This window comes from Scyliorhinus torazame, chromosome 16 (assembly GCF_047496885.1).
Source record: "Scyliorhinus torazame isolate Kashiwa2021f chromosome 16, sScyTor2.1, whole genome shotgun sequence".
NCBI lineage: Eukaryota > Metazoa > Chordata > Chondrichthyes > Carcharhiniformes > Scyliorhinidae > Scyliorhinus > Scyliorhinus torazame.
This window is the reverse complement of record NC_092722.1, coordinates 89,084,483-89,228,661: the sequence shown is the minus strand read 5'-3', so window position 1 is coordinate 89,228,661 and position 144,179 is coordinate 89,084,483. Positions and strand designations below refer to the sequence as shown.

The 144,179-nt window shown below is 50.8% G+C and overlaps 1 protein-coding gene across 4 annotated transcripts; it reads right to left on the bottom strand.

Moving 5' to 3' along the window:
* Positions 1 to 30,121: 30,121 nt before the first annotated feature.
* On the bottom strand, positions 30,122 to 137,301 carry LOC140392937 (C-type lectin domain family 4 member E-like). Of its 4 annotated transcripts, none has more exons than XM_072478719.1 (7): positions 137,163 to 137,301; positions 133,652 to 134,027; positions 132,575 to 132,685; positions 55,071 to 55,235; positions 54,103 to 54,254; positions 52,605 to 52,717; positions 30,122 to 30,976 (listed from the first exon to the last, which is right to left on the bottom strand). In XM_072478719.1, exons 2-7 carry the CDS (start codon positions 133,821 to 133,823, stop codon positions 30,793 to 30,795), a joined length of 897 nt encoding a protein of 298 aa, XP_072334820.1. In that variant the 5' UTR covers positions 133,824 to 134,027; positions 137,163 to 137,301; the 3' UTR covers positions 30,122 to 30,792. The 4 variants fall into 4 exon arrangements, with proteins under 4 accessions (XP_072334820.1, XP_072334819.1, XP_072334821.1 ...); XM_072478718.1 differs by having other exon boundaries at positions 137,169 to 137,262; XM_072478720.1 differs by lacking the exon at positions 137,163 to 137,301 and adding an exon at positions 135,463 to 135,762.
* Between the last annotated feature and the right edge of the window lie 6,878 nt (positions 137,302 to 144,179).

The window sequence follows — 144,179 nt, the reverse complement described above, 5'->3', positions numbered from 1 at the left end:
CCTGTGTCTCTGCCTCTCTCCTCCCGCTCCGTCACCCTGTGTCTCTGCCACTCTCCTCCCGTCCTTCACCCTGTGTCTCTGCCACTCTCCTCCCCCTCTTTCACCCTGTGTCTCTGCCATTCTCCTCATGCTCCGTCACCCTGTGTCTCTGCCACTCTCCTCCCGCTCCGTCACCCTGTTTCTCTGCCACTCTCGTCCCGCTCCATCACCCTGTGTCTCTGCCTCTCTCCTCCCGCTCCGTCTCCCTGTGTCTCTGCCACTCTCCTCCTGCTCCGTCACCCTTTGTCTCTGCCACTCTCCTCCCGCTCCATCACCCTGTGTCTCTGCCACTCTCCACCCGCTCCGTCACCCTGTGTCTCTGCCACTCTCCTCCTGCTCCGTCACCCTGTGTGACTGCCACTCTCCTCCCCCTCTTTCACCCTGTGTCTCTGCCATTCTCCTCCTGCTCCGTCACCCTGTGTCTCTGCCACTCTCCTCCCGCTCCGTCACCCTGTGTCTCTGCCACTCTCCTCCCGCTCCGTCACCCTGTGTCTCTGCCTCTCTCCTCCCGCTCCGTCTCCCTGTGTCTCTGCCACTCTCCTCCTGCTCCGTCACCCTTTGTCTCTGCCACTCTCCTCCCGCTCCATCACCCTGTGTCTCTGCCTCTCTCCTCCCGCTCCGTCACCCTGTGCCTCTGCCACTCTCCTCCTGCTCCGTCACACTGTGTCTCTGCCACTCTCCTCCCGCTCCGTCAACCTGTGTCTCTGCCGCTCTCCTCCCGCTCCGTCACCCTGTGTCACTGCCAATCTCCTCCCGCTCCGTCACCCTGTGTCTCTGCCATTCTCCTCCCGCTCACTCACCCTGTGTCTCTGCCAATCTCCTCCCGCTCCGTCACCCTGTGTCTCTGCCACTCTCCTCCCGCTCCATCACCCTGTGTCTCTGCCACTCTCCTCCCGCTCCGTCACCCTGTGTCTCTGCCACTCTCCTCCTGCTCCGTCACCCTGTGTCTCTGCCACTCTCCTCCCGCTCCGTCACCCAGTGTCTCTGCCACTCTCCTCCCGCTCCGTCACCCTATGTCTCTGCCTCTCTCCTCCCGCTCCGTCACCCTGTGTCTCTGCCACTCTCCTCCCGTCCTTCACCCTGTGTCTCTGCCACTCTCCTCCCGCTCCTTCACCCTGTGTCTCTGCCACTCCACTCCCGCTCCGTCACCCTGTGTCTCTGCCACTCTCCTCCTGCTCTTTCACCCTGTGTCTCTGCCACTCTCCTCCCGCTCCGTCACCCTGTGTCTCTGCCACTCTCCTCCCTCTCCTTCACCCTGTGTCTCTGCCATTCTCCTCCCGCTCCGTCACCCTGTGTCTCTGCCACTCTCCTCCCGCTCCTTCACCCTGTGTCTCTGCCATTCTCCTCCCGCTCCGTCACGCTGTGTCTCTGCCACTCTCCTCCTGCTCCGTCACCATGTGTCTCTGCCACTCTCCTCCCGCTCCGTCCCCCTGTGTCTCTGCCACTCTCCTCCCGCTCTGCCCCCTGTGTCTCTGCCAATCTCCTCCTCCTCCGTCGCTCTGTGTCTCTGCCACTCTCCTCCCGCTCCGTCACCCAGTGTCTCTGCCACTCTCCTCCCGCTCCGTCACCCTGTGGCCCTGCCACTCCACTCCCGCTCCGTCACCCTGTGTCTCTGCCACTCTCCTCCTGCTCCGTCACCCTGTGGCCCTGCCACTCCACTCGCGCTCTGTCACCCTGTGTCTCTGCCACTCTCCTCCCGCTCCTTCACCCTGTGTCCCTGCCACTCTCCTCCTCCTCCGTCGCTCTGTGTCTCTGCCACTCTCCTCCCGCTCCGTCACCCTGTGTCTCTGCCACTCTCCTCCTTCTCCGTCACCCTGTGTCTCTGCCACTCTCCTCCCGCTCCGTCACCCTGTGGCCCTGCCACTCCACTCCCGCTCTTTCACCCTGTGGCTGTGCCATTCTCCTCCCACTCCGTCAGCCTGTGTCTCTGCCACTCTCCTCCTGCTCCGTCACCCTGTGTCTCTGCCACTCTCCTCCCGCTCCGTCACCCTGTGTCTCTGCCATTCTCCTCCCGTTCCGTCACCCTGTGCCTCTGCCACTCTCCTCCCACTCCGTCACCCTGTGTCTCTGCCACTGTCCTACCGCTCCGTCACGCTGTGTCTCTGCCACTCTCCTCCCGCTCTTTCACCCTGTGTCTCTGCCACTCTCCTCCTGCTCCGTCACCCTGTGTCTCTGCCACTCTCCTCCCGCTCCGTCACCCTGTGTCTCTGCCACTCTCCTCCTGCTCTGTCATCGTGTGTCTCTGCCACTCTCCTCCCGCTCCATCACCCTGTGCCTCTGCCACTCTCCTCCCGCTCTTTCACCCTGTGTCTCTGCCACTCTCCTCCTGCTCCGTCACCCTGTGTCTCTGCCACTCTCCTCCCGCTCCGTCACCCTGTGTCTCTGCCACTCTCCTCCTGCTCTGTCATCGTGTGTCTCTGCCACTCTCCTCCTGCTCTGTCCCCCTGTGTCTCTGCCCTTCTCCTCCCGCTCCGTCGCTCTGTGTCTCTGCCACTCTCCTCCCGCTCCGTCACCCTGTGCCTCTGCCACTCTCCTCCTGCTCCGTCCCCCTGTGTCTCTGCCCCTCTCCTCCCGCTCCGTCACCCTGTGTCTCTGCCCCTCTCCTCCCGCTCCGTCACCCTGTGTCTCTGCCACTCTCCTCCCGCTCCGTCGCTCTGTGTCTCTGCCACTCTCCTCCCGCTCCGTCACCCTGTGTCTCTGCCCCTCTCCAACCGCTCCGTCACCCTGTGTCTCTGCCATTCTCCTCCCGCACCGTCACCCTGTGTCTCTGCCACTCTCCTCCTGCTCCGTCACCCTGTGTCTCTGCCATTCTCCTCCTGCTCCGTCCCCCTGTGTCTCTGCCCCTCTCCTCCCGCTCCATCACCCTGTGTCTCTGCCACTCTCCTCCCGCTCCGTCACCCTGTGTCTCTGCCACTCTCCACCCGCTCCGTCACCCTGTGTCTCTGCCACTCTCCTCCTGCTCCGTCACCCTGTGTCTCTGCCACTCTCCTCCCCCTCTTTCACCCTGTGTCTCTGCCATTCTCCTCCTGCTCCGTCACCCTGCGTCTCTGCCACTCTCCTCCTGCTCCGTCACCCTTTGTCTCTGCCACTCTCCTCCCGCTCCATCACCCTGTGTCTCTGCCACTCTCCACCCGCTCCGTCACCCTGTGTCTCTGCCACTCTCCTCCAGCTCCGTCACCCTGTGTCCCTGCCACTCTCCTCCCCCTCTTTCACCCTGTGTCTCTGCCACTCGCCTCCCGCTCCGTCACCCTGTGTCTCTGCCACTCTCCTCCCGCTCCATCACCCTGTGTCTCTGCCACTCTCCTCCTGCTCCGTCACCCTGTGCCTCTGCCACTCTCCTCCCGCTCCGTCACCCTGTGTCTCTGCCACTCTCCTCCCGCTCCGTCACCCTGTGTCTCTGCCATTCTCCTCCTGCTCCGTCACCCTGTGCCTCTGCCACTCTCCTCCCGCTCCATCACCCTGTTTCTCTGCCACTCTCCTCCCGCTCCATCACCCTGTGTCTCTGCCACTCTCCTCCTGCTCCGTCACCCTGTGCCTCTGCCACTCTCCTCCCGCTCCGTCACCCTGTGTCTCTGCCACTCTCCTCCCGCTCCATCACCCTGTGCCTCTGCCACTCTCCTCCCGCTCCGTCACCCTGTGTCTCTGCCACTCTCCTCCCGCTCCGTCATCCTGTGTCTCTGCCACTCTCCTCCTGCTCCGTCACCCTGTGTCACTGCCAATCTCCTCCCGCTCCGTCACCCTGTGTCTCTGCCATTCTCCTCCTGCTCCGTCAACCTGTGTCACTGCCAATCTCCTCCCGCTCCGTCACCCTGTGTCTCTGCCACTCTCCTCCCGCTCCGTCACCCTGTGTCTCTGCCACAATCCTCCTGCTCCGTCACCCTGTGTCTCTGCCGTTCTCCTCCCACTCCGTCACCCTGTGTCTCTGCCTCTCTCCTCCTGCTCCGTCACCCAGTGTCTCTGCCACTCTCCTCCCACTCCGTCACCCTGTGTCTCTGCCTCTCTCCTCCCGCTCCGTCACCCTGTGTCTCTGCCACTCTCCTCCCGTCCTTCACCCTGTGTCTCTGCCACTCTCCTCCCCCTCTTTCACCCTGTGTCTCTGCCATTCTCCTCATGCTCCGTCACCCTGTGTCTCTGCCACTCTCCTCCCGCTCCGTCACCCTGTTTCTCTGCCACTCTCGTCCCGCTCCATCACCCTGTGTCTCTGCCTCTCTCCTCCCGCTCCGTCTCCCTGTGTCTCTGCCACTCTCCTCCTGCTCCGTCACCCTTTGTCTCTGCCACTCTCCTCCCGCTCCATCACCCTGTGTCTCTGCCACTCTCCACCCGCTCCGTCACCCTGTGTCTCTGCCACTCTCCTCCTGCTCCGTCACCCTGTGTGACTGCCACTCTCCTCCCCCTCTTTCACCCTGTGTCTCTGCCATTCTCCTCCTGCTCCGTCACCCTGTGTCTCTGCCACTCTCCTCCCGCTCCGTCACCCTGTGTCTCTGCCACTCTCCTCCCGCTCCGTCACCCTGTGTCTCTGCCTCTCTCCTCCCGCTCCGTCTCCCTGTGTCTCTGCCACTCTCCTCCTGCTCCGTCACCCTTTGTCTCTGCCACTCTCCTCCCGCTCCATCACCCTGTGTCTCTGCCTCTCTCCTCCCGCTCCGTCACCCTGTGCCTCTGCCACTCTCCTCCTGCTCCGTCACACTGTGTCTCTGCCACTCTCCTCCCGCTCCGTCAACCTGTGTCTCTGCCGCTCTCCTCCCGCTCCGTCACCCTGTGTCACTGCCAATCTCCTCCCGCTCCGTCACCCTGTGTCTCTGCCATTCTCCTCCCGCTCACTCACCCTGTGTCTCTGCCAATCTCCTCCCGCTCCGTCACCCTGTGTCTCTGCCACTCTCCTCCCGCTCCATCACCCTGTGTCTCTGCCACTCTCCTCCCGCTCCGTCACCCTGTGTCTCTGCCACTCTCCTCCTGCTCCGTCACCCTGTGTCTCTGCCACTCTCCTCCCGCTCCGTCACCCAGTGTCTCTGCCACTCTCCTCCCGCTCCGTCACCCTATGTCTCTGCCTCTCTCCTCCCGCTCCGTCACCCTGTGTCTCTGCCACTCTCCTCCCGTCCTTCACCCTGTGTCTCTGCCACTCTCCTCCCGCTCCTTCACCCTGTGTCTCTGCCACTCCACTCCCGCTCCGTCACCCTGTGTCTCTGCCACTCTCCTCCTGCTCTTTCACCCTGTGTCTCTGCCACTCTCCTCCCGCTCCGTCACCCTGTGTCTCTGCCACTCTCCTCCCTCTCCTTCACCCTGTGTCTCTGCCATTCTCCTCCCGCTCCGTCACCCTGTGTCTCTGCCACTCTCCTCCCGCTCCTTCACCCTGTGTCTCTGCCATTCTCCTCCCGCTCCGTCACGCTGTGTCTCTGCCACTCTCCTCCTGCTCCGTCACCATGTGTCTCTGCCACTCTCCTCCCGCTCCGTCCCCCTGTGTCTCTGCCACTCTCCTCCCGCTCTGCCCCCTGTGTCTCTGCCAATCTCCTCCTCCTCCGTCGCTCTGTGTCTCTGCCACTCTCCTCCCGCTCCGTCACCCAGTGTCTCTGCCACTCTCCTCCCGCTCCGTCACCCTGTGGCCCTGCCACTCCACTCCCGCTCCGTCACCCTGTGTCTCTGCCACTCTCCTCCTGCTCCGTCACCCTGTGGCCCTGCCACTCCACTCGCGCTCTGTCACCCTGTGTCTCTGCCACTCTCCTCCCGCTCCTTCACCCTGTGTCCCTGCCACTCTCCTCCTCCTCCGTCGCTCTGTGTCTCTGCCACTCTCCTCCCGCTCCGTCACCCTGTGTCTCTGCCACTCTCCTCCTTCTCCGTCACCCTGTGTCTCTGCCACTCTCCTCCCGCTCCGTCACCCTGTGGCCCTGCCACTCCACTCCCGCTCTGTCACCCTGTGTTTCTGCCACTCTCCTCCCGCTCCTTCACCCTGTGTCCCTGCCACACTCCTCCTCCTCCATCGCTCTGTGTCTCTGCCACTCTCCTCCCGCTCCGTCACCCAGTGTCTCTGCCACTCTCCTCCCGCTCCGTCACCCTGTGTCTCTGCCACTCCACTCCCGCTCCGTCACCCTGTGTCTCTGCCACTCTCCTCCTACTCCGTCACCCTGTGTCTCAACCACTCTCCTCCCGCTCTGTCACCCAGTGTCTCTACCACTCTCCTCCCGCTCCTTCACCCTGTGTCTCTGCCACTCTCTTCCCGCTCCGTCACCCTGTGGCCCTGCCACTCTCCTCCCGCTCCTTCACCCTGTGTCTCTGCCACTCTCCTCCCGCTCCTTCACCCTGTGTCTCTTCCACTCTCCTCCCGCTCCGTCACCCTGTGGCCCTGCCACTCCACTCCCGCTCCGTCACCCTGTGTCTCTGCCACTCTCCTCCCGCTCCGTCACCCTGTGTCTCTGCCACTCTCCTACCGCTCCGTCACCCTGTGTCTCTGCCACTCTCCTCCCGCTCCTTCACCCTGTGTCTATGCCACTCTCCTCCCGCTCCGTCACCCTGTGTCTCTGCCACTCGCCTCCCGCTCCATCACCCTGTGTCTCTGCCACTCTCCTCCCGCTCCGTCACCCTGTGTCTCTGCCACTCTCCTCCCGCTCCTTCACCCTGTGTCTCTGCCATTCTCCTCCCGCTCCGTCACCCTGTGTCTCTACCACTCTCCTCCTGCTCCGTCACCCTGTGTCTCTGCCATTCTCCTCCCGCTCCGTCACCCTGTGTCTCTACCACTCTCCTCCTGCTCCTTCACCCTGTGTCTCTGCCACTCTCCTCCCGCTCCTTCACCCTGTGTCTCTTCCACTCTCCTCCCGCTCCGTCACCCTGTGGCCCTGCCACTCCACTCCCGCTCCGTCACCCTGTGTCTCTGCCACTCTCCTCCCGCTCCGTCACCCTGTGTCTCTGCCACTCTCCTACCGCTCCGTCACCCTGTGTCTCTGCCACTCTCCTCCCGCTCCTTCACCCTGTGTCTATGCCACTCTCCTCCCGCTCCGTCACCCTGTGTCTCTGCCACTCGCCTCCCGCTCCGTCACCCTGTGTCTCTGCCACTCTCCTCCCGCTCCGTCACCCTGTGTCTCTGCCACTCTCCTCCCGCTCCTTCACCCTGTGTCTCTGCCATTCTCCTCCCGCTCCGTCACCCTGTGTCTCTACCACTCTCCTCCTGCTCCGTCACCCTGTGTCTCTGCCACTCTCCTCCCGCTCCGTCACCCTGTGTCTCTGCCACTCTCCTCCTGCTCTGTCATCGTGTGTCTCTGCCACTCTCCTCCCGCTCCGTCACCCTGTCCCTCTGCCACTCTCCTCCTGCTCTGTCCCCCTGTGTCTCTGCCATTCTCCTCCCGCTCCGTCACCCTGTGTCTCTGCCACTCTCCTCCCGCTCCGTCACCCTGTCCCTCTGCCACTCTCCTCCTGCTCTGTCCCCCTGTGTCTCTGCCATTCTCCTCCCGCTCCGTCACCCTGTGTCTCTGCCACTCTCCTCCTGCTCCGTCCCCCTGTGTCTCTGCCCCTCTCCTCCCGCTCCGTCACCCTGTGTCTCTGCCCCTCTCCTCCCGCTCCGTCACCCTGTGTCTCTGCCACTCTCCTCCCGCTCCGTCGCTCTGTGTCTCTGCCACTCTCCTCCCGCTCCGTCACCCTGTGCCTCTGCCACTCTCCTCCTGCTCCGTCCCCCTGTGTCTCTGCCCCTCTCCTCCCGCTCCGTCACCCTGTGTCTCTGCCCCTCTCCTCCCGCTCCGTCACCCTGTGCCTCTGCCACTCTCCTCCTGCTCCGTCCCCCTGTGTCTCTGCCCCTCTCCTCCCGCTCCGTCACCCAGTGTCTCTGCCACTCTCCTCCCGCTCCGTCACCCTGTGTGTCTGCCCCTCTCCAACCGCTCCGTCACCCTGTGTCTCTGCCACTCTCCTCCCGCACCGTCACCCTGTGTCTCTGCCACTCTCCTCCTGCTCCGTCTCCCTGAGTCTCTGCCATTCTCCTCCTGCTCCGTCCCCCTGTGTCTCTGCCCCTCCCCTCCCGCTCCGTCACCTTGTGTCTCTGCCCCTCTCCTCCCGCTCCGTCACCCTGTGTCTCTGCCACTCTCCTCCCGCTCCGTCACCCTGTCTCTCTGCCACTCTCCACCCGCTCCGTCACCCTGTGTCTCTGCCACTCTCCTACTGCTCCGTCACCCTGTGTCTCTGCCACTCTCCTCCCCCTCTTTCACCCTGTGTCTCTGCCATTCTCCTCCTGCTCCGTCACCCTGTGTCTCTGCCACTCTCCTCCTGCTCCGTCACCCTTTGTCTCTGCCACTCTCCTCCCGCTCCATCACCCTGTGTCTCTGCCACTCTCCACCCGCTCCGTCACCCTGTGTCTCTGCCACTCTCCTCCTGCTCCGTCACCCTGTGTCTCTGCAACTCTCCTCCCGCTCCGTCACCCTGTGTCTCTGCCGCTCTCCTCCTGCTCCGTCACCCTGTGTCTCTGCCACTCTCCTCCCGCTCCATCACCCTGTGTCTCTGCCACTCTCCTCCTGCTCCGTCACCCTGTGCCTCTGCCACTCTCCTCCCGCTCCGTCACCCTGTGTCTCTGCCACTCTCGTCCCGCTCCGTCACCCTGTGTCTCTGCCATTCTCCTCCTGCTCCGTCACCCTGTGTCTCTGCCACTCGCCTCCCGCTCCGTCACCCTGTGTCTCTGCCACTCTCCTCCCGCTCCATCACCCTGTGTCTCTGCCACTCTCCTCCTGCTCCGTCACCCTGTGCCCCTGCCACTCTCCTCCCGCTCCGTCACCCTGTGTCTCTGCCACTCTCCTCCCGCTCCGTCACCCTGTGTCTCTGCCATTCTCCTCCTGCTCCGTCACCCTGTGTCTCTGCCACTCTCCTCCCGCTCCGTCACCCTGTGTCTCTGCCATTCTCCTCCTGCTCCGTCACCCTGTGTCTCTGCCATTCTCCTCCTGCTCCGTCACCGTTTGTCTCTGCCACTCTCCTCCCGCTCCGTCACCCTGTGTCACTGCCAATCTCCTCCCGCTCCGTCACCCTGTGTCTCTGCCACTCTCCTCCCGCTCCATCACCCTGTGTCTCTGCCACTCTCCTTCCGCTCCGTCACCCTGTGTCTCTGCCACCCTCCTCCTGCTCCGTCCCCCTGTGTCTCTGCCACTCTCCTCCTGCTCCGTCACCCAGTGTCTCTGCCACTCTCCTCCCACTCCGTCACCCTGTGTCTCTGCCTCTCTCCTCCCGCTCCGTCACCCTGTGTCTCTGCCACTCTCCTCCCGTCCTTCACCCTGTGTCTCTGCCACTCTCCTCCCCCTCTTTCACCCTGTGTCTCTGCCATTCTCCTCATGCTCCGTCACTCTGTGTCTCTGCCACTCTCCTCCCGCTCCGTCACCCTGTTTCTCTGCCACTCTCCTCCCGCACCATCACCCTGTGTCTCTGCCTCTGTCCTCCCGCTCCGTCTCCCTGTGTCTCTGCCACTCTCCTCCTGCTCCGTCACCCTTTGTCTCTGCCACTCTCCTCCCGCTCCATCACCCTGTGTCTCTGCCACTCTCCACCCGCTCCGTCACCCTGTGTCTCTGCCACTCTCCTCCTGCTCCGTCACCCTGTGTCACTGCCACTCTCCTCCCCCTCTTTCACCCTGTGTCTCTGCCATTCTCCTCCTGCTCCGTCACCCTGTGTCTCTGCCACTCTCCTCCCGCTCCGTCACCCTGTGTCTCTGCCACTCTCCTCCCGCTCCATCACCCTGTGTCTCTGCCTCTCTCCTCCCGCTCCGTCTCCCTGTGTCTCTGCCACTCTCCTCCTGCTCCGTCACCCTTTGACTCTGCCACTCTCCTCCCGCTCCATCACCCTGTGTCTCTGCCTCTCTCCTCCCGCTCCGTCACCCTGTGCCTCTGCCACTCTCCTCCCGCTCCGTCAGACTGTGTCTCTGCCACTCTCCTCCCGCTCCGTCAACCTGTGTCTCTGCCGCTCTCCTCCCGCTCCGTCACCCTGTGTCACTGCCAATCTCCTCCCGCTCCGTCACCCTGTGTCTCTGCCATTCTCCTCCCGCTCCGTCACCCTGTGTCTCTGCCAATCTCCTCCCGCTCCGTCACCCTGTGTCTCTGCCACTCTTCTCCCGCTCCATCACCCTCTGTCTCAGCCAATCTCCTCCCGCTCCGTCACCCTGTGTCTCTGCCACTCTCCTCCTGCTCCGTCACCCAGTGTCTCTGCCACTCTCCTCCCGCTCCGTCACCCTATGTCTCTGCCTCTCTCCTCCCGCTCCGTCACCCTGTGTCTCTGCCACTCTCCTCCCGTCCTTCACCCTGTGTCTCTGCCACTCTGCTCCCGCTCCTTCACCCTGTGTCTCTGCCACTCCACTCCCGCTCCGTCACCCTGTGTCTCTGCCACTCTCCTCCTGCTCTTTCACCCTGTGTCTCTGCCACTCTCCTCCCGCTCCGTCACCCTGTGTCTCTGCCACTCTCCTCCCGCTCCTTCACCCTGTGTCTCTGCCATTCTCCTCCCGCTCCGTCACCCTGTGTCTCTGCCACTCTCCTCCCGCTCCTTCACCCTGTGTCTCTGCCATTCTCCTCCCGCTCCGTCACCCTGTGTCTCTGCCACTCTCCTCCTGCTCCGTCACCATGTGTCTCTGCCACTCTCCTCCTGCTCCGTCCCCCTGTGTCTCTGCCACTCTCCTCCCGCTCTGCCCCCTGTGTCTCTGCCACTCTCCTCCTCCTCCGTCGCTCTGTGTCTCTGCCACTCTCCTCCCGCTCCGTCACCCAGTGTCTCTGCCACTCTCCTCCCGCTCCGTCACCCTGTGGCCCTGCCACTCCACTCCCGCTCCGTCACCCTGTGTCTCTGCCACTCTCCTCCTGCTCCGTCACCCTGTGGCTCTGCCACTCCACTCCCGCTCTGTCACCCTGTGTCACTGCCACTCTCCTCCCGCTCCTTCACCCTGTGTCTCTGCCACTCTCCTCCCGCTCCTTCACCCTGTGTCTCTGCCACTCTCCTCCTGCTCCGTCACCCTGTGTCCCTGCCACTCTCCTCCTCCTCTGTCGCTCTGTGTCTCTGCCACTCTCCTCCCGCTCCGTCACCCTGTGTCTCTGCCACTCTCCTCCTTCTCCGTCACCCTCTGTCTCTGCCACTCTCCTCCCGCTCCGTCACCCTGTGGCCCTGCCACTCCACTCCCGCTCTGTCACCCTGTGTCTCTGCGACTCTCCTCCCGCTCCTTCACCCTGTGTCCCTGCCACACTCCTCCTCCTCCGTCGCTCTGTGTCTCTGCCACTCTCCTCCCGCTCCGTCACCCAGTGTCTCTGCCACTCTCCTCCCGCTCCGTCACCCTGTGTCTCTGCCACTCCACTCCCGCTCCGTCACCCTGTGTCTCTGCCACTCTCCTACTACTCCGTCACCCTGTGTCTCAACCACTCTCCTCCCGCTCTGTCACCCAGTGTCTCTACCACTCTCCTCCCGCTCCTTCACCCTGTGTCTCTGCCACTCTCTTCCCGCTCCGTCACCCTGTGGCCCTGCCACTCTCCTCCCGCTCCTTCACCCTGTGTCTCTGCCACTCTCCTCCCGCTCCTTCACCCTGTGTCTCTTCCACTCTCCTCCCGCTCCGTCACCCTGTGGCCCTGCCACTCCACTCCCGCTCCGTCACCCTGTGTCTCTGCCACTCTCCTCCCGCTCCGTCACCCTGTGTCTCTGCCACTCTCCTCCCGCTCCGTCACCCTGTGTCTCTGCCACTCTCCTCCCGCTCCTTCACCCTGTGTCTATGCCACTCTCCTCCCGCTCCGTCACCCTGTGTCTCTGCCACTCTTCTCCCGCTCCGTCACCCTGTGTCTCTGCCACTCTCCTCCCGCTCCGTCACCCTGTGTCTCTGCCACTCTCCTCCCGCTCCTTCACCCTTGGTCTCTGCCATTCTCCTCCCGCTCCGTCACCCTGTGTCGCTACCACTCTCCTCCCGCTCCGTCACCCTGGGTCAGCGCCACTCTCCTCCCGCTCCTTCACCCTGTGTCTCTGCCACTCTCCTCCCGCTCCTTCACCCTGTGTCTCTGCCATTCTCCTCCCGCTCCGTCACCCTGTGTCTCTGCCACTCTCCTCCTGCTCCGTCACCCTGTGTCTCTGCCACTCTCCTCCCGCTCCGTCACCCTGTGTCTCTGCCACTCTCCTCCTGCTCCGTCACCCTGTGTCTCTGCCACTCTCCTCCCGCTCCGTCACCCTGTGTCTCTGCCACTCTCCTCCTGCTCCGTCACCCTGTGTCTCTGCCACTCTCCTCCTGCTCCGTCACCCTGTGTCTCTGCCACTCTCCTCCTGCTCCGTCACCCTGTGTCCCTGCCACTCTCCTCCTCCTCCATCGCTCTGTGTCTCTGCCACTCTCCTCCCGCTCCATCACCCAGTGTCTCTGCCACTCTTCTCCTGCTCCGTCACCCTGTGTCTCCGCCACTCTCCTCCCGCTCCTTCACCCTGTGTCTCTGCCACTCTCCTCCCGCTCTGTCACCCAGTGTCTCTGCCACTCCACTCCCGCTCCTTCACCCTGTGTCTCTGCCACTCCACTCCCGCTCCGTCTCCCTGTGTCTCTGCTACTCTCCTCCCGCTCTGTCACCCAGTGTCTCTGCCACTCTCCTCCTGCTCCGTCACCCTGTGTCTCCGCCACTCTCCTCCCGCTCCTTCACCCTGTGTCTCTGCCACTCTCCTCCCGCTCTGTCACCCAGTTTCTCTGCCACTCCACTCCCGCTCCTTCACCCTGTGTCTCTGCCACTCCACTCCCGCTCCGTCTCCCTGTGTCTCTGCCACTCTCCTCCCGCTCCGTCACTCTGTGTCTCTGCCACTCTCCTCCCGCTCCGTCACTCTGTGTCTCTGCCACTCTCCTCCCGCTCCGTCACCCTGTGTCTCTGCCACTCTCCTCCTGCTCCGTCACCCTGTGTCTCTGCCACTCTCCTCCCGCTCCGTCACTCCGTGTCTCTGCCACTCTCCTCCCGCTCCGTCACTCTGTGTCTCTGCCACTCTCCTCCCGCTCCGTCACCCTGTGTCTTTGCCACTTTCCTCCTGCTCCGTCACCCTGTGTCTCTGCCACTCTCCTCCTGCTCCGTCACCCTGTGTCTCTGCCACTCTCCTCCCGCTCCGTCACTCTGTGTCTCTGCCACTCTCCTCCCGCTCTGTCACCCAGTGTCTCTGCCACTTATCTCCTGCTCCGTCACCCTGTGTCTCCGCCACTCTCACCCCGCTCCGTCACACTGTGTCTCTGCCACTCTCCTCCCGCTCCGTCACCCTGTGTCTCTGCCACTCTCCTCCCGCTCTGTCAGACTGTGTCTCTACCCCTCTCCTCCCGCTCCGTCACCCTGTGTCTCTGCCACTCTCCTCCCGCTCCGTCACCCTGTGTCTCCGCCACTCTCCTCCCGCTCCTTCACCCTGTGTCTCTGCCACTCTCCTCCCGCTCCGTCACTCTGTGTCTCTGCCACTCTCCTCCTGCTCCATCACCCTGTGTCTCTGCCACTCTCCTCCTGCTCCGTCACCCTGTGTCTCCGCCACTCTCCTCCCGCTCCTTCACCCTGTGTCTCCGCCACTCTCCTCCCGCTCCGTCCCCCTGTGTCTCTGCCACTCTCCTCCCGCTCTGTCCCCCTGTGTCTCTGCCACTCTCCTCCTGCTCCGTCACCCTGTGTCCCTGCCACTCTCCTCCTCCTCCGTCGCTCTGTGTCTCTGCCACTCTCCTCCCGCTCCGTCACCCAGTGTCTCTGCCACTCTCCTCCCGCTCCATCACCCTGTGTCTCTGCCACTCCACTCCCGCTCCGTCACCCTGTGTCTCTGCCACTCTCCTCCCGCTCGGTCACCCTGTGGCCCTGCCACTCTCCTCCTCCTCCGTCGCTCTGTGTCTCTGCCACTCTCCTCCCGCTCCGTCACCCAGTGTCTCTGCCACTCTCCTCCCGCTCCGTCACCCTGTGTCTCTGCCACTCTCCTCCCGCTCCGTCACCCTGTGTCTCCGCCACTCTCCTCCCGCTCCGTCACCCTGTGGCCCTGCCACTCTCCTCCTCCTCCGTCGCTCTGTGTCTCTGCCACTCTCCTCCCGCTCCGTCACCCAGTGTCTCTGCCACTCTCTTCCCGCTCCGTCATCCTGTGTCTCTGCCATTCTCCTCCCGCTCCGTCACCCTGTGTCTCTGCCACTCCACTCCCGCTCCGTCACCCTGTGTCTCTACCACTCTCCTCTCGCTCCGTCACCCTGGGTCTCCGCCACTTTCCTCCCGCTCCGTCACCCAGTGTCTCTGCCACTCTCCTCCCGCTCCATCACCCTGTGTCTCTGCCACTCCACTCCCGCTCCGTCACCCTGTGTCTCTGCCACTCTCCTCCCGCTCCGTCACCCTGTGGCCCTGCCACTCTCCTCCTCCTCCGTCGCTCTGTGTCTCTGCCACTCTCCTCCCGCTCCGTCACCCAGTGTCTCTGCCACTCTCCTCCCGCTCCGTCACCCTGTGTCTCTGCCACTCTCCTCCCGCTCCGTCACCCTGTGTCTCCGCCACTCTCCTCCCGCTCCGTCACCCTGTGGCCCTGCCACTCTCCTCCTCCTCCGTCGCTCTGTGTCTCTGCCACTCTCCTCCAGCTCCGTCACCCAGTGTCTCTGCCACTCTCTTCCCGCTCCGTCACCCTGTGTCTCTGCCATTCTCCTCCCGCTCCGTCACCCTGTGTCTCTGCCACTCCACTCCCGCTCCGTCACCCTGTGTCTCTACCACTCTCCTCTCGCTCCGTCACCCTGGGTCTCCGCCACTTTCCTCCCGCTCCTTCACCCTGTGTCTCCGCCACTCTCCTCCCGCTCCGTCACCCTGTGTCTCTGCCACTCTCCTCCCGCTCTGTCACTCAGTGTCTCTGCCACTCCACTCCCGCTCCTTCACCCTGTGTCTCTGCCACTCCACTCCCGCTCCGTCACCCTGTGTCTCTGCCACTCTCCTCCCGCTCCGTCACTCTGTGTCTCTGCCACTCTCCTCCCGCTCCGTCACCCTGTGGCCCTGCCACTCCACTCCCGCTCCGTCACCCTGTGTCTCTGCCACTCTCCTCCCGCTCCGTCACCCTGTGTCTCTGCCACTCCACTCCCGCTCCTTCAGCCTGTGTCTCTGCCACTCCACTCCCGCTCCGTCACCCTGTGTCTCTGCCACTCTCCTCCCGCTCCGTCACTCTGTGTCTCTGCCACTCTCCTCCCGCTCCGACACCCTGTGGCCCTGCCACTCCACTCCCGCTCCATCACCCTGTGTCTCTGCCACTCTCCTCCCGCTCCGTCACCCTGTGTCTCTGCCACTCTCCTCCCGCTCCGTCACCCTGTGTCTCTGCCACTCCACTCCCGCTCCGTCACCCTGTGTCTCTGCCACTCCACTCCCGCTCCGTCACCCTGTGTCTCTGCCACTCCACTCCCGCTCTTTCACCTCACTCTAACATTCTGTTGCAGTGAGAGATGTGGAGTATTAATCTTTCCTTTCTCGAATCAAGGTTGTAATGAGGTAAGGAGCAGAGTGAGCCTGACAGAAGTCAAACTGAGCCTCAGTGAGCAGCTGATTGCTGATTAAGTGCCGCTGGATCGCACTGTTGATCAGCTCTTTCATCACTTTGCTGATGATCGAGAGTAGACTGAAGGGGCAGTAATTGCCCGGGCAGGATTTGTCCTGCTTTTTTGTGTACGGGATATGCCAGGGCCATTATCCACAGTAGATGCCAGTATTGCAGAATAGAATCTCCAACTGCCCGGCACTCACAATGCACATTATCCAAGAGTCTGCGCTCAGTCAGTGGTTCCCTCAGTTCTCATCCTCAGTACTGACCCTCCGACGTTGCGAGGCTCCCTCAGTACTGGCCCTCCGGCAGTGCAGCACTTCCTCAGTACTGACCCTCCGACAGTGCAGCACTCCCTCAGTACTGACCCTCCATCAGTGGTGCGCTCCCTCAGTACTGACCCTCCGACAGTGCAGCGCTACCCCAGTACTGAACCTCCGATAGTGCAGCGCTACCCCAGTACTGAACCTCCGACAGTGCAGCGCTCCCCAGCACTTACCCTCCGACAGTGCAGCACTCCCTCAGTACTGACCCTCCGACAGTGCAGCGCTACCCCAGTACTGATCGTCCGACAGTGCAGCGCTCCCTCAGTACTGACCCTCCGACAGTGCAGCGCTACCCCAGTACTGACCCTCCCACAGTGCAGCGCTCCCCAGCACTTACCCTCCGACAGTGCAGCACTCCCTCAGTACTGACCCTCCGACAGTGCAGCGCTACCCCAGTACTGACCCTCCCACAGTGCAGCTCTACCCCAGTACTGACCCTCCGACAGTGCAGCGCTACCCCAGTACTGACCCTCCCACAGTGCAGCGCTCCCCAGTACTGACCCTCCGACAGGGCAGCTCTCCCTCAGTACTGACCCTCCGACATTGCAGCTCTCCCTCAGTACTGACCCTCCGACAGTGCGAGGCTCTCTCAGTACTGACCCTCCGACAGTGCAGCACTCCCTCAGTACTGACCCTCCGACAGTGCAGCGCTCCCCCAGTACTGACCCTCCGACAGGGCAGCTCTCCCTCAGTACTGATCCTCCGACAGTGCAGCGCTATCCCAGTACTGACCCTCTGACAGTGCAGCACTCCCTCAGTACTGACCCTCCGACAGTGCAGCGCTCCCTAGTACTGACTCTCCGACAGTGCAGCGCTCCCTCAGTGCTGACCGTCCGACAGTGCATCACTCTCTCAGTACCGACCCTCCAACAGTGCAGCACTCCCAGTACTGACCCTCCAACAGTGCAGCACTCCCTCAATACTGACCCTCCATCAGTGGTGCGGTCCCTCAATACTGACCCTCCGACAGTGCAGCGCTACCCCAGTACTGACCCTCCGACAGTGCAGCACTCCCTCAGTACTGACCCTCCATCAGTGGTGCGCTCGCTCAATACTGACCCCCCGACAGTGCTGCATTTCCTTAGTACTGACCCTCCGACAGCCTGGCGCTCCCTCTGTACTGGCACTTTGACAGTGGTGCATTCCCTCAGTACTCAACCCCTGACAGTACTGCACTCCTTCAGCACTGACCCTCAGACAACGTGTTGCTCTCTCTGTACTGGCACTCTGACAGTGCTGCACTCACTCAGTATTGACCCACCAACAGTACTGCACTCCCTGAGTACTGACCCTCCAACAGTACGGCACTCCCTGAGTACTGACCCTCCGACAGTACGGCGCTCCCTGAGTACTGACACTCCAACAATACGGCGCTCCCTCAGTATTGACTCTCCGACAGTAAGGCGCTCCCTCAGTACTGACCCTCTGACAGTACGGCGCTCCCTCAGCACTGACCCTCTGACAGTACGCCGCTCCCTGAGCACTGACCCTCTGACAGTACGCCGCTCCCTGAGCACTGGTCCTCCGACAGTGCAGCCCTCCCTCAGTAATAATTATCGCTTATTGTCACAAGTAGGTGTCATGTGAGAATATATTTAAGACATGGATGTTTAAGCAATGTACCTTTAAGAAAACAGTGATGTCAGAGAGTGGGTGGAGCTGAGGTCAGGACAGCCATTTTGCAGTTTGGTTTTGCAGGTTTTTAGTTTCAATTTAAAAAGTGCCTTGCTGGTTTTGCTGAGAGCAGTTTTAAAGTAGAAAGCCAGTTTGAGACAGCAGCTTGAGAAGTTCTGTTTTGCTGTGATCTGTTTGAAGGGAGAAAGCCAGGTTTGAGAAAGCAGCATGTGCGTGTCTGTGGGTTTCCAGAGAGCTGCATAAAGAAAGCAAGGTGCTGGAGCTGAAGTCACCCAAGCTAATATATCTCTGCCATTCTACAGAAATTATATATATCCTTTAACCTGATGTGATACTGTTTAAAGGTGTTAAGTCTCTTGGAAGTTTGAAGGAACATTTTATGGAATTATTTACTATTGCAATATTTTCCCTGAGTTATCTTTGAAGTAAGGAGTGTTAAGAGATCCAATGTTTATTTAAGATATTAAATTGAGTTCATGGAATAAACAGTGTTTTGTGTTTAAAAACCCACGTGTCCATAATCGTAATCCCACACCTAGGGAAAAACAGCATGCTCGGAAACGCAACAGGGAGAGGTTGGTTGAACTCCATGATACATTTTGGGGTTCTGAAAAGGCCTCGCCCATTACAATTGGGGGCTCGTCTGGGATTAAAATCTATCTATTGGATTGGCTTTTGTGAACTTAAAGACAGTGAAGGATTGTTGCTTTTGCGGTTTGGTATTTTAGTTTAAGCGGGGAGAGTGTTGTGAACAATGGCTCTTTCAGAGGCTCAGAAGTTTTTGGGGGTGGAGAATGTCACACGTAGTACTTTACGGACAAAAACGAAAAGCAGGCTGTTAGATTTAGCAAGAACATTGCAATTAACAACACCTGACAAAATGCGAAAAGATGAGGTAATTATGGCGGTGGTTAAGCATTTAAAGTTGCCTGAGATACAGTTTGACTCATTGGAAATGGCAAAAATTCAGTTGCAAATTAAACAAATGGAACATGAGAAAGAATTAAAGTGGCTTGAAGACGAGAGTGAGAGAGAGGAAATAGAAAGAGAAAGAGGGGGAGAGTAAAAAGAAAAGGAGATAGAAGAAAGGAGAAAAGAACATAAGAACATAAGAACTAGGAACAGGAGTAGGCCATCTGGCCCCTCGAGCCTGCTCCGCCATTTAATGAGATCATGGCTGATCTTTGTGGACTCAGCTCCACTCTCCGGCCCGTACACCATATCCCCGAATCCCTTCATTCTTTAGAAAGGTATCTATCTTTTTCTTAAAAACGTTTAAAGAAGGAGCCTCAACTGCTTCACTGGGCAAGGAATTCCAGAGATTCACAACACTTTGGGTGAAGAAGTTCCTCCTAAACTCGGTCTTAAATCTACTTCCCCTTATTTTGAGGCTATGCCCCCTTGTTCTTCTTTCCCCGACCAGTGGAAACAACCTGCCCGCATCTATCCTATCTATTCCCTTCATAATCTTATATGTTTCAATAAGATCCCCCAGCATTCTTCTAAATTCCAACGAGTACAGTCCCAGTCGACTCAACCTCTCGTCATAATCTAATCCCCTCAACTCTAGCCTTGGCAGAACAAAAAGAAAAAGAAAGGGAGATACAGATCAGGGAAAAAGATAAAGAGAGGGAGTTTGAACTTCAGAAAATGGCCATGAAACTTGATAATCAGTTAAGATTGGCAGAAGTAAAGGGAAACGTACAGTTGGATGATAGTGATGAGGATAGTGAGAAAGAGCGTCATAATCGAAGGCTTGGTGGGAATCTATTTAAATATGTCCAAGCCTTGCCAAGGTTAGACGAGAAGGAAGTGGAAGCCTTTTTCATTTCATTTGAGAAGGTACCTAAACAAATGAAAAGGCCACAGGACATGTGGGTGTTACTGATTCAAACAAAACTGGTAGGTAGAGCCAGTGAAATGTTTGCATCACTACCGGAGGAGGTATCTGGAACGTATGAGGAGGTGAAGAAATCCATCTTCTGTGCATATGAGCTAGTGCCTGAAGCTTACAGACAAAGGTTTAGAAATTTAAGGAAAGAATTTGGTCAAACATACATGGAGTTTGAAAGGCTCAGAGTAATTTTGATAGGTGGATAAGGGCTTTGAAAATAGGCCAAACGTATGAAGCTTTCAGAGAAATTATACTTTTGGAGGAGTTTAAAAATTCAGTTCCTGATGTAGTGAGAACTCATGTGGAAGAACAGAGGGTTAAAACTGCTAGATTAGCAGCGGAAATGGCAGATGATAAATGATTTGGAGGAAAATGTAACTGGTCTGATTAGTAAGTTTGGTGGAATTGCGGATAGCGATGAGGACTGTCAGAGGATACAGCAGGATTTAGATTGTTTGGAGACTTGGGCGGAGAGATGGCAGATGGAGTTTAATCCGGACAAATGTGAGGTAATGCATTTTGGAAGGTCTAATGCAGGTAGGGAATATACAGTGAATGGTAGAACCCTCAAGAGTATTGAAAGTAAAAGAGATCTAGGAGTACAGGTCCACAGGTCATTGAAAGGGGCAACACAGGTGGAGAAGGTAGTCAAGAAGGCATACGGCATGCTTGTCTTCATTGGCCGGGGCATTGAGTATAAGAATTGGCAAGTCATGTTGCAGCTGTATAGAACCTTAGTTAGGCCACACTTGGAGTATAGTGTTCAATTCTGGTCGCCACACTACCAGAAGGATGTGGAGGCTTTAGAGAGGGTGCAGAAGAGATTTACCAGAATGTTGCCTGGTATGGAGGGCATTAGCTATGAGGAGCGGTTGAATAAACTCGGTTTGTTCTCACTGGAACAAAGGAGGTTGAGGGGAGACCTGATAGAGGTCTACAAAATTATGAGGGGCATAGACAGAGTGGATAGTCAGAGGCTTTTCCCCAGGGTAGAGGGGTCAATTACTAGGGGGCATAGGTTTAAGGTGAGAGGGGCAAGGTTTAGAGTAGATGTACGAGGCAAGTTTTTTACGCAGAGGGTAGTGGGTGCCTGGAACTCGCTACCGGAGGAGGTGGTGGAAGCAGGGACGATCGTGACATTTAAGGGGCATCTTGACAAATACATGAATAGGATGGGAATAGAGGGATACGGACCCAGGAAGTGTAGAAGATTGTAGTTTAGTCGGGCAGCATGGTCGGCACGGGCTTGGAGAGCCGAAGGGCCTGTTCCTGTGCTGTACATTTCTTTGTTCTTTTTGTTCTATGATTATGAATTAAGTCATAAATCAAAGATTGGTTTCCGATATCAGTTTCAGCCGGTGAGGGATAGAAACTGGGGACATGAGAAATACTCAAGTGGTAAAGGTAAAGGTGACCTGATGGGAGACAATAAAGAGAGTGTACCTCAGATTAAAAAAGAAATCCAGGAGGTTGGAAAAGAAATGAAAATTTTCAAATGTTTTCACTGTAATAAACGTGTTAGTGGTTGAAGAAAAGCACTGGAAAGGCTGATGTGGTAAAACAGGATAAAACAGTGGGGTTTGTTAGAGTGGTAAAGGAAAGCCCAAGGGAAGCGAAGGAGGTGCAAACGATTGTACAGCCTGTTCAAGAAGTAATTGTTCAGAAGGTGCCAGATGTCTTTAAAGAATTTACTTGTGTGGGTAAAGTTTACTCATGTGTATCAGGAGGAGCAGGTAAAGAAGTCACAATTTTAAGAGATACAGGGGCTAGTCAATCTTTAATGGTAAGAGATGAGCAATTATGTAGTTTGGGAAGAATGTTGCCAGAAAAGGTGGTGATATGTGGAATTCAGGGTGAGAGGAGTAGCGTTCCATTATACAAGGTAAAGTTGGAAAGTCCAGTGAAGAGTGGTGAAGTGGTAGTTGGAGTAATAGATAAACTATCTTGTCCAGGAATACAGTTTATCTTGGGTAATGATATAGCTGGATCGCAGGTGGGAGTGATGCCTACTGTGGTTGATAAGCCAATGGAAAATCAGTCAACTGAAGTGTTGAAAGACGAATATCCTGGGATTTTTCCGGATTGTGTCGTAACAAGGTCGCAAAGTCACAGGTTAAGACAAGAGGACAAATCAAAGAGTGAAGATGAAGTTGAAGTGCAATTATCAGAAACGATTTTTGATCAGATGGTTATAAAAGAACAAGAACAGGTGGAGGATGAGGCAGATATTTTTAGTTCAGGAAAATTGGCGGAGTTACAACAGAAAGATGTAGAAATAAAACAGATATATCAGAAAGCATATACAGAAGAGGAATCTGAGAGTATACCAGAGTGTTATTACCGCAAAAATGATGTCTTGATGAGAAAATGGAGACCTGTACATATGCAGGCAGATGAAAATGGGCAGAAGTTCATCAAGTAGTATTGCCGGTATGGTATAGAAAGGAGGTGTTGCGAGTTGCACATGAGGTACCAGTGGGAGGTCATTTGGGGATAAGGAAAACTCAAGCTAAAATCCAGAAACATTTTTATTGGCCTGGACTACATAAAGATGTAGTTAAATTTTGTCAATCATGTCACACATGTCAAGTGATAGGGAAACTTCAAGCAGTGATAAAACCAGCGCCCTTAATACCCATTCCAGCATTTGAGGAACCTTTTACAAGGGTCCTAATTGATTGTGTAGGACCGCTTCCTAAAACAAAAAGTGGGAATCAATATCTTTTGACTGTAATGGATGTGTCTTAGGTTTCCAGAGGCCATTCTGGTACTTAATAGAACATAGAACATAGAAAAATACAGCAGAGAACAGGCCCTTCGGCCCACGATGTTGTGCCGAACCTTTGTCCTAGATTAATCGTAGATTATCATTGAATTTACAGTGGAGAAGGAGGCCATTCGGCCCATTGTGTCTGCACCAGCTCTTGGAAAGAGCACCCCACCCAAGGTCAACACCTCCACCCAACACTAGGGGTAATTTTGGACACTAAGGGCAATTTATCATAGCCAATCCACGTAACCTGCACATCTTTGGACCATGGGAGGAAACCGGAGCACCCAGGGGAAACCCACGCACACAAGGGGAGGATGTGCAGATGCCGCACAGGCAGTGACCCAAGCCGGAATCGAACCTGGGACCCTGGAGCTGTGAAGCAATTGTGCTATCCACAATGCTACCGTGCTGCCCTTAAGAACAAATTAATCCACACTATATCATTCTACCATAATCCACGTACCTATCCAATAGCTGCTTGAAGGTCCCTAATGTTTCCGACTCAACTACTTCCACAGGCAGTGCATTCCATGCCCCCACTACTCTCTGGGTAAAGAACCTACCTCTGACATCCCCCCTATATCTTCCACCATTCACCTTAAATTTATGTCCCCTTGTAATGGTTTGTTCCACCTGGGGAAAAAGTCTCTGACTGTCTACTCTATCTATTCCCCTGATCATCTTATAAACCTCTATCAAGTCGCCCCTCATCCTTCTCCGTTCTAATGAGAAAAGGCCTAGCACCCTCAACCTTTCCTCATCAGACCTACTCTCCATCCAGGCAACATCCTGGTAAATCTCCTTTGCACCTTTTCCAAAGCTTCCACATCCTTTCTAAAATGAGGCGACCAGAACTGTACACAGTATTCCAAATGTGGCCTTACCAAAGTTTTGTACAGCTGCATCATCACCTCATGGCTCTTAAATTCAATCCCTCTGTTAATGAACGTTAGCACACCATAGGCCTTCTTCACAGCTCTATCCACTTGAGTGGCAACTTTCAAAGATGTATGAACATAGACCCCAAGATCTCTCTGCTCCTCCACATTGCCAAGAACTCTACCGTTAACCCTGTATTCCGCATTCATATTTGTCCTTCCAAAATGTAATATTACAGCTAAAAGGATTGTGGAGGAGTTACTTAAATTCTTTACTAGGTATGGACTACCACAGAAATTCAATCGGATCAAGGATCAAATTTTACTTCAAAGCTATTCAAAGAAGTTATGGACAGCTTAGGAATAAAACACTTTAAATCAACTGCGTAACATCCAGAATCTCAGGGCGCATTAGAAAGGTGGCATCAGACATTAAAGACAATGTTGAGGGTGTATTGTCAAGATTATCCAGAGGATTGGGATAAAGGAATCCCATTCGTATTGTTTGCAATTAGGGATGCACCTAATGAGTCTACCAAATTTAGTCCTTTTGAACTAATTTTTGGTCATGAGGTAAGAGGACCACTTAAATTGATTAAGGAAAAATTGGTGGGTGAGAAATTGGAAATTACACTATTGGATATGTGTCAAATTTTAGGGAACGATTAAATAGAGCAGGTGAATTGGCTAGACAACATTTGAAAGTTGCACAAAATGTGATGAAACGGGTAGCGGACAAGAAATCCAAAGTTCGTAGTTTTGCCAGTGGGGATAAAGTTTTAGTGTTGTTACCAGTGGTAGGTGAGCCTTTAAAAGCTAGGTTTTGTGGACCGTATCAGATTGAAAGGAAATTAAGTGAGGTGAATTATGTGGTAGAAACACCAGATAGAAGGAAGACTCACCGACTGTGTCATGTGAATATGCTTAAAAGGTACTTTGAAAGGGAAGGAGAGAAAAAGGAGGTTTCAGTGATTCTAAATCAAAGTGACGAACCAAATCCAGATGACTGTGAATTTGACATACCACAAATTAAATTGGAAAATGAGGATGAATTGTTAAGTTACCTTCCAGAGGAAAAACGAACTGACCTGAAAGAGTTATTAACATCACATGGGCAAGTTTGTAGAGATAAATTGGGAAGTACTAAAATGGCGATACATGATGTAGATGTGGGAAATGCTGTTCCTATCAAACAACATCCAGATAGACTTAATCCTTTAAAAATGGCACAGGTTAACTGTGATTGATTGAGAGTATGAAGAGAGATTGAGAGTATGCTGAAGAATGGCATAATTGAAGTGGGTTGCAGTCAATGGAGCTCACCCATAGTGATGGTACCTAAACCAGACGGTACCCAACGGTTGTGTGTGGACTATCGAAAGGTGAATGCAGATACAAGAACGGACTCTTATCCTGTCCCACCATTGAAGGATTGCATGGAGAAAGTGGGACAATCTGCTTCTATTTTCAACTTCCAGACATGGAAAGAACATTTTAAACATCGTATGGAGTTCTTCGATCAACTTCAGGCGGCGGGTTTGGTGATGAACTTTGCCGAAAGTGAAATTGGAGAAGCCCGAATCACTTTCCGATACCCTCAAGACGAAGGGAAATAATGCAATTTCTTAGCATGAGTGGATTTGATCGAACATTTGTGCAAATGTTTTGTGGCGTGATTACTCCACTGATGGCCATGCTAAAGAAACGTCAAAAATTTCAAGGGACAGCAGACTTTCAACAGGCATTTGACTGCCTAAAGCTGTGGTAACCAATGTTCCTGTATTGGAGAATTGCAAGGGGCTCTGTGGTCAGATTGAACTAAAGTATCTGATTAAAGAGAAATGCCGAGGAGTAGCGAATGGATGGATCGTGCAGAGACTTTGTTCAAAGAGACTGTCAATTGAGAAGGATTTTGGTTGGAGGAAGAAGAGCAAAGAAAAATGGACTATTATTAGACCTGTTTGAGTGTGTTGTTTTCTTTAAATGGAAATGTATATTTACTGTGTGCATTTCTTAGTGGATGGTGCAAAAGTGAAAAATGAAACCATCTTGAAGTTGATGGTTTTTTTTCTTTTCTTTGGGGGAGGTGTCATGTGAGAATAGCTTTAAGACATGGATGTTTAAGCAATGTACCTTTAAGAAAACAGTGATGTCAGGGGGTGGGTGGAGCTGAAGTCAGGTCAGCCATTTTGCAGTTTAGTTTTGCAGGTTTTTAGTTTCAGTTTAAAAAGTGCCTGGCTGGTTTTGCTGAGAGCAGTTTGAAAGTAGAAAGCCAGTTTGAGACAGCAGCTTGAGAAGTTCTGTTTTGCTGTGATCTGCTTGAAGGGAGAAAGCCAGGTTTGAGAAAGCAGCGTGGGTGTGTCTGTGGGTTTCCAGAAAGCTGCATGAAGAAAGCAAGGTCCTGGAACTGAAGTCACCCAAGCTAATATATCTCTGCCATTCTACAGAAAATATATATATCCTTTAACCTTATGTGATACTTTTTAAAGGTGTTAAGTCTCTTGGAAGTTTGAAGGGACATTTTAAGGAATTATTTACTGTTGCAATATTTTCTGATGTGGAGATGCCGCCGTTGGACTGGGGTGAGCACAGTACGAAGTCTTACAACACCAGGTTAAAGTCCAACAGGTCACTAGCTTTCGGAGCGCTGCTCCTTCCTCAGGTGAATGAAGAGGTATGTTCCAGAAACATATATGTAGACAAATTCAAAGATGCCAGACAATGCTTGGAATGCGGCCATTAGCAGGTGATTAAATCTTTACAGATCCAGAGATGGGGTAACCCCAGGTTAAAGAGGTGTGAATTGTGTCAAGCCAGGACAGTTGGTAGGATTTTGCAGGCCAGATGGTGGGGGATGAATGTAATGCGACATGAATCCCAGGTCCCGGTTGAGGCCGCACTCATGTGTGTGGAACTTGGCTATAAGTTTCTGCTCGGCGATTCTGCGTTGTCGCGCGCCCTGAAGGCCGCCTTGGAGAACGCTTACCCGGAGATCAGAGGCTGAATGCCCTTGACTGCTGAAGTGTTCCCCGACTGGAAGGGAACATTCCTGCCTGGTGATTGTCGCGCGGTGTCCGTTCATTCGTTGTCGCAGCGTCTGCATGGTCTCGCCAATGTACCACGCTTCGGGACATCCTTTCCTGCAGCGTATGAGGTAGATATCTTCTGAGTTATCTTTGAAGTCAGGGTGTGAAGAGATCCAATGTTTATTTAAGATGTTGAGTTCATGGAATAAACATTGTTTTGTGTTTAAAAACCCACGTGTCCATAATTGTAATCCCACACCGAGGGAAAAAGCCGCGTGCTCGGAAAAGCAACAAATCCATTAAAGGGAGAGGTTGGTTGAACTCCATGATTCATTTTGGGGTTCTAAAAAGGCCTCGCCCATAACATAGGCTTCAATGAAGTTACTGTGAAAAGCCCCTAGTCGCCACATTCCGGCGCCATTTCGGGGAGGCCGGTACGGGAATTGAACCGTGCTGCTGGCATTGTTCTGCAATACAAGCCAGCTGTTTAGCCACCTGTGCTAAACTAGCCCCAGTACTGACCCTCTGACAGTACGGCGTTCCCTCAGTACTTACCCTCCGACAGTGCTGTGCTCCCTCAGTACTGACCCTCCGACAGTGCAGCTCTCCCTCAGTACTTACTCTCCGACAGTGCTGTGCTCCCTCAGTACTGACCCTCTGAAAGTGCCTCAGTACTGACCCTCCGACAGTGCAGCTCTCCCTCAGTACTTACTCTCGGTTACAATAGTAACAGAGATGTGGAGGAACAGATTGGGAAACAGATTTTGGAAAGGTGCAGAAGTCATGGGGTAGTAGTCATGGGCGACTTTAACTTCCCAAATATTGAGTGGAAACTCTTTAGATCAAATAGTTTGGATGGGGTGGTGTTTGTGCAGTGTGTCCAGGAAGCTTTTCTAACACAGTATGTAGATTGTCCGACCAGAGGAGGGGCAATATTGGATTTAGTACTGGGTAATGAACCAGGGCACGTGATAGATTTGTTAGTGGGGGAGCATTTTGGAGATAGTGACCACAATTCTGTGACTTTCACTTTAGTAATGGAGAGGGATAGGTACGTGCAACAGGGCAAGGTTTACAATTGGGGGAAGGGTAAATACGATGTTGTCAGACAAGAATTGAAGTGCATAAGTTGGGAACATAGGCTGGCAGGGAAGGACACAAGTGAAATGTGGAACTTGTTCAAGGAACAGGTGCTACGTGTCCTTGATATGTATGTCCCTGTCAGGCAGGGAAGAGATGGTCGAGTGAGGGAACCATGGTTGACAAGAGAGGTTGAATGTCTTGTTAAGAGGAAAAAGGTGACTTATGTAAGGCTGAGGAAACAAGGTTCAGACAGGGCATTGGAGGGATACAAGATAGCCAGGAGGGAACTGAAGAAAGGGATTAGGAGAGCTAAGAGAGGGCATGAACAATCTTTGGCGGGTAGGATCAAGGAAAACCCCAAGGCCTTTTACACATATGTGAGAAATATGAGAATGACTAGAGCGAGGGTAGGTCCGATCAAGGACAGTAGCGGGAGATTGTGTATTGAGTCTGAAGAGATAGGAGAGGTCTTGAATGAGTATTTTTCTTCTGTATTTACAAATGAGAGGGGCAATATTGTTGGAGAGGACAGTGTGAAACAGATTGGTAAGCTCGAGGAAATACTTGTCAGGAAGGAAGATGTGTTGGGCATTTTGAAAAACTTGAGGATAGACAAGCCCTCCGGGCCTGACGGGATATATCCAAGGATTCTATGGGAAGCAAGAGATGAAATTGCAGAGCCGTTGGCAATGATCTTTTCGTCCTCACTGTCAACAGGGGTGGTACCAGGGGATTGGAGAGTGGCGAATGTCGTGCCCCTGTTCAAAAAAGGAACTAGGGATAACCCTGGGAATTACAGGCCAGTTAGTCTTACTTCGGTGGTAGGCAAAGTAATGGAAAGGGTACTGAAGGATAGGATTTCTGAGCATCTGGAAAGACACTGCTTGATTAGGGATAGTCAGCACGGATTTGTGAGGGGTAGGTCTTGCCTTACAAATCTTATTGAATTCTTTGAGGAGGTGACCAAGCATGTGGATGAAGGTAAAGCAGTGGATGTAGTGTACATGGATTTTAGTAAGGCATTTGATAAAGTTCCCCATGGTAGGCTTATGCAGAAAGTAAGAAGGCATGGGATAGTGGGAAATTTGGCCAGTTGGATAACGAACTGGCTACCCGATAGAAGTCAAAGAGTGGTGGTGGATGGCAAATATTTAGCCTGGATCCCAGTTACCAGTGGCGTACCGCAGGGATCAGTTCTGGGTCCTCTGCTGTTTGTGATTTTCATTAATGACTTGGATGAGGGAGTTGAAGGGTGGGTCAGTAAATTTGCAGACGATACGAAGATTGGTGGAGTTGTGGATAGTAAGGAGGGCTGTTGTCGGCTGCAAAGAGACATAGATAGGATGCAGAGCTGGGCTGAGAAGTGGCAGATGGAGTTTAACCCTGAAAAGTGTGAGGTTGTCCATTTTGGAAGGACAAATATGAATGCGGAATATAGGGTTAACGGTAGAGTTCTTGGCAATGTGGAGGAGCAGAGAGATCTTGGGGTCTATGTTCATACATCTTTGAAAGTTGCCACTCAGGTGGATGGAGCTGTGAAGAAGGCCTATGGTGTGCTCGCGTTCATTAACAGAGGGATTGAATTTAAGAGCTGTGAGGTGATGATGCAGCTGTACAAAACTTTGGTAAGGCCACATTTGGAGTACTGTGTACAGTTCTGGTCGCCTCATTTTAGGAAGGATGTGGAAGCTCTGGAAAAGGTGCAAAGAAGATTTACCAGGATGTTGCCTGGAATGGAGAGTAGGTCTTACGAGGAAAGGTTGAGGGTGCTAGGCCTTTTCTCATTAGAGCGGAGAAGGATGAGGGGTGACTTGATAGAGGTTTATAAGATGATCAGGGGAATAGATAGAGTAGACAGTCAGAGACTTTTTCCCCGGGTGGAACACACCATTACAAGGGGACATAAATTTAAGGTGAAAGGTGGAAGATATAGGAGGGATATCAGAGGTAGGTTCTTTACCCAGAGAGTAGTGGGGGCATGGAATGCACTGCCTGTGGAAGTAGTTGAGTCGGAAACATTAGGGACCTTCAAGCAGCTATTGGATAGGTACATGGATGACGGTAAAATGATATAGTGTAGATTTATTTGTTCTTAAGGGCAGCATGGTAGCATTGTGGATAACGCAATTGCTTCACGGCTCCATGGTCCCAGGTTCGATTCCGGCTTGGGTCATTGTCTGTGCGGAGTCTGCACGTCCTCCCCGTGTCTGCGTGGGTTTCCTCTGGGTGCTCCGGTTTCCTCCCACAGTCCAAAGATGTGCGGGTTAGGTGAATTGGCCAATGATAAATTGCCCTTAATGTCCAAATTGCCCTTGGTGTTGGGTGGAGGTGTTGAGTTTGGGTATGGTGCTCTTTCCAAGAGCCGGTGCAGACTCAAAGGGCCGAATGGCCTCCTTCTGCACTGTAAATTCAATGATAATCTATGATTAATCTAGGACAAAGGTTCGGCACAACATCGTGGGCTGAAGGGCCTGTTCTGTGCTGTATTTTCTATGTTCTATGTTCTCCGACAGTGCTGTGCTCCCTCAGTACTGAACCTCTGAAAGTGCCTCAGTAGTGATCCTCTGACAGTGTGATGTTCCGTCAGTATTGACCCTCTGACAGTGCAGCATCCTCTCAGTACTGACAGTGCGGCGCTCTCTCAGTTAGACCTTCCGACAGTCCGGAGCTCCCTCAGTACTGATCCTCTGACAGTGCAGCATTCTCTCAGTACTGACCCTCCGACAGCCCAGAGCTCCCTGAGTACTGGCGCTCCAACAGTGTGGCGCTCTCTGTTAGACCCTCTGAGAGTCCGGAGTTCCCTCAGTATTTACCCTCCGCAGTGTAGCACTCCCTGAGTACTGGCCCTCCGCAGTGTGGCGCTCCCTGAGTACTGGCCCTCCAACAGCGTGGCGCTCTCTGTTAGACCCTCCGAGAGTCCGGAGATCCCTGAGTACTGACCCTCCGCAGTGTGGTGGCTGCCTGAGTACTGGCCCTCCAACAGTGCGGTGCTCCCTCAGTGAGATAGGAAAAGCGAGACACTCGGATGGAATTAAGGAGGCATTTTTATTGAAACCAAGTAACACGTGAACAACATGCCCGGCATTCCGCAGGGGCACTACTTCAGTTAAACATTGTGATGAAAGAACTGCCCCAATGAAACTCAGAGTAGAATCTAAACCATGTGATTGGGTTTGCACGCTAAACAGAGCGGTGGGGCAGCAGTGGCAGTATCAAAGTGCTGGCAAATGTCTCTTGCCTCATGGTCTGACCATCCCCTGGGGAGTGGAGACCAGAGTCCGCTCTTCCCTCACGCCCATGAATTGTATGGTCACTAAGCACGTACAAATAGGGGATGGCTGGGGCACTGGGTTAAGCGGGAGAGGTTTCGGAGACTAAACAAGCTCCGTCGGTGAGGAAAACCTCTTGATACTTGATGCGGCAAAGCCGGCCCAGATCCGATTGAGAAAACAAGTTTGTCCCGAACAATCGCCCTGGTCCCCGAGGCAACCGGACTTTGTCCGTCACTCCTCTGTGCGCTTCAGGGAAACCATCTCCTCACCTCCCAGCTGTTGAAAATAAGCTAAATGGATGCAACCACTGGCCAGACGAGATTCCCATCCCCCTCCCCACGCCGCAGCCCCCCTGCTCCATCCCACACACATACATCAACATCAACAGTAGGGGCAGCTGAGCGGACAGCCAACCCTACGTTCCCTTAACGGAGCCGCATCATTCGCTGGAAGATCAGGTGGAGCCGTATGGCGTTCTTCTCGCAGACGGCCGGGTACTTGGCGTCGCAGGCTTCGTCGAACCACTGCCGCTGCCGCATGAGCCCACAGTTCTCTGGCGTCCTGTACGTCCGATTCCAGGCATTGTCCGGCTGTCCCGGTCCCCAGAACCTTCCGAGTGGAAAAACCAGTCCAGGAGACAGAAAAAGAGAGAAGACGGTCAATCCCCGACACCGGGATTGCGACACTGTTGAGTTATCGGTGCACCCCCCCCCACCACACCACCACCCACCCGAACACCCCCACCACCCCTACCCCAAGACCAACCACCACCCCCCTCCACCCCACCACCACCTACCCCACCCCACCACCACCCACCCGAACACCCCCACCACCTCCACCCCCCCACCCCACACCCCACCACCATCACCCCTACCCCAAGACCACCCACCAACCACCATCCCCCTCCACCCCACCACCACCCATCCCACCACCCCACCACCCACCCCACCACCACAGCCCCACCCCAAGACCACCCACCCACCACCCCACACCACCTCACCCCTCCCCACCTCACCTCACCCCTCCCCACCTCACCACCACCCACCCCACACTACGACCACCCACCCCACCGCCCACCCCATCACCACCCACCACCCCCACAACACCCCACCACCCCCCACCCCACCACCACCACCACCCACCCCACCATCACCACCCCCCCACAACCCCCCCCACCCCACCGCCACCCCCCCCACACCCCACCACCACCACCCCTACCCCAAGACAACCCACCAACCACCATCCCCCCACCCCACCACTAACCCCCCCACCCCACCACCAACCCCCCCACCCCACCACCAACCCCCCACCACCACCCACCATCATCCACCACCACCACCCACCCCCCACCATCACCACCCCCCCACAAACCCCCCCACCCCACTGCCAGCCCCCCACACCCCACCACCACCACCCCTACCCCAAGACCACCCACCAACCACCATCCCCCACCCCACCACTAACCCCCCTACCCCACCACCAACCCCCCCACCCCACCACCACACCAGCACCCACCACAGCACCACACCAGCACCCACAGCACCACCCACCGCACCCCACCACCACCCACCCCACCACCCATCCCACACCACAGCACCACCCACCGCACCCCACCACCACCACTCCTACCCCAAGACCACCCACCAACCACCATCCCCCACACCCCTCCACCACCCACCCCCCCCACCCCACCGCCAACACCCCACACCCCACCACCACCCACCCTACCCCAAGACCACCCACCAACCACCATCACCCCACCCCACCACTAACCCCCCCACCCCACCACCACCACCCACCCCACCATCACCACCCCCCACAACCCCCCCACCTCACCAATACCCCCCCACCCCAGGACCACCCACCCACCCACCACCATCCCCTCCACCACCCACCCCACCCCACCACCACCACCCACCCCACCACCACCTACCCCACCCCAACATCACCCCACCGCACCCCACCACCCACCCACCGCACCCCACCACCCACCACCACCCACCCCACTCCACCCCACCATCACCACCACCCCACCCAACCCAACCCCGTCCCACCCCACCACCCCACGTCACCCCACCACCACCCCCCACCACCCCCACCCCACCCCCCACCACCCCCACCCCACCACCACCAACCCCACCCCACCCCCACCACCCACCCCAACCCACCCCCACCACCCACCCCACCACCACCACCCTCCCCAACCGCACCCCACCCACAATGCACTCCACCCCACCCCACCCCCAACCCCCACCCCACCACCACCACCTACCCCACCCCACCCCTACCACCCACCCCACCCCACCACCTCCACCACCCACCCGACCCCACCACCCACACCCCACCACCACCCACCACCACCACACCCCACCACCCGACCACCCCCACCTCACCACCACCCACCCCACGACCACCCGCCCCACCACCCACACCACCATCACCACTCCCCCACAACCCCCCCCACCCCAGCCCGCCCCAAGACCACCCACCCACCGCCATCCCCCCCACCCCACCACCACACCACCACCACTCACCCACCCACCACCCACCCCACCTCCCACCACCCACCGCACCCCACCAGCACCTACCCCACCCCACCCCACCACCACCCCAGCACCATCACCACCCACCCACCGCACCCCACCAGCACCCACCCCACCCCACACCACCACCACCAGCCCACCACCATCACCACCCACCCCGCCCCACCACCACCCACCCCAACCCACCCCACCCCACCAACCACCACCACCACACCCACCCCACCCCACCACCCACCGCACCCCCACCACCCACTCCACCCCCACCACCCACCTCACCCCCACCCCACCCCACCACCACCCCCACCCCACTTCACCACTCGACCACCCCACCCCACCACTCGACCACCCCTACCCTACCACCCCCACCCCAACCCACCACCACCACCCCACCCCACCACCCACCCACCCCCCCACCACCCCCACCCCCACCACCACCACCCACCGAACCACCACTCACCCCACCCCACCATAACCACCCCCCCACCCCACCGCCAGCCCCCCACAACGCACCACCACCACCGCTACCCCAAGACCAACTACCATCCCCCACCCCACCACCAACCCCCCACCACCACCCACCATCATCCACCACCACCACCCACCCCCCACCCACCCCACCCCACCACCACACCACCACCACCCACCCCACCATCACCACCCCCCCCACAAACCCACCCCCACACCCCACCACCACCACCCCTACCCCAAGATCACCCACCAACCACCATCCCCCCACCCCACCACCAACCCCCCACAACCACCCACCATCATCCCCCCCACCCCACCACCACACAGCACACCAGCACCCACCGCAGCACCACCCACCGCACCCCACCACCACCCCACCACCACCACTCACCACCCCCACCACCCACCCGAACACCCCCACCCCACCACCACCCCACCACTCACCCCACCCCACCACCCACCCGAACACCCCCACCCCACCACCACCCCACCACTCACCCCACCCCACCACCCACCCAAACACCCCCACCCCACTACACCCCACCACCCACCCCACCCCCACCGAACAACCACTCACCCCACTCCACCACCACACCACCACCACCCACCCCACCATCACCACCCCCCCACAACCCCCCCACCCTCCCACACCCCGCCACCATCACCCCTACCCCAAGATCACCCACGAACCACCATCCCCCCACCCCACCCCTAACCCCTCCCCACCACCAACCCCCCACCACCACCCACCATCATCCCCCCCACCCCACCACCACCCACCCCACCACCACACCAGCACCCACCGCAGCACCACCCACCGCACCCCACCACCCACCCCCCCGCCACCCCCCCACACCCCACCACCACCACCCCTACCCCAAGACCACCCACCAACCACCATCCCCCCACCCCACCACCACCCACCCCCCCACCCCACCGCCACCCCCCCCACACCCCACCACCACCACCCCTACCCCAAGACCACCCACCAACCACCATCACCCCACCCCGCCACTAACCCCCCCACCCCATCACCAACCCCCCCACCCCATCACCAACCCCCCACCACCACCCTCCATCATTCCCCCCCACCCCACCATCACCCCACCCCACCACCACCCACTCCACCACCAACCCCCCACCACCACCCACCATCATCCCCCCCACCCCACCAACACACACCACACCAGCACCCACCGCAGCACCACCCACCGCACCCCACCGGTTCTGGGGGAGGTGGAACCTGTACAAATCGGACGGTCTGCATCTGGGTGGGACCGGAACCAATGTTCTCGGGGGTGTGTTTGCTAGTGCAGTTGGGGAGGGTTTAAACTAATGTGGCAGGGGGATGGGAACCGATGTAGGAAGTCAGTGGGGACAGAAACAAAAGGCAGGAAGGGAGAGTGTGTAAAGCATGACCTGAGAAAGCAGGGCAGAGAGCAAGGAAGGTGTACATTAAACTGCATTTATTTCAATGCAAGGGGCCTGACGGGCAAAGCGGATGAACTCAGGGCATGGACGGGCACATGGGACTGGGATATTATAGCTATGACTGAAACATGGCTAAGGGAGGGGCAGGACTGGCAGCTCAATGTTCCGGGGTACAGATGCTATAGAAAGGATAGAACAGGAGGTAAGAGAGGAGGGGGAGTGGCGTTTTTGATTAGGGAGAACATCACGGCAGTACTTAGAGGGGATATATCCGAGGGTTCGCCCACTGAGTCTATATGGGTGGAACTGAAAAATAAGAAGGGAGAGATCACCTTGGTAGGACTGTACTACAGGCCCCCAAATAGTCAGCGGGAAATTGAGGAGCAAATATGTAAGGAGATTACAGATAGCTGCAAGAATAATAGGGTGGTAGTAGTAGGGGACTTTAACTTTCCCAACATTGACTGGGACAGCCAGAGCATTCGGGGCTTGGATGGAGGGAAATTTGTTGAGTGTATTCAGGAGGAATTTCTCATTCAGTATGTGGATGGACCGACTAGAGAGGGGGCAAAACTTGACCTCGTCTTGGGAAATAAGGAAGGGCAAGTGACAGAAGTGCTAGTGAGAGATCACTTTGGGACAAGTGACCATAACTCCATTAGTTTTAAGATAGCTATGGAGAATGATAGGTCTGGCCCAAGAGTTAAAATTCTTAATTGGGGCAAGGCCAATTTTGATGGTATCAGACAGGAACTTTCAGAGGTAGATTGGGGGAGACTGTTGGCAGGCAAAGGGACGGCTGGTAAATGGGAGGCTTTTAAAAATGTGTTAACCAGGGTGCAGGGTAAGCACATTCCCTTTAGAGTGAAGGGTAAGGCTGGTAGAAGTAGGGAACCCTGGATGACTCGAGATATTGAGACTCTGGTCAAAAAGAAGAAGGAGGCATATGACGTACATAAGCAACTGGGATCAAGTGGATCCCTTGAAGAGTATAGAGATTGTCGAAATAGAGTTAAGAGGGAAATCAGGAGGGCAAAAAGGGGACATGAAATTGCTTTGGCAAATAATGCAAGGGAGAATCCAAAGAGATTCTACAAATACATAAAGGGGAAAAGAGTAACTAGGGACAGAGTAGGGCCTCTTAAGGATCAACAAGGGCATCTATGTGCAGAGCCACAAGAGTTGGGTGAGATCCTGAATGAATATTTCTCATCGGTATTCACGGTGGAGAAAGGCATGGATGTTAGGAAACTAGGGGAAATAAATAGTGATGTCTTGAGAAGTGTGCATATTACAGAGGAGGAGGTGCTGGAAGTCTTAAAGCGCATCAAGGTAGATAAATCCCCGGGACCTGATGAAATGTATCCCAGGGTGTTGTGGGAGGCTAGGGAGGAAATTGCGGGTCCCCTAACAGAGATATTTGAATCATCGGCAGCCACAGGTGAGGTGCCTGAAGATTGGAGAGTGGCGAATGTTGTGCCCTTGTTTAAGAAGGGCAGCAGGGAAAAGCCTGGGAACTACAGACTGGTGAGCCTAACGTCTGTAGTAGGTAAGTTGCGAGAAGTTATTCTGAGAGACAGGATCTACAAGCATTTAGAGAGGCAAGGACTGATTCGGGGCAGTCAGCATAGCTTTGTGCGTGGAAAATCATGTCTCACAAATTTGATTGAGTTTTTTGAGGGGGTGACCAAGAAGGTAGATGAGGGCAGTGCAGTAGACGTTGTCTACATGGACTTTAGCAAAGCCTTTGACAAGGTACCGCATGGTAGGTTGTTGCAGAAGGTTAAAGCTCACGGGATCCAGGGTGAGGTTGCCAATTGGATTCAAAATTGGCTGGACGACAGAAGGTGGTTGTAGAGGGTTGTTTTTCAAACTGGAGGCCTGTGACCAGTGGTGTGCCTCAGGGATCGGTGCTGGGTCCACTGTTATTTGTGATTTATATTAATGATTTGGATGAGAATTTAGGAGGCATGGTTAGTAAGTTTGCAGATGACACCAAGATTGGTGGCACAGTGGATAGTGAAGAAGGTTATCTAGGATTGCAACGGGATCTTGATCAATTAGGCCAGTGGGCCGACGAATGGCAGATGGAGTTTAATTTAGATAAATGTGAGGTGATGCATTTTGGCAGATCGAATCAGGCCAGGACCTACTCAGTTAATGGTATGGCGTTGGGGAGAGTTATAGAACAAAGAGATCTAGTGGTACAGGTTCATAGCTCCTTGAAGGTGGAGTTGCAGGTGGACAGGGTGGTGAAGAAGGCATTCGGCATGCTTGGTTTCATTGGTCAGAACATTGAATACAGGAGTTGGGACGTCTTGTTGAAGTTGTACAAGACACTGGTACGGCCACACTTGGAATACTGTGTGCAGTTCTGGTCACCCTATTATAGGAAGGATATTATTAAACTGGAAAGAGTGCAGAAAAGATTTACTAGGATGTTGCCGGGACTTGATGGTTTGAGTTATAAGGAGAGGCTGGATAGACTGGGACTTTTTTCCTTGGAGCGTAGGAGACTTAGGGGTGAGCTTATAGAGGTCTATAAAATAATGAGGGGCATAGATAAGGTAGATAGTCAACATCTTTTCCCAAAGGTAGGGGAGTCTAAAACTAGAGGGCATAGGTTTAAGGTGAGAGGGGAGAGATTCAGAAGGGCCCAGAGGGGCAATTTCTTCACTCAGAGGGTAGTGAGTGTCTGGAATGGGCTGCCAGAGGTAGTAGTAGAGGCGGGTACAATTGTGTCTTTTAAAAAACATTTAGATAGTTACATGGGTAAGATGGGTATCGAGGGTTATGGGCCAAGTGCGGGCAACTGGGACTAGCTTAATGGTAAAAACTGGGCGGCATGGACTGGTTGGGCCGAAGGGCCTGTTTCCATGCTGTAAACTTCTATGATTCTATGATTCACCACCACCCACGCCACCCCACCCCACCACCACCAACCCCCCACCACCACCCACCACCATCCCCCCTCCACCCCACCACCACCCACACCCCACCCACCCCAGCCCACCACCACCCATCCTACCCCACCCCACCACCCACCCCACCACCCACCCCACCACCACCCCACCCCACCACCACCCCACCCCACCACCAACCACCCCCACCCCCACCCCACCCCACCCCATCACCACCCCACCACCATCACCACCACCCCACCTCACCAATACCCCCCACCCCAGGACCACCCACCCCACCACCACCACCCACCCCACCATCACTACCCCCCCACAACCCCACCCACCACCACCCCCCCTCCCCAAGACCACCCACCCACCACCATCCCCCCCCACCCCACCACCACCCCCCCTCCCCCCACCCCACCACCACCACCCACACCCCACCCCACCACCCACACCACCACCAACCACCCCACCACCACCACCTACCCCCCCACCACCTCCACCACCCCCACCCCACCCCACCACACGACCACCCCCACCCCACCCCACCACCACCCACCACAACCGCCCCCACAACACCCCACCACCCCCACCCCACCACCACCACCCACCGAACCATCACTCACCCCACCCCACCACCCCCACCCCACCCCACCGCCCCCCACGACACACCCCACCAGCACCCATCCCAGCACCACCTACCGCACCCCACCACCACCCACCGCACCCCACCACCACCCACCCCACCCCACCACCACCACCCACCCCACCCCACCCCACCACCACCCACCCCGGCACCAACCACCCCACCCCACCACCACCCACCCCACCATCACCACCCACCCCACCGCCCAACCCACCCCACCACCACCACCACCCACCCCACCACCCACCCCACCCACTCCACCACCACTCGACCCCACCACCACCCGACCCCACCACCACCCCACCCCACCACCACCCCATCCCACCACCCCAACCCCACCCCACCCCACCACCAACCACCCCCACCCCACCCCACCACCACCCACCCCAACACCCACCTCCACCCCACCACCACCACCCCCACCCCACCCCCACCCCACCACCCACCCAGCTCCACCACCTCCATCCCACCACCCCCACCCCACCCTATCACCACCCCACCCCACCACCACCCCATCCCACCACCCCAACCCCACCCCACCCCACCACCAACCACCCCCACCCCACCCCACCACCCCCACCCCACCCCACCCCACCCCACCACCAACCACCCCCACCCCACCACCCACCCAGCTCCACCACCTCCATCCCACCACCCCCACCCCACCCTATCACCACCCCGCCCCACCACCACCCCACCCTATCACCACCCCACCCCACCACCACCCCACCCCACCACCACCCCATCCCACCACCACCCCATCCCACCACCCCAGCCCCACCCCACCCAACCACCAACCACCCCCACCCCACCCCACCACCCCCACCCCACCCCACCCCACCCCACCACCAACCACCCCCACCCCACCACCCACCCAGCTCCACCTACTCCATCCCACCACCCCCACCCCACCCGATCACCAACCCGCCCCACCACCACCCCACCAAGACCCCCCCACCCCAGGACCACCCACCCACCACCATCCCCTCCCACCCCAAGACCACCCACCCACCGCCATCCCCCCCACCCCACCACCACCCAACACCACCCCCCCCACCCCACCACCACCCCCACCCCCCTACCCCCCTACCCACCACCACCCCACCCCACCCCGCCACTCACCCACCACCATCCCCCCCACACCAAGACCCCCCCCACCACCACCATCCCCCACCCCACCACCCACCACCACCCCGCCACCCACACCACCACCACCCACCCCACCACCCCCCCACCACTAACCCACCCACCCCACCACGACACACCCCACCAGCACCCATCCCAGCACCACCCACCGCACCCCACCACCACCCACTGCACCCCACCACCACCCACCCCACCCCACCACCACCACCCACCCCACCCCACCCAACCACCACCCACCCCGGCACCAACCACCCCACCCCACCACCACCCACCCCGGCACCAACCACCCCACCCCACCACCACCCACCCCACCATCACCACCCACCCCACTGCCCAACCCACCCCACCACCACCAACACCCACCCCACCACCCACCCCACCCACTCCACCACCACCCCACCCCACCACCACCCCATCCCACCACCCCAACCCCACCCCACCACCACCCACTCCACCACCACCCCCCACCCCACCACCACACACCCCACCAGCACCCACCCCAGCACCACCCACCGCACCCCACCACCATCCACCCCACCACCATCCACCCCACCACCACCCACTCCACCCCCCCCACCCCACCACCACCCTACTACACCATCCCACCCCACCATCACCCCCACCCCAACACCACCCCCACCCCAGCCCACCACCAACCACCCCCCACAACACCCCCACCCCACCACCACCCCCCCACCCCAAGACCACCCACCCACCACCATCCCCACCACCCACTCCACCACCACCACCCACCCCACCATTACCACTCCCCCACAACCCCCCCACCCCACCACCAACCCCCCACCCCAAGACCACCACCATCCCCCCCACACCAAGACCCCCCCACCACCACCATCCCCCACCCCACCACCCACCACCACCCCACCACCCACCACCACCCCACCACTACCCAACCCACCCCCACCACCCACACAACTCCACCACCTCCACCCCACCACCCCCACTCCCACCCCACCACCAACCACCCCCACCCCAACCCACCACCACCCACCCCACCCCCACCACCCACCCAACTCCACCACCTCCACCCCGCCACCCCCCCCACCACCACCACCCCCCCCCTCAACCCCCCCACCCCACCAATACCCCCCCACCCCAGGACCACCCACCCACCACCATCCCCCCCACCCCAAGACCACCCACCCACCGCCATCCCCCACACCCCACCACTACCCACCATCATCCCCCCCACCCACCCCACCCCATCACCACCACCACCACCCACCCCACCCCACCATCACCACCCACCCCACCACCACCACCCACCCCACCATCACCACGCCCCCACAACACCCCTACCCCACCACCACCCCCCCACCCCAGGACCACCCACCCACCACCATCCCCCCCACCCCAAGACCACCCACCCACCGCCATCCCCCATACCCCACCACTACCCACCACCATCCCCCCCACCCACCCCACCCCATCACCACCACCACCACCCACCCCACCCCACCATCACCACCCACCCCACCATCACCACCCACCACACCACCACCACCCACCCCACCATCGCCACTCCCCCACAAACCCCTCACCCCACCACCACCCCCCCACCCCAAGACCACCCACCCACCGCCATCCCCCCACCGCACCATCACCCCCCCCACCCACCACCACCCCACCTCCACCCCCCCAACGCACGACCCACCCCACCCCAGCACCACCCCACCACCCCATCACCACCCACCCCACTACCACCCCAACCCCACCCCACCTCACCCCCACCCAACTACCACCCCAACCCCACCCCACCACCACCGCACCCCACCACCACCGCACCCCGCCTCCACCGCGTCCCGCCTCCACCGCGTCCCGCCTCCACCGCACCCCGCCTCCACCGCACCCCGCCTCCACCGCACCCCGCCTCCACCGCACCCCGCCTCCACCGCACCCCGCCTCCACCGCACCCCGCCTCCACCGCACCCCGCCTCCACCGCACCCCGCCTCCAGCGCAGCCCGCCTCCAGCGCAGCCCACCTCCAGCGCAGCCCACCTCCACCGCAACCCACCTCCACCGCACCCCACCTCCACCAGACCCCACCACCACCGCACCCCACCACCACCCACCCCTCCACCACCCACCCACCACCCACCCCACCACCACCCACCCAGCACCCACCCCACCACCACCCACCCCTCCACCACCCACCCACCACCCACCCCACCACCACCCACCCCACCACCACCCCACCACCACCCACCCCATCACTACCAACCCCACCACCACCCACCCAACCCACCCCATCACCACCCACCCCATCACCACCGCACCCCACCACCACCACCTCACCACCACCCACTGTACCCCAAAGAATACAGTACTCTGTAAGTAACCTTTAATCTTTCCTTGCAACATCCATAAGACATCATTTTTACAGAAAGACATCAGGTTCAATTTCTCTACTGAAACAGGTCTTAATTTTAAATCACCAAATAATCTGGAGACAGTCTTTAGAGTGCAGAGAGACTAATACACCTTCTTGCTGTGACTGCAACTATCCAGCTCAAAACGAAACCAAACACACCCTGTAGCTGCCTGCTCAAAAACGAAAGTGAAAGACAGCCAGCCCAGCTCCACTACACTTTGACATCACTGCAGCCGTCCGATAACCATTTCTCAAAGGTACACCCATTACATCTATCTATTCATTTCTTGAAGGTACTCTCACATGACACCTCCCCCCAAGAAAATAAAATCAACTTCAAGATGGTTTCATATTTCACCTTTTTCACTTTCCTTTAAGATATATTGAAAGTGAACATAAGTTTCTTTTTTACCAAACAAAACATGCAAACATTTTTAATAACATAGTCCATTTTAGTTCTTCTTCCTCCAACTGGAATCCTTCTTGATTGAGTCTCTTAGAACAAGAATGGTCTCCACTATGGCGGAGGCGTATGAGGCCCCTCCACTGCGCATGCGCGGGGATGCCGTGAGCGGCCGCTGACGCTCCCGCGCATGTGCCTCCCGGCAAAGTCATTTCCACGCCGGCTGGCGGGGCGCCAAAGGCCTTTCCCGCCAGCTGGCGGGGCGGAAATCAGTCCGGCGCGGGCCTAGCCCCTCAAGTAAGGGCTCAGCCCCTCAAGATGTAGAGAATTCCGCACCTTTGGGGCGGCGCGATGCCGGACTGATTCGCGCCGTTTTTGGCGCCGGTCGCCGGACATCGCGCCGATTACGGAGAATCCCGCCCCAGATCTTCGATGTATACCACACAATTGGGAAATCCTGAAACAACTTTGTTAGTTAACCGTTGAAATGTGGCTGGGGCGTTTTTGATGCCAAATGGCATAACTTTGAATTGGTATATACCATCTGCAGTCACAAAAGCTGAGATCTCCTTCGCCCTTTCGGAAAAAGGTACCTGCCAGTAACCTTTAAGTAAATCCAGTTTGGAAATAAAAGCTGATTGGCCCACCTTCTCAATGCAATCCTCCAAACGTAGGATAGGATAAGAGATCATTCTTGTAACTGCATTAATCTTTCTGTCGTCCACACACAACCGTTGGGTACTGTCCGATTTTGGTACTATCACTATGGGTGAGTTCCATTGGCTGCAATCCACTTCAATTATGCCATTTTTAAGCATACTTTCAATCTCTTTGTTAACCTGTGCCAATTTTAAAGGGTTAAGTCTATATGGATGTTGTTTGATTGGAACAGCATTTCCCACATCTACATCATGTATAGCTATTTTAGTGCTTCTCAACGTATCTCCACAAACTTGCCCATGTGATATCAATAACTCTTTCAGGTCAGTCTGTTTTTCGTCTGGAAAGTAACTCAACAATTTATCCCAATTTTTTAGAACATCCTCTTTTTCCAATTTAATTTGAGGTCTGTCAAATTCAAAGTCATCTGGATTTGGTTCGTCACTTTGACTTAGAATCATTAAAACCTCCTCCACTTGCTCTCCTTCTCTTTCAAAGTACCTTTTAAGCATATTCACATGACACACTCGGTGAGTCTTCCTTCTATCTGGCGTTTTTAACAACATAATTCACCTCACTGAATTTCCTTTCAATTTCTTAAGGTCCACAAAACCTTGCTTTTAAAGGTTCACCTACCACTGGTAACAATAACAAAACTTTATCTCCACTGGCAAAACTACGAACTTTGGATTTCTTGTCCACTACCCGTTTCATCGCATTTTGTGCAACTTTTAAATGTTGTCTAGCCAATTCACCTGCTCTATTTAATTGTTCCCTAAAATTTGACACGGAATCCAATAATGTAAGTTCCGACTGCTCACTTACAAATTTTTCCTTAATCAATTTAAGTAGTCCCCTTACCTCATGACCAAAAATTAGTTCAAAAGGACTGAATTTGGTTGAGTCATTAGGTGCAACCTAATTGCAAACAGTATGAATGGAATTCCTTTATCCCAATCCTCTGGATAATCGTGTGAATAAGCCCTCAACATTGTCTTTAATGTCTGATGCCATCTTTCTAATGCTACCTGCGATTCTGGATGGTACATTTACATTGTTTTATTCCCAAGCTGGTTTAGTTCAGGGCTAAATCGCTGGCTTTTAAAGCAGACCAAGGCAGACCAGCAGCACGGTTCAATTCCTGTATCAGCCTCCCCGGACAGGCGCCGGAATGTGGCGACTAGGGGCTTTTCACAGTAACTTCATTTGAAGCCTACTTGTGACAATAAGCGATTTTCACTTCATTTCATTTCATAACTTCTTTGAATAACTTTTGAGGTAAAATGTGATCCTTGATCCGATTGTATTTCTGTGGGTAGTCCATATCTAGTAAAGAATTTAAGTAACTCCTCCACAGTCTTTTTATCTGTAATATTGCGCACTGGAATGGCCTCTGGAAGCCTGGTAGACACATCCATTATAGTCAAAAGATATTGATTCCCACTTTTCGTTTTAGGAAGCGGTGTTGCCCAATCAATTAAGACCCTTGTAAAAGGTTCCTCAAATGCTGGAATGGATATTAAGGGCGCTGGTTTTATCACTGCTTGAGGTTTCCCTATCACTTGACATGTGTGACATGATTGACAAAATTTAACTACATCTTTATATAGTCCAGGCCAATAAAAATGTTTTTGGATTTTAGCTTGAGTTTATCCTTACTCCCAAATGACCTCATGTCATGTGCCTCATGTGCCACTTGCAACACCTCCTTTCTATACCCTATCGGCAATACTACTTGCTGACCTTCTGCCCACTTTTCATCTGCCTACACATGTAAAGGTCTCCATTTTCTCATCAAGATATCATTTTTACGGTAATAACGCTCCGGTATACACTCATATTCCTCTTCCGTATATGCTTTCCGATACATCCATTTTATTTCTATATGTTTCTGTTGTAACAATTTTCCTGAACTAAAAATATCCACCTCATCCCCCATCTGTTCTTGTTCTTTTCCAACCATCTGATCAAAAATCGTTTCTGATACATGAACTTCAACTTTATCTTCACTCTTTGATTTCTTCTCTTGTCTTAACCTGTGACTTTGCGACCTTGTTACTACACAATCCGAAAAAATCCCAGGATATTCGTCCTTCAACACTTCAGTTGATGAACTGAAAGCTGGACCCACGTGATCGCTTGGAACTGGACCCACAGGCAGCCGACGCTACAGAAACATTTGAACACTGGCTAAGCTGCTTCACGGCGTACCTTGCATCCTTGAACGAAGACCTCACAGACCTCCAGGAAATCCACCTCCGGAGTCTCGCTCCTGTCCTGGCTGGCAGTCCCAGGGCCCGTCCTCCTCAGGAAGCATGCGAGGAGCCATCAGTCAGATCCTCTCTTCAAGACGGTCCTGCTCCTCCATGCCAATCCACAATATGCCTACGTGGCTCACCAGGACGGGCGACAGGACACAGTCTCCCTTCGGGATTTGGTACCAGCAGGCTCCTTAGACCATCACCACCACCACCCCCGACCCTACACCGTCTTTCCCCACCCCTGCCCACCTACCTCATGAACTAGTACCTGCAGGCCCGCCGGGGACCATTACCACCACCTCCGCCCACACATCGCCCCCCCCCCTTCACCGACTCAACAACTGGGTGAAGAATAGGCCAACACGCTCCCGGACACGCAGGTCTCTCACCGATGCCCACACCACAGCCGGGACTGAGACTATCATGGCGGAAGGTCAAGGCCCCCGACAGACTTTACTTTTCAGACCACTTCACCCCCGCCGGACTCTTTTTTTAAACAGGGGGTGAATGTGGTAAACCGCTGTGTTGCATTGTTGTGGTGAATGTATTCACCTAATGCATGAGCTGTCTGTATAATGCTGTGACCTATGACCTGGAAGTGATGATACAGCCTACTTCCAGGTACTGTACTGGAACCCCGGTGGGCTCCGCCTCTGGCCCCGCCCTCACCAGCACCATATATAGACCGGCCAGCGACTGTGGCAAAAAGGGACACTTCACCAGTATGTCTGGGCCGACCTAAAGCCCAGAAATCGAAAACTCACCAGGCCCGACCAATGGACTCACAGGCCCGCAGACCCCTCAATGTGGCTACGTGCCTGCCCGGAACGCCCCCTTCAGACCCGTCATCAGACTCGTGAGGGCCGCCATCTTGGCCGTCGGCTCCGTCACCGACTGACACGTGCAACCGACGGGGGCGGCCATCTTGGTCGCCATCTTTGACCCAGCCCAACACGTGCGACTCATGGGGGCCGCCATTTTGTGACCCCAATACTACCGTCCACGCTGGCAACGCGCAGCTTGGCTCAGTCACTCTCGACCAGTCGCAGCCAAAGCACCTGAAAAACTCAATGATGGTCGTCCGGGTCAACGGGCACGAGACCCCCTGTCTTTTCGACTGCGGGAGCACGAAAAGCTTTGTCCACCCTGACACGGTAAGGTGCTGCTCCCTTCACATCTACCCCACATCCCAAACAATCTCCCTTGCCTCCGGATCCCATTCGGTTCAGATCCGGGGGTACTGTATCGCTAATCTCGTGATGCATGGCGCCGAGTACGCTCGTTTTAAGCTGTACGTCCTCCCTCACCTCTGCGCCCCCTACTGCTCGGATTAGACTTCCAATGCAGTCACCGAAGCATGACCCTACAGTTTGGCGGACCCTTGCCCCCCCCTCACGGTATGCAGTCTTGCGACCCTCAAGGTCTCCCCCCCCCTTCGCTCTTTGCGAACTTCACTCCCGACTGTAAGCCCATCGCCACCAGGAGCAGGTGGTACAGTTCCCAAGACATGATTTTTATCAAGTCGGAGGTCCAGCAACTGTTGAGGGAAGGGATCTTCGAGGCCAGCAACAGCCCCTGGAGTGCACAAGTGGTGGTCGTCCGGACCGGGGAAAAGAATCGGATGGTTGTGGACTACAGCCAGACCATTAACCGGTTCACGCAACTGGATGCGTACCCCCTCCCCCACATATCGGAGATGGTCAACCAGATCGTACAGTACCGGGTGTTCTCAACGGTCGATCTGAAGTCGGCCTACCACCAGCTCCCGATCCGCCTGGCAGAGCGCCACTACACTGCCTTTGAAGCAGTCGGCCGATTTCCACTTCCTCAGGGTCCCCTACAACGTCACTAACGGGGTCTTGGTCTTTCAGAGAACGATGGACCGAATGTTGGACCAGTACGGCTTGCGGGCTACATACCCGTACTTGGACAATGTGACCATCTGCGGCCATGATCAGCAGGACCATGACGCCAACCTTCAGAGGTTCCTCCAGGCGGCCCAATCCCTCAACCTCACATATAACAAAGAGAAGTGCATTTTCCGCACTACCCGACTGGCCATCCTCGGCTACGTCGTGGAGAACGGAGTTCGTCAGGGAACTCACTCCTCCCCACAGCTTCAAGGCCCTCAAACGATGCCTGGGGCTGTTCTCCTACTACGTCCAGTGGGTCCCCAACTATGCAGACAAAGCCCGCCCACTGATTCAAACCACCACATTTCCCCTGACGGCTGAAACCCGCTCGGCCTTCAGCCGCATCAAGGCCGACATCACGAGTCCATCCCCTTTCTGGTAGAGAGCGGTGCGCCAGACGTCCCACTGCCCGCCACATTCAACCAGGGGGGTAGGCCAGAAGCATTCTTCTCTAGAACCCTCCACGCTTCCGAAATCCGACACTCCTCGGTCGAGAAGGAAGCACAAGCCATAGTGGAAGCCGTGCGGCACTGGAGGCACTACCTAACCAGTAGGAGGTTCACCCTCGTCTCCGACCAGCAATCGGTCGCCTTTATGTTTGACAATGCACAACGGGGCAAAATAAAAAATGACAAAATCTTGAGATGGAGGATCGAACTCTCCACCTACAATTACGATATCAAGTATCGTCCTGGGAAGCTCAATGAGCCCCCAGATGCCCTGTCCCGTGGCACATGCGCCAGCGCGCAAGATGATCGACTTCGGACTATCCAGATGACCTCTGTCACCCGGTGGTCACCCGGTTTACCCACTTTATTAAGGTCCGCAATCTGCCTTTCTCCACTGAGGAGGTCAAGGCCATGACCAGGGACTGCCAGGTCTGCGCAGAGTGCAAACCGCACTTCTACCGGCCAGACAAGGCCCGCCTGGTAAAGGCCTCCCAGCCCTTTGAACGCCTAAGTATTGACTTCAAAGGGCCCCTCCCCTCCACCAACCGTAAAATATACTTTCTAATTGTCGTCGTTAAGTATTCCCGCTTCCCCTTCTCTGTCCCCTGCCCCGACATGACCTCGGCCACTGTGATAAAGGCACTGCACAGCATCTTCACACTGTTCGGTTTCGCTGCGTACGTCCACAGCGACCGGGGCACATCGTTCATGAGCGATGAGCTGCGTCAGTACCTGCTCAGCAAAGGCATCGCCTCGAGCAGGACTACGAGCTGTAACCCGCAGCTGGTTCCCCTGCGAAAGTGCCCCCCTCCCCGCTGCCTACTGCCACCCCCAGCGCCCCTGGGTCTCCTGTATTGTCCCGCGCTAGCACTGCTTCCACCCACCACCCCCCTGCCTACTCCCACCCCCCCCCCCCTGCGAACCGTCTCTGACACGCCGGACTGAGGCTCAAACTCCAGACACAACGCCCCCGGAGTCACCACCTGCAACAACCGTGCCCGCCGCATCACCAGAGCTGAGGAGGTCTAAAAGAACGATCCGGCCTCCAGAGAGACTGAACATTTAGTGACCCCCACGTCACCCCCGCTGGACTTGATTTTTTTAACAAGGGGTGAATGCGGTGAATGTATTCACCTAATGCATGAGCTGTCTGTATAATACTGTGACCTATGACCTGGAAGTGATGATACGGTCTACTTCCAGGTACTGTACTGGAACCCCGGTGGGCTCCGCCTTCACCGGGGCCATACATAGATCGGCCACCTGTAGGTGGCACTCATTTGTACAGCAGATACTGGCAGGCAAGTTCATGGATAATAAAGCCTAATGTTCACTCGTTCTCACGGTCTCACAGTGAATTGACGGTATAACAATTGTGTTGTGTTGTACATGCCTGGGCTTGTCTCGGCTGGCTCCGCCTGTGGCTCCTCCCCTTGGGCTTATGTATAAAGGTGGCTAGCCTCCGTCTCCGCCCCAGTTCGGCACCAGAGGCCAGGAGGCTAGCTATTTAGTGTATTAAAGCCTCAGTTACATTCATCGCTCGTCGTGTGCTTATTGAAGGCATATAACCCTGACTCTTAGTCTAACCCCCAACCCTCCGGAAACCCTGACCCTCTGCCTAACCCCTGACCCTCCGTCTAAACACTGACCCACTGACCCTTCCTGTGAGGAAGAAGGATGAATACGGCAATTTGCGGGAACCTTGGATGACGAGAGATATTGTAGGCCTCGTCAAAAAGAAAAAGGAGGCATTTGCCAGGGCTAAAAGGCTGGGAACAGACGAAGCCTGTGTGGAATATAAGGAAAGTAGGAAGGAACTTAAGCAAGGAGCCAGGAGGGCGAGAAGGGGTCACGAAAAGTCATTGGCAAATAGGGTTAAGGAAAATCCCAAGGCTTTTTACACGTACATAAAAAGCAAGAGGGTAGCCAGGGAAAGGGTTGGCCCACTAAAGGATAGGCAAGGGAATCTATGTGTGGAGCAAGAGGAAATGGGCGAGGTACTAAATTAATACTTTGCATCAGTATTCACCAAAGAAAAGAAATTGGTAGATTTTGAGTCTGGAGAAGGGTGTGTAGATAGCCTGGGTCACATTGAGATCCAAAAAGACGAGGTGTTGGGTGTCTCAAAAATTATTAAGGTAGATAAGTTCCCAGGGCCTGATGGGATCTACCCCAGAATACTGAAGGAGGCCGGAGAGGACATTGCTGAGGCCTTGATCGAAATCTTTGGATCCTCACTGTCTTCAGGTGATGTCCCGGAGGACTGGAGAATAGCCAATGTTGTTCCTCTGTTTAAGAAGGGTAGGAAGGATAATCCAGGGAACTACAGGCCGGTGAGCCTTACTTCAGTGGTAGGGAAATTACTGGAGAGAATTCTTCGAGACAGGATCTACTCCCATTTGGAAGCAAATGGACGTATTAGTGAGAGGCAGCATGGTTTTGTGAAGGGGAGGTCGTGTCTCACTAACTTGATAGAGTTTTTCAAGGAGGTCACTAAGATGATTGATGCAGGTAGGGCAGTGGATGTTGTCTATATGGACTTCAGTAAGGCCTTTGACAAGGTCCCTCATGGTAGACTAGTACAAAAGGTGAAGTCACACGGGATCAGGGGTGAGCTGGCAAGGTGGATACAGAACTGGAAGGTCATAGAAGGCAGAGAGTAGCAATGGAAGGATGCTTTTCTAATTGGAGGGCTGTGACCAGTGGTGTTCCACAGGGATCAGTGCTGGGACCTTTGCTGTTTGTAGTATATATAAATGATTTGGAGGAAAATGTAACTGGTCTGATTAGTAAGTTTGCAGACGACACAAAGGTTGGTGGAATTGCGGATAGCGATGAGGACTGTCAGAGGATACAGCAGGATTTAGATTGTTTGGAGACTTGGGCGGAGAGATGGCAGATGGAGTTTAATCCGGACAAATGTGAGGTAATGCATTTTGGAAGGTCTAATGCAGGTAGGGAATATACAGTGAATGGTAGAACCCTCAAGAGTATTGAAAGTCAAAGAGATCTAGGAGTACAGGTCCACAGGTCACTGAAAGGGGCAACACAGGTGGAGAAGGTAGTCAAGAAGGCATACGGCATGCTTGCCTTCATTGGCCGGGGCATTGAGTATAAGAATTGGCAAGTCATGTTGCAGCTGTATAGAACCTTAGTTAGGCCACACTTGGAGTATACTGTTCAATTCTGGACGCCACACTACCAGAAGGATGTGGAGGCTTTAGAGAGGGTGCAGAAGAGATTTACCAGAATGTTGCCTGGTATGGAGGGCATTAGCTATGAGGAGCGGTTGAATAAACTCGGTTTGTTCTCACTGGAACGAAGGAGGTTGAGGGGCGACCTGATAGAGGTCTACAAAATTATGAGGGGCATAGACAGAGTGGATAGTCAGAGGCTTTTCCCTGGGGTAGAGGGGTCAATTACTAGGGGGCATAGGTTTAAGGTGAGAGGGGCAAGGTTTAGAGTAGATGTACGAGGCAAATTTTTTACGCAGAGGGTAGTGGGTGCCTGGAACTTGCTACCGGAGGAAGTGGTGGAAGCAGGGACGATAGTGACATTTAAGGGGCATCTTGACAAATACATGAATAGGATGGGAATGGAGGGATACAGACCCAGGAAGTGTAGAAGATTGTAGTTTAGTCGGGCAGCATGGTCGGAACGGGCTTGGAGGGCCGAAGGGCCTGTTCCTGTGCTGTACATTTCTTTTTTCTTTGTTCTTTATTCTAACCTTGACAGTCTGCCAAACCCCTGACCCTTTGCGTAATCCCTGACTCTCCGCCTAACCTCTGACCCTCTGCCTACCTCCCTCACCCTCTGCCTAATCCCCTCATCCTCTGGTTAACCACCTCACTCTCTGCCTACCTCCCTCACCCTCTGCCTAACCCCTCACCCTCTGCCTAACCCCTGACTCTCAGCCTAACCCCTGACCCACCAGAACCCCTGACCCTCTGCCTAACCCCTGACACTCCGTCTAAACCCTGACCCTCCGTCTAACCCTGACCCTCCGCCTAACCCCTGACCCTCTGCCTACCTTCCTCACCCTCTGCGTAATCCCCTCATCCTCTGCTTAACCCCCTCACCCTAACACCTCACCCTCTGCCTACAGCCCTCATCATCTGCCTAACCCCTCACTCTCTGCCTACCCCCCTCACCCTCTGCCTATCCCCTCACACTCTGCTTAACCGCTCACCCTCTGCCTAACCCCTCACCCTCACCCTGACCCTCCGTCTAACCCTGACCCTCCGCCTAACCCCTGACCCTCTGCCTACCTCCCTCACCCTCTGCGTAATCCCCTCATCCTCTGCTTAACCCCCTCACCCTAACACCTCACCGTCTGCCTACCTCCCTCATCATCTGCCTAACCCCTCACCCTCTGCCTAACCCCTCACCCTCTGCTTACCCTCTGCCTAACCCCTCACCCTCTGCCTAACCCCTCACCCTCTGCCTACCCCCTCACCCTCTGCCTACCCCCTCACCCTCTGCCTAACCCCTCACCCTCTGGCTAACCCCTCACCCTCTGCGTAACCTCCTCACCCTCTGCCTAACCCCTCACCCTCTGCTTAACCCCTCACCCTCTGGCTAACCCCTCACCCTCTGCGTAACCTCCTCACCCTCTGTGTAACCTCCTCACCCTCTGCCTAACCCCCTCACCCTCCGCCTAACCCCTCACCCTCTGCCTAACCCCTCATCCTCCGCCTAACTCCTCACCCTCTGCCTAACCCCTCACCCTCTGCCTAACCCTTCACCCTCTGCCTAACCCCTCACTCTCTGCCTAACCCCATCACCCTCTGCCGAACGCCTCACTCTCTGCCAAACCCCTCACCCTCTGCGTAACCCCCTCACCCTCTGGCTAACCCCTCACCCTCTTTGTCTAACTCTTGAAACTCTCCCTGACCCCATACCTCCAACTAAAACCAACCCCCTCATCCAGCTGCCTAAGCCCCTCACCCAACTGTCTAAGGCACTGACCCACGTGTGCGTATCCTGCCACCCTGACACCCCGAGACAGTTGTTACTCACGTTATCCCATCCTTGACCTTCGACCCATCCATCCAGATCCAGTTCCCTTCAGTCAGCGAGTCAGTCATTCCTATCCAATAGGCCATTTCCTTGGCTTGCTCGAAGAGAAAATTCTGCCGAGGAATAACGGTCTCATTAGTGAGGAAGCAGGGTAAAGGGTGGGGAGGGGGCAACGCGGTCGAGAGCTTTAGCGAGGAAAGGAAGGCTGGAAATGGCACAGTCGTTTGCAAGGATGGCAGGGGGGTGGGAGGGTTTCAAAAGAACGAAGAACAATACAGAACATGAACAGGCCATTCGGCCCTCCAAGCCTGTACTGGTCATGATACCACCCTGGGCCAAAACCCTCAGCACTTCTGAGGGCCATATCCTTCGATACCCAACCTATCCATGTATTTGTCGATGCAGCAGATTTTAAGGAAAGTGGGACAACGCCTGAAGGGAGAGAACTGTTCATGCCATTGGCTAGAATCCAGGGACCAGGAGGAGATTACGTTCACCCGTGTGTGTTTTGAGGGTACAAACCCAATATTTTACATGGGTAGTGCCTTTAAGAACTAGGATCTTAGTGCTGGTTTTGATGGGGGAACAAAAGGCTGGTTGCCAGTGAATGATCATGCAACCAGGTTGCCTGGGAGATAAAAAAGGATTAATAAGTTAATTGTCAGGTGGACGAGGATGTTGGGGTAGTTCTCGGCTCAAGCAGTTTAGTTTGAAGGTTATGAACAAGCTAGAGTGAAGAAAACATCTCTCTCTCGCTCTTGCTGCACAAATCGGTTAAAATTCTGGGCGCTTCCAAAGGGAGCTAATACTTGTTAATTGAAGGACTCTAGTAATCGTGAGTTAGATTTCTGGTATAGCCAAGCCGAGAAGAGATGGAGACTGAGAGTGAGAGAGAAATTGAGAGAGAGCGAGAGAGAGATGCAGACAGACAGACAGAGAGTAAAAAGAATATTAGGACAACGAGAACACTACCCTGAGATGGTTACGCTTAGGACACCAGAGATGTCCGTGTTCAATGGGGAGTTTGCAACCTCCGGGAGCTCTCAAAAGGCATTGGAAGCTGAGCCTTTGGATATATTTAAGGTAGATATAGATAGATTCTTGATTGACAAAGGGGCAAAAGGTTATGGGGTGGGGGCGGATAGGCAGGGGTATGGGGCTGTGGTTACAATCAGATACCATGATCTCAACGAATGGCGGAGGGGGCCGAGTGGCCTACTCCTGCCCCTAACTCGAGGAGATGTGAAGTAACCACCTCAGCGGACGTAAATGTATGACGTCAGCCAGTATATGAAGCTCTGGGAGGGTGTGGAGGGGTGGTACGAGAGAAAAATGTGAGTTTTGTGGCTCTGACAAGCTGGGTAGGGGGATGTTTGTCCAGGTGGGCTAGAGGGAGGGAGAAGGGACATGGGAGAGGCAGCTGATTGGAAAGTCTGGATCTTAGGGATGAAAGGATGCATTGGAAGCAAGGGCGGACCACAGAGGGAGAAATCCGTACCTGCACCTGATCATGGTTGGCAATGGCCAGGTATCCTTGCTTACTCAAGCACAAATCCTTGCTCTGCTCCCAGCTGAGCTTGGTATTGGTTAACAGGAAGCAGCTTCGTGAGAACAGGAGCCAGCCGGGATCGCAAATCCGTGAGGGACATTCTGCACCAAGAGCGAGAGAGAGGAAGTGGAAAGATTCAGAAAGGCGTACTGAGATAACAATGCTATTTGTGCTCTCTAAACTGTGGGACTCCACACCCACCCCATAAAAAAGGGGCTTTATGGGTCTCCTGTTTCCGTGTAACAGGCTCAAAAGCGGGCTGAACGGCCTCCTCCTGCTCCTGAGTGCCCCTCCCTTAGCTCTTCACCCTACTCCTGCACATTGTTTCCACTGAAATAATCATCTAATGTGTTCTGGAGTACCCCAATTGGACCTGCCTCCGCCACACCTCCAGTCAGTGCATTCAAGACCCAACTTGCTGTGTGAATTTATTTTTCTCACATCAAATTTGCTTCTTTTTCAAATCACTTTAAATATGTGCCGTCTCGTTTTTGATCTTTTTAATAGTGGGATTTTGAACATCTCTATCAAATCTTCTCTCCAAGGAGAACAGTCCTCAACCTCTCCAATCTATCCTCATAACTGAGGTTCTCACCCCCGGAACCTCTTTAGCACTCTCTCCAATGTGTTCACAACCTTCCTGTAGTGTGGTACCCAGAACTGTGCACAGTATTCCACCTAAGGTCTAACTAGTGACTTGTATAAGTTCAACATAACATTCTGCTCTTGTACTCTATGCCCCTATCAGTAAAGCCCATGTGCCTCCTCTTGACCCTGTGCAACAGGCTCGAGATATGGGCAGGGAGGAGGTGGGGGGAGGGGGGCGGTGTGTGGGGGGGTTGGAATTGCAAGGGAGCTGAACAAGCCTCATCCTCTCCGCACCCTCCTCGTAAGAAGTGACTTGGTCAGGCGCTCACCGTACTTCTCGCAGAACAGGTGCAACCAGTGCTCGGTGGTGTTTTTGAAACGTGTACAATCCAACTGCTCTCGCTGCTTGGCTTGCTGCTGGAGTTTCAGGTAGCTCTCAGTCGTGTTCTGCAGGCTATCCCGGGCGACTTGCAAATCCTCCGATGCACCTATGTCTTGCAGAGACGAAGAGAAAGACAGAGAGAGAGAGTTGGAGAGAGAAGAGAGAGAGAGGGTGATGCACGATCAATGACCACTAAAGCGAGGTTGTAGTCCAACTGAAGGCTTTAATAAGCTAGATGTTTCCTCCAGCAGCTCAGGTACAGAATGAAGGCTGCTGGGGCGGCACGGGCTCTTACACCCCGCCTAGCAGGGCAGAGCTACCATACAGCTTGACCAATAGGAAGCATACAATATCTACCAATGGTGTTCCAGCATTACCAGGTACCGTAATACCTCTACATAGACTACCACATTCACCCCCTGTTAAAAAAGAGTCCGGCAGGGGTGGTGGCCTGATACTACAAACATGGCAACGTGGTAGAATTAGTTATGGAGGTACCGTAATACCTCCGTACAGCATTTTGTAACTATTTACAATTCTTTTTTTTAAAAAAATATATTTGATTGAAGTTTTCAAACACAATTTTTCCCCCTTACAAAGCAACAAAAACGGTAACGTGATAACTGATATATAACATTGTTTAACTAATATAGTAAACTAACCAAATAACACGAAATAATGCTCCCCCGCCCCCTCACCCCATCTAGAACATAGAACATAGAAAATACAGCACAGAACAGGCCCTTCGGCCCACGATGTTGTGCCGAACCTTTGTCCTAGATTAATCATAGATTATCATTGAATTTACAGTGCAGAAGGAGGCCATTCGGCCCCCCCGAGTCTGCACCGGCCCCCGGAAAGAGCACCCCACCCAAACTCAACACCTCCACCCAACACCAAGGGCAATTTGGACATTAAGGGCAATTTATCATTGGCCAATTCACCTAACCCGCACATCTTTGGATTGTGGGAGGAAACCGGAGCACCCGGAGGAAACCCACGCAGACACAGGGAGGACGTGCAGACTCCGCACAGACAGTGACCCAAGCCGGAATCGAACCTGGGACCCTGGAGCTGTGAAGCAATTGTGCTATCCACAATGCTACCGTGCTGCCCTTGAGAACAAATAAATCTACACTATATCATTTTACCGTAATCCATGTACCTATCCAATAGCTGCTTGAAGGTCCCTAATGTTTCCGACTCAACTACTTCCACAGGCAGTGCATTCCATGCCCCCACTACTCTCTGGGTAAAGAACCTACCTCTGATATCCCTCCTATATCTTCCACCTTTCACCTTAAATTTATGTCCCCTTGTAATGGTTTGTTCCACCCGGGGAAAAAGTCTCTGACTGTCTACTCTATCTATTCCCCTGATCATCTTATAAACCTCTATCAAGTCGCCCCTCATCCTTCTCCGTTCTATTGAGAAAAGGCCTAGCACCCTCAACCTTTCCTCGTAAGACCTACTCTCCATTCCAGGCAACATCCTGGTAAATCTTCTTTGCACCTTTTCCAAAGCTTCCACATCCTTCCTAAAATGAGGCGACCAGAACTGTACACAGTACTCCAAATGTGGCCTTACCAAAGTTTTGTACAGCTGCATCATCACCTCACGGCTCTTAAATTCAATCCCTCTGTTAATGAACGCGAGCACACCATAGGCCTTCTTCACAGCTCTATCCACTTGAGTGGCAGCTTTCAAAGATGTATGAACATAGACCCCAAGATCTCTCTGCTCCTCCATATTGCCAAGAACTCTACCGTTAACCCTGTATTCCGCATTCATATTTGTCCTTCCAAAATGGACAACCTCACACTTTTCAGGGTTAAACTCCATCTGCCACTTCTCAGCCCAGCTCTGCATCCTATCTATGTCTCTTTGCAGCCGACAACAGCCCCCCTTACTATCCACAACTCCACCAATCTTCGTATAGTCTGCAAATTTACTGACCCACCCTTCAACTCCCTCATCCAATTCATTAATGAAAATCACAAACAGCAGAGGACCCAGAACTGATCCCTGCGGTACGCCACTGGTAACTGGGATCCAGGCTGAATATTTGCCATCCACCACCACTCTCTGACTTCTATCGGTTAGCCAGTTCGTTATCCAACTGGCCAAATTTCCCACGATCCCATGCCTCCTTACTTTCTGCATAAGCCTACCATGGGGAACTTTATCAAATGCCTTACTAAAATCCATGTACACTACATCCACTGCTTTACCTTCATCCACATGCTTGGTCACCTCCTCAAAGAATTCAATAAGATTTGTAAGGCAAGACCTACCCCTCACAAATCCGTGCTGACTATCCCTAATCAAGCAGTGTCTTTCCAGATGCTCAGAAATCCTATCCTTCAGTCCCCTTTCCATTACTTTGCCTACCACCGAAGTAAGACTAACTGGCCTGTAATTCCCAGGGTTATCCCTAGTCCCTTTTTTGAACAGGGGCACGACATTCGCCACTCTCCAATCCCCTGGTACCACCCCTGTTGACAGTGAGGACGAAAAGATCATTGCCAACGGCTCTGCAATTTCATCTCTTGCTTCCCATAGAATCCTTGGATATATCCCGTCAGGCCCGGGGGACTTGTCTATCCTCAAGTTTTTCAAAATGCCCAACACATCTTCCTTCCTAACAAGTATTTCCTCGAGCTTACCAATCTGTTTCACACTGTCCTCTCCAACAATATCGCCCCTCTCATTTGTAAATACAGAAGAAAAGTACTCGTTCAAGACCTCTCCTATCTCTTCAGACTCAATACACAATCTCCCGCTACTGTCCTTGATCGGACCTACCGTCGCTCTAGTCATTCTCATATTTCTCACATATGTGTAAAAGGCCTTGGGGTTTTCCTTGATCCTACCCGCCAAAGATTGTTCATGCCCTCTCTGAGCTCTCCTAATCCCTTTCTTCAGTTCCCACCTGGCTATCTTGTATCCCTCCAATGCCCTGTCTGAACCTTGTTTCCTCAGCCTTACATAAGTCACCTTTTTCCTCTTAACAAGACATTCAACCTCTCGTCAACCATGGTTCCCTCACTCGACCATCTCTTCCCTGCCTGACAGGGACATACATATCAAGGACACGTAGCACCTGTTCCTTGAACAAGTTCCACATTTCACTTGTGTCCTTCCCTGCCAGCCTATGTTCCCAACTTATGCACTTCAATTCTTGTCCGACAACATCGTATTTACCCTTCCCCCAATTGTAAACCTTGCCCTGTTGCACGTACCTATCCCTCTCCATTACTAAAGTGAAAGTCACAGAATTGTGGTCACTATCTCCAAAATGCTCCCCCACTAACAAATCTATCACTTGCCCTGGCTCATTACCCAGTACTAAATCCAATATTGCCCCTTCTCTGGTCGGACAATCTACATACTGCGTTAGAAAAGCTTCCTGGACACACTGCACAAACACCACCCCATCCAAACTATTTGATCTAAAGAGTTTCCACTCAATATTTGGGAAGTTAAAGTCGCCCATGACTACTACCCTATGACTTCTGCACCTTTCCAAAATCTGTTTCCCAATCTGTTCCTCCACATCTCTGCTACTATTGGGGGGCCGATAGAAAACTCCTAACAAGGTGACTGCTCCTTTCCTATTTCTGACTTCAACCCATACTACCTCAGTAGGCTGATACTCCTCGAACTGCCTTTCTGCAGCTGTTATACTATCTCTAATTAATAATGCCACCCCCCCCACCTCTTTTACCACCCTCCCTAATCTTATTGAAACATCTATAACCAGGGACCTCCAACAACCATTTCTGCCCCTCTTCTATCCAAGTTTCCGTGATGGCCACCACATCGTAGTCCCAAGTACCGATCCATGCCTTAAGTTCACCCACCTTATTCCTGATGTTTCTTGCGTTGAAGTATACACACTTCAACCCCTCTCCGTGCCTGCAAGTACTCTCCTTTGTCAGTGTTCCCTTCCCCACTGCCTAATTACACGCTTTGGCGTCCTGAATATCGGCTACCTTAGTTGCTGGACTACAAATCCGGTTCCCATTCCCCTGCCAAATTAGTTTAAACCCTCCCGAAGAGTACTAGAAAACCTCCCTCCCAGGATATTGGTGCCCCTCTGGTTCAGATGCAACCCGTCCTGCTTGTACAGGTCCCACCTTCCCCAGAATGCACTCCAATTATCCAAATACCTGAAGCCCTCCCTCCTACACCATTCCTGCAGCCACGTGTTCAACTGCACTCTCTCCCTATTCCTAGCCTCGCTATCACGTGGCACCGGCAACAAACCAGAGATGACAACTCTGTCTGTCCTGGCTTTTAACTTCCAGCCTAACTCCCTAAACTTGTTTATTACCTCCACACCCCTTTTCCTACCTATGTCGTTGGTACCAATGTGCACCACGACTTCTGGCTGCTCCCCCTCCCCCTTAAGGATCCTGAAGACACGATCCGAGACATCCCTGGCCCTGGCACCCGGGAGGCAACATACCTTCCGGGAGTCTCGCTCGCGACCACAGAATCTCCTATCTATTCCCCTAACCATTGAATCTCCTACAACTATTGCTTTTCTATTCTCCCCCCTTCCCTTCTGAGCCCCAGAGCCAGACTCAGTGCCAGAGACCTGGCCGCTAGGGCCTTCCCCCGGTAGGTCATCCCCCCCAACAGCATCCAAAACGGTATACTTGTTTTGAAGGGGAACGGCCACGAGGGATCCCTGCACTTTCTGCCTGTTTGTTTTTTTCCCCCTGACTGTAACCCAGCTATTCTTGTCCTGTACCTTGGGTGTGGTTACCTCCTTGTAACTCTTCTCAATCACCCCCTCAACACAAACAATTTACCCCCCCCCCCCCGGGTTGCTGCTGCTGGCTATCTATTTCCCCCTAACGTTCCGCTAGGTAGTCGAGGAACGGTTGCCACCGCCTGGTGAACCCTTGAGCCGATCCTCTCAGCGCAAACTTCATCCGCTCCAGTTTTATGAACCCCGCCATATCGTTTATCCAGGCCTCCACGCTGGGGGATTTTGCTTCCTTCCACATGAGTAAAATCCTACGCCGGGCTACTAGGGACGCAAAGGCCACAATATCGGCCTCTTTCGCCTCCTGTACCCCCGGCTCATCCGCTACCCCAAATATAGCCAACCCCCAGCTTGGCTTGACCCAGACCTTCACCACCTTCGAGATCACTCCCGCCACTCCCCTCCAATGCCGGACACAACCAAAACATGTGTGTGTGGTTCGCCGGGCTTCCCCCCGCACCTCCCGCATTTGTCCTCCACTCCGAAGAACCTGCTCAACCTCGCTCCCGTTATGTGTGCTCTATGTAGCACCTTAAATTGGACCAGGCTAAGTCTGGCACACGAGGAAGAGGAATTTACCCTACTTAGGGCATCAGCCCACAAACCCTTCTCAATCTCCTCCCCGAGCTCTTCTTCCCATTTTCCCTTCAGTTCTTCCACCAGCTCCTCCCCTTCTTCTCTCATCTCCCGGTACACTTCGGACACTTTGCCCTCCCCGACCCACCCCCCCGAAAGCACCCTGTCCTGGATCCCTTGTGTCGGGAGCAGCGGAAATTCCCTCACCAGTTGTCTCGTGAACGCTCTCACCTGCATATACCGAAAGATATTTCCCCGGGGCAGCTCATACTTTTCCTCTAGCGCTCGCAAACGTCCCATCTATAAATAAGTCTCCCACTCTCCTAATTCCTGCCCGGTGCCAGCTCTGGAACCCTCCGTCCAACCTCCCTGGGGCAAACCTATGGTTGTTCCTGATCGGGGACCACACCGAGGCTCCCAGCACACCCCTCTGTCGCCTCCATTGCCCCCAGATACTTAATGTTGCCGCCACCACTGGGTTCGTGGTAAACTTTTTCGGGGAGAGCGGTAGTGGCGCCGTCACCAGCGCTTTTAAGCTCGTTCCTTTGCAGGACGCCATCTCCAGCCTTTTCCACGCCGCCCCCTCCCCCTCTATCATCCATTTACGGATCATCACCACGTTGGCGGCCCAGTAGTAGTCGCCCAAATTCGGCAACGCCAGTCCCCCTCTGTCTCTGTTACGTTGTAGGAACCCCCTCCTTACCCTCGGGGCCGTCCCTACCCACACGAAGCTCATGATGCTCCTATCTATTTTTTTGAAAAAGGCCTTAGTGATCAATATGGGGAGACATTGGAACACAAATAGGAACCTCGGGAGGACCATCATCTTAATCGCCTGCACTCTGCCCGCCAGTGACAGCGGCTGCATATCCCACCTTTTGAAATCCTCTTCCATTTGTTCCACCAGCCGAGTCAGATTGAGTCTGTGTAGGGTTTCCCAGCTCCTGGCTATCTGAATCCCTAGGTATCGGAAGTTTCTTTCCACTCTCCTTAGCGGCAGGCCATCTATCCCTCTACTCTGGTCCCCAGGGTGTATCACGAAAAGCTCACTCTTTCCCATGTTAAGCCTATATCCCGAGAAATCTCCAAACTCCCTCAATATCTGCATGACCTCTGTCATCCCCCCCACTGGATCCGCCACATACAGCAGTAGATCATCCGCGTAGAGTGACACTCGGTGTTCCTCTCCCCCTCTAACCACCCCTCTCCATTTCCTGGAGTCTCTCAGCGCTATGGCCAGTGGTTCAATTGCCAACGCGAACAGTAATGGGGACAATGGGCATCCCTGTCTTGTTCCCCTATGTAGTCGAAAATACTCCGACCTTTGCCGATTTGTGACTACACTTGCCATTGGGGCCCCATAGAGGAGTTTAACCCAGCTGACAAACCCCTCCCCGAACCCGAACCTCCTCAGCACCTCCCATAGATACTCCCACTCTACCCTATCAAATGCCTTCTCTGCATCCATTGCCACCACTATCTCTGCCTCCCCCTCTGCTGCGGGCATCATTATCACCCCCAATAGCCGTCGCACGTTGACATTCAATTGTCTCCCCTTTACGAACCCTGTCTGATCTTCGTGCACCACCCCCGGGACACAATCCACTATCCTTGTTGCCAGCACTTTTGCCAGCAACTTGGCGTCCACATTTAGGAGTGAGATAGGCCTAAAAGACCCGCATTGCAGCGGGTCTTTATCTCGCATCAAGATTAGTAATATCGTCGCCTCCGACATTGTCGGGGGTAGGGTCCCCCCTTCTCTGGCCTTGTTAAAGGTTCTTACCAGCAGCGGGGCCAACAAGTCCACATATTTTCTATAAAATTCCACCGGGAACCCATCAGGTCCCGGGGCCTTCCCTGCCTGCATGTTCCCCAGCCCTTTGGTCACCTTGTCCACCCCAATTGGCGCCACCAGGCCTTCCACCTCCTGCTCCTCCACCTTCGGGAACCTTAGTTGGTCCAGAAACTGCTGCATCCTCTCTTTCCCCTCCGGGGGTTGGGACCTATATAACCTCTCATAAAAGGTCTTAAACACCTCATTTATCTTCCCTGCTCTCCGCACCGTGGCTCTCGTTTCATCCCTAACTCCCCCTATTTCCCTCGCCGCTGTCCTCTTTCGAAGCTGGTGGGCCAACAGGCGACTCGCCTTTTCCCCATATTCATATCTCATCCCCTGTGCCTTCCTCCACTGTGCCTCTGCCCTCCCTGTGGTCAGCAGGTCGAACTCCGTCTGGAGTCGTCGCCTCTCCCTGTATAGTCCTTCATCCGGGGCCTCCGCATATTTTTTATCCACCCTCAGAATCTCCCCCAGTAATCTTTCCCTTTCTTTGGCCTCTGTTTTCCCCTTGTGAGCCCTGATGGAGATCAATTCTCCCCTGACCACCGCCTTCAGCGCTTCCCATACTACCCCCACTCGGACCTCCCCATCATCGTTGGCCTCCAGGTACCTTTCGATACATCCCCGCACTCTTCCGCAGACTCCCTCATCCGCCAATAATCCCACATCCAGTCGTCAGAGTGGACGCTGCTCCCTCTCCTCTCCTAGTTCCAGATCCACCCAATGTGGGGCATGGTCTGAAACAGCTATGGCCGAGTACTCAGTTCCTTCCACCCTCGAAATCAGTGACCTTCCCAAAACGAAGAAATCTATCCGGGAGTATACCTTATGGACATGGAAGAAAAAGGAGAACTCTTTGGCCAGCGGCCTAGCAAATCTCCACGGATCCACTCCCCCCATCTGGTCCATAAACCCCCTAAGCACCTTGGCCGCTGCCGGCCTTCTTCCGGTCCTAGATCTAGATCTATCTAACACTGGGTCCAGCACGGTGTTGAAGTCCCTCCCCCATTACCAGGTTTCCTACCTCCAGGTCCGGGATACGTCCCAGCATCCGCTTCATAAATCCCGCATCATCCCAGTTCGGGGCATATACATTAACCTGCACAACCTCCATTCCCTGCAGTCTGCCACTCACCATCACATATCTGCCCCCGCTGTCCGCTACAATGTTCCTAGCCTCGAACGACACCCGTTTCCCCACCAATATGGCCACCCCTCTATTCTTTGCGTCCAACCCTGAGTGGAACACCTGTCCCACCCATCCTTTCCTTAATCTAACCTGGTCCGCCACCTTCAGGTGCGTCTCTTGAAGCATGGCCACGTCTGCCTTCAGTCCTTTTAAGTGCGCGAACACTCGGGCCCTCTTAATCGGCCTATTTAGGCCTCTCACGTTCCACGTGATCAGCCGGACTGGGGGGCTGCCCGCACCCCTCCCCTGTCGACTAGCCATCACCCTCTCTGAGCCAGTCCCACGTCCCGGTTCCGCGCACCCACCCGTCCCCCAGGCGGCGCATTCCCGCCCCGACCACCTTTTCTCTTACCAGCTCCCTTTCGATCGCCGCAGCAGCAACCCAGTTGTCCCCCCACCTCCACCTCCCCCCCCCGCCCCCCGCTAGATCCCCATCTAGCATGGTTACTCGCCCAATATTGCTTCCGAAAGTCAGCTGACTTCAACTGACCCCGGCTTCTCCCGCTCTCTCCTTGACCACCCCTGTGTGAGGAACTCCCATCCTCCTTGCGCCTATCTTCCCGCCATCATCTTTCTGACGCGGGAAAAAGAAAAAAGAAACCCCGCGCTCTCTAGAACCATCCCGCCCCTCGTGGCGCAGCTCCCCCTACCGCCCCATTCCCATTCCCCATCCCCCGCCTGTGTCTCTTCTTCCCCCCCACCGGCGCCCACATTTCTCAGTGTCCCCCCCTCCCCAATTTACATCTCTATATACATCAGCATTGTCGTTTCCCCTCCAACATCAGTCCCTCAGTTCTGATCCAGTTTCTCGTTTTGAATGAAGGTCCATGCTTCTTCCGCTGTTTCGAAATAGTAATGTCTATCCTGGTGCGTGACCCACAATCGCGCCGGCTGCAACATCCCGAACTTCACTTTCTTCTTGTGCAGCACCTCCTTGGCTCGATTGAAACTCGCCCTCCTTCTCGCCACCTCCGCACTCCAATCCTGATACACTCGTATCACCGCATTCTCCCATCTACTACTTCGTACCTTCTTGGCCCATCTCAGAACCACCTCTCTGTCATTGAAGCGGTGAAATCGCACGATCATCGCCCTAGGTGGTTCTCCAGCCTTTGGTCTCCTCGCAGGGACCCGGTGGGCCCCTTCCACTTCCAAGGGGCCCGAGGGGGCCTCAGCTCCCATTAGCGAGCGTAGCATCGTGCTCGCGTAAGCCCCGCCGTCAGCTCCTTCCACTCCCGCGGGGAGACCCAGGATCCGGAGGTTCTTTCTCCGTGATCTGTTTTCCAGGACTTCAATCCTTTCGATGCACTTCTTATGGAGCGCCTCATGCGTCTGCATTTTGACTGCTAGGCCCAGGATCTCGTCCTCGTTGTCCGTTACCTTCTGCTCCACCACACGGAGCTCTATCTCCTGGGCCTTTTGTGTCTCTTTAAGCCCCTCAATTGCCTGTAGCATCGGGGCCAGCACCTCCTTTTTTAACAGCTCCACACACCGTCTTAGGAACTCATCCTGGTCCGGTCCCCGGGCGCCCTCCACCGCCATCTTGCTCCTTTCTTCCTTCTGCCACTACCCTCGAGGATTCTCCGAGATCTGGCCGCCGATATCTTTCTTTTCTGCTGGGGAGGACTCCCTGTTGCCTCACCCCACACCGGGTTTCGTCCTGAAAAAATTCCCCGTTGGGGCTCTTAAAAGAGCCCGAAGGTCTGTTCGAGCTGGAGCCGCCGAAAAGTGCGGCTTAGCTGGTCATCGCCGCAACCGGAAGTCACCAACTATTTACAATTCGATTCACTATTTACAATTTATGATTTAAATTTACAATTTAAAATGAAGCAATCAGTTGATTGCCCTGGTCATCCTCTGTGATCGTCGGAGCTTCGGTGGTGACTCCGATGGAGGCTCGGGCATCTGTGACTCCGGGAGCGTGGCCTCGATCTCTGTGGCAGCTTCAACACCCCTAGGCGGCGCTGGTGGGGAAAACGGCTGACCTGGGAAGGGAGCGCCTGCAGGGGGCGTCGGTGGGTGGGGGGGGCCTAGGCAGGGGCGGCGGAAGGACAGATCCTCCTGTAAGGTGCCCTGGTGGAGGGGAGGGTGGGACAGGTGGCTAGGGTGTGCGTGGGGCTCCGGCGGGTGCCAGCTCTCGTAGGGAGACCGTATCTTGTCGGGGTACGCCACGTAGGCGTACTGGGGGTTAGCGTGGAGCAGATGGACTCTCTCGACCAACGGGTCCGACTTGTGCGCTCGCACGTGTTTTCAGAACGGGATGGGTCCGGGAGCAGCCAGCCAGGTCGGGAGCGAGGTCCAGGAGGAGGACTTCCTGGGGAAGACAAGGAGATGTTCGTGAGGTGTCTGGTTGGTTGTGGTACAAAGCAGTGACCAGATGGAGTGGAGGGCATCCGGGAGGACTTCCTGCCAGCGGGAGACTGGGAGATTCCTGGACCGTAGGGCCAGTAGGACGGTCTTCCAGACCGTTCCGTTCTCCCTCTCTACCTGTCCGTTACCCCGGGGGTTTTAACTGGTCGTCCTGCTCGAGGCGATGCCCTTGCTGAGCAGGAATTGACGCAGTTCGTCGCTCATAAAGGAGGACCCCCTATCACTATGTATGTAAGCGGGGAACCCGAACAGTGCAAAGATGCTATGGAGGGCCTTGATGACGGTGGTTGCGGTCATGTCGGGGCAGGGGATGGCGAATGGGAACCGGGAGTATGCGTCAATCACGTTCAGGAAGTACGTGTTGCAGTCGGTGGAGGGGAGGGGGCCTTTGAAGTCCATGCTGAGGCGTTCAAAGGGACAGGAAGCCTTTATCAGGTGCGCTTTCTCTGGCCGGTAGAAGTGCAGTTTGCACTCCGCGCAGATTTGGCAGTCCCTGGTGGCTGTCCTGACCTCCTCGATGGAGTAGGGTAGGTTGCGGGTCTTGATAAAGTGGAAAAGGCGAGTGACCTCCGGGTGGCAGAGGTCCTCGTGGAGGGCTCGGAGGCGGTCCACTTGTGCGGTGGCACATGTGCCATGGGACAGGGCATCAGGAGGCTCGTTTAGCTTCCCAGGACGAGACAAGATCTCGTAGTTGTAGGTGGAGAGTTCGATCCTCCACCGGAAGATCTTAGCGTTTTTTATCTTGCCCCGCTGTGCATTATCGAACATGAAAGCAACCGACCGTTGGTCAGTGAGGAGAGTTAATCTCCTGCCGGCCAGGTAATGCCTCCAATGTCACACAGCTTCTACTATGGCCTGGGTCTCCTTTTCGACTGAGGAGTGGCGGATTTCAGAGGCATGGAGGGTACGTGAGAAGAAGGCCACGGGCCTGCCCGCTTGGTTGAGGGTGGCCGCCAGAGCTACGTCAGACGCGTCGCTCTCGACCTTGAAGGGGAGGGACTCGTCGATGGCGTGCATCATGGCCTTTGCAATGTCCGTTTTGATGCGGCTGAAGGCCTGGCGGGCCTCTATCGACAGGGGAAAAGCTGTGGATTGGATCAGGGGCCGGGCCTTGTCCGCATAGTTGGGGACCCACTGGGCGTAGTAACTGAAAAACCCTAGGCAGCGCTTCAGGGCCGTGGAGCAGTGAGCGAGGGGGAACTCCATAAGCATGCACTCAGGGTCGGGGCTTATAACTCCATTTCGCACTACGTAGCCGAGAATGGTTAGGCGGTCGGTGCTATACACACATTTATCCTTGTTGTATGTAAGGTTATGGATCTTTGAGGTCTGGAGGAATTTTCAGAGGTTGGTGTCGTGGTCCTGCTGGTCGTGGCCACAGATGGTGACATTATCGAGATACGGGAATGTTGCCCGTAAACCGTACCGGTCAACCATTCGGTCCATCTCGCGCTGGAAGACCGAGACCCCGTTGGTGACACCGAAGGGAACGCTTAAGAAGTGATAGAGCCGCCCATCTGCCTCAAAAGCAGTGTATTTGCGGTCACGAGTGAGGGAGCTGGTGGTAGGCGGACTTAAGATCCACCGTGGAGAAAACCTTGTAATGCGCGATCCTGTTTACCAGGTCGGATATGCAGGGCAGAGGGTATGCGTCCAGCTGCGTAAACCTGTTGATGGTCTGACTGTAGTCGGTGACCATCCTATGCTTCTCCCCGGTCTTTACCACCACTACTTGAGCTCTCCAGGGACTGTTGCTAGCTTCAATCACTCCTACCCTCAGTAGCTTTTGGACCTCTGACCTAATAAAGATCCGATCCTGGGCACTGTACCGTCTGCTCCTGGTGGCGATGGGTTTGCAATCCGGGGTGAGGTTCGCAAACAGGGAAGGTGGATCGATCTTGAGGGTCGCGAGGCCGCAGACAGTGAGGGGGGGTATAGGGCCGCCAAATTTGAAAGTTAGACTTTGGAGATTACACTAGAAGTCTAAACCCAGGAGTGTGGCCACGCAGAGGTGGGGAAGGACGTAGAGCCGGTAATTTTTAAACTCCCTTCCCTGGACTGTGAGGTATGCTACACAAAACCCCTTTATCTCTACTGAGTGGGAACCGGAGGCCAAGGAGATTTTTTGATTAACGGGGTGGACGAGGAGAGAACAGCGCCTTACCGTGTCGGGGTGTATGAAGCTCTCCGTGCTCCCAGAGTCGATTAAGCAGGACGTCTCGTGCCCGTTGATAAGTACAGTCGTTGTAGCAGTTGAGAGTGTTCGAGGCCGGGACTGATCCAGAGTCACCGAGGCTAATCTCAGCAGTTGAGTGCTCTCTTCGGGCAGTGTGTGGTCAGCCAAGCTGGGGTCCTGGGGGTCCACCCAAGCTGGCGGCTCCCATTGGTCGCACATGGCTGGGGGTGCACAAAATGGCGGCGCCCATCCATCTACCGTGGCGTCCACGGGACAAGATGGCGGTGCCCGGGGGCCATACATGGCCCTGGAGTAGGAAGATGGTGGCGCCCGCTGGCCGCAAGGGGACTGTGAAGAGGTTTGTGGTGGCGGTCCGCATTCGCCGCCGGAGACCGCGGCAACCGCACAGGCCTGGCATACCACCACGAAATGGCCCTTTTTACTGCATCCCTTGCAGGTGGATGTGCGGGCCGGGCAGCGCTGGCGGGGGTGCTTGGCCTGCCCGCAAAAGTAGCAGCGGGGCCCCCCGGGGTTGCCAGGCCGCCTTGCAGCACAAGCTTGTGGGGGGATGGGGGATGTCTCGGGGTGGGCTGCGGAGGGGTTCCACGCTGCTTAGGGGGCTGCCGCGATGTTGGCAACGTAAGCGCGGGCGTTTCTGGAGGCCAAGTCCAGGGAGCCAGCAAGGGCCCATGCCTCCTTGAGGCCTTGGGTGTCTTTTTCCAGCAATCGCTGGCGGATCTGGGAGGACAGCATATCTGCCATGAAAGCGTCCTGGATCAAGAGTTCTGTGTGGTCGCTCGCCGAAACTTGCGGGCAGCTGCAGTTTCTCCCCAACACCAGGAGTGCACGGTAGAATTCTTCCAGCGATTCCCCAGGGATTTGTCGCCTCGTTGCTAGCAGATGTCTGGCATAGACCTGATTTACTGGGCGGATATAATGTCCTTTTAGCAGCTCTATTGCCGCTTCGAAGTCTTCCGCGTTCTCGATGAGGGTGTAAATTTCCGGGCTCACCCTCGAGTGCAGGACTTGCATTTTCTGCTCTCCTGTGGGTGTATTTTCGGCCGTTCCGAGATATCCTTTAAAACATGCTAGCCAGAAAGATTGACTTGAAGATTGCCGCTGAGTTCGCCGTGTGGGGGCTGAGTTGCAGACACTCCAGCTTGATTCGGAGCTCCATCCTTTTAAATCTAGTTTATTAAATTGATGCACGATCAATGACCACTAAATCGAGGTTGTCGTCCAACTGAAGGCTTTAATAAGCTAGATGTTTCCCCCAGCAGCTCAGGTACAGAATGAAGGCTGCTGGGGTGGCACAGGCTCTTATACCCCGCCTAGCAGGGCGAAGCTACCATACAGCTTGACCAATAGGAAGCATACAATATCTACCAATGGTGTTCCAGCATTACCAGGTACCGTAATACCTCTACACAGACTACCACAGAAAGTCAGAGAGCGAGAGAGCCAGAAAGAGAAGAGACAGAGAGAGAAGAGAGAGAATCAAAGAGAGACAGAGAGGGAGAGAGAGTGAGATAAGGGAGAGGGGGAGAAAGAGAGAGAGAGAGAGAGAATGGGAGAGACAGAGAGAAAAGAGAGATTCAGAGACAGATGGAGAGGGAGAGACACAGAGAGAGGGAGAGAGTGGAGACACGGGGAGAGACACAGTGAGAGACAGAGAGAGAGAGAATAGAGACAGAAAGAGAGGGAGACACAGTGAGATAGAGAAAAGAGAGAGAGAGGGAAAAGAGAGAGTCAGAGAGGGAGAGACAGAGAGAGAGAGAACAGAAAGATAGAGAGAAAGAGACAGAGAGAAAGAGATCAGTCAGTGGTTGATCCTATCCCACAGTGGGATGAGGCATGGTTCACGGACACACCACATCGCTGCCCTGCCCACCCACACACTTGGATGAGAAATAAATACTGGGCCTAGCCAGCGACGCCAACATCCCGGTAACAAATAACAAAGAAAATCCACTCGAATGCAACCATTCTTCATTTCAAAGACCTTAATTAGCTGATCCGCATCGCGGAGGTAGTAGTAGCGATGGATGCGGAGAAGGCCTTTGATCGGGTGGAGTGGGAGTACCTGTGGGAGGCGCTGGGAAGATTTGGGTTGGGAGAGGGCTTTATCGGCTGGGTGCGGTTGCTCTACCAGGCGACTGTAGCGAGCGTACGTACGAACCGACTGGGGTCGGGGTATTTCAAATTACATCGAGGGACGAGGCAAGGGTGCCCCCCTCCCCGTTATTGTTTGTTCTAACTATAGAGCCACTGGCCGTGGCGCTAAGAGCTTTGAGGAACTGGCAGGGGCTGGTTCGGGGGGATGGGGCATCGGGTCTCGCTCTATGCGGACGATTTGCCTTTGTACATTTCTACCCGCTGGAGGGGATGAGAGAGGTCATGCGGATCTTGGGGGAATTTGGCAGTTTTTCGGGGTATAAATTGAACATGGGGAAGAGCGAAATGTTTGTGATTCAGGGTGGAGGGCAGGAGGAGAGACTGGGGGAGCTGCCGCTCAGAATGGTAGGTAAGAGCTTTCGCTCCCTGGGAATCAAGTGGCTCGGAAATGGGAGGTCCTGTAAAGCTTAATCTATCCCGGTTGATAGAGCAAACGGAAGGGGACTTTAAGAGTTGGGACATGCTCCCGTTGTCACTGGCAGGGAGGGGACAGACCATGAAAATGACGGTCCTCCCCAGATTTCTGTTTGTCTTTCAGTGCCTCCCCATCTTCATCCCTAAGGCCTTTTTCAAGCGGGTGAACAAGATCATCTCGGGCTTTGTATGGGCGAATAAAACGCCACGGGTGAAGAGAATGTGGTTGGAGCGTAGTCGGGGAGAGGGTGGGTTGGTGCTGCCGAACTTCTGAAATTACTACTGGGCGGCTAATATAGCCATGATTAGGAAGTGGGGAATGGGGGAGGGGTCGGCATGGGAGTGGTTGGAGGCGGCGTATTGTAAAGGCACCAGTCTGAGGGCATTGGTAACGGCACCTCTGCCGTTCTCGCTGGCCCGGTACTCCACAAGTCCGGTGGTAGTGGCGGCTCTGAGGATCTGGGGGCAATGGAGGAGGCATAAGAAGGTGGAAGGTGCGTCGGTCTGGACCCTGATTTGCAACAACCACAGGTTTGCACTGGGCAGGCTGGACGGCAGGTTCCAGAGCTGGCAGAGGGCAAGAATTACAAGGATGGGGGATCTATTTATAGACGGGAGCTTTCCCAGCTTGAAGGAGTTGGAGGATAAATTTAAACTGCCGCCAGGGAATGTTTTAGATATTTGCAAGTGCGTGTATATAATGAGATGTAGACAGGCAGTGATTGTCACACAGGATAACCAATGAACACACACGACACATAACAACCAATCACCAGACAGGACAACACCACTATAAAGCCCACAGGGCATTAAGACTCTGCCTCTCTCTACAGGACACAGCTACTGAGATAGTAAGAGTGCACAAGCCAGTGAGCACTATCACCATGAGGTAAAGAGTTAATCTGGTCAAGCCAGTAGGAGGTTATCAGTTAGATTGATAGAGGGTCAACTCACAGCAGACTATGTACAGCAATCAGGAAGTTCAATAAAACAGTGTTGGGCCATCTCCTGTGGCAGAAGCCTGTTTATAGTTTCACTGCATCCAGTTGCAGTCAATGTTGAACCAACTCACTTAACACATCATGGTACCAGAGTGCTATTAATCCTAACGAACCTACCTCAAGTGCATCTGCAACGACCAGCAAGCAGCCATCCAACGGCATGGAAAACATCCAGCCTCCTTCGCAACTCCGGATCTCCGGCAACCTCGGCGCCAACTGGAAAGTCTTCAAACAAAAGTTCCTCCTGTACATCGAGGCCTCCGACCTCGAGGGGGATCACGCCATTGACATCTATAACTCGCTTACGTTTGCCGATGGCGAAGACAAGACAAAGTTCAAGACAGTTCTGCTGAAATTCGACAGCCACTGCGACATTGAGGTGAATGAGAGCTTTGAACGGTACATCTTCCAACAGAGGCTTCAGGGTAAGGATGAACTTTTCAGTCCTTCTTGATCCATCTCCGCATCCTAGCGCAGTCATGTAATTATGACTCGACGACTGATTCCATGATCCGGGATCAGATCGTTTTCGGGTCCAGTCCGACTCCCTGCAGGAGCAGCTCCTCAAAATCAAACAGTTGACCCTCTCCGTCGCCATCGAAACGTGCCTTGTCCATGAGCATGCCAGAAATCGCTACTCCCGCATCAGGGAGGCAGAAACTGCAAAAGTGGCCTCCCACGAGGCAGAAAGGGTGCAGGCCATAGCAAAAATGCAAGGCCTGAGCATCGAGGAGAGTGGCCGTTTCGCGCGCTTTTCTTGGGTCCCCACGCATGCGCGCCACGACCGGGTGGACGATGAGGCCGAAGACCTTGAGGCGCATACGCGAACGTTGGCCGACCGCACTGCGCATGCGCGATGGTGCACAGAACGTGCTGACGTCAGCGTCATGAAAAGAAATGAAATGAAATGAAAATCGCTTATTGTCACAAGTAGGCTTCAAATGAAGTTACTGTGAAAAGCCCCTAGTCGCCACATTCCAGCGCCTGTTGGGGAGGCTGTTACGGGGCTGTTACGAGGCTGAGACGTGTCTGAATTGTGGCTCCGCCCATTTAAAGCGGCAATGTCCAGCCAAAGGCAGGCGATGTCTACAGTGTGGAAAACCTGGCCACTATGCGGCCTTCTGCAGGTCTGCTCCACCGAACAACAGCCAGCGATCCCAGCTGCAGCGCAGACGTGTCTGCTGCGTACAACAAGGCATGCAGGATTCTGATCCAGACAGCCCAAAGGACCCCGATGCTGATTGCCTTGAGTCTCCAGGCAACATTCTGGTAAATCTCTTCTGCACCCTCTCTAAAGACTCCACATCCTTCTGGTAGTGTGGCGACCAGAATTGAACACTATACTCCAAGTGTGGCCTAACTAAGGTTCTATACAGCTGCAACATGACTTGCCAATTCTTATACTCAATGCCACGGCCAATGAAGGCAAGCATGCCGTATGCCTTCTTGACTACCTTCTCCACCTGTGTTGCCCCTTTCAATGACCTGTGGACCTGTACTCCTAGATCTCTTTGACTTTCAATACTCTTGAGGGTTCTACCATTCACTGTATATTCCCTACCTGCATTAGACCTTCCAAAATGCATTACCTCACATTTGTCCGGATTAAACTCCATCTGCCATCTCTCCGCCCAAGTCTCCAAACAATCTAAATCCTGCTGTATCCTCCGACAGTCCTCATCGCTATCCGCAATTCCACCAACCTTTGTGTCGTCTGCAAACTTACTAATCAGACCAGTTACATTTTCCTCCAAATCATTTATATATACTACAAAGAGCAAAGGTCCCAGCACTGATCCCTGTGGAACACCACTGGTCACAGCCCTCCAATTAGAAAAGCATCCTTCCATTGCTACTCTCTGCCTTCTATGGCCTAGCCAGTTCTGTATCCACCTTGCCAGCTCACCCCTGATCCCGTGTGACTTCACATTTTGTACTAGTCTACCATGAGGGACCTTGTCAAAGGCCTTACTGAAGTCCATATAGACAACATCCACTGCTCTACCTGCATCAATCATCTTAGTGACCTCCTCGAAAAACTCTATCAAGTTAGTGAGACACGGCCTTCCCTTCACAAAACCGTGCTGCCTCTCACTAATACGTCCATTTGCTTCCAAATGGGAGTAGATCCTGTCTCGAAGAATTCTCTCCAGTAATTTCCCTACCACTGAAGTAAGGCTCACCAGCCTGTAGTTCCCGGGATTATCCTTGCTACCCTTCTTAAACAGAGGAACCACATTGGCTATTCTCCAGTCCTCCGGGACATCCCCTGTAAACAGCGAGGATCCAAAGATTTCTGTCAAGGCCTCAGCAATTTCCTCTCCAGCCTCCTTCAGTATTCTGGGGTAGATCCCATCAGGCCCTGGGGACTTATCTACCTTAATATTTTTTAAGACACCCAACACCTCGTCTTTTTAGATCTCAATGTGACCCAGGCTATCTACACACCCTTCTCCAGACTCAACATCTACCAATTTCTTCTCTTTGGTGAATACTGATGCAATGTATTCATTTAGTACCTCGCCCATTTCCTCTGGCTCCACACATAGATTCCCTTGCCTATCCTTCAGTGGGCCAACCCTTTCCCTGGCTACCCTCTTGCTTTTTATGTACGTGTAAAAAGCCTTGGGATTTTCCTTAACCCTATTTGCCAATGACTTTTCGTGACCCCTTCTAGCCCTCCTGACTCCTTGCTTAAGTTCCTTCCTACTTTCCTTATATTCCACGCAGGCTTCGTCTGTTCCCAGCCTTTTAGCCCTGACAAATGCCTCCTTTTTCTTTTTGACGAGGCCTACAATATCTCTCGTCATCCAAGGTTCCTGGAAATTGCCGTATTTATCCTTCTTCCTCACAGGAACATGCCGGTCCTGAATTCCTTTCAACTGCCACTTGAAAGCCTCCCACATGTCAGATGTTGATTTGCCCTCAAACATCCGCCCCCAATCTATGTTCTTCAGTTCCCGCCTAATATTGTTATAATTAGCCTCTCCCCAATTTAGCACATTCATCCTAGGACCACTCTTATCCTTGTCCACCAGTACTTTAAAACTTACTGAATTGTGGTCACTGTTACCGAAATGCTCCCCTACTGAAACATCTACCACCTGGCCGGGCTCATTCCCCAATACCAGGTCCAGTACCGCCCCTTCCCTAGTTGGACTGTCTACATATTGTTTTAAGAAGCCCTCCTGGATGCTCCTTACAAACTCCGCCCCGTCTAAGCCCCTGGCACTAAGTGAGTCCCAGTCAATATTGTGGAAGTTGAAGTCTCCCATCACCACAACCCTGTTGTTTTTACTCTTTTCTAAAATCTGTCTATCTATCTGCTCCTCTATCTCCCGCTGGCTGTTGGGAGGCCTGTAGTAAACCCCCAACATTGTGACTGCACCCTTCTTATTCCTGATCTCTACCCATATAGCCTCGCTGCCCTCTGAGGTGTCCTCCCGCAGTACAGCTGTGATATTCTCCCGAACCAGTAGCGCAACTCCGCCTCCCCTTTTACATCCCCCTCTATCCCGCCTGAAACATCTAAATCCTGGAACGTTTAGCTGCCAATCCTGCCCTTCCCTCAACCAGGTCTCTGTAATGGCAACAACATCATAGTTCCAAGTACTAATCCAAGCTCTAAGTTCATCTGCCTTACCCGTAATACTTCTTGCATTAAAACATATGCACTTCAGGCCACCAGACCCGCTGTGTTCAGCAACTTCTCCCTGTCTGCTCTGCCTCAGAGCCACACTGTCCCTATTCCCTAGTTCTCCCTCAATGCTCTCACCTTCTGACCTATTGCTCCCGTGCCCACCACCCTGCCATACTAGTTTAAACCCGCCTGTGTGACACTAGCAAACCTCGCGGCCAGGATATTTATGCCTCTCCGGTTTAGATGCAACCCGTCCTTCTTATACAGGTCACACCTGCCCCGGAAGAGCTCCCAGTGGTCCAGATAACGGAAACCCTCCCTCCTACACCAGCTGTTTAGCCACGTGTTTAGCTGCTCTATCTTCCTATTTCTAGCCTCACTGGCACGTGGCACAGGGAGTAATCCCGAGATTACAACCCTCGAGGTCCTGTCTTTTAACTTTCTGCCTAGCTCCCTGAACTCCTGCTGCAGGACCTCATGCCCCTTCCTGCCTATGTCGTTAGTACCAATATGTACAACGACCTCTGCCTGTTTGCCCTCCCCCTTCAGGATGCCCTCTACCCGTTCGGAGACATCCTGGACCCTGGCACCAGGGAGGCAACATACCATCCTGGAGTCTCTTTCACGTCCACAGAAGCGCCTATCTGTGCCCCTGACTATAGAGTCCCCTATTACTATTACTCTTCTGCGCTTTGACCCTCCCTTCTGAACATCAGAGCCAGCCGTGGTGCCACTGCTCTGGCTGCTGCTGTTTTCCCCTGATAGGCTATCCCCCCCGACAGTATCCAAAGGGATATGCCTGTTCGAGAGGGGGACAACCACAGGGGATTCCTGCACTGACTGCCTGCCCTTTCTGGTGGTTACCCATTTCTCTGCCTGCACCTTGGGTGTGACCACATTTACATAACTGCGATCTATGACGCTTTCCGCCACCTGCATGCTCCTAAGTGCATCCAATTGCTGCTCCAACCGAACCATGCGGTCCGTGAGGAGCTCCAGTTGGGTGCACTTTCTGCAGATGAAGCCATCCGGGACGCTGGAAGCCTCCCGGACCTGCCACATCTCACAGTCAGAGCACTGCACCCCTCTAACTGACATTGCGTCAATTAATTAAAATTTAAAAAAAAAAAATTTAAATATATTTTTTTTAATTTCAAAGTTACTGTTAACTATCTGTTTCCTAGCACTAGATTTCTAATAGAAATGCGAAAGCTAAATATAGTACTCTCCGATCTCTGGCTTAGATATCCCTCTAAATTATAATTAAGTAATTATGTTTAATTAGTTACCAATGCTTAATTTTTTTAATTTAGTGTAGATTCCCAACTAGCCACTCAGGCCACAGCTTTCTGTGATGTCACTTCAGTTTCCCCCCCCGACACACACAATTTGAAAAAGGTATAAAAGTAAAAATGAGTAAAAATCACTTACTTACCTTCCTACCCTATGAGTGTCTTAGATGTTCTCAGGTTCTCTCCCTGACAGAGACTGCTCCTCCTCCTCCTCCTTCTTCGTCTCCACTGATATGACTTTGAACTCGTCTACACACCGGGCAAGGAGCTGATCGTCGCGGATGCACTATCCTGATCCATCACCACGCCGTGTGAACAGGGCGACTTAATTTGCCACATCGAGGCACAGGTGCAGTTAAGTGCCAGCAACCTCCCAGCCACTGATGAACGAGTTGTCCAGTTACGCGAAGAAACTGCCAAAGTTCCTCTACTGCACCGCGTGATGCAACACCTTGCCCATGGCTGACAAAAGGGGCAGTGCCCCCAGTTCTTCAACATTAAGGACGAGTTAACGGTTGTCGAGGGGATCCTTCTTAAACTAGATAGAATCATCATTCCCCAAAGCATGCAAACCATGGTGCTCAGACAGATCCATGAGGGTCACCTTGCGGTTGAGAAATGTCGCGCAGAGCTCGGCAGGCAGTCACCTGGCCTGGCATCAGCCAGGACATTGCCAACATGGCCCTCAACTGCACAACATGCCAGAAGTTTCAACCAGCTCAGCCCAAGGAAACACTGCAACAGCACGAGATTGTGACTTCTCCGTGGTTCAAGGTGGGGATAGACCTCTTTCACGCAAATGGGCGTGATTACGTGCTCTTGGTCGACTACTTCTCCAGCTACCCGGAAGTGGTGAAACTGTCGGACCTCACGTCCAAGTCAGTGATTTAAGCCTGCAAAGAGACGTTTGCCAGGCACGGCATACCACACACAGTAATGAGTGACAACGGCCCATGTTTCTACAGCCAAGAGTGGTCCGACTTTGCACGATCCTACCACTTCAGTCACATCACATCCAGTTCCCATTACCCGCAATCAAATGGGAAGTCTGAAAAAGGGGTCCATATTGTCAAGCAGTTGCTGTGCAAGGCTGCAGACTCAGCCTCGGACTTCAACCTGGCACTGTTGACATACAGGGCAACCCCTCTGCCGACTGGTTTGTCTCCGGCGCAGCTGCTCATGAACCGCAACCTGTGGACGACTGTTCCAGCCATCCATGTTCCAGACCTTGACCGCCTCACGGTGCTGCAGAAAGTGCAGCGATCCAGGGACCAGCAGAAGATCACGTATGATGCTCATGCCAAGGATCTACCTGCGCTGGCTCCAGACGATGTTGTTAGCGTCCAGATGCCTGAGGGAGGTTGGTCAGCCCCAGCTACTGTCGTCAGGCAGGCTGCCCCCAGGTCCTCCGTTGTCCAAATGGCTGATGGCTCCATTCGACAGCGCAACAGGAGGGAGCTATGAAAAGTTCCCTGCCCACCGCCTGGCCGCACTTCTCCGCATGTCATCATGCCTCCTCCGGACATCTTGCACCACGAGGCCACCGATCTGGCAGCAATCCCGCCTCTCCATGAGGCCACCGACATGACAGCAATCCCAACTGTCCAAGTGCCGGCGTCCCCCTCTCCAGCTCTGAGGCGATCGGCAAGAATTTGTCGCCCGCCACAAAGTCTGAATCTATAGACTTAAATCTTGTAAATTTTGTTCAGTTTGCTCTGTATCTGCACGATAGACACCTTCCCATGTACATATGTTCATTCACTTACCACTTGTATATAATCATGCATGTACATATATCGCCACGTTCCAAAATTTACTTCAAAAAGGGGAGATGTCATAATATCCACTCATGTATATAATGAGATGCAGACAGGCAGTGATTGACACACAGGATAACCAATGAACACACACAACACATAACAACCAATCACCAGACAGGACACCACCACAATAAAGCCCACAGGGCATTAAGACTCTCTCTCTCTCACAGGACACAGCTACTGAGATAGTAAGAGTGCACAAGCCAGTGAGCACTATCACCATGAGGTAGAGAGTTAGTCTGGTCAAGCCAGTAGGAGGTTATCAGTTTGATTGATAGTGTCAACCCACAGCAGATTATGTACAGCGATCAGGAAGTTCAATAAAACAGTGTTGGGCCATCTCCTGTTTCAGAAGCCTGTTTCTAGTTTCACTGCATCCAGTTGCAGTCAACGGTGAACCAACTCACTTAACACATCAGGGTCAATGTTGGGGTTCTCTCGGTGGTGGCAGGCGTTCGTCGATCTTCTCGGGGAAAATTAAAATGTCAGCAGAAGCAGTATTCCAAAGCGGGGGGGGGGGGTTGTGGATAGGTGTTGGATGGTGGTGGTGTGTGACGATTGAGTCGGGTGGGGAAATGCTTATTTTACCATGTTAATATCATTGTTATTGTTTTTGTTATTGTTATAAAAATTTGCAAATATTTTAATAAAAATATATTTTTTAAAAGAACGGCCTATATATTTCCCAGTTGAGATCGTGTGTGTGGGGCTCGGAGGGGGAACTTGCAGGCGGTGGGTGTTCCCCAAGTGTTTGCTGCCCCTTGTCCTTCCAGATGGTAGATGTAGTGGGTTTAAAAGGCTGTAGGAGGAGCCTTGGTGAGTTTTTTTCTCCCAAGATGGCACCGGAGCATGGTGACTCTCAGCGAACTCTCCCCTACAGATCCTCTTCCTACATCTTTAATAACCGTTCTAATCCTTTAAATGTTAATTCTAATACTAATAAAATCACTCACCATGTTCTTTTACATTTACTTACAGGTCTGGAGATTCTTTAACTCCCAAGGACCAACCCACTCGACCCGACTAGGCTGGGCCTGACCGATGACCCAACTCCGGCCTGGAAACAGAAAAAGCCCGACAGGTAGGCCCAACCTGGCCTGGGGCAAGACCCAACCCGGAGAGGACAGCCCAGCGTCCTGACCCACCTGACTGGAAAACAGAAAAGGACCGACAAATGGGCCCGACCAGGCCTTGATCAAGGCCTGATCTCAGGAGCCCCCCACCTGACCGCCGGTATTGGATCCGACCTCATATCATAGATTATCATAGAATTTACAGTGCAGAAGGAGGCCATTCGGCCCATCAAGTCTGCACCAGCTGCTGGAAAGAGCACCCTACCCAAGGTCAACACCTCCACCCTATCCCCACAACCCAGCAACCCCACCCAACACTAAGGGCAATTTTGGACACTAAGGGCAATTCATCATGGCCAATCCACCTAACCTGCACATCTTCGGACTGTGGGAGGAAACCGGAGCACCCGGAGGAAACCCATGCACACACGGGGAGGACGTGCAGACTCCGCACAGACAGTGACCCAAGCCGGAATCGAACCTGGGACCCTGGAGCTGTGAAGCAATTGTGCTATCCACAATGATACCATGCTGCCCGAAAAGACCTGACCCAGAAAGACCCTGCCAGCAACTCAAGCATGACCTAACCATCCCCAAAGCGGTGAAGACCCCACATGGGGACCTGAACACACTGAAAGGAAGATCCAACCTCGCGAATTCCCGGGGCCCGAGCAGACAGCAACAATGTCCCCCCTGCCCCCCCCCATGACCCCGAAATCGCAACAACAGCCCAGGATCCTTCCAGGCACAAATACTTACCTTCCACAAGGTCAGACTTTTCTCATCAGATCCCGGGACAACCCAGAAGCAGCCACCGATCTAGGAAGCGGTGGTCTGCAGGTGAGACTGAAGCAACGCGGTTTCAAGTCTCCTCTCCCCTGCATACCCTGGCAAACGTCCAAACGATCGAAAACAAGCTGGACGCGCTTAAAGCTAGACTTACCTCTCAGAGGGCAGCAAGAGACTGCTGTGTGCTCTGTTTCACAGAGACATGGCTCACCCCCGCCTCATCGGACTGTGCCATACAACCTGAAGGCTTCTCAATTCACCGGGCGGACTGCACCGCGTCATCAAGCAAAACGAAGGGTGGAGGGGTGTGCCTCCTCATCAACTCCTCCTGGTGCTCGGACGTGGCGACCTTGCGAGTTACTGCTTCCAGAATCTGGAATACGTGACTGCGAAGTGCAGCCCATACTATCATCCGCTGGAGTTCGCTTCTGCCATCATCATGGCGGTCTACATCCCACTTCAGATGGAAGTGAGGAAGGCGCTTGAATTGTACACCGCTAGAAATCACAATGAAACAGAATACCCAGAAGCCTTGTTCATTGTAGCCGGGGACTTCAACCAGGCTAACCTCAAGAGCGTACTGCCAAAATTCCACCAACAGATCTCCTGTCCCACCAGGGGCCCCAACAACCTTGACCACTGCTACACAAACATCAAGGGCACTGACCGATCCATCCCCTGACCGCACTTCGGAAAATCAGACCACAAGACGGTGCTCCTTCTCCCGACATACAAGCAGAATCTTAAGTGGGAGGATCCGGTTAAGAAGGTCGTGCAATGCTGGTCCGAGGCAACGGAAGAGCTACTTCGTGACTGCTTGTAGTCAGTGGACTTGTTCATATTCAAGAACTCAGCGGTCAATCTAGATGAGTATGCCACTAACATCACAGGCTTCATCAGGGCTACGTGCCAAAGAAGGTTGTACGTGCATTCCCTTACCGGAAACTATGGTTTAACCACTCCCTACTGAAGTCCAGGTCTGAGGCATTCAAGACGGATGACCCTGACCTATACAAGAAATCTAGATACGACCTCCGCAAGCCATCAGGGACACCAAGAGGTAATACCGACTAAGCTAGAGTCCCAGACTAACGATTCAAACTCGCTTTGATTGTGGCAAGGTATAAAAACAATGGGCTACAAGGGAAAGCTGAGTAGAATCTCTGGTAATGGAGCGCCCCTCCCCGATGATCTCAATGCATTCTATGCTCGTTTTCAGCAGGAAGACAACGAACCAACGTCACCTGTCCCAAAGCCTCAGACGCACCCCTATCTTCTGTCACAGCCTCAGAAGTCAGATCGGCCTCCTGAAAAGTGAGTCCTCGGCAGGCGACACAGTGGCGCAGTGATTAGCACTGCTGCCTCACGGCGCTGAGGTCCCAGGTTCGATCCCTGCCCTGGGTCACTGTGCTTCTGGAGTTTGTACGCTCTACCCGTGGATCTCACCCGCACAACCCAAAAAAGATGTGTCTGGTAGGTGGGTAGGTGGATTGGCCACACTAAATTGACCTTTAATTGGAAAAAAAAATAATTGGATACTCTAAATTTATTTTAAGAAAAGAGTGAACACTCGGAAAGCAATGGGTACTGACGGAATCCCTATTCGTGCAGCCAGATCCTGTGCAGACCAACTGGCGGGTGTGTTCACAGACATCTTTAACCTTGCCTTAATCCATTCAGAGGTTCCCATCTGCTTCAGGATCATACCTGTGGCAAAGAAGAATCAGGCAGCGTGCCTCAACAACTACCGCCCGGTGGGCCTGATATCTGTCATTATGAAGTGCTTTGTGAGGTTGGTCAAGAGACACATAACCTCCATCCTTCCAGAATGCCTTGATCCACTGCAATTTGTCCACCACCACAACCGGTCCACAGCAGACGCATCTCCGTGGCCCTACATTCATCCCGAGAGCATCTCGACAATAAGGACTCCTACATCAGACTCCTTCCTATTCATTGTCTACAGCTCCGACTTCAACACTATATTCCCAGCCAAGTTCATATCCAAACTCTAAAGCCTAGGACTCAGCTCTTCTCTCTGCAACTGTATCCTTGACTTCCTGACCCACAGACCACAATCAGTAAGGATAAGTAACAACACCACCTCCACGATAGTCCTCAACACCGGGGCCCCGCAAGGCTGCGTACTTAGCATCCTACTATACTCCTTATACACACACGTCTGTGTGGCAAAATTCGGCTCCAACTCCATCTACAAGTTTACTGATGACACGACCATAATGGGTCAGATCTCAAACAATGATGACTCAGAGTACAGGAGGGAGATGGGGAACTTAGCGACATGGTGCAACGGCAGCAATCTCTCCCTCAATGTGAACAAAACAAAGGAGCTGGTCATTGACTCAGAGTTTACAACATCAAAACAGGCCGTTTGGCCCAACTTGTCCATGCTGCCCAGTTTTTACCACTAAGTTAGTCCCAATTGCCCACATTTGGCCCATACCCCTCTGTACCCATCTTACCCACATAACTGTCTAAATGCTTTTTAAAAAACAAAACTGTACCCGCCTCGACCACTGCCTCTGGCAGCTCGAACCAGACACTCACCACGCTGTGTGTGAAAAAATTGCCCCTCTGGACCATTTTGTATCTCTCCCCTCTCATCTTTTACCTAAGCCGTCTAGTTTTAGACTCCCCTAACATTGGGAGAAGATGTTGGCTAACTACTGAAGCCACCTGGGATGGCCACTTTCAATAAGAAACATGGACGTTCGCAAAGCATAGCGGGAAAAATGGCCAATATAAGGTTCAGGCAGGCTCAGAGCCTGAATGTATATTTGTGAGCAAAGAATCCAGACGGTATCGAAACCCCCAACCGATTAGCATTTGATGGCCCATCTCCATCAGACAAAGGACTGATACTTGAGCAACCGATACAGTCCCAGACATTTCGGCGCCACTCCCTATACTCAGGAAGCGTAAACAACAGGGTCAATGACCGCTTAGGACACGCCCAGCTATCAAGGCACCCGCCCCTTTATTGGTTCAAATCGAACACAGTGATCAAGAATTACCCAATTAGTGGGGTCCAAACTGAAGGACCGCCCAAAAGAGCGCAAAAACCCCCAAGGATAAAGAGAGAGTCCACCATGTGTTCGGCCTCTTTTGGACCTGGCGCCTCGGCAACGTCTATTTCCAATTGCAGCACTACCAGAAGCAAGTTCAAGTTCAACGCCTGCGGCCAGACGGATGAGCCCAGCTGAGCAGCAGTTACTCCTACAGACCCAATAGACCCAGAATCGAACAACGGCCACTGTTCCTCTGACCTAAGCCGGGTGCCTGAAGTTAAGTACAGGTTGTCATTGTCGATAGGTGTAGTTTAACTAGTAGTGTCTATGTTGCATGATTAATTGTGTGTGTAAATAAAGTACCCTTGATCTTGAACTAACTAACTGGTGTTTAGGTCTTTGATCGATATCCGGTTGAACCCTGTGGTGGTATCATTCGATACCTGGCGACTCTGAGCAATATAATATTGATATCTAAAGAAAGAAGGGCAACCTCATTGATTGCTATATTTACAGTAGGTAAAAAAGACAACAGTTATTGGCGACATCTGACGGGACTCGACCCAGAAGTGACCGTGTCACTCCGAGAGATCCCACAAACGGTTGAATTAGAAATCCAAATTGGGAAAGTAAAATAAACCACAAGCGAAACCAGTATCGATCAAACCTCCAGATTCGGAAGTGTGTAATTTGCATGCGGGCTAACAAAGGGATATAAGGTAACCTCGATAGATTTTGTTGCGTGAAACTTTCGGGAGTTGCGTAAACCAGAAAATAGCTTGAGCCGTACCCGTGTTTGCACCACCGCTTTATTCCCCCTTGTTCCAAATTTCCGGTAGAGACAGAGATAATCGTAGGGGTGGCAATGAAGGCAATGGAACACCTTATGCATCCACAAGAGCCCGCGGTCGCAGCGACCAACAGAGCAGAACAATGTCCCATATGGGAGGAAGAGATTAGGAAATACCTGAAGGTGAAAGGATGGCCCCTATGGTCTGAGTTTTGTGCGAATGAGGAAAAAGGTCCTGGCAGCAAAGGACAGACTTGGTGGGACAGCCTGACCGAGATTCACAAGAAGAATTTGAGTAGAGTTCGTAAGTCGATGGCAATCGTATCCTGCTTGGCACAATTGCGAGGCACAGAGGAGGTCGTGAGGACGCTCCGTAGGCAGCTTGAGGAGAAAGAGAGAAGTAGAGAGGGAAATGTTAGCGAGTGTGAGAGAGTAAACGAGCAACTCCGGGAGCAGATAGCGGCAAAGGACAAGGCTGATGTCAAACGGGCACACCAATCTTGTCTCGCTCACCTAAGTAGCTTTCAGATTCAATACGATAAGACCTACCAAGACACGCAACGTGCGGTGTTGGTAAGAGAGGAAACGGAAAACCAAGCAGAACAGTTGAGAAAACAATGTGAGGACATAAAGGCAGCCCTACGAGCACTCCACAGTTCCACCATGGAACAGAGGCAGAGTTCGGTGGACCATGCCAAGTGCAGGCAGCAAATTGCAAAATTGCAATCACTGCTCTCAGTTCAGAATGGGTTCAGAGCTACCTTTGGTCCACAGCTAGATCAGGAAGATGGCTCCGTTTGGCAGGAACTTAATGAAATGGCCCATCGATATGTGAACGAAACAGAAAGTCAGAATAGAGCCCCCCAGGCTCCGAAAAGGAAAGCACCCGCACCACCGACTGCACAGGCAGCACCCAACCCTATGAATCCAGTCACCACGCAGCATCCCAACAGAAGACCAACCCGATTTTGTGTTCACCACCCCATTAACCATCACCTAGTTAAGGGATGCCCGCGATAAAATTGAGACTTTTCACCCCACGTCAGACCACACCACTTTTTCGAACGAGTTAAGCAACAGACCATCATGTACGGTCTGGTCGAGCAGGAAGAAGTAAAACTCATTGTGATGATCCTTGATCCGTCTGTTAGTTCAGCCCTTCCCGACCCACAAAATGTAGGAGGAGGTAGCCTCCAAGATATGAAAACAGCCATTTTAGACTCCATTGGCTACAATAGAGGAGATCCAGTAGAAGGGCTCAACCGATGAAGACAGAAAAAAGGAGAGCATCCAACAGCATTTGCTGGATGCCTCTGGATCCACTTCACCGCAGTATTCGGTGATTTAACACGCGCCCATTTATCTGCAGACAATACGGCCAAATGGACCCGTATTCTAGTCTCCCACGCCACAGAGGCAGGACAAAAGGCATGTACAAATTACGACCCCTCAGACCTGGCACATAATGAAGTGTGGGTACTGAAGCGAATATCCAGAGCTTGGGAAAAGTCCCTACAGAAAAAGACAGAGCAGAAAAGAGTAGACACCAACATGAATTCAGTAAGGGCACAGCAAGACTCCGCATGGGTAAATGAAGGCAGAAGTAACACACAGCACCCTAAAACGCAGGGATGCTACAATTGTGGACACGAGGACATTACGCCCGAGAATGCAATGCCCCCCAGAAACAGCAACGGAATCAGCCCACAAATGCCCTCCTTTGGAACAATGCCAGACCCATCCACAGCGTTAGCGGCCGAGCAGATAATTTGGCCATAAATGGCACCGATTGATGGTGTTCGGACTCCCCAACTTGGGTCTGCGACACACTTTGGGACAAGTCCGGAAGACCGGTAGTCGCAGGCACAGTCCGGGGTACCCAGTAGAGTTCCTTTGGGACACAGGAGGGTCCCGAACCACGTTAAACTCCTCCATGATGTACCAGCGAGATATATGGCTCACTACTGACACTATCACTCTTAGTAGCTTTACAAGTCACCTCCAGCAGGGTCACAGGGTCCCTGTGGATAACCAGATCGGTAACATTAAAACTAAGCACTCAGTCGTTTTGGTAGATTTACCCCAGACAGCAGAACACATCTTGGGAACAGATTTGATGAGCACACACAACCTTTCTTTCGACCCCGTAAATAAATGTGTGTGGAAAATGGCTAGAGCAGCACGAGCCCCCACCACGCTCACAGTAGGAGACTATGCACACAGGATTAGCTCAGTGGGAAAGTGCTGGTTTGATCCACAAACCATTACCATGGACAAAACAGTTAGAGAAGTTTTGAAGAGACATAAAGCATCGTTTTTGCCCAGCACAAGCACGACTGCGGAAAAATTCCAGGGATGGTCAACATTACAGGTCCCGATCCTAAGCCCCTGAAACAATACAGTTTTCCACAGCAAGCCGAGGGAGAGATAGCTAAAGTAATCCAGAGTTTATTGGACCAAGGAGTAATTCAGTCCGTAGCATCAACGAACAATGCCCCGATTTGGCCCGTAAGAAAACCAGATTGTTCATGGCGACTGACCATCGATTATAGGGAATTAAACAAAGTGACTCTGTTAGCAGCCCCCACCGTTGCCACGTGTCCCGAGACCATGTTAAAACAGAGACTTCAGTCCAAATTTTTCACGGTGTTGGACATTAGCAATGGCTTTTGGTCCATATCACTGGACAAAACGTGCCAGTACAAATTTGCATTCATTTTCCAGGGACAGCAGTACATGTGGACGTGCCTTCCACAAGGCTTCCACAACTCCATTTTTCACAGACAATTGGCGAACGGATTAGCAAGATTTTCCCGACCTGAATGCCTCGTTCAGTATGTGGACGACTTGCTCCTACAGACTGACACCAAGGAAGAGCACATTTTGCTTCTTTCGGAACTATTAGGACTCCTCAAAGAAATTGGATGCAAAATTAATCCCAAAAAGGCCCAAATTCTCCAGGAAAAAGTCACTTATTTGGGTACGGTCATCACGCATGGTAAGCGTGAAATAGAACAGAAATGGATCGATTCAATTGTAAAGTTACCCTTGCCCCAAAGTTTTACAGCATTCTGGTCATTTTTAGGACTGGTCGGTTACTGCAGGAACCACATAGATGGTTTTGCCACAAATGCGGCCCCACTTTCCGAGCTCCTTAAGAAACAGGCCCCATGGAAATGGCTTCCACAGCACATGGATGCCGTAGATACATTGAAATGCGCCCGCTTTGCAGGCTCCAGACCCACACTCCCCATACGCAATTGAGGTAGTGACCACCGACCGAACCCTTTCGGTCGTACTCCGACAGGAAAGGCACGATCGTTTCGGATCCGTAGCCTATGCCTCATGAGTTTTAGATCCCATAGAGCAGGGATTTTCAGCCTGCGAAAGGCACTTGCTCGCAGTTTTCTGGGCTGTACAATACTTCTCATACATAACAGGACTCAACCCCGTAACCATTTTGACCCAGCACACCCCGACACAGCTTTTATTAGATGGTAGACTAAAGGACGGCGCAGTAAGCCAAATTTGCGCAGCACGCTGGACCCTACACCTACAAGGACGCAACATTACGGTAAAACGGACAAAGACGCACACGTTTCTGGCCGACAATTTACACTATGCAGGAACCCCACATGAGTGCGAGATCATTGCACCCAAGCACAGCACAGGCCCCTTTGTTCCCAAATCGGTGCCGAAAAAGACAGGCATCCGACCACAGACGACCCAGCCCACAGATAAAGCTCTAAAAATGTATGTAGGTGGCTCCTCCACCATTCTAAATGGAAATAGGATTACAGGATGTCGAATTTATGTAGAGGACGCGCAGGGACGCGCTTTAGAGGAAATCTCGTTAAAGTTGGCTGGACATTTAGGTTGGCCATTGCTTACATTGTGCAGCACCCAGGTTCGTTCCTGACCCCAGCAGACATATATTCAGACAGTTTGTATGTTTGCAACAGCTTGACAGAATTCCTGCCCCTGTGGGAATCTAGAGGATTTATATCCGACATCGGAATACCCCTACCCTCAGATCCATTACTCAAACACATTCTCCAGACAGCGAAAGGTAGAAAATACGGAATCATAAAAGTTAGAAGCCACCATCGTTCCTCCCCACCCGGTAACGTGAAAGCAGACGCCCTAGCGAAAGCAGGCTAATGACATGGCCACTTTTGGCAACCCCCGAGAGTGCCCCAGTACACACGGTTCATGTCTTACAAACCAATATTCAAGATTTAGCCCAGGCACAAAAAGAAGATGATACGTTAAAGGAAATTTTAAGGAAACTTCCCAGCTCCCTATGATAAGTTTTCAAACACGTTAACAATTCATGAGGGAATCGTTTTAAAGGATGGTATTTATGTGGTCCCCACCCAGGACAGGAACCAGATTATTTGCCAATTTCACGACAGACACGGACACCAAGGGAGAGAATCCACCCTTGCCCACCTCTGACCTCTCTGCTGTTGGCCCGATTTAAAAACCAACGTAACCCATTACATTGAGAATTATTTGATTTGCGCACAGAACAACCCGGACAGGTATACAAAGAAAGGTCAGCTAAGACACACCCACCCTGTTAATGGCCCATGGACGAATTTGCGGTAAGACTACATTGGTCCCCTCCCCCCCCCCTGCAGAAATGGATTCAAATATGTGTTGGTCGTCATCGACACATTCACGAAATGGGTAGAAGCATTCCCTTCAAGAACAAACTCGGCCAAAGCCACGGCAAAAATGCTAACCGAGCAAATTTTCACTAGATGGGACTCCCCCGTAGTATTGAGTCGGACCAAGGTTCGCACTTCACAGGCAGAGTCATGAAAAATGTCCTGACGATTTTTGGCACAAAACAGAAGTTTCACTTTTCCTATCACCCGCAGTCTAGTGGCATTGTGGAACGCATCAATCGGACCCTAAAGGCAACACTTAGGAAAATGGTACAGCAGCATAATACGACATGGGACACAGTGCTCCCATTCACACTGATGTTCATTCGGATCACGGTGTCGAGCACAACAGGATACACCCCCCATACCCTCATGACCGGACGACCCATGAAGGGTGCCGAGTATTTATTTGGACTTGATTTGGCCAGCCCCACAGTCACCGCCCTTACCCACGAAAAAGCGGCCCACAACATAATGGAGAATATTAAAGCAGCACAGCCCGCTGCAGCTGTTCGGCTAGGCGCTCGGAAAAAGCAGAGTAAGGCCTGTTTGATAAAACAGTACCCCCGACAGAGTATACAGTCAGACAGCAAGTCATGATCTCCCTGAACAATCCTAGTTCATTCCTCTCCCCCAAATTTGCAGGACCCTACTCAATTTCCGATAAAGTAAGCCTCTCATATAACATAGAACATTACAGCGCAGTACAGGCCCTTCGGCCCTCGATGTTGTGCCGACCTATGAAACCACTCTAAAGCCCATCTACACTATTCCCTTATCGTCCATGTGTCTATCCAATGACCATTTGAATGCCCTTAATGTTGGCGAGTCCACTACTGTTGCAGGCAGGGCATTCCACGCCCTTACTACTCTCTTGAGTAAAGAACCTACCTCTGACATCTGTCCTATATCTATCTCCCCTCAATTTAAAGCTATGCCCCCTCGTGCAAGACATCACCATCCTAGGAAAAAGGCTCTCACTGTCCACCCTATCTAATCCTCTGATCATCTTGTATGCCTCAATTAAGTCACCTCTTAACCCTCTTCTCTCTAACGAAAACAGTCTCAAGTCCATCAGCCTTCCCTCATAAGATCTTCTCTCCATACCAGGCAACATTCTGGTAAATCTCCTCTGCACCCTTTCCAATGTTTCCACATCCTTCCTGGAATGCGGCGACCAGAATTGCACACAATACCCCAAATGCGGCCGCACCAGAGTTTTGTACAGCTGCAACATGACCTCATGGCTCCGAAACTCAATCCCGCTACCAATAAAAGCTAACACACCGTACGCCTTCTTAACAACCCTCTCAACCTGGGTGGCAACTTTCAGGGATCTATGTACATGGACACCGAGATCTCTCTGCCGATCCACACTGCCAAGAATCTTACCATTAGCCCAGTACTCTGTCTTCCTATTATTCCTTCCAAAATGAATCACCTCACACTTTTCTGCATTAAACTCCATTTGCCACCTCTCAGCCCAGCGCTGCAGCTTATCTATGTCCCTCTGTAACTTGTAACATCCTTCCGCACTGTCCACAACTCCACCGACTTTAGTGTCATCTGCAAATTTACTCACCCATCCTTCTACGCCTTCCTCCAGGTCATTTATAAAAATGACAAACAGCAGTGGCCCCAAAACAGATCCTTGTGGTACACCACTAGTAACTGGACTCCAGTCTGAACATTTCCCATCAACCACCACCCTTTGTCTTCTTCCAGCTAGCCAATTTCTGATCCAAACTGCTAAATCACCCTGAATCCCATGCCGCCGTATTTTCTGCAATAGCCTACCATGGGGAACCTTATCAAATGCTTTACTGAAATCTATATACACCACATCAACTGCTTTACCCTCACGCACCTGTTTGGTCACCTTCTCAAAGAACTCAATAAGGTTTGTAAGGCATGACCTATCCTTCACAAAACCGTGTTGACTATCTCTAATCAACTTATTCCTTTCCAGATGATTATATCCTATCTCTTATAAATCTTTCCAAGACTTTGCCCACAACAGAAGTAAGGCTCACTGGTCTATAGTTACCGAGGTTGACTCTACTCCCCTTCTTGAACAAGGGGACAACAGTCGCTATCCTCCAGTCTTCTGGCACTATTCCGATAGACAAAGATGACTTAAAGATCAAAGCCAAAGGCTCAGCAATCTCCTCCCTAGCTTCCCAGAGAATCCTAGGATAAATCCCATCCGGCCCAGGGGACTTATCTACTTTCCCACTTTCCAGGACTGCTAACACCTCCTCCTTATGAACCTCAACCCTTCTAGTCTAGTAGCCTGTATCTCAGTATTCTCCTCGACAACATTGTCCTTTTCCTGTGTGAATACTGATGAAAAATATTCATTTAGCACCTCTCCTATCTTCTCGGACTCCACGCACAACTCCCCACTACTGTCCTTGACTGGCCCTACTCTTACCCGAGTCATTCTTCTATTCCTGACATATCTATAGAAAGCTTTAGGGTTATCCTTGATCCTACCTGCCAAAGCCTTCTCATGCCCCCTCCTGGCTCTTCTTAGCTCTCTCTTTAGGTCCTTGCTAGCTAACTTGTAACTCTCAAGCGTCCTAACTGAACCTTGATGTCTCATCTTTACATAAGCCTCCTTCTTCCTCTTGACAAGTGTTTCAACTGCTTTAGTAAACCCTCGCTCGACCACTTCCTCCCTGCCTGACAGGTACATACATATCAAGGACACGCAGTAGCTGTTCCTTGAACAAGCTCCACATTTCCATTGTGCTCATCCCCTGCAGTTTTTCTCTCCATCCGATGCATCCTAAGTCTTGCCTCATCGCATCATAATTGCCTTTCCCCCAGATATAACTCTTGCCCTGCGGTTATATACCTATCCGTTTCCATCACTAAAGTAAACGTAATCGAATTGTGGTCACTATCACCAAAGTGCTCACCTACCTCCAAATCTAACACCTGTCCTGGTTCATTACCCAGTACCAAATCCAATATGGCCTCGCCTCTCGTTGGCCTATCTTCATACTGCGTCAGGAAACCCTCCTGCACACATTGGACAAAAACAGACCCATCTAAAGTACTCAAACTATAGCATTTCCAGTCAATATTTGGAAAGTTAAAGTCGCCCATAACAACTACCCTGTTACTTTTGCTCCTATCCAGAATCATCTTTGCAATCCTTTCCTCTACATCTCTGGAACTTTTCGGAGGCCTATAGAAAACCTTTAACAGGGTGACCTCACCTTTCCTGTTTCTGAACTCGGCCCATACTACCTCAGTAGACGAGTCCTCATCAAACGTTCTTTCTGCCACCGTAATACTTGACTAACAATGCCACCCCTCCCCCTCTTTTACCGCCTTCCCTGAGCTTACTGAAATATCTAAACCCCGGCACCTGCAACAACCATTCCTGTCCCTGCTCTATCCATGTCTCCGAGATGGCCACAACATCGAAGTCCCAGGTACCAACCCATGCCGCAAGTTCACCCACCTTATTCCGGATGCTCCTGGCATTGAAGAATACACACTTTAAGCCACCTTCCTGCCTGCCGGTACACTCCTGCAACTTTGCAACCTTACTCATGACCTCACTACGCTCAACCTCCTGTATACTGGAGACACAATTCAGGATCCCAAGCCCCTGCTGATCTAGTTTAAACCCTCCCGAAGAACATTAGCAAATATCCCCCCCCAGGATATTGGTACCCCTCTGGTCCAGGTGTAGACCATCCCATTTGTAGAGGTCCCACCTACCCCAGAATGAGCCCCAATTATCCAGGAATCTGAAACCCTTCCTCCTGCACCATCCCTGTAGCCACGTGTTCAACTGCTCTCTCTCCCTATTCCTCGTCTCGCTAGCACGTGGCACAGGTAACAACCCAGAGATAATAACTCTGTTTGTCCTTGATCTAAGTTTCCACCCTAGCTCCCTGAATTCCTGCCTTACATCCCTATCCCTTTGCCTACCTATGTCGTTGGTACCTATGTGGACCACAACTTGGGGCTGCTTCCCCCTCCTCCTTAAGGATCCCGAAAACACGATCCGAGACATCGCGGACCCTGGCACCTGGGAGGCAACACACCAACCGCAAGTCTCTCTCGTTCCCACAGAATCTCCTATCTATCCCCCTAACCATGGAGTATCCAATGACTAATGCTCTACTCCTCTCCCCCCTTCCCTTCTGAGCAACAGTGACAGACTCTGTGCCAGAGACCCGTACCCCATGGTTTACCCCTGGTAAGTCCCCCCCCCAACAGTATCCAAAGCGGTATACTTGTTACTAAGGGGAACGACCACAGGGGATCCCTGTACTGACTGCTTCCTCCCAGCCCCTCTCACCGTCACCCATCTATCTTTATTCTTCGGAGTTACTACATCCCTGAAGCTACTATCTATGACCACCTCTGCCTCCCGAATGATCCGAAGTTCATCCAGCTCCAGCTCCAGTTCCCTAACGCGGTTTCTGAGGAGCTGGAGATGGCTGCACTTCCCACAGGTGAAATCAGCAGGGACACTGACGGCGTCCCTCACCTCAAACATTCTGCAGGAGGAACATTGCACTGCCTTCCCTGCCATCCCCTCTAGATACCTTGCGGTAAAACAAGAAAAAGAAAGAAAGAGCTTACCTGATATTTACTCAACCCCTTAGGTTAGAGGAGGTGGAAGGGAGGGGGACACTACAAGTGTAGTGTCTTGGGTTTAGCAACCGCCCAACTTATATACAGGTACTAACAAATCTTCCCAGAAATCCCCAAGGCCGACTTCCTGCAGCTGTAAAGGTAAGTTTTTAAAGTTTATAAGATGACATATCCAAATGGAAAATCAGGATGGTTCCATATAAACCAGCTTAAGGTTCATGGAACGCAGTCCAGCCACTCACACCACCTCCCACTGCCAATGGCAGACAACGAAGACCCGCCCACTGACAACCCAATCCAACCCTCCCCAGCCAGCCGTCCACAGACATGACCTTGACTCCGCCCCAGAGTCCAATTTCAACCTAACACTTGATTCGGCCGCTAGCGACAGCGATAGCGAAAGCACAACGGACACCCTTGACACTCCTGACCAATGGAGAAACAGACCAGGCCCCAGTCACTACACGATATGTTCGGCTCCTCAGACACAGTTTATTTGCCGTTACCAGAACCTGGCCCATCGCCCGACGATAACGACACCCCCCTTGCCCCTACCGCCCTACAGAATATGAAACAATGGCACCGCACCAGCAGAGGGCAGTAGAGCGGAACTGCTGATTGGCTGTTGCACAGCCTGCAGTGAAAGAGCGTGAGGCGAGCGGCGGGGACACAGGATAAAAAAGCGCAAGGAGAGCGGCGGGGACACAGTGAAAGAGCATGAGGAGAGCGGCGGGGACACAGGATAAAAGAGCGTGAGGAGAGCGGCGGGGCTCAGTGAAAGAGCGCGAGGAGAGCGGCGGGGGCACAGGATAAAAGAGCGCGAGGAGAGTGGCGGGGACACAGCTGCCGGAGAAGCGGCCTTCAGATTTTCGGCGGGAGCAATGGCCAGGGGTCTGTCGGGAAGGTAGGTTTTCCTCTTTAAAAACTTACCTTGAAGAGTGACATCACAGCAAAGCAGTGACCTGATTGGCTGGTAAGGAAAGTGCTCCAATTAGCAGTAGCTGGGAGAAATTTAACTCTTCGTGTGTTGGTAAGTATTGTGATTGGTAAGTATCTTTATTCCTTTCACTTCTTCATTATTTGATATTATATTTGTAATCAGTTAAGGTAAAGTGTAAAATTGGCAGGAGATCCCAGACCCGTGTTATGCTCCTCGTGCTCAATGTGGGAGTTCAGGGACACAGCCGATGCTCCTGACTCCTTCATGTGCGGGAAGTGTGTCCAGCTGCAGCTCCTGTTAGACCGCATGACGGCTCTGGAGCTGCGGATGGACCCATTTTGGGGCATCCGCGATGCTGAGGAGGTCGTGGATAGCACGTTCAGTGAGTTGGTCACACCGCAGATTAGGATTGGTGAGGGAGACAGGGAATGGGTGACCAAAAGGCAGAAAAAGAGCAGGAAGGCAGTGCAGGTGTCCCCTGCGGTCATCTCCCTCCAAAACATGTATACTGTTTTGGATACTATTGGGGGAGATGACTCACCAGGGGAAGGCAGTAGTAGCCAGGCCCATGGCACCGTGGCTGGCTCTGATGCACAGAAGGGCGGGAAAAAGACTGGCAGGGCTATAGTCATAGGGGATTCAATCGTAAGGGGAGTAGGCAGGCGTTTCTGTGGCCGAAAACGAGACTCCCGAATTATATGTTGCCTCCCGGGTGCACGGATCAGGGATGTCTCAGATCGGCTGCAGGACATACTGAAGGGGGAGGGTGAACAGCCAGTTGTCATGGTGCATATAGGCACCAACGATATAGGTAAAAAAAATGGGATGAGGTCCTACAATCAGAATTTAGGGAGTTAGGAGATAAGTTAAAAAGTAGGACCTCAAAGGTAGTAATCTCAGGATTGCTACCAGTGCCACGAGACAGTCAGATTAGAAATTCAAGAAGAGTCAGAATGAATACGTGGCTTGAGAGATGGTGCAGGAGGGAGGTGTTCAGATTTTTGGGACATTGGAACCGGTTCTGGGGCGGTGGGACCATTACTAATCGGATGGTCTACACCTGGACAAGACTGGAACCAAGGGCGGGTGCTCCTAGGGGGTGCTTTTGCTAACACTGTTGGGGATGGTTTTAAACTAATGTGGAAGGGGGATGGGAACCAGATTAGGAAGTTAGAGGTTAGTAAAGAGGCAGCAACTAAAGCCAGTAAGGTACGAGATAATAAACTCAATGTGACTAAGGGGAAGAGTAGACAAGGAAGAGATAATGAATGCAAAGGGACAGGTGGTCTGAGGTGCATTTGTTTCAATGCGAGAAGTGTAGCAGGTAAGGCAGATGAACTTAGGGCTTGGATTAGTACCTGGGAATATGATGATATTGGTATTATTGAGACTTGGTTGAGGGAAGGGCAAGACTGGCAACTAAATATCCCAGGGTACAGATGCTTCAGGAGGGATAGAGAGGGAGGTAAAAGGGGTGGAGGTGTTGCATTACTTGTCAGAGATGATATCACAGCTGTGATTAAGGAGGGCACGATGGAGGATTCAAGCACTGAGGCAATATGGGTAGAGCTAAGAAATAGGAAGGGTGCAGTAACATTGTTGGGACTTTACTACAGGCCTCCCAAAGCGAGCGTAAGTAGACATACAAATATGTAGACAGATTATAGAAAAATATAGGAGCAATAGGGTGGTCGTGATGAGAGATTTTAACTTCCCCAACATTAAATGGGACTCATGTCGTGTTGGAGGCGTAGATGGAGCAGAATTTCTAAGGAGCATCCAGGAGAGTTTTTTAGAGCAGTATGTAAATAGTCCAACTCGGGAAGGGGCCATACTGGACCTGGTATTGGGGAATGATCCCAGCCAGGTGGTTGAAGTTTCAGGACAGTGATTACTTTGGGAATAGCGATCACCATTCCGTAAGTTTTGGAATACTCATGGACAAAGACGAGAGTGGTCCTAAAGGAAGAGTGCTAAATTAGGGAAAGGCCAAGTATAACAAAATTCGGCAGGAGCTAGGGAATGTGGATTGGGAGCAGCTGTTTAAGGATAAATCCACATTTGAAATGTGGGAGTCTTTTAAGGAAAGGTTGATTAGAGTGCAGGACAGACATGTCCCTGAGAAAATGAGGGATAGAAATGGCAAGATTAGGGAACCATGGATGACGGGTGGAATTGTGAGACAAGCTAAGATGAAAAAGAAAGCATACATAAGATGTAGGCGACTTAAAACTGATGAAGCTTTGGAGGAATATCGGGAAAGTAGGACAAATCTCAAACGTGCAATAAAGAGGGCTAAAAGGGGTCATGAAATATCTTTGGCTAACAGGGTTAAGGAAAATCCCAAAGCCTTTTATTTGTATATAAGGAGCAAGAGGGTAACTAGAGAAACGATTGGCCCACTCAAAGACAAAAGAGGGAATTTATGCGTGGAGTCAGAGGAAATGGGTGAGATTCGTAATGAGTACTTTGCATCGGTATTCACCAAGGAGAGGGACATGACGGATGTTGAGGCTAGGGATGGATGTTTAAATACTCTAGGTCAAGTCGGCATAAGGAAGGGGGAAGTTTTGGGTATTCTAAAAGGCATTAAGGTAGACAAGTCCCCAGGTCCCGATGGGATGTATCCCAGGTTGCTGAGGGAAGCGAGGGACAAAATAGCTGGGGCCTTAACAGATATCTTTGCAGCATCCTTGAGCACGGGTGAGGTCCCGGAGGACTGGAGAATTGCTAATGTTGTCCCCTTGTTTAAGAAGGGTAGCCGGGATAATCCAGGGAATTATAGACCTGTGAGCTTGACATCAGTGGTAGGCAAACTGTTGGAGAAGATACAGAGGGATAGGATCTTTTCAAATTTGGAAGAAAATAGACTTTTCAGTGTTAGGCAGCATGGTTTTGTGCAGGGAAGGTCATGTCTTACAAACCTAATAGAATTCTTTGAGGAAGTGACAAAGTTAATTGATGAGGGAAGGGCTGTAGATGTCATATACGTGGACTTCAGTATGGCGTTTGATAAAGTTTCCCATGGCAGGTTGATGGAAAAAGTGAAGTTGTATGGGGTTCAGGGTGTACTAGCTAGATGGACAAAGAACTGGCTGGGCAACAGGAGACAGAGAGTAGTGGTGGAATGGAGTGTCTCAAAATGGAGAAAGGTGACTAGTGGTGTTCCACGGGGATCCGTGCTCGGACCACTGTTGTTTGTGATATACATAAATGATCTGGACGAAGGTATAGGTGGTCTGATTACCAAGTTTGCAGATGATACTAAGATTGGTGGAGTTGCAGATAGCGAGGAAGACTGTCAGAGAATACAGCAAAATATAGGTAGATTGGAGACTTGGGCAGAGAAATGGCAGATGGCGTTCAATCCAGGCAAATGCGAGGTGATGCATTTTGGAAGATCTAATTCAAGAGCGGACTATACGGTCAATGGAAGAGTCCTGGGGAAAATTGATGTACAGAGATCTGGGAGTTCGGGTCCATTGTACCCTGAAGGTGGCAACACAGGTCGATAGAGTGGTCAAGAAGGAATACAGCATGCGTGCCTTCATCGGACGGGGTATTGAGTACAAGAGTCAGCAGGTCATGTTACAGTTGTATAGGACTTTGGTTAGGCCACATTTGGAATACTGCGTGCAGTTCTGGTCGCCACATTACCAGAAGGATGTGGATGCTTTAGAAAGGGTGCTAGCTATGAAGAAAGGTTGAGTAGATTAGGATTGTTTTCATTGGAAAGACGGAGGTTGAGGGGGGACCTGATTGAGGTCTACAAAATTATGAGAGGTATGGACAGGGTGGATAGCAACAAGCTTTTTCCAAGAGTGGAGGTGTCAATTACAAGGGGTCATGATTTCAAGGTGAGAGGGGGAAAGTTTAAGGGAGATGTGCGTGGAAAGTTTTTTACGCAGAGGGTGGTGGGTGCCTGGAACGCTTTGCTAGCCGAGGTGGTAGAGGCGGGCACGATAGCATCATTTAAGATGCATCTAGACCGATATATGAATGGGCGGGGAACAGAGGGAAGTAGATCCTTGGAAAATAGGAGATTGGTTTAGATAAAGAATCTGGATCGGCGCAGGCTGGGAGGGCCGAAGGGCCTGTTCCTGTGCTGTAATTTTCTTTGTTCTTTGTTCTTGTCTGACAAGGAACGATGAGATGGATCCCACATCGGCCCACGCCGCATTGGCACTGATACTCCAGGCACGAGTTTGGCAACTGGGAGATGGTGATGACTCTGAGTCTGACTCCCACCATGCTAACCCCTTTGAGACCCTTTTTGGAATGGAACCCTGAGGTGTCCAGACGATGAGAGAAAGGAACTGATTGCGATTTATGGTGTCCTATTCCCTGATGGAACCTGCCCGCTTTCTTCTTTAGTTTGTTTTTTTAATGTTGAATGTTCTCTCTCTTGTACGACTTTGTGTGTCGATTTCAGGCGCATTTCCTGATACAGTTATGACTACTCCTCTGACGCCACATGGCAGTTATAGGCACAAGTTTGTTGAAAGTCCACAAATATTCAAATTCTTACCGTTCTTGGAAGGTCACTCAGGCAGTGGAGTAACGGCACTTATCCCGCCCTGCCTGAGGACCCCCTCTGTATTTGGTCAGCCAAGCTCGGGTAGTGGAGCAATGGCACTGATCACCACCCTACACGGGGATTCCACCCATTCTTGCCCTGCAGCGGCTCATACGCACCCCATTCGGAAAGTTATTTTCAAAACTCTTTTGCTGTTCTTTTAAAAATGTGGTTTAAAGAATGCACTTTGCCCCAACTTTTGTTTCCCTTCCGGTGACCCTTCGGTTGCTACCCCCACCTGCTATTTACATGTTAAAACACTTGGTTGAAACGATTTGCACTGGATGGAGAAATCGTCCGCCCACTCAGCCCACTCAAACACAGGCTGCGAGAGTGCTCGCACAGTGACAGTTTTTTTTCCGGATGTCTTGTCTCCCAAATGGTTGGTTTAAAACAAAATGAGGGAGTCACATATGGTGACGATTCTGATTGGGAAATTGATGTTAAGGAGAAACAGACAGACAAACAAGATATTAAAACAACAGATATTATGCTTGTACCCCTAGGAAGATACGAACATACCAGAAGACAGAGGAAGATACGGACTAGATGAAGACGGACCTGATGATCCGCCTCATGATCGTCGTTGGATCAATACAGTTGCGCACGTTAGCGGACCCTACACCCCTCACCACACAGGTCCTAAAAATGACCACCCAACACGATACCCCTAGCCCGGACACTACACCACAGGTAGACAAGGCCACTGATACCCCCACATGGTGTGATAATATCATAAAATGGTACTCCCTTTCGTACACAGTAGAAGTCCTAATGGTTATAGCTATACTTTGCAGTGTCATCCAGATGATCAGACTTCGGAAATGGTGAAGGTGAGCCTCCCACCCTCCAGTATACACACTTAGAGTCCCCTTTCCTCGGACTCCAGCAAACCCCACACTCTTTCTGAACTTTCTCTCCCTAATAAATTCCACGGTTGTTTTTTTTAATAAAGTTACTTTCTTTGTAAATTGCCATTCGTGTTAAGTAGGAATGTGATGCTGCTATTGGTTATTTGTATTGTAATATACGTTCTTTGGTTATTAGATAGCAGCATGAGGGTAGTTTAGTTAAGGACAGTTAGAGGTTCCCCTTTTTGTGTAAAGAAACTGAAATATATGTTGGAATATTATAGTGCCCCCCTTAGAATTTTTAGAGATCTGTGTTGTATTGGGGAAAACTTAGGTAAATGTTTCGACCCATAGGACAGAGTAGGATAGAACCTGTCCTTGATTGAGGGTACCCAGCATGTCAGAGAACAGAAGATTCAGTAGTGTGATCCTTCATGCTTTGTGTTGAGGATCAAGAGAACGGACTGTAGCCATCTGGGATGGCCACTTACAATAAGAAACATGGACGGTCGCAAAGCATAACAGGAAAAATGGCCAATATAAGGTTCAGGCAGGCTCAGAGCCTGAATGTATATTTGTGAGCAAAGAATCCAGACGGTATCGAAACCCCCAACCGATGAGCATTTTGATGACCCATCTCTATCAAAGGACTGATACTTGAGTAACCGATACAATCCCAGACATTTCGGCGTCACTCCCTGTACTCAGGAAGCGTAAACAACAGGGTCAATGACCGCTGAGGACACGCCCAGCCATCAAGGCACCCGCCCCTTTATTTGTTCAAATTGAACACAGTGATCAAGAATTACCCAATTAGTGGGGTCCAAACTGAAGAACCGTCCAAAAGAGCGCGAAAACCCCCAAGGATAAAGAGAGAGACCACCTGCTCCAATTGCAGCACCACCAGAAGCAAGTTCAAGTTCAACACCCGCTACCAGATGGATGAGCCCAGCTGAGCAGCAGTTACTACTCCAGACCCGATAGATCCAGATCCAAACAACGGCCACCGTTCCTCTGACCTAAGTGCAGTGCAGTGTAGATTAGTGTCTGATTGGCTGAAGCTGCCCCCACCCTAATTGCTGAGAGGCAGTTATCTGGCAGTCACCTGAGGCCTGTTAAGGGGCACAAAGGTACACATTGTTTTCTTCTCTTTGAAGTTTTAGTGTGAGTCATCCTAAAGTCTGTATAAAAGACAGACAGAAAGCGCACATTAGTAAGAATTGCGCACGTCAAGGAGTCACAGCCTGAGTGAGAGAGATACAGACCGAGTGAGAATTTGGTAATTTGGTGCAGTGAGGTAATTCGGTGAAGAGTGGGAGAAGGTGCTTTTTCCCTACTGTTTTGTTCTCTCTCTTTCTTTGGGCCTAATTTCGGGAGCCGTTCGGAGGAGGAGGAGCAGTCTCTGTGAGTATAAAAACCTAACGGAAACTTCCTGTTTTCCAGTTTGTTTCCCAAAAGTGACGTCAGAGGGAAGCTGTGATCTGAGTGGTTGATAGCAAATCTGCCCCAAATTTAAAAAAAAAACACAGCTAAACTCATAAACTTAAATTAAACTAATTAATTAATTAGTGATGGCTGGTCAGGTGATGTGCTTGAGCTGCTTGATGTGGGAGCTGGCAGATCCCATTGCGAGCTGCAGCGACCACATCTGCAGTAAGTGTTGGCTGCTCGAAGAGCTCCGGCTCAGAGTTGATGAGCTGGAGTCTGAGCTTCAAACACTGAGGCACATCCGGGCGGGGGAGACTTACCTGGACACTGTGTTTCAGGAGGCAGTCACACCTGTCAGAGTAAGTAGTTTAAATCCTGCCAGTGGCCAGGGACAGCAGGGTGTGACTGCAAGTCAGGCAGGTAAAGGGAACCAGCAGTCAGGAACTCAGGAGCCTCAGCCCTTGACTCTGTCCAACAGGTATGAGGCACTTGCTCCCTGTGTGGATGGCGAACAGGGCTGCAGGAAGGATGAGTCAGCTGACCAAGGCACCATGGTTCAGCAGGCCATTCAAGGGGAGGGAGTAAATAGGCAAGTTGTAGTTGTAGGGGATTCTATTATCAGGGGGATAGATAGTATCCTTAGTGATCAGGATAAAGAGTCCCGCATGGTATGTTGCCTGCCCGGTGCTAGGGTGCGGGACATCTCTGACCGGCTTGAAAGGATACTGGAGAGGGAGGGGGAGGATCCAGTTGTTGTGGTCCATGTCGGTACCAACAACATAGGCAAGTCTAGGAAAGAGAACCTGTTTAGAGATTATAAAGAGCTAGGATTCAAATTAAAAAACAGGTCCTCATGGGTCATAATCTCCGGATTACTGCCCGAGCCACGTACAAATTGGCATAGGGAGGCATAAGGGAAGTTAACACGTGGCTGAAAGAGTGGTGTGGGAAAGAGGGGTTCCTTTTCATGGGACACTGGCATCAGTTTTGGGACAGGGGGGACTTATACCATTGGGATGGTCTCCACCTGAACCAAGCTGGCACCAGTGTTCTGGCAAAAAGAATAAATAGGGTGGTCAATAGGACTTTAAACTAAAGATTGGGGGGGAAGGGAAAGTCAGGGAACCAAGAGGTGAAGTAATCAGTGGGAAGCGTAGCTGCTTAGGAATACAAAAAAGCACGAAAAGACAAAACTCAGGAGAGGTTACGATAGTCCCCATCCCACAAACTATGACACAGTGTATGGAAAGGCTCGGTAAACCAAGGTCCACCACACTAAGAAAACAAAAAGGGACGGTCAATAGAGAATTAAAGGTGCTATATTTAAATGCGCGCAGTGTACGGAACAAGGTAGATGAGCTTGTGGCCCAGATTGTGACTGGCAGGTATGATGTGGTAGACATCACAGAGACATGGTTGCAGGGGGTTCAGGACTGGCATTTAAACATCCAGGGATTCACAACCTATCGAAAAGACAGGGAGGTGGGCAGAGGGGGCGGGGTTGCCTTGTTAATTAGGAATGAAATTAAATCAATAGCACTAAATGACATAGGGTCAGATGATGTGGAGTCTGTGTGGGTAGAGTTGAGGAACCACAAAGGCAAAAAAACCATAATGGGAGTTATGTACAGGCCTCCTAACAGTGGTCAGGACCGGGGGCACAAAATGCACCACGAAATAGAAAGTGCATGTCAGAAAGGCAAGGTCACAGTGATCATGGGGGACTTCAATATGCAGGTGGACTGGGTAAATAATGCTGCCAGTGGACCCAAGGAAAGGGAATTCATTGAATGTTTACAGGAGGGCTTTTTGGAACAGCTTGTGATGGAGCCCACGAGGGAACAGGCCATTCTGGACTTAGTGTTATGTAATGAGCCAGACTTGATTAAAGATCTTAAAGTAAGGGAGCACTTAGGAGGCAGTGATCATAATATGGTAGAATTCAATCTCCAATTTGAAAGAAAGAAGGTAGAATCAGATGTAAAGGTGTTGCAGTTAAATAAAGGTAACTACAGGGGCATGAGGGAGGAACTGACGAAAATCGACTGGGAGCAGAGCCGAGTGGGAAAGACAGTAGAACAGCAATGGCAGGAGTTTCTGGGAGTAATTGAGGACACAGTGCAGAGGTTCATCCCAAAGAAAAGAAAGGTTCTCAGAGGGGGGATTAGGCAGCCATGGCTGACAAAGAAAGTTAGGGAATGCATCAAAGCAAAAGAGAAAGCCTATAATGTGGCAAAGAGTAGTGGGAAGTCAGAAGATTGGGAAGGCTACAAAAACAAACAGAGGATAACAAAGAGAGAAATAAGGAAAGAGAGGATCAAATATGAAGGTAGGCGAGCCAGTAACATTAGGAATGATAGTAAAAGTTTCTTTAAATACATTAAAAACAAACGGGAGGCAAAAGTTGACATTGGGCCGCTCCAAAATGACGCTGGTAATTTTGTGATGGGAGACAAGGAAATAGCTGAGGAACTGAATAAGTACTTTGCGTCAGTCTTCACAGTAGAAGACATGAGTAATATCCCACCAATTCCGGAGAGTCAGGGGGCAGAGTTGAATATGGTAGCCATCACAAAGGAGAAAGTGCTAGAGAAACTAAGAGGTCTAAAAATTGATAAATCTCCGGGCCCAGATGGACTACATCCTAGAGTTCTAAAGGAGATAGCTGAAGAAATAGTGGAGGCATTAGTTATGATCTTTCAAAAGTCACTGGAGTCCGGGAAAGTCCCAGAGGATTGGAAAATCGCTGTTGTAACCCTCCTGTTCAAGAAGGGAACAAGGAAAAAGATGGAAAATTATAGGCCAATTAGCCTAACCTCGGTTGTTGGCAAGATTCTAGAATCCATTGTTAAGGATGAGATTTCTAAATTCTTGGAAGTGCAGGGTCAGATTAGGACAAGTCAGCATGGATTTAGTAAGGGGAGGTCGTGCCTGACAAACCTGTTAGAGTTCTTTGAAGAGATAACAAATAGGTTAGACCAAGGAGAGCCAATGGATGTTATCTATCTTGACTTCCAAAAGGCCTTTGATAAGGTGCCTCACGGGAGACTGCTGAGTAAAATAAGGGCCCATGGTATTCGAGGCAAGGTACTAACATGGACTGATGATTGGCTGTCAGGCAGAAGGCAGAGAGTTGGGATAAAAGGTTCTTTTTCGGAATGGCAACCGGTGACGAGTGGTGTCCCGCAGGGTTCAGCGTTGGGGCCACAGCTGTTCTCTTTATATATTAACGATCTAGATGACGGGACTGGGGGCATTCTGGCTAAGTTTGCCGATGATACAAAGATAGGTGGAGGGCCAGGTAGTATGGAGGAGGTGGGGAGGCTGCAGAAAGATTTAGATAGTTTAGGAGAGTGGTCCAAGAAATGGCTGATGAAATTCAATGTGGGCAAGTGCGAGGTCTTGCACTTTGGAAAAAAGAATAGAGGCATGGACTATTTTCTAAACGGTGACAAAATTCATAATGCTGAAGTGCAAAGGGACTTGGGAGTCCTAGTCCAGGATTCTCTGAAGGTAAACTTGCAGGTTGAGTCCGTAATTAAGAAAGCAAATGCAATGTTGTCATTCATCTCAAGAGGCTTGGAATATAAAAGCAGGGATGTACTTCTGAAGCTTTATAAAGCATTGGTTAGGCCCCATTTAGAATACTGTGAGCAATTTTGGGCCCCACACCTCAGGAAGGACATACTGGCACTGGAGCGGGTCCAGCGGAGATTCACACGGATGATCCCAGGAATGGTAGGCCTAACATACGATGAACGTCTGAGGATCCTGGGATTATATTCATTGGAGTTTAGGAGGTTGAGGGGAGATCTAATAGAAACTTACAAGATAATGAATGGCTTAGATAGGGTGGATGTAGGGAAGTTGTTTCCATTAGCAGGGGAGACTAGGACCCGGGAGCACTTTAGAACAGAGTTGAGGAGAAATTTCTTCAGCCAGAGAGTGGTGGGTCTGTGGAATTCATTGCCACAGAGGGCGGTGGAGGCCGGGACGTTGAGTGTCTTTAAGACAGAAGTTGATAAATTCTTGATTTCTCGAGGAATTAAGGGCTATGGAGAGAGAGCGGGTAAATGGAGTTGAAAGCAGCCATGATTGAATGGCGGAGTGGACTCGATGGGCCGAATGGCCTTACTTACGCTCCTATGTCTTATCGTCTTAAGTCGGGTGCCTGAAGTTAAGTACAGGTTGTCATAGTTGATAGGTGTAGTTTAACTAGTAGTGTCTATGTTGCATGATTAATTGTTTGTGTAAATAAAGTACCCTTGATCTTGAACTAACTAACTGGTGTTTGGCTCTTTGATCGATATCCGGTTGAACCTTGTGGAGGTATCATTCGATACCTGGCGACTCTGAGCAATATAATATTGATGTCCAAAGAAAGAAGGGCAACCTCATTGATTGCCATATTTACAGTAGGTAAAAAAGGTAACATACCTTATCTATGCTCCTAATTATTTTATCGACCTCTAAGATCTCCCCGAAGCCTCCTACGCTCCAGGGATAAAAGTCCCAGTCTATCCAGCCTCTCCTTATAGTCTGTTCCTTCAGGAAGCAAAGTGTCGTACACACCCCTGTCTGCATCAACTGGGCCAAGGTGGAGATGGTTCACAGCTTCAAGTTCCTAGCGTACATCATCAAAAATCTGCCCTGGTCCACCCTTGTTGGCGATATGACCCAAAAGTCACAACGCTTAAACTTCCTCAGGAAACTAAGGAAATTAGGCACGTCCACAATGACTCTTACCAATTTTGGCAGATGCACCATAGAAAGCATCCTACCTGGCTGCATCACATCCTGGTATGGCAACTGCTCAGCCCAAGACCGTAAGAAACTACCGAGAGTTGTGAACACAGCCCAGTCCATCACCCGAAACCGCCTCCCATCCATTGACTCTATCTACACCTCCTACTGCCTTGGGCAAATGGGCAGCATAATTAAAGACCCCTCCCACCCGGGTTATTCTCTCTTCCAACCTCTTCCATTGGGCAGGAGATACAAAAGTTTGAGAACAAGCGCTAACAGATTCAAAAACAGCTTCTTCCCCGTTGTTACCAGACTCCTGAATGGCCCTTTGTGGACTGAATTGATCTTTCTACGCATCTCTACACTTGTAGCACTTTATTCCCTATGCTGCACCCAATGTCAATGTTTATGGATTTACATTGTGTATTTATCTATTTTCTATTGTTATGGGCCAGGGTTTAGAGAACCCCAAAGTGTATCATGGAGTTCACCTGACCCACAACTTTTAATAGATTGTGGTATGGGGAGCACACAGCCCACTCTACAGGTGTGGTACAGCAGAAATGGAAAAGTATTTTTTAAAGCAAAACAATGTTTATTCTATGAACTCAAGTTAACCTTTTTAAAACAAACAGTGAATATCTTTGCAACCATTAATTCAAATACAACCCCAAAGAATACAACACTAAGTAATGCTTACGCTGTCCTTTTAACATCCAGAAGACTTATAAAAGAAACACCCTTTACCAGAAGCACATCAGGTTAAAGTCACTACTGTTATTAGTTTTAAATCACCAGGATCGATTTAGTCTTTAGATTACAGAGAGAGATTTCATACACCTTCTGGCTGTGACTGCAGCTATCCAGCTCGGAAAACGAAACTAAAACACACCCTGCAGCAAACAGCCTAAAACGAAAGTAAAAAGCTGACAGACAGTCCAGCTCCACCCACACTCTGTCATCACTGATAGACACCCATTTCTTAAAGGTACTTTCACATGACACTATGTATTCATGTATGGAGCGATCTGCCTGGACTGGAACGCATAACAATACTTTTCACTGTACCTCATACATATGACAATAAATAAATAAATAAAATCAAAGCGATTCATCTTCTCGATGGTACACACGGCTTCCACTATGCATCGGTCGTGGAGGGAGTGAATGTCTGTGGTTAGCCTGCCGATCGAGCGGGGGCTGCTTTGTCCTGGATGGTGTCGAGCTTCTCGAGTATTGTTGGGAGCCGCACTCATCCAGGTGAGTGGGAGTATCCCATCACAATCCTGACTTAAAAAAAAAATTTAGAGTATCCAATTAATTTTTTTCCATTTTAGGGGCAATTTAGCGTGGAAGCGAAACCCACGCAAACACGGGGAGAATGTGCAAACTCCACACGGACAGTGACCCAGAGCCGGGATCGAACCTGGGACCTCGGCGCCGTGAGGCAGCCGAGATCACGTTCCGGACTTGTCTCCTTGCAGAGGGCGGACAGGCTTTGGGGGGAGTCAGAAGATGAGTTACTCTCTGCAGGATTGCCAGTCTCTGACCTGCTCTGGCAGTATTTATATGGCTGGTCCCAGTTCAGTTTCTGATCAATGGTAACTCTAAGGATGTTGATAGTTGGGGGGGGGGAGGAATCGAACCTGGGACCCTGGCGCTGTGAAGCCACAGTGCTAGCCACTTGTGCTACCGTGCTGCCCATTGAATGTCAAGGGGCGACGGTTAGAAACGTAGAAAATAGCTGCAGGAGTAGGACATTTGGCCCTTCGAGCCTGCACCACTATTTAGTATCTCACTCCCGCTTTCTCTCTATACCCCTTGATCCCTTTAACCGCAAGGGCCATGTCCAGCTCCCTCTTGAATACATCCAATGAACTGGCCCCAACAGCTTTCTGTGGTCGAGAATTCCACAAGTTCACAACTTTCTGAGAGACGTTCTTCCTCATCTCAGTCCTGAATGGCTTACCCCTTATTCTTAGGCTGTGCCCCTAGTTCTGGACGTCCCCAACATCGGGAACATGCTTCCAGTCCCATCAGAATTTTGTATATTTCTATGCAATCCCCTTTCATTCTTCTAAGCTCCAGTGAGTATAAGCCCAGTCGATCCAGTCTTCCTTCATATGTCAGTCCTGCCATCCCAGGAATTAGTCTGATGAACCTTCATTGGACACCCTCAATAGTAAGAAGGTCCTTCCTCAAACTAGGAGACCAAAACTGCACACAATACTCATGGTGTGGTCTCACCAAGGCCCTGTATAAATGCAGCAAGACACCCCTACTCCTATTCTCAAATCCTCTCACTATGAAGGCCAGCATACCATTAGCTTTCCTCACCGCCTGCTGTACCTGCATGCCAACCTTCAGTGACTGTTCCCCCATGACACCCAGGTCTCGTTGCATTTCCCCTTTTCCTAAACTGCCACCATTCAGATAATAATCTGCCTTCCTGTTTTTGCCACCAAAGTGGATAAGCTCACATTTACCCACATTATATTGCATTGGCCAAGTATTTGTCCACTCAGCCAGCCTGTCTAAGTCACCCTGCAGCCCCTTTGCATCTTCCTCACAGCAAACACTGCCACGTAGCTTAGTGTTGTCTGCAAATTTGGAGATATTTCATGCAATTCCTTCGTCCAAATCTTAATGTATATTGTGAACAGCTGGGGTCCCAGCACTGAACCCTGCGGTACCCCACTAGTCACTGCCTGCCACTCTGAAAAGGACCCATTTATTCCCACTTTCTGCTTCCTGTCTGCCAACCAGTTCTCTATCCACATCAATACATTACCCCAAATACCTTGAGCCTTTATTTTGCTCACTAATCTCTTGTGTGGGACCTTGCCAAAAGCCTTTTGAAAGTCCAGATACACAACATCAAATGGTTCACCCTTGTCCACTCTACTGGTCACATCCTCAAAAATTCTAGAAGATTTGTCAAGCATGATTTCCCTTTAGTGAATCCATGCTGACTTGGACCGATCCTGTCCCCGCTTCCCAAATGCTCAGTTATTTCATCGTCAATAATTGACTCTAACATTTTCCCCACCACCAATATCGGGCTATAATTTCCCATTTTCTCTCTCCCTTCTTTTTAAAAAAGTGGGGTTACATTAGCTACCCTCCAATCTATTGGAACTCTTCCAAAGTCAATAGAATGCTGGAGACTGATCACCAATGCGTCCACTATTTCCATGACCACTTCCTTAGATCCTCTCTTGTTGGAGTGGGTCATTGCTTTAGCCCTTGTGTTGCTTGTCAGCCAAAGCCTGGATATCGTCCAGGGGTTGCTGCATTTGTACACGGACTGCTTCAGTGTCTGAAGAGTCGCAAATGTTGCTGAACATTGTGCAGTCATCAATGGACATCCCTACTTCTGAAGGAAGGTCATTGATGAAGCAGCTGAAGATGGTTGGGCCTAGGACACTACCCTGAGGAACTCTTGCAGAGATGTCCTGAAGCTGATGGTGATTGACGTCCAACCACTACAACCATCTTTCTTTGTGCCAGGTATGACTCCAACCAGCGGCCCCCTGATTCCCATTGACTCCATTTTTAATTTAGTCTCCACTCCTCTCTGCTTTTTAAAAATAATTTAGATTACCCAATTCTTTTTTTTTCCAATTAAGGGGCAATTTAGCGTGGCCAATCCACCTGGCCTGCACATCTTTGGGCTGTGGGTGTGAAAACCACGCAGACACGGGAAGAATGTGCAAACTCCACTAGGTCAGTGACCCGGGGCCGGGATCGAACCCGGGTCCACAGCGCCGTGAATCCTCTCTGCTTTCTGTCTCGACTCCAGGCAGCAGTTTATGCACCACAGGCTCCCACGACAGAAGGACCATCAGATCATAGAAATTAAGAGTGGGAGTCGACCATTTCCCCCTCAGCTTAGCTCCACTGTTGATGTGAATGTGTTCTGAACTTCGCTTTCTTCCCAGTGCTGATCTCCTTTGTTTAAGAAAAGATGTAAATATTTGGGAAGCATTTCAGAGAAGGTTTGCTTATGGGGAAAGTTTGAAGAGATTAGGTGGGATCCACCGGAGTTGATAAGAGGCAACTTGATCGAAACCTTTAAGATCCTGAGAGGGGTATTGAGAGAGGTGGATGTGGAGAGGATGTTTCCTCTTGTGGGAGAATCATGGGGTTTAAAAATATAGGTCATCCACTTAAGCCTGGGATGTGGAGAATTTCCATCAGAGGGTTCCGAGTCTCTGGAATTCTCTTCCTCAAGAGGCAGAGGAGACCGAATCGTTCAATGTTTTTAAGGCAGAGCGGGATAGATTCTTGATCGATGATGGAGGGGGTGGAAGGTTATCGGCGCGGGGGGGGGGGGGGGGTAGACAAGCATGTGATGTTGAGATATCAATCAGGTCAGGCACAATCTTATTAAATGAGGGCAGCAGAGTTCGGGGACCGAACGGCCTTCTCCCGCGTATCTATTTGAGTGCAGGAGCAGGGGTGTCTTGCTGCACTTATCCAGCACCTTCGTGAAGCCACATATGGAGTATTGTGTGCAGTTTTGGCCTCCTTATCTGAGGATGTTCATGCTATGGAGAGAGTGCAGCAAAGGTTTACCAGACTGATTCCTGGGATGGCGGGACTAACGCATGAGGAGAGATTGAATCGGTTAGGATTGTATTCGTTGGGAGTTCAGAAGAATGAGGGGGGAATCTCATAGAAACCTATAAAATTCTAACTGGACTGGGCAGGGTTTGTGCAGGAAGGATGTTCCCGATGGTGGGTGTGTCCAGAACCAGGGGTCACAGTCTGAGGATAGGGCATGGATCATTTCAGACAGAGATGAGGAGACATTTCTTCACCCAGAGAGTGGTCGGCTTGTGGAATTCATGAACACAGGAAGTAGTTGAGGCCAAAACATTGCGTCTGGATTCCCCAGCCGCGTGTTTCTTGGCTGCGTGCCGTTCGCTGACAGTGGGATTCTATCTTCCCGCCGCCTGTCAATGGGATTTCCCATCAAAGCCACCCCACGCCCACCGGGGAACCCACGGGAGGGGTGTGCGCTGCTGGCAGGAAAAGTAAATCGCAACTACCAGAATATTACGGCCTGTACCTTTTAAAGAAGCAGTTCGGTATCGCACTTGGGCGAAGGTGATCAAAGGGTATGGGGTGGGTGGTGTTGGGAAGGCAGGATCAGACTATTGAGTTGGATGATCAGCCAGCAGTAATGAATCATCAGTAATGAATGGCGGAGCAGGTTCAAAGAGGCTGAATGGTCTCTTCTTGCTCCTATTTTCTAGGGGCGCGATTCTCCCCAAACATTTCTAAGTTCATTTGTGGCGTGTTTTCAAGGAATTTCCCGCCAGCTCTGCCGGCGAGTTCCCCACCATTGTTCAATGACACTTAGTCATTTTTTGGGCCCTGGGGAGATTCTCACCAGTTTAGCGCACCTTCAAATATTTTTAGCCCTGGGGAGCTGAACTCATTTTGAAAGGGTGCCCCAATCTTTAAGTGAACCAGTGGGTCCCCCCCCCCCAATCCCCCATGGGCAATATCACCCCCACACACATGGGCACGACCCAACACTCCCTCCAAGTGAGGACACCCCGCTATGGGGTCCCTGGGGCTCTTCAGGCCTCCCCAAGCCCCTTGCAGCACGCCTTCCCTTCCACGACCTCCACCCATCACCAACCCAGCCTCCTGGAGGCCCCTATGTACCTGCCCTGCACACCCCCTCCCTTCACCACCCCCCCCCCCTACCCTCCCTTCATGGGCATGTGTCACCCTGGTACCTGGGCACCCTTGCACTTAAGTAAGTTTACGACCTACTTCCACGAGCGTCGTTCGGTCCTGACCCTTAACAATAATAATAATAATCCTTATTATCACAAGTAGGCTTACATTAACACTGCAATTAAGTTACTGTGAAAAGCCCCCAGTCGCCACATTCCAGCGCCTGTTTGGGTACACAGAGGGAGAATTCAGAATGTCCAATTCACCTAACAGCACGTCTTTCGAGAATTGTGGGAAGAAACCAGAGCACCCGGAGGAAATCCACGCAGCCACGGGGAGAACATGCAGACTCCGCACAGTGACCCAAGCCGGGAATCGAACCTGGGACCCTGGAGCTGTGAAGCAATAGTGCTAACCACTGTGCTGCCATGCCGCCCTTTTGGGCAGAGTTCCAAATCCAACACCTCGTGGGACTTGGGTAAATCGAACGAGGCGTGGAGGCTGTCGGGAGGTCCGCGAGAGGCCTCTCCTGAGACTCTCACGCCGTGTTGCACTCTCACTTGAGCAAATCGCGGCCAGAGAATCGCGCCCTATGTTTCTATGTTCGCACACAATGAGGAACAGGAGTATGCCCGCTCCGCCATTTAATAAGACCATGGTTGATCTGATTGTAACCTCCGCATCCAACGCCCGCGCAGGCTATCGGCGTTGGGCAAGCACGAGAAGTGGGAAGCGCACCACCGCATCCCCCTCCGCCCTTCCCACAATCAGGCAGGCACTGACAACAATTTTCCTCAGCCCGCTCCCACGGTGGTCAGCGGTTGAGTCGATCGTTCGAGCGGCCTTCACCTTTTAGGTGCAACCTCGACCCGGGGGCTGGATGAACACTTCCTGGCTGAAATAAAATTGACAGGACGGCATGTGGGGCAGTGGTTAGCATTGGGACTGCGGCGCCGAGGACCCGGGTTCGATTCCTGGCCGTGGGTCACTGTCCGTGTGGACTTCACACATTCTCCCCTGTGTCTGTGTGGGTTTACCCCCACCACCCAAAGATGTGTAGGCTAGGTGGATTGATCACGCTAAATTGCCCCTTAATTGGGAAAAAAAAATAATTGGGTACTCTAAATTTATTTTTAAAAAAGAAATAAAATTCACAAAAATGTCCAGGTTGGGGGGGGGGGGGGGGGGGGGGGGGGAAAGAGCACCCCAACTCGGCCCATGCACCGACCCTATCCCCATTACCCACCTAACCTTTTGGACACTAAGGGCAATTTAGCATGGCCAATCCACTTAACCTGCACATCTTTGGAGTGTGGGAGGAAACCGGAGCACCCGGAGGAAACCCACGCACACACGGGGAGAAAGTGCAAACTCCACAGAGACAGTCACCTGAGGTGGGAATTGAACCCTGGTCCCTAGCGCTGTGAGGCAGCAGTGCTCACCACTGGGCTACCGCCCAGCAGCGTGACGTTGCACTCCGGGGCCATCTAGTGGCCAGAGGACAGACATTCAGGCCCATACGACTCAATACAATCCCCTCTCTGTCATTCTTCTAAACACTAATGGGTCGCAGCCCAACCTGTCTAAACGGTCCAACAAGAATCTAAGGTCCTGGTGCTTGAATCACAAAAGGCTAGTTTGCAGGTACAGCAAGTAATTGGCAAAGCTCATAGAATATTACTGTTTATTGTCAGGGGGGTTGAATACAAAAGGAAGGTTGTGCTTCAGTTATACAGGGCCTGGGTGAGACCACGTCTGTAGTACTGTACACAGTGTTGGCCTCCTTAATTAAGGGTGTAAAGGCATTACAGCCTTGGTTCAAACATGGACAAAAGAGCTGAACTCGACGATTGAGGCGATAGGGACTGCCCTTGACATCAAGGCTGCCTTTGACCGAATCTCGGACCTGCATATATCTAAACATCAACCCCTGCCCAACCCATATTTCTCCCCCCCGGACCTCCAGCCTCGCAAACCAGCCCCCCAAAACAAATCCTTTAATATCCTGATTTCCTTTTCCTCCCATCTCCAAAAACTCCCATTCCACTGCCCTGGCTCAAACCTATGGTTCCCCCAAATCGGCATTTCCCTTGACCCCGCCCGCAACCTAAAGTGCTGCCGCAGCTGCCTCCAGATCTTCAACGTTTCCACCACCACTGGTCTCCCCAAAATATTTTGCTGTTGCCAACGCCCTCAGCCCTGACTCGCTGCATTGACTCTCCTCCATTCTAGCTCACTGGGAGTCCCCCCCCTCGAACCCAGCCCCACACCTTCACAGCATTTGCCGCCCAGCAATAATACAGTAAATTCAGGAGACCCAACGCCCCTGACTGCCATCCTCTCTATAACAGCACCTTCCTAATCCGAGCCACCTTCTCTCTCCCCCCCCCCCCACCCAAAATAAACGAGGTAACCATCTTTTCCACTTCCTTAAAAAACACCTTTGGCAAAAAGATTGGCAGGCACTGAAAAATGAACAAATACCGCAGCAACACATTCACCTTAATCGTCTGTACCCGACCCGCCAACGACAAGGGAAGACTATCCCACCTTGCCAAGTCCGGTTTCACCCCTCCCACCAAACTAGTAATATTATACCTACGGAGCCCCCCCCCCCCCCGCCAATACCGTGCTACCCGCACCCCCAGGTATCTAAAGTGGGTCGCTGCCCTACAGAATGGCAGCCACCCCACCCCAGCCCCCACCCCCGGTCGGGACACCTCAACCTTTTTGATTTTGTCCAAATTTAGCTTATGCCCCGAAAAAGACCGAAACACTCGCAGCAGCACCAGGATATCACCCATCAACGCATTCGGTTCCGACACATACAATAGCAAATCGTCTGCATACAAAGATACCCTATGCTCCTCTGCCCCCGCTCCGCACTATTCCCCTCCACACCCCCAAGCTCCTCAACACTATTATACAGTCAATTTGCTGTGAAACCGTGAGAACGAGTGAACATTAGGCTTTATTGTCCATGAACTCGCCTGCCAGTGTCGGCTGTACAAATGGGTGCCACCCACAGGTGGCCGGTCTATATATTGCCCCAGTGAGGGCGGAGTCCACCGGGGTTCCACTACAGTATCTGAAAGTAGACAGTATCATCATTTCCAGGTCATAGGTCACAGCACTATACAGACAGTTCATGCTTAGGTGAATACATTCACCACATTCACCCCCTGTTAAAAAAGTTTAAAAAGTCCAGAGGGGGTGACATGGGATCATTAAATATTCAGTCTGTCTGGAGGCCGGATCGTTCTTTTAGACCTCCTCAACTCTGGCGATGCGGCAGGCACGGTTGTTGCAGGTGGTGACTCCGGGGGTGATGTGTCTGGAGCTTCAGCTTCAGTCGGAGACGGTTGAGGGGTGGGGGTAGGCAGGGGGGTGGTGGGTTGCGGCACTGCAGGTGCGGGGCAATACAGGAGACCCAGGGGGGCATAAGGGGCGCTGTGGGTGGCAGTAGGCAGTGGGGATCGGGGCGCGTTGGCATGGGAACCAGCTGGCGCCAGTCTTGTAGGGAGACCGTATCTTGCCGTCCGTCCTGGTGCGTGATGTAGCGGTACTGGGTGTCGGCGTGCAGTACCTGGACCCTCTCGACCAGGGGCTCGGCCTTATGGCTCCTTGTATGCCTCCGGAGAAGGACAGGTCCTTAAGACCATAAGACATAGGAGCGGAAGTAAGGCCATTCGGCCCATCGAGTCCACTCCACCATTCAATCATGGCTGATTTCAACTCCATTTACCCGCTCTCTCCATAGCCCTTAATTCCTCGAGAAATCAAGAATTTATCAACTTCTGTCTTAAAGACACTCAACGTCCCGGCCTCCACCGCCCTCTGTGGCAATGAATTCCACAGACCCACCACTCTCTGGCTGAAGAAATTTCTCCTCATCTCTGTTCTAAAGTGACTCCCTTTTATTCTAAGGCTGTGCCCCCGGGTCCTAGTCTCCCCTGCTAATGGAAACAACTTCCCTACATCCACCCTATCTAAGCCATTCATTATCTTGTAAGTTTCTATTAGATCTCCCCTCAACCTCCTAAACTCCAATGAATATAATCCCAGGATCCTCAGACGTTCATCGTGTGTTAGGCCTACCATTCCTGGGATCATCCGTGTGAATCTCCGCTGGACCCGCTCCAGTGCCAGTATGTTCTTCCTGAGGTGTGGGGCCCAAAATTGCTCACAGTATTCTAAATGGGGCCTAACCAATGCTTTATAAAGCTTCAGAAGTACATCCCTGCTTTTATATTCCAAGCCTCTTGAGATGAATGACAACATTGCATTTGCTTTCTTAATTACGGACTCAACCTGCAAGTTTACCTTTAGAGAATCCTGGACTAGGACTCCCAAGTCCCTTTGCACTTCAGCATTATGAATTTTGTCACCGTTTAGAAAATAGTCCATGCCTCTATTCTTTTTTCCAAAGTGCAAGACCTCGCACTTGCCCACGTTGAATTTCATCAGCCATTTCTTGGACCATTCTCCTAAACTGTCTAAATCTTTCTGCAGCCTCCCCACCTCCTCCATACTACCTGCCCCTCCACCTATCTTTGTATCATCGGCAAACTTAGCCAGAATGCCCCCAGTCCCGTCATCTAGATCGTTAATATATAAAGAGAACAGCTGTGGTCCCAACACTGAACCCTGCGGGACACCACTCGTCACCGGTTGCCATTCCGAAAAAGAACCTTTTATCCCAACTCTCTGCCTTCTGCCTGACAGCCAATCGTCAACCCATGTTAGTACCTTGCCTCGAATACCATGGGCCCTTATTTTACTCAGCAGTCTCCCGTGAGGCACCTTATCAAAGGCCTTTTGGAAGTCAAGATAGATAACATCCATTGGCTCTCCTTGGTCTAACCTATTTGTTATCTCTTCAAAGAGCTCTAACAGGTTTGTCAGGCACGACCTCCCCTTACTAAATCCATGCTGACTTGTCCTAATCCGACCCTGCACTTCCAAGAATTTAGAAATCTCATCCTTAACAATGGATTCTAGAATCTTGCCAAAAACCGAGGTTAGGCTAATTGGCCTATAATTTTCCATCTTTTTCCTTGTTCCCTTCTTGAACAGGGGGGTTACAACAGCGATTTTCCAATCCTCTGGGACTTTCCCTGACTCCAGTGACTTTCGAAAGATCATAACTATGTAAATAATATAAATGTTCAACAAGCAGCCACTAATTTCAGATACTTAAAAAAAAGTTAACAGTTACAGCAGTGAAATATTATAAGTGTTGTCATAACTCTTTTTATGTTACCTTCGCCGTTACTGAAACCCTAGCAGCACGGTAGCATTGTGGATAGCACAATTGCTTCACAGCTCCAGGGTCCCAGGTTCGATTCCGGCTTGGGTCACTGTCTGTGCGGAGTCTGCACATCCTCCCCGTGTCTGCGTGGGTTTCCTCCGGGTGCTCCGGTTTCCTCCCACAGTCCAAAGATGTGCAGGTTAGGTGGATTGGCCATGATAAATTGCCCTTAGTGTCCAAAATTGCCCTTAGTGTTGGATGGGGTTACTGGGTTATGGGGATAGGGTGGAAGTGTTGACCTTGGGTAGGGTGCTCTTTCCAAGAGCCGGTGCAGACTCGATGGGCCGAATGGCCTCCTGTACTGTAAATTCTATGATAACTAACGCCTCCACTATTTCTTCAGCTATCTCCTTTAGAACTCTAGGATGTAGCTCATCTGGGCCCGGAGATTTATCAATTTTTAGACCTCTTAGTTTCTCTAGCACTTTCTCCTTTGTGATGGCTACCATATTCAACTCTGCCCCCTGACTCTCCGGAATTGTTGGGATATTACTCATGTCTTCAACTGTGAAGACTGACGCAAAGTACTTACTCAGTTCCTCAGCTATTTCCTTGTCTCCCTTCACAAAATTACCAGCGTCGTTTTGGAGCGGCCCAATGTCAACTTTTGCCTCCCGTTTGTTTTTAATGTATTTAAAGAAACTTTTACTATCATTCCTAATGTTACTGGCTAGCCTACCTTCAAATTTGATCCTCTCTTTCCTTATTTCTCTATTTGTTATCCTCTGTTTGTTTTTGTAGTCTTCCCAATCTTCTGACTTCCCACTACTCTTTGCCACATTATAGGCTTTCTCTTTTGCTTTGATGCATTCCCGAACTTCCTTTGTCAGCCATGGCTGCCTAATCCCCCCTCTGAATACCTTTCTTTTCTTTGGGATGAACCTCTGTACTGTGTCCTCAATTACTCCCAGAAACTCCTGCCATTGCTGTTCTACTGTCTTTCCCACTAGGCTCTGCTCCCAGTCGATTTTCGTCAGTTCCTCCCTCATGCCCCTGGAGTTGTCAGCTAAATAGGTCCCGGAGTTGTCAGCCAGTATCGAAGCGAGGCCCCGAAGATGGACTTCCTAGGGAAGACAAACAAACGGTCGTGAGGGGTCTCGTTCGTGGCTGTGCAGAGGAGTGATATAATGGAGTGGAGGGCAGAGGGAAGGACCTCCTGCCAGCGGGGGGTCAGGAGATTTCTAGAACGGAGGCCCAGAAGGACGGCCTTCCATACTGTCGCGTTCTCCCTCTCCACCTGCCCGTTTCCCTGCGGGTTATAGCTCATAGTCCTGCTCGAGGCGATGCCTTTACTGAGCAGCTACTGACGCAGCTCATCGCTCATGAACGATGTGCCCCGGTCGCTGTGGACGTACGTAGCGAAACCGAACAGTGTGAAGATGCTGTGCAGTTCCTTTATCACAGTGGCCAAGATCATGTCGGGGCAGGGGACAGCGAAGGGGAAGCGGGAGTACTCATCAACGACGGACAGGAAGTATATATTACGGTTGATGGAGGGGAGGCGCCGTTTGAAGTCAATACTTAGGCGCTCAAAGGGCCGGGAGGCCTTTACCAGGTGGGCCTTGTCTGGCCGGTAGAAGTGCGGTTTGCACTCTGCGCAGACCTGGCAGTCCCTGGTCATGGCCTTGACCTCCTCGGTGGAGAAAGGCAGATTGCGGGCCTTAATAAAGTGGGTAAGCTGGGTGACCCCCAGGTGACAGAGGTCATCGTGGATAGCCCGAAGTCGGTCATCTTGCGCGCTGGCGCATGTGCTGCGGGACAGGGCATCTGGGGGCTCATTGAGCTTCCCAGGACGATACTTGATATCGTAATTGTAGGTGGAGAGTTCGATCCTCCATGTCAAGATTTTGTCATTTTTAATCTTGTCCCGTTGTGCGTTGTCAAACATAAAGGCGACCGACCGCTGGTCAGTGACGAGGGGGAACCTCCTACTGGCTAGGTAGTGCCTCCAGTGCTGCACTGCTTCCACTGTGGTTTGTGCTTCCTTCTCGACCGAGTGTCGGATTTCGGAAGCGTGGAGGGTCCTAGAGAACAATGCTACTGGCCTGCCCCCCTGGTTGAGTGTAGTGGCCAGTGCGACGTCTGACGCATCGCTCTCTACGTCGAAGGGGACGGACTCGTCCACCGCGTGCATTGCGGCCTTGGTGATGTCGGCCTTGATGCGGCTGAAGGCCGAGCGGGCCTCAGCCGTCAGGGGAAATGTGGTGGTTTGAATTAGTGGGCGTAATTTGTCTGCATAGTTGGGGACCCACTGGACGTAGTAGGAGAACAGCCCCAGGCATCGTTTGAGGGCCTTGAGGCTGTGGGGAGGGGGAAGTTCCGTGAGGGGGCACAAGCGGTCAGGGTCGGGCCCTCGGACTCCGTTCTCCACGACGTAGCCGAGAATGGCCAGTCGGGTAGTGCGGAAAACGCACTTCTCTTTGTTATATGTGAGGTTGAGCGATTGGGCGGCCTGGAGGAACCTCTGAAGGTTGGCGTCATGGTCCTGTTGATCATGGCCGCAGATGGTAACATTGTCCAAGTCCAGGTATGTAGCCCGCAAACCGTACAGGTCCACCATTCGGTCCATCGTTCTCTGAAAAACCGAGACCCCATTAGTGACGCCGAAAGGGACCCTGAGGAAGTGGAAGAGTCGGCCGGCTGCTTCGAAGGCAGTGTAGTGGCGATCTTCCGGGCGGATCGGGAGCTGGTGGTAGGCCGACTTCAGATCGACCGTTGAGAACACACAGTACTGTGCGATCTGGTTGACCATCTCCAATATGTGGGGTAGGGGGTACGCATCCAGTTGCGTGAACCGGTTAATGGTCTGGCTGTAGTCCACAACCATCCGATTCTTTTCCCCGGTCCGGACGACCACCACTTGTGCACTCCAGGGGCTGTTGCTCGCCTCGATGATCCCTTCACTCAACAGTTGCTGGACCTCCGACTTGATAAAAGTCATGTCTTGGGAACTGTACCGCCTGCTCCTGGTGGCGATGGACTTACAGTCGGGAGTGAGGTTCGCAAAGAGAGAAGGGGGGGAGACCTTGAGGGTCGCGAGGCTGCACACCGTGAGGGGGGGGGGGCAAGGGTCCGCCGAACTGTAGGGTCAGGCTTCAGTGACTGCATTGGAAGTCTAATCCGAGCAGTAGGGGGGCACAGAGATGAGGGAGGACGTATAGCTTAAAACGAGCGTACTCGGCGCTCTGCATCGCGAGATTAGCGATACAGTATCCCCGGATCTGAACTGAATGGGATCTGGAGGCAAGGGAGATTGTTTGGGATGCGGGGTAGATGTGAAGGGAGCAGCACCTTACCGTGTCAGGGTGAACGAAGCTCTCTGTGCTCCCGGAGTCGGAAAGACAGGAGGTCTCGTGCCCGTTGACCCGGACGACCATCATTAAGTTTTTCAGGTGCTTTGGCTGCGACTGGTCGAGGGTGACTGCGCCAAGCTGCGGGTAGCCAGCGTGGTCGGCGGTATCGGGGTCACAAAATGGCGGCCCCCATGAGTCGCACGAGTCGGCCGGTGTTGAGCTGGCGGCCAAGATGGCGGCCCCCACGAGTCGCACGAGGCTGATGACACGACTGAAGGGGGCGTTCCGGGCAGGCACACAGCCACATTGTGGGGTCTGCGGGCCTGTGAGTCCATGGGTCTGGCCTGGTGAGTTTCCGATTTCTGGGCTTTAGGTCGGCCCAGACAGACTCTCGCATAGTGCCCCTTTTTGCCACAGTTGCTGCACGTCGCTGTGCGGGCTGGGCAACGCTGCCGGGGGTGTTGACCTTGGCCGCAGAAGTAGCACTGCGGTTCCCCGGTCTCGATGGGCAGCTGCATGGCACAGGCCTGTGATGTGATCGGGTCTGATGGGGGCCGTGACGATGGGGTCCATGAGGGGTTCGCCGGGCCCGCGGGGAATGCACTGAGGCTCTGGTAGGCCATCTCTAACGAAGTGGCTAGTTTTACCGTGTTCCGCAGGTCAGAGGTCCTGTTTTCCAGCAGGCGCTGCCTTATGTAGTTTAATCGGACCCCAGCCACGTAGGTGTCCCGGATCTGTAGGTTCATGTGTTCCTCCGCCATCACATCCCGATAGCTGCAGTTCCTTGCGAATAGGGTCAGGTACTCGTCCAGTGATTCCCCGGCGCGTTGACGGCGAGTAGTGAGAAGGTGTCAGGCGAACACCTCGTTTATGGGCTTCACAAAATGCGCCTTGAGAGTTGCGACCGCCGCCTCGTACGTGGCAGCTTTCTCTATCATCACGGAGATTCGATGGCTCACCCGAGCGTGGAGGAGTCGCAGCTTGAGGGTTTCAGAGGGAGGCGTTGTGGAGGAGTCGAGGTAGGCCTCGAAGCAGCAAAGCCAATGTTCGAAGATATCCTTGGCCTCTGTCGCTCGCGGGTCGAGTTCAAGCTTATCTGGCTTTAGAGCGGCTTCCATGGTGCTGTCGATGGATAATAAATTGTTATACCGTCAATTCACTGTGAGACCATGAGAACAAGTGAACATTAGGCTTTATTATCCATGAACTCGCCTGCCAGTGTCGGCTGTACAAATGAGTGCCACCCACAGGTGGCCGGTCTATATATTGCCCCAGTGTGGGCGGAGCCAGAGGCGGAGCCCACCGGGATTTCAGTACAGTACCTGGAAGTAGACAGCATCATCATTTCCAGGTCATAGGTCATAGCACTATACAGACAGTTGATGCTTAGGTGGATACATTCACCACAAACACGATGGCCAAAGACTCAATCACAAAGGCAAACAACAGGGGGCGACATAGGACATCCCTGCCTGGTCCCTCGGTGCAGAGCAAATTACCCCGAATTCATACTATTCGTGCGGACACTCGCCCTCGGCTCCCTATACAGCAGTCTTACCCACTCCACAAATCGCAGCCCAATCCCAAACTGCTCCAAAACAAAACTGCTTGAGCAACAAGGAGATCAATGCCTGCCCCAAAGTCTGTGGTAACACCCCCTTCCCTATCACCTCCTCAAACATCCCAACCATCAGCAGCGCCAACTGATCCCTAAGTTTCTTATTGTACTCCACCGGAAACCCATCTGGCCCTGTTACCTTCCTCGACTGCATCCTCCCAATCGCATCCTTTATCTCCTGCTCCCCTATCGCCCCCTCCAATGTGGTCCTATCCTCCCCCCGCAACCTCGGATATTCCAAACCATCCAGGAATTCCTGCATCTCCCGATCCTCCCCAGGCGGCTCCAACCTATACAATCTCTCATAAAACTCCTCAAACACCCTATTAAACTGATCTGGAGTCGCCACCAACTTTCCTACCCTATCTCGCACCTGAAAATGTCCTTTGCTGCTGCCTCCCTCTGAGGTTGACCTGCCAGCATGCGTCCCACCTTCTCTCCATACTCGTAGACCGCTCTCCTCGCCCACAACTGGCGCACCGCCTTCCTTGTGGACAACTGGTCAAAACTCACCTGCAACTCCTTCCTCTTTTCCAACAGTGTTGGATCCAACACTGCATAACTCCTGTCCACTTCCAACATCTCGTCTATTAACCTTTGCCATTCCACCCTCTCCTCCTTGTCCACTTTTGCCTTAAACGAGATCACCTCCCCCCTCACCCCCACCTTTAGAGCTTTCCAAACCACCGCCTGCAAAACCTCCCCCATACAATTAAACCCCACGTACTCTTCAATTACTTTCCCAATCTTATCACAGAACTCTCGGTCTCCCAACAGCCCCACATCCAATCTCCACCCCGACCTCTGCACTATTCCCTTCTCCAACAGCATATCAACCTAGTGTGGTGCATGATCTGATATCGCAATTGCCAAATATTCCGACCCCTTGACCCCGGCCACAAAAAAATCTATCCGTGAATAGGCCTTATGAACCGAAGAGAAAAATGAATACTCCCGCTACCCCAGGTGCAAAAACCTCCAAGGGTCCACTCCATTAGTCCAGCCAACGCCTTCACCCCCGCCTGACGGGACAAGTGAGCGCGGCCGTGGCCTGTCCAATCTTGACTCCTGCACCAACTTCCAGTCTCCATCCACTATCAATTCATGTGAATCCAAGTCAGGGATGGCCCCACACACCTTCTTTACAAACCCTACAAATCCCAGTTGGGACCATACTCGCTTACCAATGCCACCAACTTCCCTTCCAATGCCCCTGTCACTATCATATCTCCCCTTCCTTGGTCCGCAACCACTTTCTCCATCTGGAACCTCACTCTTTTACTAACCAGGACCATAACCACCCCCCCCCGTGCCCTACTATTAAAACCTGAGTGAAACACCTGACTAACCAAGTTCTTTCTAAGCCTCCCCCTGATCCTTCACCCTCGTGAGTCTCCTGCAGCATCGCCACATCCGCCTTCAATCTTTTCAGATGTGCAAGCACCCTCGACCTCTTCACTGGGGCACCCAACCTCCTCACGTTCCACAAACTATCCCAACAGGGGGTCTCTCAACCTCCCCCACCCCCACCCCCCACCTTCCTTCCTATACACCATCAGCATAACTCCGGGCCCTGCCCAGTGAGCCTGACCCACCCCTATCCATTGTTAACATCGAACCCCATCACCCATCCCAGAATACCCCCTCCATTTCCTCTTGAAAAAGCCTCACCCAGTATCGAGCCCACCCCCCTTTTCTCACATCATAGGCCCATTGAAACCTGCTCGCCAGGCTCCAATGTCTGCAGCCCCTCCCACCACCACACCTCCGCTCACTTGCCGATTTAAGGTTACTAGTGCGGGGGCCCCTACTCAGGCCTTTCCTCCTCTCCTGCCCAGTCCCAGGAAAAACAATCAAACATACACATCTTAGAAAAAACTGTTGTTACAAAGAACAATAAAAACCTTAACCTCTATAACAGCATGAAGCAAAACATAAGTCAATGCTGCATATTTGCACTCTCCAACTCCCCTTTCACAGTCCACAACCCCGCTTCAGTCCCATTCGCCACTTTTGCCCCAAGCCTTCTGCCTTCACAAACGCCTCCGCCGTCTCAAAATAGAAGTCTCTGGAGTTGTAGGTCACCCTCAGCTTCGTTGGGTACACCACTCCAAACCGTACTCCGCTGTCGTACAATGCCAACTTCACTCAGCCGAAAGCCGCTCTGCTAGCTCCACCGTCAAGACCTGATGAATGCGAACACCAGCACAAGCCCACTATACCTCCCGCTTCTGCTCTGCCCAGTTCAAAACCTTCTCCTTCATATGGTACCTGAGAAAACAGATGATCACTGCCCTTGGTGGCTCGTTCAACTTCGGCTTAGGCCTCAGCGGCTGATGAGCCCAGTCCAGTTCATACCGAGAGGCTTCTGTCATGATATTTAGGTAAACATCATAGCACATACATACATACATACTGATGGACAGATCAACGGACCAATCAACACACACAACACGACAGCCAATTACAGGCAAGAGCATACACAGTACAAAACAGGGAACACAACACTTCCTGGGCACTCGAGCAGGAAACGGCTCAGGGCACAGAGCTCATTACAAGCCACTCAGACATCCACCATGTGCTGAGTGCCACTACAAGATAGAATTAGGAATAGGTCCACAGAATCAAGGGTCATGATCGAACCTCAGTAAACAGTTTCCCAGTGTAAATAAATGTTTGAAATAAAACCGCGTTGTACCATTCGCAACCGTGTTGGTTCATCTGTGTAGCAGAGTACCCAACACTTCATAGTACCAGGAGTGACTTTGGTACCTACCTACAAATCCTCCGGAATCTGCCATCCTGCGCCATGGACACTGTCAACACACCGCAGCCGCTGCAAGTCGTTGGAAACCTCGGCGTTAATTGGAAGCTGTTCAAACAGCGCTTCCAGCTCTTTCTGGAAGCCAACGAAAAGGAAAGCGCCTCGGACACCAGAAAGATCGTCATCCTCCTCACCACGGCAGGTCAACACGCCATCCATGTCTACAACTCCCTGGTGTTCGGGGAAGGTGAGGACAAGACCAAATACAAGACGGTCCTTCTCAAGCTCGACCAACACTTCAACGTCGAGGTCAACGAGATCTTCGAGAGGTATCTCTTCCAGCAGCGCCTGCAAGGTAAGGATGAGCCCTTTCAGTCATTCCTAATGCATCTCCGTATCCTCGCGCAGTCCTGCGGTTACGACACCACCTCCGATTCCATGATTCGGGACCAGATCGTTTTTGGGGTCACCTCGGGCACCCTACGCCAGCAGCTCTTAAAAATAAAAGGCCTCACCTTAGCCTCCGCAATCGAAGCCTGTGTCCTGCACGAAAACGCGACTAGCCGCTATACCCAATTTCAGCCGGCCGAATCGGCGCAGCAGGGGTCCTACGCGGCTGGATCGGCGATGCAGGCACCCTACCGGGCCGAACGGATCCAGGCGATCGAGTTCCTCCCGGCCCGCGGCCCGGACGAGGGCGGCCATTTCGCGTGTTTCTCGAGGCCTCCCGCGCTTGTGCGCGCCAAAAACTACGGCAACACTGAGGGACGTGATGCGCAGGCGCGCTCGACGCAAGACCGAACTGCGCATGCGCAGTGGTGCAACGAACGCCATGATGTCACGACGTGCGGCAACTGTGGAGCTGCACATTTAAAGTGACAATGTCCCGCAAGAACCCGACAATGCCTCCGCTGTGGCAAGGTGGGCCACTACGCTGCTTGCTGTCGAGCAGCTCAACCTGTCAATGTTCCCCAACTCCGACAACCTCGCAGGGACGTGCGGACCATTCAACCTCCTTATTACGAATCGTGCCCAGACGATATCCAGACCAGTGACACAGACGACCGGGACACCTTCCGTGTTGCGGTCATTCATGGGAACCAAATGTCTCCAGCCAGGATCCACCAGCCGGTGCAAGTTAACACGATCAATCCGGGTGATGAATGGTGTGCCACCCTAACGGTCAACTGATCACCTCCGTCTGGACACTGGCGCCTCCGCCAACCTCATAGCATGGTCAGCCTTCTACGCCATGATTCGGCCGTCCCGTTGCAGGATGTTCGACTACAACGGGAACGTTATCCCGGCTATGGGATCTTGCCAGCTCCAGGTGACACACAACACACACACGGCCACACTCTCATTCGAGAAAGTCGGATCATCGGACTCCCTGCTAGGCGCACAGGCATGCAAGGCTCTCCACCTCGTGCAACGAGTCCACTCTCTCTCTCCAGACGGCACATCTGACTTCCCGGATGCAGAGTTCAGCGCACAGCTCCAATCGCTCCTCGCCCACAACCAGGAGGCATTCGAGGGCATAGGAATACTGCCCTACACCTACGCTTCCTCGGCATGGTCAATTTCCTGGGGAAGTTCATTTCCAACCTGGCCTCCCACACGACAGTTCTGCGCCACCTCGTCAAGAAGTCCATGGAGTTCCAGTGGCTACACACACACCAGCAGGAATGGGAGGAGCTCAAACTTAAGCTCACCACAGCACCGGTATTGGCGTTTTTCGACACATCTCGTGACACTAAAATCTCAACTGATGCCAGCCAGTCCGGCATTGGGGCGGTGCTCCTACAGCGGGATGACACTGCGTCATGGGCCCCGGTCGCCTATGCCTCGCGGGCCATGATCCCCACAGAACAGCGCTACGCGCAGATCGAAAAGGAGTGCCTGGGCTTGCTAACCGGGTTAGACAAGTTCCATGACTATGTGTATGGTCTCCCCGGTTTACCGTTGAGACTGACCACCGCCCCCTGGTCAGCATCATAAATAAGGACCTGAACGAGATGACCCCTCGCCTCCAGCGCATCTTACTTAAACTTAGGAGGTATGACTTCCAACTGGTCTACACCCCGGGTAAGGACCTTATCATTGCGGATGCCCTATCTAGAGCAGTGAGCACACCGCCAGATTCGGAGGGGTTCGTCTGTCAGGTCGAGGCGCAGGTGGCTTTCACATCGGCAAATCTGCCAGCTGACGACTCCAGTCTGGCCCGTATTCGCCGAGAGACTGCGGCTGACCCCCTTCTACAACGTGTGATGTGCCACATGACGGGAAGGTGGCTCAAAGGGCAGTGCCCGCAGTTCTACAATGTCCGAGACGACTTGGCCGTCATTGATGGTGTCCTTCTAAAGCTGGACCGGATTGTGATTCCGCACAGCATGCACAAGCTGGTCCTCGACCAATTACACGAAGGCCACCTGGGGGTCGAGAAGTGCAGACGGAGGGCCCGAGAGGCGGTATACTGGCCGGGCATCAGTGACGACATTGCTCAACTGCCCCACCTGCCAAAGGTTTCAACCGGCGCAACCTCCTGAGACGCTTCTGCCCCATGAGCTGGTGACGTCCCCCTGGACGAAGGTGGGTGTGGACCTCTTTCACGCGCTCGGCAGGGACTATGTCATCGTCATTGACTACTTTTCCAACTATCCAGAGGTCATACGCCTGCACGATTTGACATCGTCCACTGTCATAAGGGCCTGCAAAGATACATTCGCTCGCTACGGCATTCCGATGACTGTCATGTCAGACAATGGGCCCTGTTTCGCCAGCCAGGAATGGTCATCTTTTGCTGCCTCGTATGGTTTCACACACGTGATGTCCAGCCCTCTGCATCCCCAGTTCAATGGAAAGGCGGAGAAGGGCGTTCACATTGTCAAGCGGCTCCTCTGCAAGGCTGCTGCTGCTGGACGAATTTCTGCCTAGCCCTGCTTGGCCTATCGCTCGGCCCCACTAGCCACTGGCCTCTCACCAGCCCAGCTGTTGATGGGTCGCGCCCTCAGGACCACTGTGCCTTCCATTCTGGCACCCACAACCAACCATGCTCCGGTACTACACAGAATGCAACAGCAGCACGGTCGCCAGAAGAGGGCATATGACACACGGGCAACTGATCTTCCCGCCCTGGCCCCTGGAGACGAAGTCCGCATCCACCTACCAGAAGGTGGCTGGTCAGCACCTGCCGAAGTTCTCCGACGCGTGGCTCCCCGCTCGTTCCTGGTTCGCATGCCTGATGGATCCATTCGTAGGCGTAATCGCCGGGCTCTTCGCCGACTTCCACGCTCGCTATGTGACCTTACATCGACACCGCGCCCTCCTGTTGTTCCTGATATCAACTTCATGGAGCTGCCTGCCACCATGCCCCTTCCGTCGTCGCCCATGGCCAGGCCCATTCCTCAGCTGGTGGTTCCAGACCCATCTTGAGGCGGTCAACCCGAATTCGTCGCCAACCTATTAGACTGGACTTATGAGACTGCTTGTACATTGAACTCATACCACCACTGTGTTAATATGTTTCTGTTCTTATCGTTACAGGAATTCGTTTTGTCGTTCAACATTTCCCAGTTCTTTGTTTATGGTACAACCTCGTTGTTATGTCATCGCCCCTTGTATATAGTTTAGCCCCATGTACATGCTGTAAATATTGCACACACACACATTTAGCTACACTCAGTTCACATCTCTATTTATGACCACGTAGGCACATGTTCTTGTAAAAAAGGGGGATGTCATGATATTCAGGTAAACATCATAGCACATACATACATACATACTGATGGACAGATCAACGGATCAATCAACACGACAGCCAATCACAGGCAAGAGCATACACAGTGCAAAACAGGGAACACAACACTTCCTGGGCACTCGAGCAGGAAACGGCTCAGGGCACAGAGCTCATTACAAGCCTCTCAGACATCCACCATGTGCTGAGTGCCATTACAATATAGAATTAGGAAGAGGTCCACAGAATCAAGGGTCATGATCAAACCTCAGTAAACAGTTTACCAGTGTAAATAAATGTTTGAAATAAAACCGCGTTGTACCATTCGCAACTGTGTTGGTTCGTCTGTGTAGCAGAGTACCCAACACTTCAGCTTCCTCTCCCTCCCACATCAGTTCCGCCATTATCTTGGCAAAGTACTCCGTCCACCCCCTCGGGCAGGCCCACAATCCTCAAATTTTGCCACCTCGAGCAGTTCTCCAAGTCCTCAAACTTTGCTCGCAGCTCTCTGCAGCTCCTCGCCTAGCAAGGTGAGCTGATCACTGTGCTACAACATGGCCTCCTCCACTCCCTTCATCTTCTTGCCCTGCTCCCTCACCTCGGCCAATGTCTTCGCCACAGCCACTCTCACCAGGGCAATTGACTCGTCCACCAATGCCTTCAATGCTACCGCCATCTCCTTTTGCAGCACCTCCATATGCTTCTTAAATTGCTTCTCCAACTCCAAGGACATCATCGCAGTCATCTTCTCTGCCGTAAGCAGTGTGGCCCCACCCAGCAGCCCAGCTTCCGCCATTTTGCCAGCTCCCAGGCTGGCCCTCTCACTCGATGGTGAACCCTCACTCCCTCCCTTCTTCACGACTGTTTTCCTCTGACTCTTTGACATTCTTTGCCTTCTTTATACCTTCCTACACCCAATAATTCCTAAACTGCCCCCAGGACCAGACAATAAAATTCCTAAAAACAAGCCTCGAGCAGGATCCACCCAACATGCGACTTCCCCTCTACATGCCACCACCGGATGTCGGGTCAATGGGAATGTGGCCATCTAAAATGGCCGCCCACAAAGATCGATGGGAAATTTGGCCAAGCTTGAACACAGACAGGCTGCAGCCTGCAAATATACAAAGCTGCAGCTCAGACTTATGCAGAAACTAACACAGGAGAAAGGACGTTAAAAGGTCTTCCGTGAGAATCCGTGAGTAGAAACTGACAATAAGTGGTAAATTCAGCGGCGTCAGTTTCCTTATTTGGGAAAGGCCTACATGCCTCGGAAACTAATGGCCATGGCTGGGCGGGGCCCATTTCCAATTGGTCAGGATCAATCAGGGTGATCGAGACCCTATCGATCCATTGGACCTTCACCTGGGACTGCCCAAAAGGACGCAAAAGCTAGAAGAATAAAAGGTACTGCGCAGGCCACCACTTGCTCTCTCAACTACAGCTTTCGACAACCAACAACAACGGTGAGACCATCACCAGCCAAGAGGAGCACCATCCGCGACATCCACAGAGGGACCAGAACAGAGGACACAGACAGCCAGCTACAAGAACTCCAGCACTGCCAGACTACCAGATCTCAGGTAAGGTCATACCTGCTCTGTACTAGTGTCACCTGGAAGTTAAGTTAAGGTTGTTTTAAGTGTATTAGTTTATAGTGCAATGTGCATGAACGTGTGATTGATTAATTACCTTGTGTATGTTAATAAACTATTATTGTACTGAACAACTTGTGTGATCATTTGTTCACCGGATACTGGTTAAACACTCACTGTTTTTTAGATTAAAAAAAGGGCAACACGAATTAGGTGGAAAACTCTCCGGTGGTTGGGATCATACCTGGCACCAAGGAAGATGGTTGTGGTATTGTGGTCATCTCAGTTCCTGGACATCACTGCAGGAGTTCATCAGGGTAGTGTCCTAGGCCCAACATTCTTCAGCTGCTTCATCAATGACCTCCCTGATGTGACCATCAATTCAGGCGAAACCAAAAGTAGAAGTAAACTGTGGCTTTAATCAACTAGAACAGTGCCTGCCTGCGACTGGTCTGCTAGTGAGAGCCGCCGACAGGGCTACTGCTCTTTATACCTCCCCTCAAGGGGTGGAGCCAGGGACGGAGCCCACAAGGCACCAACACGATACATCACAGGTAATACCTTACAATGGTCCATAGGTGGAGCCCACATGGGCAACAGCGTGATACAGTTATACACATGGTGAATGGCTACTGCAAAACATTCACCACACTCCCTTCCATCATAAGGTCAGAAGTGGGGAAGTTTGCTGATGACGGCACAATGTTTAGCACCATTTGCGACTCCTCAGACACTGAATCAGCCTGTATTCAAATGCAGCAAGACCTGGAAAATATCCAGGTTTGGGCTGACAAGAACATTCGTATCACACAAGTGCCAGGCAATGACCATAGAATCCATACAATCATGGAATCCTGACAGTGCAGGAGGAGGCCATTCGGTCTATCGGGTATGCACCGACCCTCTGAAGGAGTACCCGACCTAGGCTCACTCCACCACCTAGCCTCCCAACCCACCTAACCTGCCCGCTGAGGGGCAATCTTTATCATGGCCAATCTACCTAATCTGCACATCTTTGGACTGTGGAAGAAAACCAGAGCACCCGGGGGGAACCCATGGAGACAGGGGAGAAAGTGCAAACTGCAAACAGTCACCCAAGGTTTGAATTGAACCCAGGTCTCTGCTGCTGTGAGGCATCAGTGCTAACCACTGTGCCACCGTGCCGACCATTTCCTACAGGAAAGAATCCAACCATCGGCCCGTGACATTCAGTGGCATTCTCATCACTGAACCCCCCATCCAGCCACACTATCAACATCCTGTGGTTTCCTTTGACCAGAAACTGAACTGGGACCAGCCAGTTTGAGAGAATCTAACCATCTCCCGCCTTGACATTCAATGGAAAAAACATCACTGAATCCCCCACTAACAACATCCTGGAGGTTACCATTGACCAGAAACTGAACTGGGACCAGCCATATAAATACTGTGGCTACCAGAGCAGGTCAGAGGCTGGGAATCCTGTGGAGAGTAAATCATCTCCTGACTCCCCAAAGCCCGTCAACCATCAACAGGGACACAAATCAGGAATGTGATGGGAAACCTTCCCACTTGCCTGGATGAGTGCGGCTCCCAACAACACTCGAAAAGCTCAACACCATCCAGGACAAAGCAGACCCGCTCGATCGACACGCTAACCACAAACATTCACTTCTTCCACCATCGGTACCCAGTAGAAGCTGTGTGTACCATCTTGCATTGCAGGAGCTCGCCAAGGTTCCTTAATCAGCACCTTCCAAACCCGCAATCACTACCATCTAGAAGGACAAGGGGCAGCAGACATCTGGGAACACCCACCACCTGGAGACCCCCCTCCAAGCTCCACAAACCATCCCAACTTGGAAATATATCAGTCGTTCTTTCACTGGCGCTGGGTCAGAATCCTGGAACACCTTCCCGAACAGCTCCGTGGGTGTACCTACACCACATGGGGACTGCAGGGTTGAAGATGGAGGATCATCCACCACCTTCTCGATGTGGAATTTGGGGTGGTGAACAAATGTTAGCCTAGCCAGCGACGCCCAAGTCCTGTGAACTGAACTTTTTTTTAAAATGCGTTGGAAACAATTCAAAGGCGGTTCACCAGACTCACACTAGGAATGGGCGGGTTATCAATTGATGTCTGGTGAATGTATAATTACTGATAATTCACCAGTGCACTGTGTTATGTTATTAACCCTGTGGGCTCTACCTATGGGCCATTGTGTGACTTCACCCACAGGGGATATGTTGGGGCATGTATGGGCTCCGCCCATGGATCCATCCCTTTACAGGAAGTATAAGAGCTGCTGACCTGCGGGGCCGCCTTCAGTGTTGTACCGGTCACAGGCAGGCTCAGTTCTAAGCTGATTAAAACCACGGTTTACTTCTCCACGTGTCTTCGAGTGAATTGGTGGTCGCATCATGATGAAAGAATGCAGAGGTTAGGTTTGTATCTGCTGGGGTTTAGAAGGGTAGGAGGCAACTTCACCGATCGATCTACGATCCTGAGGGGATCTTGATGGGGTGAATGTGGAGAGGACGTGTATTCTTGTGGGAGAATCTACTACTTGGAGAGGTCTTTGTTTAAAAATAAGGATGTCGCCCATTTAAGATGGAGATGAGGAGAAATTATTTTTAAAAAGTATTTTTAAGGGAGAGTCCGGATAAACTACTTACACGTTGTCGCGAAATACGCCACCAGACATATGAGAACCACACAAGCGAGTAAACCTGCGAGAGCCAAAGCCATGAACATAACCTTTGTCTTCCTGTCGTCGCCGGATGCCCCTTGAGTGTGAAAGAAAGAGAAGTAAAGAAGAATAACTGTGTGTCCCCACCATGTCGTGCCAACACTAACCATAGCCAGTGATGCCCAAAAACTGTGAAGTCGCGACGTAGGAGGCGCCACAACAAATTAGTGCACAGCAAGATTCCTCTCACAGTGACGAGGTAAGGACCATCCGTTTTTGCCGCTATGGTGGGGCTGAGACGGGAGCGTTCCCCCTCAGACAAACTGTCTCCACAGCCTCTCATTTCAAATGACAACCAGGAGGCTTTTCACCCCACTCGAGGTGGGTGACGGGGCCCTCAGGTTTCATGGGAAATGTCACCACGGACAGTGCAGTGTTCCCTCAGTACTGACCCTCCGAGGGTGCAACGCTTCCTCAGCACTGACCCTCAAACAGTGCATCACTCCCTCAGTACTGACCCCCAGACGGTGTGGTGCTCCCTCAGTACTGACCCTCCAACAGAGCGGTGCTCCCTCAGTACTGACCCTCAGACAGTGCATTACTCACTCAGTACTGAGCCTCTGACTGTGCGGTACTCCCTCAGGTCTGACCCTCCGATAGTGTGGTGCTCGCTCAGTACTGACCCTCCGAAAGTGCGGCGCTCCCTCAGTGCTGACCCTCCGAAAGTGCAGCGCTCCCTCAGTACTGACACTCTGAAAGTGCAGTGCTCCCTCAGTACTGCCCCTCCAACAGTGCGGTGCTACCTCAGTACTGACCCTCCGACTGTGCGGCGCTCCCTCGGTACTGACCCTCCGAAGGTGCAGCACCCCCAGTACTGACCCTCGGAAGTGCAGCGCTCACTCAGTACTGACCCTCCAACAATGCAGCCATCTCGCATTACAGACCCTCCGACAGTGCAGCAGTCCCTCAGTACCGCCCCTCTGACAGTGCGGCGCTCCGTCAGACTCATTGCATGGTGATGATAATGTGCCCAATCCTGGGCAATTTGTGCGCTCATACTCACTTTCGGCATCCTCATTTTCACGGTCGTCCAACACATCGTCTTCAATATTCATGATGAGGTCGGGCAAATCGTCTTCCTCATACTCAAGGGACTCAGTATCCCCACCTGTTGCTCGCTCATCATCTGCTTCTCTCCGCCCAGGTTGCCTAGGGGACCCCTTAGCCCCCCTCATTACCTCTTCACCCGCAACGGATCAGTCACGGAGAAATCAGAAAGGCAAGGTCAGGTCCACTCAGCTCCCCAGACAACTTTCACCTCGCTCTGTAATCTTCAGCCATGAAGCAATTTGAACTACCTGACCAACTGCAGGTACAAAGCCGATTTGATTCTTCGATTTGGAAAATGAAGAGTTTCTGTGAAGCTTTTAAGGATTGACCTGTCAATTTAACAGCAGGTGAGGAATGATAAACATTTTGGAATTGAATTCAACTTATCCACTGCTTTAAATTTGCATCCAACATTAAATATTAAATTCCTCAATAAGAATTTGAGAATTGATTCAATATTTAAATAGTTGATTTGTCTACATTTTAAAATCTGGATAATTACGATCAAAAGTACTTGTGTGATTAATTATTTATTAGTATGCTGATGTAAAATTATTGAGATTAACTGACAAGTGCCGATGAAGTTAATGAACTACGATAAAGTAATGAGATATAAAAATTATTGCTTTTTAAACAAAATTAAAAAGTAGCAATATGAATGATGGATTATTGCAAAAAAAACAATTAATTACTTAGTTTATTAATGATTAATAACTGACAGTAACAAATATTTAGAAGTGAAAAGATAAAGAAGTAATAAAATAAATATTAACTAGTATTTATATATAACATATTAACAAGTAATAAAATATTAAAGTATCAATGAGAATAGAACCTACAGTGCAGAAGGAGGCCACTCGGCCCATCGAGTCTGCACCGACCCATATAAGCCCTGTCCCCGTAACCCAATAACCCCTCCTAACCTTTTTGGTCATTAAGGGCAATTTATCATGGCCAATCCACCTAACCTGCACGTCTTTGGACTGTTGGAGGACACCGGAGGAAACCCACGCAGATAACGTGCAGACTCCGCACAGACAGTGACCCAGCTAGGAATCGAACCTGGGACCCTGGCGTTGTGAAGCCACAGTGCTAATCACTTGTGCTACCGTGCTGCTCCGTATCTTAGCCTTTGCCTCACTGGTGGCGAGGAGGTGGAGCTACTGGGTGTGAGGTCAGTTTCTCCACTCTGTGTCTCAGTATGGCTGGGAGATTTAATGGAGTTTCTAAGCCTAGAGAAGGTTAAATTTAGTTCAAGAGGAAATGATGAGGGTTTTCATAAAAAAATTTCATTGATATCTCACTTCAAGGAATTAACCTCAGGCAGCAGCTAAAATAGGAGGGGCATAGTAGTGAATTGATTCATTAATTTCAGGTTGACGAAAGGATTGTTTTTTTTAAAATTTAGATTACCCAATTATTTTTTTCCAATTAAGGGGCAATTTAGCGTCGCCAATCCACCTTCTCTGCACATTTTTGGGTTGTGGGGGCAAAACCCACGCAGACACGGGGAGAATGTGCAAACTCCACTCGGACAGTGACCCAGAGCCGGGATCGAACCTGGGACCTCAGCGCCATGAGGTAGCTGTGCTAACCACCAGGCCACCGTGCTGCCCACAAAAGGATTGTTAAGTGTTAATTAAATATGTATTAATGTATTTTATGTATAAGAACAATTTTGAATCATTATTAAAAAATGATCAATTATTGAGGATAATTAAAGCATGCATGAATGATAGCTAATTCGGATGAATTAATGCTTACATCTCTTGATTATAGATCATGCCACTCCCTCAGTACTGACCCTTAAAAAGCCGAGACTTAGATGATTAAGATGATTTGATACATGGAAAAATTAAGATCCATTAAAATTTAGATAAACTAATTATAGGGACAGGCTGATTAATGAATAATTATATAATTGATAGAAAGAGATTATTCATTCATCACCGGCTAAGATTAATTCAAAATTAGGTATATTGATGATTGATTATTGAGGTTCTTTAATATTCAAATTGATTAGTGACAGATTGAGAACAATTATTAATTGTATTATTAACAATAGATTATTGAGATCATTTAATATTTAAGGAGATTAATAATTTATTATGAAGACGAATTGATTAGGTGATATATTTATTTAATATTTAAACAAGTTATTGATTTAAGATGAATTGATCATTAACTATATTAATGCTAAATTATTAAATATTAAAACAGATTAGGGACAGATTAAGATTGATTCAAAATGAGATATAATCATGGTATATTTTAAATATTGAAAGATGAGTGATATAATTCAGTTGAATTGATGATTAGATATGTTAGTGATGGGTTATTGGGACTATTTAATATTTAAACATAGATAATTATGATTGATAATTAGATATATTAATGACATATTTCTTAAATAGTTAAAGATAGGTAATATATAATTAGGTTTAATTGATAATTAGACATTTTAATGATGGATTACTGAGATTATTTAATATTCAAAGGGTAGATAATGGATTATTAATGATGGTTTATTGATTATTTAATATTTGAAGAGATGATTAGAGTTAATTGATAGATAAAATAATGATGGATTATGGCGAAAACAGATAGTTTAGGATTATTGATAATTTTTAAACAAAGAATGAGGATCATTAACTATATATATTAATGATGTATGATTGAGATTATTGAATATATAAAGACAGAAAATGAAGATTAATTCATTAGATATATTAATGGATTGAGATTTTTTAATATTTAAGCAGATAATGAAGATGATTGATAAGTAGATACAGCAATGATGGATTATTGATATTGAAAGATAGACAATGGAGATTGTTAATTAGAAAAATTAATGGAGTGTGATAAATTCATACTTAAACATAGATAATTAAAATTATTTGATAATTAGATCTATTAATAATGGATTATTGAGATTATTTAATATTTAAACGGATAATGACGACAAATAATCCATTTGTCAATGTTCCCTGTTGATTATTCTTGTGTCTACTATGTGCGTACTGTGTTCGTTCCTCAGCCGCAGAAAAATACTTTTCACTGTACTTCGGTACATGTGACAATAAATCAAATCGATTGATGATATTTTTATGATTACGTATTGAGATTATTTAATGTAGATGAAGAATTGATAATTTGACATAATAAATTGAGATAATTTCCTATCCAGATTACTGCTAATTAATCTAATTGTTAATTATTATAATTGATGATTTCTGATTCTTAATATCTAATTTGAGATTTTCTGATTCCAGACACTATTTGAATTGAATTGTGTTAGTAATCTATTATTCTGGGTTAACCTATAGATATTAATGATCATTAAGGGGGTGGAGTGTTTTTTTTCCTGCTCATGGAGGGGAGGTCGATGCTGACGGGCAAGTTTGCTGATTTGGGGACTCCAGTTCTTCTACTAGGCCCCGCTTTGAAGCCTCGGACTCCCGTACCCTCACCGAGACGCCCACAGGAACGAGAATGACGAGTTCTGGCGCTCAGAATCAGCACTTCCGGCAAGGGACGGCGGCCATCTCGGGAATGGAAAAACTGTAACCAGAAATGGGTCGGAACATGAAACCCGGAAATAATTCACAGACAGGTCACCGTCGGATGGAACAGCGCGAGAAACACGTGATAGAGGCTTGATCGCCACAATGGAGCAGAATAGAGAACAAATCTATATTAATATATTTAATAATCACTGATACTCAATGGAGCAGAAGAGAATAAATCAATAATAATATATTTAATAATCACTGATACTCAATGGAGCAGAATAGGGAACAAATCAATAATAATATATTTAATAATCACTGATACTCAATGGAGCAGAATAGAGAAAAATTCAATATTAATACATTTAATAATCACTGATACTCAATGGAGCAGAATAGAGAATAAATCAATATTAATATATTTAATAATCACTGATAATGGAGCAGAATAGGGAACAAATCTATATTAATATATTTAATAATCACCGATACTCAATGGAGCAGAATAGAGAACAAATCTATATTAATATATTTAATAAAGACCGATACTCAATGGAGCAGAATAGGGAACAAATCTATATTAATATATTTAATAATCACTGATACTCAATGGAGCAGAATAGAGAACAAATCAATATTAATATATTTAATAATCACTGATAATGGAGCAGAATAGGGAACAAATCAATAATAATATATTTAATAATCACTGATACTCATTGGAGCAGAATAGAGAACAAATCTATATTAATATATTTAATAAACACCGGTACTCAATGGAGCAGAATAGAGAATAAATCAATATTAATATATTTAATAAAGACCGACATTCAATGGAGCAGAATAGGGAACAAATCAATATTAATATATTTAATAATCACCGATACTCAATGGAGCAGAATAGAGAATAAATTTATATTAATATATTTAATAAAGACCGATACTCAATGGAGCAGAATAGAGAACAAATCAATATTAATATATTTAATAAACACCGATACTCAATGGAGCAGAATAGAGAACAAATCAATATTAATATATTTAATAATCACCGATACTCAATGGAGCAGAATAGAGAACAAATCTATATTAATATATTTAATAATCACCGATACTCAATGGAGCAGAATAGAGAACAAATCAATATTAATATATTTAATAAACACCGATACTCAATGGAGCAGAATAGAGAACAAATCTATATTAATATATTTAATAAACACCGATACTCAATGGAGCAGAATAGAGAACAAATCTATATTAATATATTTAATAATCACCGATACTCAATGGAGCAGAATAGAGAACAAATCAATATTAATATATTTAATAATCACCGATACTCAATGGAGCAGAATAGAGAACAAATCTATATTAATATATTTAATAAAGAGCGATACTCAATGGAGCAGAATAGAGAACAAATCAATATTAATATATTTAATAATCACCGATACTCAATGGAGCAGAATAGGGAACAAATCAATATTAATGTATTTAATGAACACTGATACTCAATGGAACAGAATAGAGAACAAATCAATATTAATAAATTTGATAATCACCGATACTCAATGGAGTAGAATAGAGAACAAATCTATATTAATATATTTAATAAAGACCGATGCTCAATGGAGCAGAATAGGGAACAAATCTATATTAATATATTTAATAATCACCGGTACTCAATGGAGTAGAATAGAGAACAAATTAATATTAATATATTTAAAAAAGACCGATACTCAATGGAGCAGAATAGAGAACAAATCTATATTAATATATTTAATAAACACCGATACTCAATGGAGCAGAATAGAGAACAAATCTATATTAATATATTTAATAATCACCGATACTCAATGGAGCAGAATAGAGAACAAATCAATATTAATATATTTATTAATCACCGATACTCAATGGAGCAGAATAGAGAACAAATCTATATTATTATATTTAATAAAGACCGATACTCAATGGAGCAGAATAGGGAACAAATCTATATTAATATATTTAATAATCACTGATACTCAATGGAGCCGAATAGAGAACAAATATATATTAATATATTTAATAAAGACCGATAATGGAGCAGAATAGAGAACAAATCAATATTAATATATTTAATAATCACCGATACTCAATGGAGCAGAATAGAGAACAAATCAATATTAATATATTTAATAATCACCGATACTCAATGGAGCAGAATAGAGAACAAATCTATATTAATATATTTAATAAAGACCGATACTCAATGGAGCAGAATAGGGAACAAATCTATATTAATATATTTAATAATCACCGATACTCAATGGAGCAGAATAGGGAACAAATCTATATTAATATATTTAATAAAGACCGATACTCAATGGAGCAGAATAGAGAACAAATCAATATTAATATATTTAATAATCACCGATACTCAATGGAGCAGAATAGGGAACAAATCAATATTAATATATTTAATGAACACTGATACTCAATGGAGCAGAATAGAGAACAAATCAATATTAATAAATTTGATAATCACCGATACTCAATGGAGTAGAATAGAGAACAAATCTATATTAATATATTTAATAAAGACCGATGCTCAATGGAGCAGAATAGGGAACAAATCTATATTAATATATTTAATAATCACCGATACTCAATGGAGCAGAATAGAGAACAAATTAATATTAATATATTTAATAAAGACCGATACTCAATGGAGCAGAATAGAGAACACATCTATATTAATATATTTAATAAACACCGATACTCAATGGAGCAGAATAGAGAACAAATCTATATGAATATATTTAATAATCACCGATACTCAATGGAGCAGAATAGAGAACAAATCAATATTAATATATTTAATAATCACCGATACTCAATGGAGCAGAATAGAGAACAAATCTATATTATTATATTTAATAAAGACCGATACTCAATGGAGCAGAATAGGGAACAAATCTATATTAATATATTTAATAATCACCGATACTCAATGGAGCAGAATAGAGAACAAATCTATATTAATATATTTAATAAACACCGGTACTCAATGGAGCAGAAGAGAGAATAAATCAATATTAATATATTTAATAAAGACCGACACTCAATGGAGCAGAATAGGGAACAAATCTATATTAATACATTTAATAATCACTGATACTCAATGGAGCAGAATAGAGAACAAATCAATATTAATATATTTAATAAAGACCGATACTCAATGGAGCAGAATAGAGAACAAATCAATATTAATATATTTAATAATCACTGATACTCAATGGAGCAGAATAGGGAACAAATCAATAATAATATATTTAATAATCATTAATACTCAATGGAGCAGAATAGGGAACAAATCAATAATAATATATTTAATAATCACTGATACTCAATGGAGCAGAATAGAGAAAAATTCAATATTAATACATTTAATAATCACTGATACTCAATGGAGCAGAATAGAGAATAAATCAATATTAATATATTTAATAATCACTGATAATGGAGCAGAATAGGGAACAAATCTATATTAATATATTTAATAATCACCGATACTCAATGGAGCAGAATAGAGAACAAATCTATATTAATATATTTAATAAAGACCGATACTCAATGGAGCAGAATAGGGAACAAATCTATATTAATATATTTAATAATCACTGATACTCAATGGAGCAGAATAGAGAACAAATCAATATTAATATATTTAATAATCACTGATAATGGAGCAGAATAGGGAACAAATCAATAATAATATATTTAATAATCACCGATACTCATTGGAGCAGAATAGAGAACAAATCTATATTAATATATTTAATAAACACCGGTACTCAATGGAGCAGAATAGAGAATAAATCAATATTAATATATTTAATAAAGACCGACATTCAATGGAGGAGAATAGGGAACAAATCAATATTAATATATTTAATAATCACCGATACTCAATGGAGCAGAATAGAGAATAAATTTATATTAATATATTTAATAAAGACCGATACTCAATGGAGCAAATAGAGAACAAATCAATATTAATATATTTAATAAACACCGATACTCAATGGAGCAGAATAGAGAACAAATCAATATTAATATATTTAATAATCACCGATACTCAATGGAGCAGAATAGAGAACAAATCTATATTAATATATTTAATAATCACCGATACTCAATGGAGCAGAATAGAGAACAAATCAATATTAATATATTTAATAAACACCGATACTCAATTGAGCAGAATAGAGAACAAATCTATATTAATATATTTAATAAACACCGATACTCAATGGAGCAGAATAGAGAACAAATCTATATTAATATATTTAATAACCACCGATACTCAATGGAGCAGAATAGAGAACAAATCAATATTAATATATTTAATAATCACCGATACTCAATGGAGCAGAATAGAGAACAAATCTATATTAATATATTTAATAAAGACCGATACTCAATGGAGCAGAATAGAGAACAAATCAATATTAATATATTTAATAATCACCGATACTCAATGGAGCAGAATAGGGAACAAATCAATATTAATATATTTAATGAACACTGATACTCAATGGAACAGAATAGAGAACAAATCAATATTAATAAATTTGATAATCACCGATACTCAATGGAGTAGAATAGAGAACAAATCTATATTAATATATTTAATAAAGACCGATGCTCAATGGAGCAGAATAGAGAACAAATCAATATTAATATATTTAATAATCACCGATACTCAATGGAGCAGAATAGGGAACAAATCAATATTAATATATTTAATGAACACTGATACTCAATGGAACAGAATAGAGAACAAATCAATATTAATAAATTTGATAATCACCGATACTCAATGGAGTAGAATAGAGAACAAATCTATATTAATATATTTAATAAAGACCGATGCTCAATGGAGCAGAATAGAGAACAAATCAATATTAATATATTTAATAATCACCGATACTCAATGGAGCCGAATAGAGAACAAATCTATATTAATATATTTAATAAACACCGATACTCAATGGAGCAGAATAGAGAACAAATCTATATTAATATATTTAATAATCACCGATACTCAATGGAGCAGAATAGAGAACAAATCAATATTAATATATTTAATAATCACCGATACTCAATGGAGCAGAATAGAGAACAAATCTATATTAATATATTTAATAAAGACCGATACTCAATGGAGCAGAATAGAGAACAAATCAATATTAATATATTTAATAATCACCGATACTCAATGGAGCAGAATAGGGAACAAATCAATATTAATGTATTTAATGAACACTGATACTCAATGGAACAGAATAGAGAACAAATCAATATTAATAAATTTGATAATCACCGATACTCAATGGAGTAGAATAGAGAACAAATCTATATTAATATATTTAATAAAGACCGATGCTCAATGGAGCAGAATAGGGAACAAATCTATATTAATATATTTAATAATCACCGGTACTCAATGGAGTAGAATAGAGAACAAATTAATATTAATATATTTAAAAAAGACCGATACTCAATGGAGCAGAATAGAGAACAAATCTATATTAATATATTTAATAAACACCGATACTCAATGGAGCAGAATAGAGAACAAATCTATATTAATATATTTAATAATCACCGATACTCAATGGAGCAGAATAGAGAACAAATCAATATTAATATATTTATTAATCACCGATACTCAATGGAGCAGAATAGAGAACAAATCTATATTATTATATTTAATAAAGACCGATACTCAATGGAGCAGAATAGGGAACAAATCTATATTAATATATTTAATAATCACCGATACTCAATGGAGCCGAATAGAGAACAAATATATATTAATATATTTAATAAAGACCGATAATGGAGCAGAATAGAGAACAAATCAATATTAATATATTTAATAATCACCGATACTCAATGGAGCAGAATAGAGAACAAATCAATATTAATATATTTAATAATCACCGATACTCAATGGAGCAGAATAGAGAACAAATCTATATTAATATATTTAATAAAGACCGATACTCAATGGAGCAGAATAGGGAACAAATCTATATTAATATATTTAATAATCACCGATACTCAATGGAGCAGAATAGGGAACAAATCTATATTAATATATTTAATAAAGACCGATACTCAATGGAGCAGAATAGAGAACAAATCAATATTAATATATTTAATAATCACCGATACTCAATGGAGCAGAATAGGGAACAAATCAATATTAATATATTTAATGAACACTGATACTCAATGGAGCAGAATAGAGAACAAATCAATATTAATAAATTTGATAATCACCGATACTCAATGGAGTAGAATAGAGAACAAATCTATATTAATATATTTAATAAAGACCGATGCTCAATGGAGCAGAATAGGGAACAAATCTATATTAATATATTTAATAATCACCGATACTCAATGGAGCAGAATAGAGAACAAATTAATATTAATATATTTAATAAAGACCGATACTCAATGGAGCAGAATAGAGAACACATCTATATTAATATATTTAATAAACACCGATACTCAATGGAGCAGAATAGAGAACAAATCTATATGAATATATTTAATAATCACCGATACTCAATGGAGCAGAATAGAGAACAAATCAATATTAATATATTTAATAATCACCGATACTCAATGGAGCAGAATAGAGAACAAATCAATATTAATATATTTAATAATCACCGATACTCAATGGAGCAGAATAGAGAACAAATCTATATTAATATATTTAATAAAGACCGATACTCAATGGAGCAGAATAGAGAACAAATCAATATTAATATATTTAATAATCACCGATACTCAATGGAGCAGAATAGGGAACAAATCAATATTAATATATTTAATGAACACTGATACTCAATGGAACAGAATAGAGAACAAATCAATATTAATAAATTTGATAATCACCGATACTCA

Bases quoted from the DNA above. Each gene is read 5' to 3' on its own strand.
- LOC140392937 (XM_072478719.1), bottom strand. From the start codon at position 133,823: ATGAGGGGGGCTAAGGGGTCCCCTAGGCAACCTGGGCGGAGAGAAGCA. The intron at 132,686-133,651 runs GTGAGTATGAGC...TTCACACTCAAG, and splicing joins TGAAAATGAGGATGCCGAAA to GGGCATCCGGCGACGACAGG. The intron at 30,977-52,604 runs GTGAGTAACAAC...TCCACTCGGAAG, and splicing joins AAGGTCAAGGATGGGATAAC to GTTCTGGGGACCGGGACAGC.